This window comes from Mytilus galloprovincialis, chromosome 9 (assembly GCF_965363235.1).
Source record: "Mytilus galloprovincialis chromosome 9, xbMytGall1.hap1.1, whole genome shotgun sequence".
NCBI classification, from domain to species: Eukaryota; Metazoa; Mollusca; class Bivalvia; order Mytilida; family Mytilidae; genus Mytilus; species Mytilus galloprovincialis.
In genome coordinates, this window is record NC_134846.1 from 22,264,246 (window position 1) to 22,391,228 (window position 126,983).

Genomic DNA, 126,983 nt, shown 5'->3' on the forward strand with positions numbered 1-126,983 from the left:
GTATAAAAAGCTAGACAAAACAATTTTACAAAGTTAATATACAAAATTTAGTGAAAATTTTAAAACATAACATAAATAGTTCTTATTCATTTTTGGCAGATATCAGTTTTGAACTGAAAACTTATGCCATAAAATTAATATTGTAACAAAACTATGAGCAAATAAATATTATAAAAAGACAATTGTATAAAATAGATATAACACAGTAAAAATACACATTCAGTTATTTATAGTGGATATAATAAACAAATTGACTGAAAGACTAGGGAAAAAAACATTTGATTCAATGGAAAATGAGCAATGACTTAATAAAAGTTGAAAGTGAATGCTATAATGCTCTTAGATATTTTTCATGCATGAATCATTAAAAGATGTAAATTTGTATACTACTATACTTCATGTAAAAGAAGACAAAACTTCTTCACATTTTTTTAACTCCAAATATTTTATAGAATTTCAATACTTTACCAATTTATGTATCGATTTAACTGGTCGTTTAATCTAAATTTGATACACATTACCAAATAATGTGGGGTTTACTAATGAAAACGCATATTCATAAATATTTGTTAAGGTTTTATAACTATGCAATATCATTCAATTAATTCTATGAGAAGTGAAGTACACATAGGGTAGATTTAAAACTCCTACATGCAATCTTTATTCTTGACTTCTATCTTCAATAACATAGCAGTTACACATGACATATTGAAATCAAAGAGAACAAACAATTCTTCAATTATCTCTAAAAGTATGAGGCAAACTGGTCCCTTTTTTTCATTGATCATTAGTTGCAAAAAATAATTCAAATTATTGTTCAATTAAATAAATGTTTATTCAAATTCTCACGAGTTTATACATGGAAATGAAGAAGAAAAAACATTCTACCTTGCACATTTACTTAACACTTCAGAAGTAAATATACTTATTAATTGGTTCAAGATTTCTTAACTGAGTTTTCTATCTTACATTTGATTTTAACAACATGGCAGTTTCATCCGTCAGCTATTATACTTTATAGAATTCAGAAATATGTTATCAAAAATATTGTCTTGTTTATCTGCTTGAATTACCTTGAATCTCCATCATACAATTCATATTTCCTTTTTTTTCATTGTAAATTTAAAGTGTAAAAAAATATGCCAAATAATGCCCATATTCAACAAACATATATATTGTATTATATATAAGTATGTGACACTTTAATAAAATAAATTATTATTATTATTATATTAAAGACGTTTGGGGAAAATCTTGATCACTTATAAAGACTTAAGGTGGTACCTAACACTGCAGGGAGATAACTCTGTAAAATCAGCTAAACTTTTTAATTACGTTGTGTTGTTAATGGAATATTAAGATTCTCAATGATCAAAACTAGTGTTTCTCAAACTGCTATATAACCAGTGTAAATTTTCTGATAAAATGGTTAGTTCAACTTTTTTGATTTTTTTATATTTTTGTCAATGAGTCAAAGTAAATACCTTTTCAAAATTTTATAAAAATTAAACGAGCCAAATAGTTTTTAGTGAAGGTGTTGGGTACATCTTAAAAGTCTTATATAAAAATTCCTATAAAAAGTTTAGCATCCTAGACTTATTTTCTCTTTTTTGTGCTTACTGCTGTTCTATGGTCCAATTGTTGAATAACAATAATGTGAAATATGATGTAAATATTTTTTGTATTGATATAATCAACTTTTACCACAGATTATAACATACAGTGAAATATATATTAACTGAACTATACTGGTTCCAATGACAAATGAGTTGAATTCAAACCAGTTGAACTACTACAGACTTTGCCGAACACTGTGGATTCATTAATAAGTTTTGGATACTAATTTTCATGGATTTCATTGGCACAGGGGAATCACAAATTGAAATTCTTTTAATGGTATATATGCAGACATTGACAAAACCACGAAATTAAATATCAACAAAAAGTTTTGCTACTTCTACAAATTGGTACCCACGAAAAGAAATGAAACCACAGTAGCCCCACAAGATTTTTGTGTTCACAGGTGTTTTGCTTGGAATGTGCAGGGTTCAGTTTAAACATTGTCTTTTTTTTATTTGCAAATGTTTCAGTTTAACCAAGTTTCACTGTAAAACAAGAATCTATGAGAATAATCTACAACATATTTCAATCTGGTTTAAAAATTATGACACTTTGATACCCTCAAACACCTGGGTAAAGCTCTGTTCCAATTCCTTTTTATCAATTCATCAAAAATTAAATTTTAATTTGATCATTAAATACTACAACAATAGAAATTAGATGTCTGTTTAAACTGTCCTTTCTCAATACCTGACAAAGTAAACAAAGCCAAAAAATGCCGTCAGACTCCAGGGGTATGAAATTCTATTCCTAACACCAGTTGTAAGATTCAATTAAATGAACAATTATGGAAATTGAGAATGATATTTTTCAATTTGTTCAAATCATTTTTTCCTATCAACATTTTGCATTGTAAAACTTTTACTTCTGATTTGAGATTATATTTGACGAAATAAAAGGTATATGAGAGAAAATCATTATCATAACAATATACAATTACCTAACACATACATGACATACAAGGGTTAGGTTTTTGTAAAGCATTTACTCCAATCTTCAATCTATTTTGTGGCACTTAAGAAAGGCCAACTATTCTAACCTACATTTCTTTCGGTCTTTTCATGATTGTATGAAAAAATAAGATGCACATTGCATTGGGAAAAAAACAGGTTTTGGAAAGGCACTTTTCTTGGTTTATTAATAATTACTGGTATTTTTTATGCATTAGAGGGGAAGTGGATTTCTTCAGCTTTGTGACCTTTTTCATCTTCACCCTTTTGAAAACAACAGAAAAATAGTACAGAAAGAGACAACAGACTTCATAGTATACTATACATTCAATGCCTCATATGCTTTGAGTCCAAACAAACATTTAAAACAAAATGTTTGACTTAATTTCAAAAGATCCTTTGCCTGTACAAAAATACCAAGACAATTCAAAAATAAATATTACAACACTTAACATAAATCAAGAAGTCTTAACCATGTTAACCATTTATGATCAATCAAAGAGCTGAAAGCTCTGAAGAAAAATGACGCCACTGTCTCTAATATTGGGATAGTTTTTATGCAAGTCTTGATTTTCACATACCGTAATTAGTTTAACAATGCAACATGTATCGTGAGCATATAATTGATATTCGTATATGTGTGTGTGTGTGAAGTGAAGGTGACAACTGGCTGGTTTTTTAAGACAAATGAATAGGTCAAGACTAGCTGAATTGTACAAATAAATACCGTAGAAAGGCTTGTATATTTCTCACTGGTACATAGTCTGAATCTGGGTCCGTTCGCTTCCATTCACGTTTGCGCCCACTCATTTTTACCCCTGTCACTTTCACACCCTACATTGTTCGCACCCAATCTTAATTGGTTTTGTGTTTAATAACTCTGTAAGCAAGTGTTTTCTTATAAGTATAATTGTTGTCATTGTCTCAAAATAAAGTGAGACAGCAATTTTTTTTTGTGTTGAATAAATCTTAATCATGTTTTGGATAAGGTATTGCTAAAAATAATAATAATCCTTTCTAAATAAAGTGGTATTTTGTCAACGTTTTATTTTGTGTTGAATAACTCTTAATCATGTTTTGGTTAGTGTATTGCTATAACTTGTTTCATTGACTTGTTTCAAAATGAAGTGAGATTCTGACTATGTTTGTTTCTGCGTGCAGTCTTCACGGCGAGTGGCAGCCCAGGCAGCCCAGGCTAGTAAAATTGCTCTCGGGCCTGTAAAAATCATCTCTACAGGCCAACAGAATCTAACTAAAAATTTTCAAAAATTGAGCTCCGGGCCTGTAGATTTAAAAGTTCGTCGTGAAGACTGTGCGTGTTGAATAAATTTTATCATGTTTTGGTTATATTAGTGGATTGCTATGTTTTATTGTTTCGTTGTTTCAGATCAATGGGACCAAGCTGTTAAAAACAATCATCTTTTGTGTTTTTTCCTTTTAAATCTTCAATGTTTTACTCATACCAAGCTATAAATACATTCAGTATTTACACCAAAGCAATTTAAAACAACAACCATGATTTTCCAATTATTCAACTTGAATTTGAATTAAAATTGGGCGCGAATGAGTAGAGTGTGAATGTGCGAACGTGTAGGGTGCGAAAATGTATTGGGCACAAACAGACCTGATACCACACAGTCTGAACCCCCTTCTCCCACAAAATATTAAGTAAATAATCTTTTTGTTACTGCTATCAAAGGTCTAATGAAACTCAGATAGTTTCAAACATTTGTCAAAGAATTCTAGTCAAACTGGCACCTAGTTAAATTGGCACCTGGACAAATCAGCACCTGGTTAAAATCGACACCTGATATAGTCAATTCGTCACCCATGTTAAATATATATTTTTAACAGTATTTTACGCAATAGGGTAAAAATAAGAAAGGGGTTGCCAGAATTTTTTTCAGTATTTAAGCAAAAAGAGTTAAATACTAACTTTCACATTTTTGGGTGTTCATGTACATTTTGTATATATTTATTTTTCTCAACTAATGACTTTTTTGGTGTATTTTTAATGATATATATATATATATGAATAGTCCAAATAATTATTACGTCTGGCAAGGCTTTTTAATTTTATTCTGGAACACCTTCCTATAACCGCAAGGCTATGTTAATTTTTTTTCTGGGACGCCTTCCTACGAACGTCGTATGAAGGCGTCCCAGAAAAATAATAAAATAGCCTTGCCAGACGTCATAATTATTTGGACTAATACATGAGATATTGTGTATTTTTCTGCATTATTTCAACCAGTTGAGCATTTTACAGGATTGTTGGTTTAATGCTGTTTAAACTTTACTGAAAGACAAACACCTTAAATTTGCTAATTATTTGGCATGAAAGTTTGATTTATTGAAAGGGACTCATAGTTTTCCATTTTATTTTAATAATTGACTTGTTTTTACAATTACACAAATTGTCTAATTGTTAAAACAACAGCTTTTGTAAGGGCTTCGTTGTTTACCATTCACTTTCGTTTCGTGGTTTACCAAAATACACAACAACATATTCACTATGTACTTGGTAACAGTAATTAATTAATTGAATAGAAAATATTATAACAAATATTATTGGATGCCGAATTGACGTCGAATAGGTGCCGATTTGACTAGATGCCAATTTAACCAGGTGCCGACTTGACTTGTACGTTTCAATTCCTCTGCGATCGTTTGCGGTATTTTCTTGAGAAAACCTATTTTCCATCATCAAAGAGAAGAAGAAACTGCTTTAAAATATTTCTGGAACGCTTCATGATTGTTAAAATAAGTTTAATTCACTCAAAAACAATTTTAAAACTTGCGATTAAACAGGAAGTTTCCAAAGCACGTGTAAAAGAAGAAATTAACCGGTGAGAGTGGAAATCCGTATATGACAGATATCCCTATAGTACGACTTTGAAAGTAAAGAGAAGAAGAAACTGCTTTAAAATGATTCTGGAACGCTTCATGATTGTTAAAATAAGTTTAATTCACTCAAAAACAATTTTAAAACTTGCGATTAAACAGGAAGTTTCCAAAGCACGTGTAAAAGAAGAAATTAACCGGTGAGAGTGGAAATCCGTATATGACAGATATCCCTATAGTACGACTTTGAAAGTAAAACAGTTCAATCCTTTTGTAAAACAATCTTTAATATACCTATCACATTAATGTTTGAAGGGTCTTAAGCTTATTCAAACCATATAAGTCGGTATGAAACACCAAAACGGAATGAACAATAACCGATTACGTTTTGTAGTTTACAAATTTTAAAACTGGTTCCCGTCAAACTACAACACTTTGTTGGAGTGTAGTGGAATACAAGCAAAAACCAGTGTAAACTGGGTCCTGGCTGAATTAATACTACACAATGATGCATAATGATAACACAAGCAGATTCCAGTTTGTATGGAAAATAGGAAATACGAAACCAAGCGCGGTAGGCAGAGAAATGTAATGAAGTTCAGGTCGGCAGTTATGGAACAATGACTGCGTCATTTTCCAAAAATATTCCGAGACAATGTATAATTAACAAAGATCACATGATCATACACAAACAAAGATCACATGATCATACACAAACAAAGATCACATGATCATACATCAACAAATGTCACATATGATCATAAACAACAAATATCACTTGATTATACATCAACAAAGATCACATGATCATATACAACAAAGATCACATGATGATATACAACAAAGATCACATGATCATATACAACAAAGATCACATGATCATACATCAACAAATGTCACATGATCATCATTAACAAAGATCATATGATCATATGATCATCTTAGTTCCCATAACCAATGCATCCTTTATCAATCATCACAAAACCTCTTAAGTATGAAAGTCAATTGATTTTTATGATCACATGACAATATGTGAATCATATGACAGCTCATGGTCATAGACAATACACATGAACAAAGATGCAAAAGCAGTTTATTTAAGAACCACTGATTAGACTAACATCTCAATATACTTCTGCAGTAGAACTATCAGTTACGTTTCCTACACGTAACAATCGTACATGTTCCCTCTCATGTTCCTCTAACTGGTACTTGTCTTCCTTTAGGTATTGACGGTGTTTCTGTAACTTGATGTAAGATTCTTCTCTTTCTGCATGAGCCTGTAAATAAAATAAAGTATGAAAGTGAGTCAATGACAATAATTATTGTATCCAATAAGGACACCATACCAAGCTTGCACTAATGTTAAGTCCATGATAATTAAGGTGTGAAATTGGGGTCAAATGGTAATTTGTCATATACCTCACATAATGAGCATGACTATTTTTTGTTCTAAGTTGATATCTCCAAAGCTTTGAAGTAAACTACCTTATAAACCAAAAACTTTAACCTGATCCAAATTGACACGCGAACAGAACAGTACGTAGGACACTGGTATGGACAGACAAACTGAAGAACAGACTAAAAGACCAGTAAACATATATCTTTTCAACTATCATAGACGGGGCATAAAAATGTAACTTAGTGGTACAAAATTACACTATGGCCTATGGGTATGGTAACAAACTTCAACAAAATGTAACTTTAATGGGTCTTGATAATATAAATTTGATGAAGCTGAAATACACAATTTAAGACAGTTTTTTCTAATCTTTCCATAAACATTTACAATGTTCTCCATAGATGATCATAAAGAATCCAGGAGATATCTGCTTAAGGAGGTAAACCTAGGTTAAGGGGAATAACTCTTAAAATCATCAGTATGTTTGTGTCAACCATTTTCAAAAATACATTCTAAGCTTCTAGGTTACGTAGATTATTTTCAATCTGTTTCAGGTAAATGCTTAAAGTTCATTGATGAACTTGACTTTTACAAACGCTTAACTGATTTAAAGAGTTATCTCCCTGAACCAAGGTCGACCCCCTTAAATATGCCCATCATCTTAAGTGCTAGTATCACAGAAAACCATGCAAAATGATCCAAAATTGCTTTTATCAAAATCAAATGAATTCTTTACCAGATAGTTCATATGGCAAGGGAAAATGAAAACACAATTTTTTTTTCTAAAAATTTTATTAGAAAAAAAAATATGAAGAGGTGAAACTTTACATGTCATTTTACAATAGGCAAATGGTAAAAAAATCATGATTTTCACCATTTCCGACCTTAAATATTTATTTACCAGTAATATTGATGCATTTTTCTAATTGTTTTTTTCCAGAAGAACTACATTTAATGAGTCATACCATTCCAAAATTTTTTTTTTCATTATCTTGAACAACATTCTGTCAAAATAATTTCAAAATATCTATATAAAGGCACTTTGCTCAGAAAAAACGCCATGAGAATATATTCTACTTTCTACATTCTAGAAATTGCTGAGACTGGTCTCTTGTGGACAGTTGTCTCATTGGCAATCATACCACATCTTCTTTTTTACATTCAACAAAATGTTTACAGCACAGAACTAGTGAATGTTTACAAATTTGTCTTCTAAATAGTAAAGAAAAATTACAAGATTGTTACAAAAGCTATTGGAAACAAATTAGATGACTGTGTTCTGGTATTATTCGGCAAAAATAATTTCTCAGAAATAACTACCGTAGGTGGTCATTTGTTACAAGCACTCAATTAAGCAATTTCATCTCAGAAATTCTACATGAACTGCTTTTTATTTTTAGTATGTCATGTAACAATTTAAACTGTATACAATTGAATGCTTTCCAGAAAATTCAATAACAGTTAAGATAACTTAGTTGCAGTTCCTTAAATAACTATATTTCATTTCAACTAACATCAATTCAAGTAAACAATGTGGACTGTCTGTGTTTTTTTCTGCAACAATCAACATAAAAAAAACATACAAACAAAATATCTATTTTATGATGCATTAAATGCATGTATACAATGCCAATTTTTTTGAAAATCAAACAAATAAGAAAAGACATAAAGACATAAAAAGTTCGATCAAGCATGAACTAAGTACTCATTGCCAAATTTTTGGAAAATCAAAGAAATGAAAAAAGTCATAAAGACAGAAAAAGTTTAATCAAGCATGAACATATAATCATATGCATAAACAAAAGTATAACATAATTAAAGATCCTAACATTCAGACAAAATAAATGAAATATAGCCAAGATCTCGCACAGTCATATAAATCTATCCTTGACCCTACAAATGCAGTGCAAAGCAATGCAAAATTTCATGTTAGAAAATTAGCTTTATCAAGAAGGATAAAATCATTTTATAAGCGACCTTTATATTTGTTTTAGAGGTCACAACCATTATAAAATTGTTGTTACTATGATCTATCCAAGTACCTGACCCTTTTTGTCTTATTTATAATCCCATAATTGGCTAAACAGAATTTATGTCGATTTTTATCTCTCCTATTTAGAAATGTTAAACTCTACTATAAATCTCTATCAAAGCAAGGTAGAAGGGTTCTATTATCATATACCTTATTTATTCTAATTATTGTCCAATTATAATGAAACTTGGGGGCCACGAAGAATGGAGAACAATCTTTAAACTTCAGACACCAAAAGCAATCTTTGAGAATAAGTTATTTTATCGGTCGTCCAACTGTCTATATCAATCTGCTCAGCTCTTAATAAAACTCCATATTACGGCTTTGTGACGTCAAATACGTTGACCTGGCCCTAATAACTTTGACCCGGACATATCAGCGACGTCATAATGTTTGAACCGACGTTGATAAGTTTGACCCGAACTTATCAAGTCAACTTCCGGTTGCTGGTGAAACTAAGACAATATTTCCTAAAGACGCAAATACAGCCCGATAAATCGATTATCAGGTTTATCGGCATATTAATATTGTAAAATATCAGCTGCTCGACATAATACGAAGGCTTTTTTATCTCGTTCGCTGCGCTTACTCAACAAAAAGCTTCATATTATGTCTCGCAGCTGATATTTTACGATATCAACATGCAGACAACCTGATAATCAGTACAAATACTGCTTGATATAAACGGTATAAAAGAATATGGTATGAATAAAAAACATGGGGGATTGTCAATAAACAGTCAAAATGTTCATTTAGTACTTATCTACATGCAACAATAAGCAAATGCTAACAATGGATCAATGGAACAATTGCTTTGCAATTCTGAAGGTAGAACAATTTGTGTCCAGAAAGTATAACAGTAGATTGTAGGCTAAGCATATAAAAAGCTAGGTTCAGTTGTTGGTCTAGTGAAAACTGGGTTTATTAGGCTTCATTCCTAAACATCCATGCATAATTTCGTCGCTGGGCTTCTAAAATGTCGTATATGACTTTTATGGCTAAAAAACTTTTTGACACCAATGGTCTGGGCGGGAGGAAATCTTTGGTATTACAAAATAGCATGCAGTTAGACCAATCAAAATGTGTGAAATAAGACATATTACAAAATTGCCAATGTCAGTTGTTTGTAAAGTTTGCTTCCAAAATGTTGTATGAAAACTTGAAAAAAGTTGTAGAATGGCTTTGGGAAAAAAATAATTGTACATTTCTTTATTTCTGTGAAAATAATTTAAATTCTTGGATAATCCAGAGATGTCAAAGTTTTTATTTCACTGCTATTTACAATAATGGTTCAAGTTCACATACAACATTTTGGAAGCATGCATTTTTGTCAAAATTTTCAAAGCCTGTTTTTGAGATATTTTTTTTTGAAAAATTTGTAATTTACAACATTTTAGAAGCCCAGCGACAATTGTCACTAGAAATTGAGCAGTTGTTCATCAATCAATGAATCAATCAACGAAGAGGGGTGTTGGATTTCAACTGGAAAACTAGGTTCAATCAGTATTTTTACTGATTTTCTACAAGATAAAAACAATACAAAGAAAGTGCCGAGTTTTACCAATGAATTCTTAATTCAGTAAGAGTAATATCATCTGTGAGGATCTACAGAATGTGACAAACTGCTGACCACAGAACCCTCCAGCAAACTGTGACAAATGGGGATCATGTGACAAGCTTGATAATGCTCATGGAACTCTCCTGCAGATTGTGATAAATGGTGAATTTGTGTTAATGACAGGTAATAACAGGTCATTACTCTTTTATGTAGGCTGATAATATCTAGTAATGTAACAAATTGTTAACATTGTAACCCAATTGTATCAGAGAGATTAAATCAATTGTAACTAAATAATTAGAAAGAAAAATGTTACATGAATTTTCTTCAGGTCAGAACAAAGTGTTACAAAGATGCCTTAGAAAAATATTTGACTGATTCTTTTATTCTCAGGTTTTATTTTGGGTTCAATTTTAATCTGAATAATTTAATGTAAAAACAAAAGAATATAGTACGTAAATGAAAGACATGTGTGACAAGGGTTGCTAGGTTTTTTTGAAGTTGTAGTTAAGTTATTTTTTCTTTAATTGTTTATACATGTTATATATAGAACATAAAGTAAAATGTCAAACTGGTTCTAATTTCTTCTGTAGAAATTTTATTGATCATAAATTAATCATTTGTAAGCAATTTTTACTTGTTTAGGAGATGTTTCAATTTATCAGCAACGAAGCAAAAATTAACTTTTGTGGTAGTTTTTTCCAACACAGCCAGTGCAAACTAATATCTGTGTTCTTTGATTGCCACATTTGTATTTGCAATCGAATATCGATATTTAGTGTCACTATGTTAAATGTCTTTAACAGTACATAATATCCTACATGTATTTTACAATAAATCTCTGTTTTCCCTAGATAACTAACCCTGTTGGAGAATATTTACCGAGGACTAAAGTCAAGATGACAGGCTAGATGACACAGATTTAAGACCTTAAATCCAAAACAAACATTGACTTTCACTTATGGTATGAGAGGTCAATAAAATCACAATTTACATTTTTATTTGTAAAGTTCAAAAGATAAATTGAACTTCAGCCAGTATTAAATTTAATCCTGTTTTTAAAAGAAGATCTTCTAATTTCTTGTTCTTAATTTTCTGACTCAAAAGCAATATTTACATAGTCTTTGTTGCACATTGATAACACAAATGCATTTCTATTATAGATAAAGCAGATATTTAAAGGTAAATTCCCCTTTAAAATGTTTTATTTCAAAAGTTTTGATATTTGAAAGTGAATTTTAAAATTACCACACATTTCATTTTTTTAATTGTCTTTTTAAAAAAAATGCTAGTAGAGAAATAGATTGATAAGGACAACACTGTTTACTACAGGAAAACATATTTAATCAATAACGAATAAAATTCATACATCTTCAAGAATTTAAAGAAGATTTCAAATATATAATGAAATAATTGGTCGCTACTGTTGTCTGGTGGCCACCATTGTTTCTGATTGTTATGCCACTTAAATTGGTCGCTACTGTTGTCTGGTGGCCACCATTATTTCTGATAGTTATGCCACTTAAATTGGTCAAACTGCAGTCTGGGCATATGGTAATTTACAAGTAATTTATAATAAATTTAAAATATTCACAAAAACATATGGTAATTTACAAGGAATTTATAATAAATTTAAAATATTCACCAAAACATATGGTAATTTACAAGGAATTTATAATAAATTTAAAATATTCACCAAAACATATGGTAATTTACAAGGAATTTATAATAAATTTAAAATATTCACCAAAACATATTGTAATTTACAAGGAATTAATAATAAATTTAAAATATTCACCAAAACATATGGTAATTTACAAGGAATTTATAATAAATTCAAAATATTCACCAAAACATATGGTAATTTACAAGGAATTTATAATAAAGGAGTAGGTCCAGTAAGACCCCTTTTTGGCCCCAAAATATAGCAGTTTTACAAAATTGTTAAAATGTAAACTTTTAGTTATTCATTGGACAGTAAAATGCTTTTGCTACATAAATTTGGGCTGATTTTGACAATACAATGCACATATATCGGGTACTAGAACCATTAAGTCATGCTAAATTACTTAAATCTTCACAATTATAGCATTTTTGTTAAATTTTAGACGGTTTTCGTGTAAAACGAAAGTGGCCGCATTCGTGTTCATCCTTTATATTGAAATGTAAGTTGTATTTTATGATAATACATAACATATATAAAGGTTGAGGATGAACACGGATGCGGCCACTTTCATTTTTGACAAAAACCATCTGAAAAATGACATTTTTCGGCATATTTGGTAGATTTTTCGTATTTCAGCTTGAATCGGTGCGTTTTTTATGACTTAATCAGTTAAAATTGTTCACAAAAAATGATTGATTCAAATAAAATAGACACTTAAGTGTTAAAAAAGTGGTCAAAATCTTTCGTCAGATGAACATGAAATTTGAGGCCAAAATCGGTCCTTACCGGACCTTCTCCTTTAAAATATTCACAAAAACAAACCAACAGTGCATGCTGTACGATAAAAATTGGAAAGTAGCTGCTGAACATAAATACCACCAAGGCAAAGAAGAAACACTCACAAAGCAGCACTGTATATAAACTGATCAACTTTGTCTATTTTAAAAAGAGAGATGTTCTGACTACTTTGACTACTGTTATGTATTTGAATGTGGTAACTTTCATCTTGTCTGATTCACCTTTGACCTTAATCATCTTAAACTCATGCCTTTCATAGTTCAAAAGAAATTTCAAAGTAAAAAAATCATAATTATAAGGTAACATACATATACAACAAACATTTTAAAATCCATACTTAATTTCTAACCTTCTACGATACGAGTCGGACAAGGACTCAATTGTTTTATGAACAAAACTTGACCTCTTAGCAGACAAAATACAATACCTACCCTTTTCTCAATGTCACCAAAAATTGTTTTTTTTATAACAAAATAACCCCCAAAAAAGTATTTTTCTACCTTTTCCTTTTCAAGTAAGATTAAAAATCAAAAGAAATAATTGATCAAGACTTGTAAAGAACAATGGCCGTAGAGATTATTATCTGGACAGTACAGACATAAATTACTGGAGATTAACTGTATGTCATACACAACGGTGGTGGTCTAAATAATGTGACCTGCAGAGAGGCCCTTTTGGGGAATTGAATATTTTGTTATTATTTTATTTAGAATTTCAAACATATCAACAGTGTGAACATTGCCTAATAAATATATGCATTACCATTTACAAATCTAACTACTTGGAACTTTTGCACTTTTTAGCCACTAGCCATTCTTTATTAGAGAATAATGAAATCATTTTCTACATGTGCACATGTAAATTTGATAAGGAAATGGGGAATATGTCAAAGACAAAACAACCCAACCAAAGAGCAGACAACAGCCAAAGGCAACCAATAAGTCTTCAACGCAGCGAGAAATTCAAGAATCTGGAGGTGGTCTCAGCTGGCCCTAAATTAAATTGTGTACTAGTTCAGTGAAAAAGAAAGTACAGATTTTGAGAAAATTTTGTGTAAGGGTAAGTCATACATCAGACATGCCTTCCATTTTGCTTCTATCTAAGACAGCTATTATCATGATTATGTGATTATTTGATTACTGACTCAATTTCCTTCAAACTGATTACCTGACTACCTAATTACTGAACGACCTTGAGGATGAAATTAGTTATGGGAACAGGGGCGGATCCAGCATTTTTAAAAGAGGGGGATCCAAACCCAGGAGAAAGTGGGAGTTCCAACTGTATGTCCCAATTCAAGTGCATAGACCTTCAAAAAAAAATTGTCCAAAACGCCAGAACTCTCACCCTGGATCCGCCACTGGGGAACCATTTAGAGTTGTATCTTTTCAAACCAGTCTGAACAGTTGATTCCCTTTTTGGGTGCCTTATATTTAAAATTCATTCATAAAAATAATCTAACGATTTTCCTGTGAATGGTGACAACTGTTAACAAGCAAAATCAGATGAAAAGATAAATTAACAAGAATTTATTGAATGGGAAAACCCCCAACATATTGAAAATCTAAAATTGTTTTGAAAAATAAAGTAATTCAATCTAAAAAATTAACTATTTATGATTTATGTGCTGAACTTTAAGGACAAAATTTGTGACCTGAATATTAAAGGGCATAACCTTTTGTAGTATATACAATTTTTATTTGCTGATTTTCAATTAACTTTTATGTGCACTTTGCTATTGGCCACATTGAGATAGAATAAAAGAAGAATGTGGTCCATGGGACACAGATGCCCGTACTTGTAAATATTCAGGAGTCAATTCACAAATTCAAACCTACTGACATTTGGTTTCCTTTAAAAGTTAATGACAGTTTTTTTCTGTGTTGTCATTAAGGATTGCCCTGGGGTTTCAATAATAAGCAGTATTTGGGTAACTTGTGAACGCTAAAAGTAATGCCCTGCCTTAACTCAATCTTGACCAGTGTTTGGTGATAATAAGCCTTCAGAATATTTGGTCAAGGCAAACTAAAGTTAGAGTATGGATTTTTTTTTCAGGACATCAGTATGTCTGTTAATTCCCCCGCATTTAAAAGACTTCAAGTCTGTCCCTGTTACAAGTGAGAAACCTTGTCAACAATTTTGTTTAGTTGTTTATGAGATCCTGTTGGGTTCTCAGTCTTAAATCTTAAATATCTAAGTATTTACATTTTAATCAAACTTATATTTCTGTCTAACAAGTTTGTTAATTAGTGTTGAACTGATATAGTTTAAGACTTTTTTTTACAGCAGAAATGAAACAAATATATCTACTTTCATGACTTTAATCTATTTAAAATTGGAATCGTCTTCTACTGAGAATTTTCTTTACTTATATTTTTTTCCACAACTCCTTTGAAGAATTATGAAATATGAGTTGACATTACTTCATACTAGTTTAAGTAATTAAAATTACTTTTATGTTTTAATTTCAAGGACATATTAACACATCTTGTCATATTTTTATGTTTATAACTCAATAACATTTTTTTTCTTTCATCAATTTACTATTTTAATTCTTATGGAAAATTAAAGTTACAAGTTTGTAATACATAAACAGGTGTGATATCAGTGTTTAGGTAATACACATTTTATTTCTCTACTAATAATGACAACAATTAGACTCTTTTGAAACGTAATGATTCGTAGAATTCAAGAATGAATGAAAATTATACTAGCTAAAAGCATGTTTTGTAAGGGTAAAATTATAAAATGCAACTTTTGACATAAACAAATTATAAAAAGTATAGTACTTTAATGTCAGTAAATTATAAACATTTTTCAAAATCACTGAAGTGCGTTATTAGGTATTAACCATAAAAATTCAAGTTATTGTGGTTCCTTTCAATCTATACTCTGACAAATTGCCATCTTTAATATTTTCATATCTTTATAATGAATGTCAACAACTCTTTTAAATAACACTATCTTATCTGATCCTTCAGCACAAAAACAGTCGCCGTCAAATACGTCAGAAATTTCGTCATTTCTTTAGCAGTAGATGCATTAGGACTGTAATTCCAAATTTATGTTAATGATTTTGTTTGTTCAACAATTTGTAACCAATTTTGGAACACACTTAGTAAATTAGTCCTCATTATAATATATTTAGATATATTTGGTTGAAAAAGTAATTTGCCATATAACAATTTGTGTCACATGAGAATAAAATAAATTTGTAAATACTTGACAGAGGATCTCAGCATAAACAAGTTTTGTATGGGAGATAACTATGAAAAGATTTTTCTAAATGAAAAAAAAAAGAGTAATCTTCAGAATGGAAGATTTTGCCTTAAGACGATGGTTCATATAAAGTGGCAAATATACCAACATACATTTTGGTGTTTAACGCCACTTTTAAGCACCACTTTTGGGTTATTTCGTAGCAAACAAGTTTTATAGGTTGAGGATATTATGGAATGCCCAGAGAACAAGAATGTGTCCCCAGTACACGAATGCCCCACTCGCACTATCATTTTCTATGTTCAGTGGACCGTGAAATTGGGGTAAACCCTCTAATTTGGCATTAAAATTAAAAAGATCATATCATAGGGAACATGTTTACTAAGTTTGAAGTCGATTGGACTTCAACTTCATCAAAAACTACCTTGACCAAAACTTTAACCTGAAGCGGGACAGACGGACGAACGAACGGACGAACGAACGGACGCACAGACCAGAAAACATAATGCCCCTCTACTATCGTAGGTGGGGCATAAAAACTAATGACCTTCAGTATGAATTCATTAATGTTATGTAAAACTACTTGAATAATAACTTCCAACTTCCTATAGCCAAGTTTAAATTTTATCTTAAATAAAACACTTTTGGAGTAACACAATTTGAAACTAGAAAAGCCAAATGTTTTACTGTCATCAGGTTATTAAGGTCGTACCTAACACTACAGGGAGATAACTCTGTAAAGTCAGCTAAAGGCTTTAATGACGTTGGTTTGTAAAGGGAATATTAAGCTTCTCAATGATCAAAATAAGTGTTTGTCAAACTGCTATATAACCAGAGTAATTTTTCTGATAAATTGGTTGGTTCAAATTTTTTGAAATTTTTATATTTTTGTCAAGGGTCAAAGTAAATATTTTGTCAAAATTTTATGAAAATTAAACGAGCCAAATACATTTTAGTCAAGGTGTTGGGTACCACCTTAAGAACCTTTTGAACCTTCCACTATACTGCATGCTTGATCAGGACAAACATCCACGAAGAAGACTTTGAAAGGAAATCTTACCAATAATTTTGTTTTCATAAAGTCAGCCAGATACAAAATGATTTACCATAAAATTGAGAGTGTAAATGGGGTATGTGTCAAAGAGACAACAACCCAACCAAAGAGCAGACAACAGGCAAAGGCCATGTACATATAAAAAAGATAATTCTATAATGTAATAACCGCGAGATTTACCTTCTTCTTTCCTGTAACTTCCTCCTTCTAATGAGGAGCTTAATCATCATAAGCTTACTAATCTCAAGATGCACTTAGTCATCTGCTGCAAGATTTTGCTTTTTGCTTTCATTCCCATGTAAACATTATAAATGTCTTCATGGTATTAAAAGTAAATGGAACCATTTTCTTACCTTATCCAACTCTGCTTTCTCCCTTATGAATGCTTGTTCTATCTCTCTCTCCACCCGCTGTCTCTCAGAAAGTTCTTCCCGTATTTTAATAGAATTTTTGCGTTTGATCTCTGCTAACTGTTGTTGTATTCGTCTAACGCTTTGTTCTTGTTTTTGTCGAGCATATTCAGAGTTTCTAACTTGATTGTATAAGTTCTTTTCTTGGTCTTCTCCTTTGTTAACCATTTTCTTAAAAAACAAGAAAATTTGCATTTAAACTATAATGACTGGTACAAAAATTAACAAGAATAAAAAATATGGTTTAGTGCCATTCTTACTAAAACTATTACAAAGAACAAATGGCTTTCTATATATATGACTAGACACATCAAAGATTTTATTAATGATTAAGAGATAATATATGGGGGTATTTCAAAGACAACCTTCTTAATTCAGTTGTCCATAAAATTGTCCTAAATCAGAAAAATATGATTCAAGGAAGAAAACTGGACCACTCATTGAGGTATTGACTTTCAAATTTGCTCATCCAAAAAACTTACAAAAGAATGGTATAAACAAACAATAAATTGTTAGCAATTTTTCACATTTTTTTGGTAGTTTAAAAAAAAAATAATAATAATTAGCACCACTGAAGTTTGTGAGTCTCCCAGAAAGACATGTTTTGTCTGACATCTCTAAGTTCTATATGTACATGACGTAGACAATTAGACATGGTAAAATAGATGTGTTTTTTTTTAAAACCAACAACTGAAAAATCAGTAATTAACAACTCTGGAGTTTTTGAGTCTCCCAGAAAGACATGTTTTGTCTGTCATCTCTAAATTCTATAAGTACCAGTATTAATGTTTCGGGATTGGAAACCCAAGCACTCACATATATATGCATAAAAAATTAAAGAAGTTGCAGGACTATCATGTGGAAGAACAACAGCGGTAACAAGACAGAAGAGAACATATCCACATCTAGATGCCATCAAGCAACATAAAAGCATCATAGAATTAGGGTATATATTCCTCTCTGACTCAAAATATTGAGCAAAGTCATTAACATGCTTAAGGTAGATGGGGTGTCAAAATTATAATCCATAGAATTTTTTAATAGTTTGCCAAAATGTAGTTTATGTCATGCTTTTTAAAAAAAAATAATAAAAAGAATGGGTCACCGGGCTTATTTTCACGCTACAGGGTGTTTAAAATTGACAAATTTTGTATAGATTATGCATGGAAAACCCAATTTTCTGCAATAAAGCGTAATCTACACCATAGAATTTTCAGATAACATTTGAAAAGATGGCTTTAATAGTATGCTTTCAGTTAAGAAAAAGAAACAATGGGGTCACCGGACCCGTTTTCTTGCTACATTATAAATTTGTAAATTTCTAACACATTCTATTGTAAAAGTACCTTAATCTGAATTATCTGCCCTTGCATTTGAGTTGCCTCCCCTTATGTGGCAAAGTTGGAAAAAAATTGATCAAACAAAAATTCTCTGTTTTTTGTAAAATACAACCATAAATATGATTAAACATGTCATTTTCTATATCGAATTGGAAGTTATTACACATGAATTACCTACTACTCTAAGAATTTGAACATTCTATTGAAGATCTAGACCTTGTTTTCTCGTATTTCCAAATCCAAGATGGCGGAAGACACCCTATCTACCTTAATCATTAAATGTCAAACATAAATGCTGACTTTTAGTGCAAAATCATGTTGGTTAAGAAATAAAATCTTATCCCAAAATATAAGTTATCACAGATTCTAACATGACGTCCTTCAAACGCTTTGAGTACACACCCGTGGTAAAATATGAATATATTGCCAGTGCTGTTCCGATTGTACTCCCACGTCATATGCTTTTTATGAATGAGATACCCGACGTCATAGAACAATGACGTTAGAATGTAAGCATTTTACGGGAAAATACACGCTTGTGAATCCGAAAAATCATCACAAGGAAACATACACAAATGATGCTAAAATGTGGTAAAAGCCCTTTATTGTACATCATATAAGACATATAAATAAATTATCATTCAAATTCATCCAAAACTGTCTAAATACATTATTTTAAATAGTTTAAGCATGTCTCTAATGCAGTTTGCTCCGTTCTTTTACTATTAGTGCGTTTATTTATGGGAACGGCAAATATTTGCCTACACCTAGAGCGCTTCGATCCAAAAGAATTGCCGTATGTGTCCTATCAGAATCGAAATAATTCATGGGGGCTTGAATATATCTAGATTTTACCACGGGTTGTCCCTTTATGCCGATATTTTACCCCTCGCTATCGCTCAGGGGTAAAATATTTGTCATAAAGGGCCAACCCGTGGTAAAATCACGATATATTCAAGCCCCCATGAATTATTTCTTAAACATTCTTTTGATTCATTGTCACAGTATAAAGACAATAATAGTGCATTGACTTGATATATCAACGATATAAGGATGAGGCTTAGAAACGGGGAAATGCGAGGCTGTGCCGAGCATTTTCCCCGTTTCGGGCCGAATCCTTATATCGTTGATATGTCAAGTCAATGCACTATTATTGTCTTTATACTGCAATCTAAAAAAACATTTTCAATTGTTGTTTATTGTGTTAATGTTATTTATTTGATTTAAATATTGGGAAAAATCCCCCTTTAAAAAGGCCTCATATCACACAGACGGAGAAAAATAAAACACGATGAAATGTACATCATTACCGCAATCAATGATGAGCGAATTCGTTGCAGACTAAAATATCATCAATAAACATAAAACATAATGATTTATAGATTGCAAACAAAAAAATATTAATAAGTGAAATATGTTTTCCCAAAAATTGCAAAAGAAACAAGTTTGAGTCGTTAAACGCATCGTTGTTTACATTGGAAACAAGAACAGGTTGAAGAGGTCATATGAATAATTAAATATAATTTCGACAATTTCTATTTAAATATTCATGAAGAAAAGTGATATCAGGTCAGTGACCGTATATGGCATAGAAATATATTGTGAACGCATTTTGACTGCTCAAATAGAACGAGTGCAGTATAAAACTTATTCCTGCTGAGGTGACCTTAAGCAAGAACAAATCAATCAATCTATGAGGGGCCGGATGGGTTATTTTCGTTCTTCGTGATTAATGCATTTCGCTATTGTGATCCGTTTTTCTAGATTTTTTTTATTTTCGTGATCCGTGATCATAGAAATTTATTTTCTGTGAATCATGATTGACAAATAAATCAACATTCGGCATGGTTCTAAAAAAATATTTTAAATTGATATTGAACCTTAAAATTTATTCTTGTCAAATCCATGATGAATGGGTTCGATATATAATATTCTAGAAACAGAATGTCCTCCTGTGTCTGAACAAATTAAGTGACAAAATGATAAAATCAGTCTTTTATCAGAGTACAAAAAGACGCTCATGTCGCTTTAATCCCCAATAACCAGATGTTCCCAACTCAAAACAACTGCAGGGATCTACCATTACAAGGTCGATAATGTAAATGAATGGCTATTCAATTTCAACGACAACTATTTCATCAATAGCTTACCACACAAGTTGATTAATTTTTTTTATAATTATTATGTCAAAAATATTTACCGAATAATCTAGTTATAACTAATAGTCACAATGTCATATTTTTGTATGATATATAGGAAAAAACAAGAATGCTATGTCATTACCGATGAATGACAAAAAATATCCGCAATCAATTTCATACTTGTGGTTTTGTAAGTTGAAAAACATCTGTACGATCTTGATTATGTAGGTAAGAAGTTAAATCCTCAATCAAAAGTTCTGTGCCTTCTTTTTTTGTGTAATGACATGAGTAAGTGCGTAGAACTAATTTTTTTACGTGTAACATATAAAAGGTGCTTCCTTGTCAAATCTCAATTGAACAAGTTGAAAGGGAAAATCCAAACGTTATTTGTTACATTTGACCTAACGGAAAACATTTAGATACAAGTATTGTTTGTTATTGTTGACTTAAATGTCAATTAGATAAAACTGGAAGGGGTTTTCTGCAAAATTTATCTAATGTGATTCAATTTTATGGTTTATAATGAGACTAAAAATCTTTTAACAAAGTTCCCTAAAAAGCTTAACCTACATGCACTAAAGATTATTTGATACAAAGCAAGACAGCTGGTTTATAAAAACCAATATCTTAACTGAAATACAGTTTGATATACATGTATATGTAAAAATAGACATGCAATGAATGAAGATGACAACCAACAACTAGAGTAGAAGACGTCTTTGATGAGCACCATAAAAGATAGCTCATTCATATGATAGCATAAGAAAGCGTCAAATAGATATAAGAAGATGTGGTATGAGTGCCAATGAGACAACTCTCATGACATTAGTAAAACCCAAAACTTACTTTGTATCTTTCTGATTAAAAGAGGAACTGTCTTTCTAAATATGAAGTTCATTTATATGACGACAAACAAATACAAAAATACAACCAAATTCCAAACAAACTATCCAGAATATGTCATTAAAAACTTTTTTTTTATTGAAACCAGTCTTGATTTAAAAAAGCATGTTGTAACTCAAAATATCAAGCAGTTCAATGAATATTTCATTTTTGAGGGCCCTCATGGGGTTTTTGATTATGTGATTACTTGGCCGTTTTTTTAATGATTATTTGATTATTAAGCCAAATATTTCATGATTATTTGATTACCTAGGACTGTATTTTTAGTTTATGATTATTTGATTACTAAAGATAAGCAAATATTTAATGATTATGTGATTATATTGGCAAAAAAATGGTGATTATGTGATTACTAGGACCCCCCCATGAGGGGCCTCATTTTTACTTCGCTTTTACTTACTTTGAAAAATTTAAGTGAGTCTTCATGTTTCCTTCTTTCCTGATCAGCATTTCGTCGTTTAAATCTTCCCTCCCATACAAGCTGCTGGGCTTCCTCTTTCTCCTTTTTATTCCTCAAATTTGTTGTCATATAATGTACTCTTCTGGCATTGTGAGACTGAAAACAAAACAAATTAATTAAAACACAAGTGAACCAACACCTGGTAAATCATCTGTCAGTAGATTCCATCAAGTGGATACCTTGGGAATGAAGGGTCATTACAATAATAACATGAAAACAAAACAAATGTGTGACCGTTACTTTTTTTAAACAAGAGATTTAATAATCCAGATGGCCACCAATCCAAGTCACCACTTAAGGTAGAAAACTGCAAAGTCACCGTGGGGCAACCCAAATGCAGGCCTTGAAAGTGGGTTAAAAACTGGTAAGATAAATGAGGTTTTTTTTATAAGAGCAGATATTTTGGCTTTCAAATTCCACCTTTCAATCCCTCAAATAGTTAATACAAAATTAATGTTCCTCGATTTGCTAAGAATGTGGTATGACTTTTCACAACACAAGGCCTGACGTGATAATGCCATCTGAGTATAAAATTAAAAGAACAGTGCTTTAATCGATGTATTTTGGATTCTTAACATTCAAGCCTATAAAAGCCCACCAATAACAAGATTATGATGGTCTCAAGCTCTATACTAAGCAATGTGATACAGAATCTGCATTAAGGTTCTAAGGTTGTTATATCATACTTTATTACTTTGCTTATACATGTATTTCAAAGTTACTCTATGTAATTGCCATAAATGTCATTGACATACACATGGAACTCTAGGATTTTTTAACATCTGACCCAAGTTCAACTGATTTAAATACACCAATGACTATAATAAACAAGCACACAGGGACAATATGGAACATGCAAATATTATTGAGTATTCTTGAACTTTTCAATTTCATTTGACAATAACATATAAAATTGAGAATGGAAATGGGGAATAATGTCAAAGAGACAACAACCTGACCAAAGAGCAGTCAACACTTAGTCATTCAAGTAAAAAGAGTAAATTTAGCTGCATTCAATGTGCAGTTTTGGGTTGACTTTAGAAACCCTCAGAAAAAAAGTAACAAAAAAAAAGATATATAATCACTTTGGGGATTGAATGCCTAAAAGGGACCTAATTATAAATGAACAAAAAAAACTGAAGTTGTACAGCAACATTGATTTTTTTTCGGTTAAGCATCATTTTTGTTTTGCATGATTGATTTCATATTGACACTCACATTATAATTGAAATATTATGGTTTTTGAATCTTCACTATTTTTAAAGATAATTAAATCTTCTATATAAAGGTTTTGGTTGCTGATGACAGCTAATATAAGCACAAATCTGTCAACTCTTGGTATATTGTGCCACCTTCCCCACTTAACAAGCTATAAATAACTGGTAAACATGGTAAACAGTTATTTCCACATTTCAATTTACATATAAAGGTGATTGATATCAAATGTAAGTAAATGCTGAAAAATTTACAACTTCACCTAGTTATATTGTGAAATAATGGACATGTGCAATAAACACCTGATAGTCCAAAAAAACAGTTTTCTTGTCTAAAAATACAAAATGACAATAATTGCAAAAATGAGGCTTGAAATTAATAGCAGGTCAAAATAATTTGCACTGCAGCACATTTTCCTAAAATAAAACTGGGGAAATATAATTGGAAGTTTCAAACAAATCCTAATATGATCATAAACTGAAATATAACAATTAGACACTCAATAACAAAACTGATGAAGTTATAAAAAAACAAACATCAACCTTAGAGCACCTGTCTTTAACGATCTGCAAACAGATTAGCCATTTTGATTTGGAATAGTTGTGAATTTGATGACCCAATAAAACAGTTTAAAACCTATTCACTTAAGCCACAATTAAACTAATTTCTCCAATTTCACAGGAGTTCACACAAAAACATTGCAAAGTATTCAGCTTTGTGGGGGTATTATAACCACAATGTGATTTATAGCCTCAATTTGAATTCTGACAGGTTGACATTTTGCTTTTTGAATTGATGTACAATTTAACTAGTAATTGTATTAATTAGCTTCATTTAAACGTTTTTTTTCTGATATTGAAAATTATTTAAAATAATTGTGAAAGAGCAGACCAAATATTGGGATTTTTTCATAAAAATAAATGTGAATGTCACAAATTATTAAAGTTGACGAATTTAATTGATTATTCTTAATATGTAATTGTGTTTTCTTTCATAACAGTTTGACATTATGATACATTTTCAAGACATTTTCAATTGCATATTAATTGAAAAGAAAATGATTTGTAGTTTACCTTAATTCTAACTGATGACATTTTATTCACAATCTGAATTAAAATTAAAATTTATTCTCATATAATATGATTTTATTCACATGGCATTCCAGTTTTTACAAGAAATTCATTTATTTTGCCTACTAAATTTTTGATAAATTAGGTAATTTATATGAATGAAATTTTAACACAAAATTGTATAAAATTGGGGGGGAAATTTTATTACTGAACCCATTCATGCAATTGGTGATGATGTAAAACTGGTTTAACATAATCCTTTGGTTTCAAAGAAGTCCAGTGCTAGAGGGGCATGTGGTCTGTTGTACTGAGTGTTCTCCCTAGAAATTTTGTTAGTACATGTAACACATTTGGCATAAAAATGTCTGCTACCCGTTTATGCTTGGTATGATTACCGTTTTTCTTGCAAAATCAGTTGTTTGAGTTTTATCTTGAATTTTGTGGCAGGTGACATAACCCCTACCCCTATTTTCTCCCTAACTCTAAGGACTGAATGCCATGAAAAGTGCATGTCTACCTACATTATTTTTCAATGATCTTGACCCTCAAAAGTGGCTTAGTTTTAGACACAAGTAAATCCCCATGATCATGATGGCAGAAGTGGATTAAGTTTGATATTATAAGGATGCAATATAGAAGTACTAGTCTTAGTGTCTATAAAAGTGTGAAAAAATATTCAGAAGTCTGGAGTTTCCCCTTTTATTTCACTTATCATGTAAACTTTACACATTTTAAAAAGTCCAAGAAAAAAGAAAGTGTCTGCTTTATCATTGATATCAGGTCTTGTTTCCTAATTAATGATTGATTGAGTGTTGGAAATTGAACGTCAAGTGGCAAGCATTTCATGCATAATTAATGTTTGAAGGTCAAATTTGAAGAAGTAGAAAATAATTGAAATAAAGAAGGTTTGATATTCAAATTATTTCTTCTTGTTTAATATCTTGAACTTTCCTTGCATACTTTCAATCTTAATACCATAGAACATTATCTAAGCATATTCACATAATTTTATAGTACATATATTTCATTTAAGAAGCAAGTTTTTACAAATTTATCTAAAAAGTTTGTTATACTTTGAAAGTAAAATTATGACCAGACCTTTAATAATGTACCTAAAACCTACACATTTTAGAAACCCTAAAAAAAAAACGTGACCTATAATGACCAAATAATGCTGTGTCACTAGAATGTTTTAAAATATCATCTCTAGATCTTACTGATCAATACTTTTAACTAGTGCCATGTTGTGACATTTCTCCGTATCAGAAGCTACAAACAGTGACAAAAATTAAGTACATTGTAAAATTAGCCAAGTAATGTTACGAGTCAAAAAACATCAATTGGTAATTTGAACACATAATTTTCCCCGAGATTGATGTTCACAAAATGGGTAGTTTACGATGTGACAAAAACATAAATGTTATTGGGTTTCCTGTAAACTTTTGTACCTTCGGCAAAAGCTGTTGTCAAATTGTAATTTTGTGAAAGCGATATTTAACACTGTTTATACCATTATGGAAACCCCTGGAGTAATTTATCCGATTGCATTGCAATCTTTGTTTGTCCTTTGAGGAACATCAAAAATAATTAGTAGCTGGTTTAATATTTCTATTATTTGAAGTATGTTTTATCTTTCCGTTTAAATTTTGGGAGATAATCACTTTTTACATGAAAACACCAAATAAACAGCTACTGATTTAAAAAATTTGAAGATTTGACAATAAGATATAATTAATTCTTATAATTTTGGTTGTAGTACTAATATTAGAAACGTGGGAATACATTAACACTGGGACAAATCTATGAAAGTTCTTATTTAAATACTAATTAAAGTATCATTTTAGATTAATGTACTTCAGGAATATCAAACAGATACTAAATTATTGACTGATTTTATCAATTTGTCTTTAAAAAAAGCAATTCAATTATTTTGTAGATAAGAATTACATATATTGAACAAACCAAATTGGTCCTCTAATTTGATAATGACAGGGTGAAAATACAGCTTTATAGTATTGTGTACCAATTCACTCTTAACTTTTACCAAAAGCTATGCTTCTTATATACCTGTACATATGATCTTGAATTGGAATCCCGTTTTCATATTTCATTTGATTTGTTCAAAGAATTTTGCTTATTATTTAATGATATTAACTCTGAAAAGGGAGTAAGTTAACTTACAACTAAAGGGAGGCAACTTACATGTAACAATAAAATTGAAGATAAAAAACCAACCAGTCACTAAAATCTATAAGTAAGTAGTGTTCAAGAGAATTTTTATTTTTACATGTATGACTTTGTCTATGGTTCTTATGAAAAGCAGAAAAATCATAAAATTTTGTTTTTCATAAATTTGAATGTGGAATCTTTATTTTCATAGATCATGTAGATACCTTTTTTGAAGATGGAGGATAAAAAGGATGTTCCAATTAAATAAAATGGTCTTTTTTAATACTGAGAATTACAAAGCTCTCCTATTTTTCACCTACTCCAACCTACTATGACCTTCAACACTTGTGGCTAGCATACTGCCAAAGGACCACTGAGGCAGTTCCACTCTTTTAAACTGAATTGCTTAATTGATTGTCTTGGCTTCATTATTTGTCATGTAGACTCTCACTAAATTGATGCTTTAGGTAAAGGTACAATTTAGTGCTATGTCTATTGCTTTGTTTAAATATAAACTTTGAGAACCTTAAATTAAAGATTTACGAAAAAGAAAATGACTTCTTTCCTGTGCCCTGTATGCCATATGATGACTTTAACTAGACCTACAGCAGTGAAAACAAATGGCATCCATATATCATTCTTAAATTATACAGAATGTTTCCATTTATAAGGATAAAATTTCTATATTATACGTAAAATGAAAAAAAATGATACTAAAAACATAGGTTTACATCAACATCAAAACAGTTTTCCCATAAATCATCTATAACTAATAAACCTATATCAATTTGTAATGTACAACACCTGCAGATGTGGTAATGTATTAAGGTGAAATGTACGACAATTAGCGAAATTGACATCTCAAAACATTACTGTCAAGAAAAGTGTTTAAAATGCACTCAATTATGACTCCATTTACATAAGATAAATGAAATGTTTTCATCTATAGTATCTGAAGAAAATTGTTAAACTCACTTAATAATTTTTGATAAAATTTACTTTTAAAAAAAAAGTTTAATTTCTTCATTGCTACATTTTTCTCACTTATCTTTTCAACAACGATACATTTAATGAAAAAGAGCTGTTGATTTTTTTTTCTCACTTTTACACTTGCCTTTCTATAGACTTTTGATTTGTTTATTTCATCTTTTTATGGATATCATATCAATGCAATGGTATGACTTTATATGACTATTAAGATGTAAATTTTTCCTTTGTACTTTGAGGCATTCAGTTTTAGATAGATACTTTCTTGTGGTGACTGGTATACAAAAATATTCATACTCCATAAAATATCTATTAAAATAAAACTATATGTTTTACATCTAAATCAATGTACGGGATGGTCACATTTTATTGGAAAATACATAGGTGTTTTGAGTTTAATATATGCTTGCAATAGTCGGTCACAAGGTTAAACTGACTTGACATTTTCAACTTCACTTCAGACTTACATGTAAGCTAAATTAAGCAAGGACACTGAGTTCAAACATTCATTGAGAAGGAATTAGTAATCGTTTTAAAATTATATATATAATGTTTTTAGAAGTTTAAGAATTGTGGGTAATTTTATTATTCCTATATTAAAATAAAACAAGAATCTGTCCATAGTACACAGATGCCCCATTCGCATTATCATTTTCTATGTTCAGTGAACTGTGAAATTGGGGTCAAAACTCTTAATTTGGCATCTAAATAAGAAAGATCATACATAAGGAACATGTGTACTAAGTTTCAAATTGATTGGACTTCAACTTCATTTAACTACCTTGACCAAAACCCCTGAATGCATTCGATTCTGAAACATTGAATCATATCTTTAAACAAACTAACATTTTCACAAAATAATAATATTTATGTTATAGGTGTTCCGTTGTATGAATGAAGTTGCAAACATTTCATTGATAAATTGAGACGGATTGATATGAATGTGTGAGATTGCTTTCCTTACATTGTATATATGATGTAATCCCCTGATATTAGTAAGATCAAAAGGAAAACATACAAATCACATTTATTCTTCTCAAAGTTTTCTTATCATTATCACAGTATCATTAAAGTAGGGTAGTAATTGATCAAACTTCAAGACTATTTGGTATTTCAAGGTGAAATCCTTCTAAAGGTCTACAAAATCATTAAAGTAAAATCCTTCTAAAGGTCTGTACAAAAATCATTAAGGTGAAATCCTTCTAAAGGTCTGTACAAAAATAATCTAATTGCAGTGAAATTTGGTTCCATCTAGAAACATTAAAGACTAGTTGAATAATTTCTGCAAAACTGTTTGGGTGAGAATTAAATATTTATATATTTATATAAAATTTTGCAATTTCAAAAAATGGAATATGAGTAAATTTATCATTATGGTTCTAGTGTCTAGTAATTTAAAAATTTTGAAAAACGCTACATGTCTGTCTTGAAATTAAGGACAAAACCTATAGGAATGTGTCATACACAAATATTAAACCCATTCTGAATTTAATTATGACAAAAAGCAAGACATATAATATATAGCTTTCGATCCTTTAAAATGTCTACCTAAATATCATGTTTAAATACTTATCACTTTTGTACAAAAAGTTTGAGGTACATTTATGTCTACATTTACGTTTGTATTTGATCCCATAAATATTGACTGTTACGCTATGCTAATTTAAAAGTTATTGCTGGTGTTTAATCCTAGTCAAAGGAAGACAACTCTAGTAGAACTTTTTGATTTGATAAGGATATTGCTCGTGTTTAGGTACCAGTCTTGTATTACAACTCCAGTTTCCGGTGCATGTCAAAACATGGAGGGAAACAAAATAGTGCATTTTTTTTCTGAACTTAATTTTTTCTGTTTGATTATAGGTTTATGCTGAATTGAAACATATATATAGACTTTTAAAAAAATCATGCATCTTTTGGGGATATAAATCCAGGAAAGTGGAAGGATATCATGTTTACTGGAAGTGGTGCGGCCTAGTAAAAATAGCAAACAGAAAGTAGAAAAAAAATGTTTTGACTTCAGGATTGCGTAACTTTTTATTCTTCGTGGCAAGACCCCCTTTTTTTTCGATTAAATCACAATTTCACATTAGTACATACATGTTATGAACATGAATTTTTTTTACTATGTATCATTTTTTATTTTTTTATTTTCAAAGATCAGCTGTTTTGCATGTAAGTAGCAAATTAACCTGACGATATCGGGATATGGGTATTTAGTCGGATCTTAACACGTACTTGTGATTTGTTTGAAACCGGTTTTAACGAAGAAATGTCGAAATGTTCAGAACTTAATTAAATCTGTTTTTGGTTAAGATGGTGCAAGCATACGATTTTTATTGCGTCTTACACTTTGAGAAGTGAATAATCTTTAGCTACTTTATTTAAATATTGTGTAAAAACGTTAATTATGAGCTATGAAAGTCAAGTGGCTCAAGCATTTTACTGAGGAAGTTTTAAAAAAATGCAAAGAAATATTTTAACAGTGGGTTAGATTTCATTAGTCTTTACTATCTATAGATTAACAACTTTTGGTTATATTTATAATTTAGAATCATCATTGAAGGTGGAGCGCGATTGCACAGTTAATTAATTATATTGATGTGCCATTTGTATGCAAGAGTGACATTCCGTTGTATTATGTGCCAATTCGAAAAAGTTATGCGAGTATTGTCTCCCTTTAACAGGCTCATTATTTTATAATTAAGTTTAGGTTTCTGATATAAATTTGAATAGTTACAAAATGTATCAATTCAATATATTTCAGTTTTTGTTATTGGTGTATCAAAAACATTGATGTAAGAATATAATTTCATAAATTTGAAACGTTTAAAAAGATTACATACCAATATAAAGAACCGTTCATCATTTTTGAAAAAGACTATGATTGAAATTTGTATTATTTATCTTCCCTTGATGATAGATTGATTGGGAAATGTACCAAAGTTCTCTAATGGTAATCACAGAGAGGGACTAGCAAGCAATTTTTAATTGTAGCTTATTTAACGTCAAAACAACTTTCCACTATAAACAAATGTTATTTTTTACAAATATACGGACCTTGTTAGCTAAATCTACAAATTTTATTAGATATTATGAATTTTTATTACAATAGATTAATATGCTAATGTAAGCCTATGGAGCAGTCAATTACAAGACTGCAACCTTTAACTCTAGTCAAAGGAAGACAACTCTAGTAGAACTTTTTGATTTGATATAGGATAAATTAGATAACTCCATAACCTCAGCTAGAGATATTAACAGAAATAACTGTGCAAGATGTCTTGTAATTGCTGAATTAGAGTTTTGCAATTCAACTTTCTCAATATCTTGGGCAATGAATTTTCTTAAATAAGTAGGTGAACTTTTTCTGTAATATTCCAATGGTTAAAGGTAGAAAATACTGTAATTTAACATTTTTTTAATGTTTTACAAACACAAATTTTAATAATACAACATCACATACCTTAAAATGCTATGAAACAGTTTGGCTTAAAATGCAATGGAAATGCCAGATCAAATTCCTGTGTATGCACATTATTGGTGAAAAGTACCATCTCCATTTTTGATATTTATAGATGCAAAGAAGTGCAAAGTTAGCTTGAAACTAGAATATCTTTGAGAAGTAAGATATTTCATTATTTAAAAAATTAAAATTCATACACTTGATTCAAGAGAAGAAACTCCTAAAACGTCTTGTGTTTTGTTAGGAATTTGTTTTTCAAATATGGATAGTCTTTATCCCCGTTTATCATCAGTACAGCAGATATAGGTACTAACCAAGCGGGCATGATCAATTTTAACCTTACACGGTAACAAAAATCTTTCTTTTGCTTTATCAATATTTAATGTACATTTCTCAACATCTGAAATTCCTGCTCCAAAGTAATTTTCACATCAATTTTTTCCTATTTAAAGAACAACTTTGATATTCTAATAAGAACAATTAACTTGTGCAAATAGTTGTGAATGTCAACACTGACTTTCAATTTCGATACAGTTGTCGAGACATTTACCGGTACATGTTTTATCTGAAAGAAAGCTAATACAGGGCAAATGTAATAGTTACAAAACCTTCCTGTGATTACCCATTCCTTGAAACTTTTTGGGTAATAAACGAGTATGAAAATAACGTTTTTGTGTACGGTGTACAGCAACTTAACTATGCACCGTACAGAAGGATTTATGTGGTCAGCTAAACACCATACAGAACTCTCTTTTCGGAATAAAATATCGAAAAAATAACATATGTATGAAAGATTTCAATGCCAATTATTGAAACAGCTATACTTATTACACACACACAGTGGCCTTCTATCAGAAAGAGTTGCAATTAATGAAGAATTATATCGAATGAGACAAGCGCCAACTTCTTTGATAAGTATTTGCACATGTATTTAGTAATCGTCTTGTTTGCGGAAATAATGTGACATCTCTTATCATCAACCTACGACCAAATAATTTCTTAAAACAACAATTACGTTTAGATTGAAGTACAAATTGATATGATGTGAACAAAACAAAGATTTTTGTTACCGTGTAAGATCAAAATTGCTCACGGTCGCTTGGTTTGTACCTATATCTGCTGCACGATGATACACCGTGTTCATAGGCTGATATAAAAGTAAATAGTTACCTCTAATTTTTGTTGTATCTGTTTGGCTTTGAGATCCATTTCAGCATGTAAAGCAGCTTCATTTAACTGTCTTTGTGTGTTAGAATTATCAGTCAACCTAAACTGAGTATCTGTTAAATGACGAGTTTCTGAAAATAAAAAAATAAAGTTTTTTTGTATGGTGTATCTTTACATATCATAGAAAGTAGCTTTCTAATTCATTTAATCTTATTCAATTTAATCCTTCTTTTCCCTTCCCCTCTATCAACAACACTAAGAATACCATTATACTTCAATAAAATGTACAAAATTTCTTAATTGACTAGAAGTTTATAGCAGAGCTCATATTAAATCATGCAGAATTAAATTCAACTTTCAAAATACCAGTGAGGAACTTTTTGTTTCTGTTTATAAACCTATACTTTGCTTCGAGTTTGTGACCTCTTGCATTTTTTAAATTGAATTGCATTCATAATTTGTTTTTTTTTCAACTCCCACATCTCAAATACACCTTTTAAAAAATTAATTAAACATATTTCTATCAAAATTTTCAATATCATTTCTTCCTAAACATGTACATATTTTGAATATCTTTATTTTTACTTGTCTCCTAAACTATTCTGACTATGTTTATTAATGAACTAATTTGTCCTAATCTTTTACATTTTTCACTTTATATCTGATTTATGGATGAGGTGATTCAAATTCACTGGTACTTTTAATTGTCCACACTTTTCAGCTAAAATACCCTGATTTTGTATTTTCTTAAGCCTGAAAAGGGCCTTTCGCCAAATAATTACTTATCAAAAACAAAAGGTGTGGATCTTAAAGTTTATTGTTTGGTAATTTTGATGGATAATACTTAATCTATTGAAGAAACTTTCTTCATTATAATATTGCAATGTTGAATTTCAGAAGTGAGCATTATGAAAGATAAAAGAAAATTTTGCTAAAAAAAACCTTACCATCCCTCTTTTTAATATCTAAATGTGACTTAGTTACATTTAAATCAGCACTTAATTTTCTTTTATTTGATTCTGCTGCCTTGGTGTCTCCATCACTTCTCCTGTTAATAGAAAAAAATATTCCTCCTTTGTAAGGTTTACTTACTAATTACTACCACTGGGTGGATGCCTGTGCTGGTGGACTGTTAGTCCCCGAGAGTATCACCAACCCAGTAGCCAGTACTCCGGTACTGGCATGAAAATACGGATTTTTTGTTTTATTAAAATCTGCTGTTAGAAAATGTTAGAAATTATTATAAATTAAGGAATGTATCTCCCTCATGCAAAGCTCTGATTCCTTTCCCTGATTTGGCTATGCTTTTTGGACCTTTTGGGTTATAGCTCTTCATCTTTTATATAAACTTTGGATTTCAAATATTTTGGCCACGAGCATCACTGAAGAGACATGTATTGTCACAATGCGCATCTGGTGCAGAAAAATTGGTACCGTTATTGTTATTACTAAAATGTGATACATGAAACAGATCATCTTTTTCTGTTTCTAACATAATACTGTGGATTCATTATTATTCATTTGATTCCAATTTTTGTGGATTTTGTGGAAATTAAATATTCAACAGATGACAAATGTTCTCTAGGCTTGTATGCAGGCTTTTGTAAAACCATAAGATCAAATATCCACGAACATGTAAGTTTTCTTTAATCCAAGAAAATGGATATCCACAAAAATGCTGTAAACCAACTTATTTTCGGGGATACTTTATTTCGCGTTAAGTCCTTTCAATTCCATTTCGCGGTAATTTAATTTTGCGATTTTCTAACTAACTTGATGTAGTTAAATAAGGAAAGATGCAAGTTTTATATACATATTCGTGACGATTTAAATTCGCGTTAATTTTCTACTCGCAAAAGTCGCGAAATTAAGTTGGTTTAAAGTAGATCAATCTTCAATATACAATAAATGAATCAAAACCATTCAAAAGTGGACTATGTACTGAGTATGTACTGAGTTCGAAATTGTAAGAGTTAAAGTAAACCTGATTTTCCTGGTAAATATAAACATTAAAATAAAGAGGTTTGTAGCTGTTGTCCAGACAAACTGGTTGCAGAATGGAAACATCAAAATTACTTTTTGTCAGATTTAATAAGGGAAATAACCCAGTTTATCAAACAAAACCAAACATGCCAACCTCTAAATCAATTTTTGTCAGATGTAACAAGGGAAATAATTCAGTTTATCAAACAAAACCATACCTGCAAGATTAAAGAAAAATCCTTTTGTTTACTTTAAAAAATTAAATAATCCTCTTTGACCAGTATATAGTTTTATGTTGTTTGTCATCTTTATGTAATTTGAAAGGAACTTTGTGAAATTTAATTTTCAAGCATTGTAGTGAATTTCGAAAATAAAGTAGAAATATTCCAGTATTCATTTCATATACAAAAGGAGCAAAAATTTCTCCCAAGTGAAACATTTCACATAAACGATACGAGAATTCTAAAAAACTCAGACTGTACATTGATCTCCACATGTTTTTTTGTTCAAGAGGTTGGTGTTTGGTTGCTGGCTATGTCTCCTTTTAATTCATACTTACATCATTTTATTTTCTACAGATTTATCAGCTGATACATCTTCATTTATCTTGTTGGCTTCCTGTCGCTTCTTCTCTCTGAAATAATGGCACAAATTTTACAACCTTACAAAATCAACATATTTTGTTTGTATATTTATCATTAAAATAAAAAAAAAAATATGAGAAATAATGAATGCAACAAGCTCTTAATAAAATTCCTACTTTGGAAATTATTCTAAATCTAGGATTATAGGCTTTGGCTATACTTTTTGTCTTTTTTCTTTTTAAATATATACTCTGCAATTTTATGAGTTTGTTAAGGATCTTCAAATATTTTGGCCTCATGCTCCACTGGAGAGGCATTTATTATTGAAATATGTTTCTGATACAGTAAAATTTGTACTGTTGATGTTAAAACAAGTACTGTTAATTCAGAAATTATTGAGATGTTTTATTATCACATTTGATTATTTTTATATGAAACAGAAATTATCTCAATATCACAAAAACTAAAAATGCATTTTATTTTAAAATGACAAATTTGAAATAATAAATGCACAAAATAATTTCTGACTTTAGTTCAATTACAGTATATGAAAGGGTACATACTTGTTCAAATCAAATTGTTGCTTTCTGCCTTTCTGAGCCTCCATATTCAAAGTAATGGCTAAGTCTGTTAGTTCTTGTTGTAATCTGTGCTCTTCTTCCTATAAAAAAAAAAATTGTATAAAAAGAGACAGAAGACACCAACTAGAGGCTCTAAAGAGCCTGTGTTGCTCACCTTGGTCAACAAAGGACACAGATGGATTCATGACAAAATTGTGTTTTGGTAATGGTGATGTGTTTTTAGATTTTACTTTACTTAACATTCTTGCTGCTTACAATTATCTCTATCTATAATGAACTTGGCTCAGTAGTTTCAGTGGAAAATGTTTGTGAATATCTACAAATTTTATGAAAATTGTTAAAAATTGACTATGAAGGGCAATAACTCCTTAGGGGGTCAATTGGCCATTTTGGTTGTGTTGCCTTATTTTCACGTCTTACTTTGCTGAACATTATTGCTGTTTACAGTTTATCTCAATCTATTATAGTATTCAAGGTAACAACCAAAAACAGCAAAATTTCCTTAAAATTACCAATTCAGGGGCAGCAACCTAACAATAGGTTGTCCGATTCATCTAAAAATTTCAGGGCTGATAGATCTTGACCTGATAAACAATTTAACCCTGATCAGATTTGCTCTAAATGCTTTGGTTTTTGAGTTATAAGCCAAAAACTGCATTTTACCCCTATGTTCTATTTTTAGCCATGGTGGCCATCTTTGTTGGTTGGCCGAGTTACCGGACACATTTTTAAATCTAGATACCCCAATGATTATTATGGTTAAGTAGTTTCAGAGGAGAAGATTTTTCTAAAAGATTATCAAGATTTACGAAAAATGGTTAAAAATTGACTATAAAGGGCAATAACTCCTAAAGGGGTCAACTGACCATTTCGGTCATGTTGACTTATTTGTAAATCTTACTTTTCTGAACATTATTGCAGTTTACAGTTTATCTCTATCTATAATAATATTCAAGATAATAACCAAAAACAGCAAAATTTCCTTAAAATTACCAATTCAGGGGCAGCAACCCAACAACGGGTTGCCTAATTCATCTGACAATTCCTGGACAGATAGATCTTGACCTGATAAACAATTTTACTCATGTCAGATTTGCTCTAAATGCTTTGGTTTTTGAGTTATAAGCCAAAAACTGCATTTTACCCCTATGTTCTATTTTTAGCCATGGTGGCCATCTTGGTTGGTTGGCCGGGTCACCGGTCACATTTTTTAAACTAGATACCCCAATGATGATAATGGCCAAGTTTGGTTTAATTTGGCCAAGTAGTTTCAGAGGAGAAGATTTTTGTAAAAGTTAACGACGTTGGACGACGGACGCAAAGTAATTGGAAAAGCTCACTTGGCCCTCATTTCCTGTTTTCACGACACAATAATTTGACTTTCACGTGTCACGCTTACAAAAAAACAGCAATCCCGCGTCACGCTTAGACCCCAATGAGACCCACTAACAATATAAGGATTCATTTCTATAACAACTATTAAACCCTATTTTGTTTTCATTTCGAAAAACACAGAGATAAATTGGTTCTCACAGTGCTATAAAATCTTGTGCAGTTATCATAAATTTAAAAAGATAGGAAAAAAGACAATTTTCAATTGTCTAAGTTTACATAATCCAGAACAAACATTTACAAAGTAAAAAAAAAATCACAAATGCAACAACAATTTTTTATCTATATTGTTTGAATTTAATAGTTAAGTTTTGTGAATTCTATGAGCCCTTCCAGAGTTTACATAAATGGAAAACTAGAAATAGATAAATTTTTATACCAAACATTTTAAAATTCAACTATGTCATGTATGTACAGTGGATAAATATTATAATAAACAATATGAAGTGATTAAATTTATTTTTAACAATGATGTAATGGGAAATTCTGAATGAGGTGTTCAAAATTGAAATCGCTGGAAATGACAGGACTGAGAAGACATTAATTTATGCAATAACCCACCACCTAGACCTTCATTGTTATTCAAGGTTGTTAAACATCCCATAGTAATAATCAATGTGCTGTTTATCGAATTTTAGGCTAACCTTTTTTATTTGCATACAAAAATAAAGAAATTAAGTTTTCACTGTAATAATACATATATAAACAAACCTCTTTTGATCTCATTTTAGATTCATATTCCTGATTCAGTCTCATTAATTCAATCCTTTTTAATTCTATCTCACTCATTTTGGCTTTATATTTTCTAGCAGTATCTGACCTAAAATCAAAAGAAGCGATAAATGAAGAGTTTTACTAACTTTTAGGTTGATATATTTATGGACAAATATACAGATGGGGAGAGCTGGATAGATTTAACAGGAAAGAGAATAATTGGCAAAAGCAATTTTTTTTTTTAAATAATGGACGAACCTTCACCCTTATCTGAAACCTTTTTATCCATCCACTATGAATTTTGCCTGCAGTTTTTAGTTAATGATAATTGTTTCAATTGTTTACTTTTAGAAATAGTTCTAATCTTAAAGCCTGACACTTATACAAGTATGTATATCGTGTGTCTTTCTATGTTATGATGTTACACTATTGTTTCAGATAAGGGTGAAGTTTGGTACCATTGAAACGTTTAAACCCACTGCATTTGTTTGCACCTGTTCTAAGTCAGGAATCTGATGTTTAGTAGTTGTTGTTTGTTGATCTGGTTTATAAATGTTTTTCATTTCTCTTTGTTTTATATAGATTAGATCATTGGTTTTACTGTTTGTATGGCTTTTCACTAGTAATTTTTTCTGGACCTTTACAGCTTGCTGTTCAATGTCATTTTGAAGACTGTAATTTGATCTTTAATGGTTTACTTTTACAAATTGCGACTTTGATGGAGAGTTGCTTCATTAGCACTCATTCCACTACTTATTTATATACAATCTAACTTACTTTGTGAGCTCATTCTTTCTGCCAACAGATTTACTTCCTTGTTCAAAGTTTTGTGTTTGTTGTAATCGTTCTTTTGTTGACTGAAAATGAAAGTGAACGTTACTGTATATATTGTCATTTGACTTACTGTTCCAAAAAAATCTTTCTACATTGTCTTTTGGACTCTCTGGTAGTTATCGCATTTTTTTCTCCTCTTTTCCGACATAACTGAAAATAACCCATACAAAAATAATGTTATATATGTGTAGGCATCAACTGAAATAAAAACTATTGCTTTTTTTTAAACTTATGACATGTGATGTCTTTTTGTCTTTTATTTCCTTGTTCAGTGACCATCCTGTTTTCCACAGGACAGTGCAGGTTTTTAGGATTTTAGGTGAAATTTAATTCAGTACTTTATTACAAATATTTGCTTAAGGAGGCTCGCGGGTACAAAAATTTCAGCAAAAAATTAAACATTTGTTTTTTCATAAATTTTTTTATATATTACACTATTAGTTATTACTTTATAATATGATACAAAATTAAACCAAAAAAGTTGATTCGGTTTGGCCCCAGATGACTTTTAAAATGTTTATATCATTGAAAAAGCTCCAAATTATCTCCCTTCGGTGCAAAATTGCTATTTTTTAGCATTAAAATTGAAATATAATCTTTTACTATTGGTGACCAACATTTTTTATTATTGTTTTCAAATAAGCTATATAAACTAAATAATTGTAAAATTTAAGTGATTTCTGTAATTAAGTTCTTTTTTTATTTCGATATTACCTCTTTTTCTCCTATTAGTTCAACAGAAAAAGAGTACCTTTACAAAAATGTATGCTTCTTTCCAAGGCAGATTGTGAGCGTAAATGATCAGTAACCCCTCTTTTTTATTTTATTTTTCTATTAGGTATAAGATAAAGCTCATTTATAGAAAAAAATAGCGAAATCTTATATTAAATAAAAAATTATTTAGACCTGTGAGCCCCCTTCATTGAATAAATCATTAAAATTTGTCAAATATTTATGCATCTGGACAATAAAAAGTAGCATTTTAGAAATAAATTGTTATTATAATGTTGACCTCTTAATAAAGTTGAAAGGAAAAAATCATGTAAAATCGAGCGTCTGTAGTGTGCATCAAAACATGTGCACAATTATTGTTACTGTGTCTTTTCTTTACTTAAATAAGGTTAAATGGACAAGACGAAGTGAAATGATTTGTCATGGGCTACCAGTATATAAAAAAAAATTAAAAAAAAAAAAAGGTGATCAAATAGGTGTTGCAAAATTAATAACTGCCTATTAAAATACACTCTCATTTATCTTGATTGTTGAACAATTGCAATATACATAATGCAAACAATAATCTCCCACTCATATGATGTGTTTGAGGTTTTAATTTTGCCGTTTGATAAGAGACTTTCCATTTTTAAATTTCCTAGGAGTTCAATGTTTTCAATCTTTTTACTTTTCTAACTTTAAAGTCTTCAGATACTTTTCAATATTAAAAGTAAAATAACTTTCCATTTTTGTCTAAATTTCAGTATTGAAATGCAGATCAGTATTCAATTTTCAATATATGCTGAGGTCTATCTTTAATTTCATAAATGCATGCTTCTTTCTCTTCAAATGATGAAATGTTAAGTGAAAAATTAGAACAAACTTATAAATATAAAATTTTAAAAATTTCATGCTTCACAACATGATTCATTCTAACTAAATTGAACATTTAATGTGTAATCTTGTGTATAAATAAAGAAAACAAGTCAATGCATGATACTTACAGTGTCCTTAATACTTATCAATAAAACATCATAAAAAATAAGAAATAATTCATGATAACTTGTATACTTTAAATAAAAAAAATTTCATACCTTTTTACCAAAATTCATTATTATAATGTAATTTTTCTGTGAAATGTTGTCTTCTAAAATTATTTAATCTTATAAACCTGCAAATAGGTAGATCCTTTTTCCATAATTTTTTTGTTATTGTATAATATCTCATAAAAGTATGAATCATTTTGCCGAAGATTTTATTTCTTCATAATTTTGTTTGTTTTTAGAAAATTTTGTTTTCTGATAACCATATGTTTTTTTTTGTATAACTCTTTCAAACCATGTAAACTTAAGGAAGCTGGCTTGTCATGTTTTGGATTTTTTGTCAGATTTTCGGCATCCTCTGGTTTTATCCATTTAAATGCCTTGAAAAAATTTGCCCGGTGACCCCCATTTTTCTTTTTGAAATACTTTAACATGTATAATGATAAGCCATCTGTAAAAGTCTTATAAAATGTTAATTACTTTTTAACAGTTTTTGAGAACTTTAACTTGTCAATAATAAAGCTATGAAAAGTCAAGAGAGGATATTTTCCCGCCAAATTTTCAATGGTTCATATCTTGAAAACAAGCACGGTGACCTATATATTTTTTTTGCTTTTTGGATTCCTTTATTAATTACTTATCAATATAAGCTAGTGTTTTGAAAAGTTAATTACTTTGAAACTGAGAAGCGAGCTCCCTTAAGAAATAGTATTTGTTGGGGTTGTTTTTAGATACCTCTTCTTTCCTGTGTATATGTTCTCTCTGTATAACTGTGTATTTCTCCAATCCTTGATTCAATTTTTTCTCTTCTTCTAATCTCTTTTTATTTATTGCTGTAAAATTGCAGAAAATATTGAAAACATTAACCAAGGGAGATAATTCAAATAAGTAATAGTCTACAAATTAAAAGATTTCAAAATATTCATAAGCACTATCTTTATGCAAGAATGAGAAAAATGTTTGCTAAATGTGACTAAATTGTTCTGATTTGACAATATTATGTATTGTATGTCAAAACTAATGCATATAATTATATGATATAAACTTTTAATTGAACAGTAAATATGTCATTCTTTCTACAATAAATTTCATCTGCATATCACATGTTTCAAAAACACAGGTTTAAAAATCTCCTTTTGATAAATTTCAATCAGTTTCTATTTAAAAATATTGTCTGAAACTGCTCTAGAAATGTCTATATGTCCAAAATTGTCAGAATGTTGAATTAGTTTGTAATATTTTAAAATTATAATCTCATTGCAAAAATTCAATGCCATATTCTTCTGTTTGCTGTTTATGTTTTGATTTATTTTTTTTTGCCAATGAGACAAATCTCCATTCAAGTCTTAATTAGTAAAAGTAAACCCTTATAAGTCAAAGTACAGTCTACAACACAGAGCCTTGGCTCACACCGAACAGCAAGCTAGAATGGGTCCCAAAATGACTAGTGTCAAACCATTCTTGTTTATTTTTATTAATATTAGATCTTTAACTTATGAAATTCATGCCTACCATTTTCAAAATCTCTCATGGTATGTCTGACAGCCCTCTGGTTTTTAATTATATCTCCTTCAATCCGTTTTAATTCTCTCTCTTCTTGTTTATGTTGCCACATATGATCCTGTATGAAAATATAATTAAATAATTCATTTTTCAAATTGAACAGAAAATTATATTTGGAATCCTTCTGAATAAAGCCTGTAAATATTGTTATAATTATCATTTGTGTTCCTCTATTGTTTTCTTTTATCATCAATTTATTTCTATTTTTTTTTTTTTAGCTTTCTGCTTGCTTGTCAATTATGTCAATGTATGAATGTTTGTGTTTTGTCCTCCATGTTTTCAAACTTAACTAAAATAAAACTGTTCAAAGTTTCTACAGTACACTTATAGATGAAAACACTGTAATGTAAATTTTTGTAGATCTTAATGCAAAATATCTTAAAACTTAAAAATTGTTATTATTAAAAATTATCCTTTACCTACAATATGTTTTTTCTTGGAGGTAAATTAATGTGGAATTAGTTTTGGTAATTCTAATTGTAGAACAACAAAGATCTCACACCACAGAAATCACAATATTTATAGGCGAAAGTGAGAAAAGCAATTGAGTTGAGATGACCAATGATAATCTGTTTATCGCTATTTTACCTTTGACAACGTTGTCAATTTCATGTAAATTTCATTAGCAATGCCACGTGCATCCTTAGTTTCTAGCAATAATTTTCAATCTCAACAAGTAGCATGATATAAAAAATTATCACAAAAAAAAGATCAAAGGAAAAATGCATAAAATAGCCATAAAAATATGTATATCACTGCTATGATATACTTTTGTTTTTATCTTACCTCAATAACTTTGATTCTTTTGTTATGTTCTTTCTGGCCATTTGCTATTCTGTTGGACAGAGACACAATGGATGGTTTACCACTGCCAGAATGTGATAGCTTTGTTCTTTCTTTGTTCTTCTTTACAACATAAGGATTTGTGAATCTTGTTGAGTCTAAAAACCCAAGTTCTGGATCAACTTTCCTTTCTTGCTCCCTACAAAAGATATCAAAGATGGCTTTAAAACACTGATCATTAGATACTTTAATATTTTAAAAAATTATTCAAAGTTCAGAACACAAAGTTGAAACCGTTCATTATATGCTGTAATGATGAGGAAAAATGGATCATAGTTGGAGTTTTGACAATGCTCATTCTTTTTTGAGTTCTTTTGAAACCTGAGATTACTAAGCACCCTGTATTTACTTTTTTTTTAAAACATATTTGTTACTGCCTTCAAATTTTTTTTTACAAATACAGCATTGTTTCAGTAATTTTTCAATTTTTCAAAGACATGTTAAATAATTATGATTATCCACTTCCACTGGAAAGCCATTGAAAGATTTAACAATTTCTCTCTCTCTCTCTTGTGATTAAATATAAATGCATTACAACCAGTTGGCGCCTTTCTAATTACACATGTAATCATAACCCAAAAAAAATACATCATGTATATGAAGAACTCTTATACTTCAGTTTAAATATTATTTATCACAGTTGAACATATGTTTAAATTGGCCTCACTGCCTTTTTCCAATTATAAATATAGTTTCGTATAGCTACCCCTGATCTAAATTAGCCAATGATAATTTTAGTAAAATCCTATCCTTAACTCTGATTACCTTAAAAAAGTAGCATAAGTTTTGCTCTGTTCTTTTTTCTCATCTTCATCTCTCTTGAAAGCAGGAGCACTTCCGGGTCGTCTCAACAAATTGTAACGTTGATGAATCAATGTTCCACGTTCAAAAGGTAAATCGGTTAAAACCATGACTTCTTAATTCTAAAAAAATCCAACAATTTTCTATATCAAAAATTGACAAAATTAAATCATACATCAAGTAAAAAAGAATACAATAAAATGTTCTTGCTCATAGGAATTGAGGTATCAGTAAGGATTACTGAGATCAACATGATCAAGGCAAAATTAATAAAGAATTGTTATAACTTGCTTGTCATAAAAAAGCAAGCATGTTCAAAACTTGTCAAAACATAATTTAGTAATTAGTAATTCAACAAATTAATTAATTATTAATTTGTTTGATAATCATATTAATTAAATTAATACCAATTGAATCCATACATATATTTACTGGTTGTCTGTCAATGAAGACACATTCATGTATCTACAAATACACTGTAACTCCCAAAAAATTATACATGTACAAATTGATATGACGAAATCAGCAAATGAGCAATATCACCGGCCACATGAACAACCTGGCCCTGGGGACTTCAATGTAATTGTAAATAAGCAAATAAATGTATGTGCATACCATAATAAATGTAACCAAAAGAGACAAAATAACCAGAAATCATGGAAGCCACCAAACAGCAGAAGCATGTTTATATGAACCTATGACTAATTGACCACTTATGGATCCTTTAAATTTCCTAACACAATGCTTATATTTCAATGTCACAGTATATACAGTAAGAATTGATTTAACGTTGATGTCGGTTATGCCATTTGTTTTTTACGCCAGCAGAAATAAGGAAGACATTTTGCAATATTGGCCAATCAGAAGAACTCTGGCAACTGACGAGTATATAACATGAGAGTTAAAGAGCAACAACTTGAATAAGTGACTTCTGGTACCAGTTCCTTTTGCTCCAAAAATGCACTCCTCCCTGGCTTCCTCTTTGCACCCTACATTTGAATTTCCATTAAAACAACTGTTGAATTATAAGATGTTTTTATGGTTGTGTAAATCAAATTATCTATATTTTCATGAATGAAATGAGTTAATTTGTTAAATGAACATTTTTTTTTCTGGTAAGTGAGGACAAATTATGTCAATGGTTGACCTGTTTAAGGTAACACGATACCGAATGACGTTACGCCACGAGTTATCGTTCCTGACGTTATCGAATAACGTTCACACATATAAGCCAATGCAGCGGGTTTTGTGTGACATTCTTAACGGTAACTTTCCCTAGATGCAGAGTGCCGAGAGTTTTGATGCAATACGGTTATTTGACATAGATTGTTTTATCGTTTTCCGGCAATCATTCTGCTCATTGTTAATCTTTAAAAAGTATTACTTTACTTTTTAAATATTCTGTTTCTTTGATATTTAAGCATCTGCACGCTTTATCTATATATTTTCTTATGCATAACAAACACAGTTTTATCACTTTATTTTTATTCTTGGTATAGATATATGAAGATGTTGTGTGAGTGCCAATGAGACAACTCTCCATCCAAATAACAATTTATAAAAGTAAACCTTGGTTTATTTTTGCAATAAGCACTTATTCATGATTCACGCCGTATCCCCATGAAATTTTGTTTTGAAAGTAGAAATCTAATTTATAGAAACTTAGGATTATGTGTGAAAAAAACGGGGAATTCTACAACTATTAATACGTTTTAAAATGGTCATCAAAAATACCGCTCGGACAAAATGGAAATTTATTTGGATGAGAATACGGATATAATTAGGGGGGAAAGCACAATACAAGCAGACGTTGAAAATCATACAGAAAATAGTTTGTTTGTATGGAATGTAAAAAAGTGGTTATTTAGCCGAATAACTTTTCCTGTGTTCCATGTGTAAATAGTCTCTGAAATTCATTGGTCTGTACAGAGTAAATTCCATATAGTTTTGGAAATATTTTACTATACAGTGCCAGCTTTGTAATCGTATAAACCAGGTCTACTCAGGACGGACAGCAACATCGGAATGAAGCATTAGAAAGTTAACGAAGGCTGAGAAATACATGGGCATTTGATTCGGCAGAAATAAAATAACAAAATTCAGGTTCCGTTACAGTCTGAATAAAGCCAGCCCCGAGTATCCACTTGCGTCTACAAACGCAAGTTGATAGTTAGGACTGGCTGTAGTCAGACCGGTTCCGTGTTCCCTGATTCCGTTGTAATTTTTTTCTCGAAATTTACATGCAAACGACTGACTTTTTATTATTCAAACGGCAAGAGACTGTAAAAAAGCTAGATCCGTTGAAATCATTTAGATTTTATATTCGGGTTAATTTACGCTTGCATGGGTATTTGGTGTTTTTTTAGTTTTGAGTTGGAAATAATGTACATGTACAAGTTGGGAGACAAAACGACTGAAAGAAAATTAACAAAGTTACCTTTTAGGGCTCTGAGCGCCATATTGCAGGCATACTAGGTGTCGGAAAAGGCCCGGAAAGTTTCCTTCTTAGAATTAGTGTTTAGAACAAGTATATATATACATAAATAGCGTCAGTTAAAATTTTCCCGACCATCATCGCGGATGCCCTGCCTCTATTGCAAAACCTACCTATTGTTTTTATTGTTAACTTGTTCTCGTTCTGAACATGCATGAAATATTTCCCACTGGACGTTAACCAACCAATAATCAAAGCAATTAATCCTAAAATTTACACCCGTCACTTGTAACTTTAGTTGTTAAAATTTAAATCATTGCCTCTAATTTTTTCAAAAAATTCAACAAAGTTTAAACGCAGACCGCGAGGAAGACCAAAATTGAACAGTTACGCAAAACTTAATATCTCCGTTACCGCTTGCTCATTATGGAAGTGGGGTAACATGAGACTTTATTTGTAAAAGTACAAGTACAAATAAAAAAAAATTGTGTACATGTACATGTTATTTGTACAAAAGTTGGCTGATAGAATGATAAATGGAGATATATGATATGCAATTTATAAGATAGCTGGGCATTAATCAAACGACATCAACACCTTGAAGACATCAAGAAAATCGTGACTATAATGCTAATTGGAATAGTACATGTATCTTTACACTTCTTATTTGTAGTTTTAGTAAACGTTGGAAATTTTTTAGTATGTGTAGTATAATTGTCACAGTAACATTTCAGTCTCTTGGTAAATATTAGTTTAAGTCTTAAAACTTTTGCTCTTCTCTAGAAAATTCAAACTATAATGAAATATAAGGAGATGCGGTAAAATTTCCAATTAATCAACTTTCCACCAAAGACGAAATGAGGGAAATGCTAGCCTCCTTACACTGCTACTACATTTCAGATCTCCAAATTACCATTCCATTATATGAACTGCATATTCAAAAATATGCATTGTCACCAAATTACTTATAGAGCACGTATCATCATATTGTTTAACATTTGTCCGTTCGACCGTTAATCCCGCACTTCTTATATATAGGGTTAATTTGGCTAATTATTAAGAACTGCAGTCGTTTTGCTTCAGCTTTAAAACTATGTACCTGGTGTTACTACTCATATTATGGTGCGCATATCGTCTGGATTTTCTTTTTTGTTTCATGACAGGTTGCTGGATTAGGCATTTTGATAAAATACAAAGGCACACAGAGTACAGACTCCGGCTTACATCTAATACAGGTTGAATTTCAAGCTGGAACTTTTAAATTTCGCAATTGTTTTACTTATATAGAATGCATATATGATCTCAAGATTTGTTATGTAAATATTTTTTCACAAATGACAGAATGTTGAAATTTGTGAAATTTTGCATACAGTTTGCTAACCCGAATAATTCAGTCCCTCCCCGTAATCGATCTCTTCTACTTACTTAGTAGTAAGCAGAATATAACGACTGAAATATTCGGGTTAACAGTTTGCAAGGTTTGTCCGACTTGCTGAGCAAACAAGTAACACATTTAATACACCACGCAGAGTACTCTATACTACATGTATTGTATGTACCAAGTCAATAATATGGCAGCTGTTTATCATTCTTTTGATATTTTTTAGCTTTTGATTTCGTCATTTGATAAGGGATTTTTTCGTTTTGAATTTTTCTTGGAGTTTTGTTATTTTATTTTTTTGGAATGTGTATTTTATCAGGATCATTATTTTTCCTCATAATTTTCACAAATAACAGAATGTTTAATCTTTTTTGACTGATGCATCAAATGTGTCTTTTATAAACAACTGCTTTCAAAATTGTATTGTATCGTCCCGAACATGCATGAACTATTTGCCACTGAACGTTAAACAACCATCAAACCGAGCAATTTAAAAACTGTTAAATGAATCAAATTTTTTAAAATACTATATTTCTGCATCACGGAATGCAGTGATGATACCACCATTGTCTAATATGACGGAATTAAAATGTTACACGTGAAATGTTTCATTTAATTTTCACGTAAACTTAACAAATCTGATGGTATTTTTATGGTTTTAATCAAATTTTAGAACAAAGATATTATCTAAATAATATTATTTCAAATATTAACGTGAATTTAACGTGTACAAAATTCCGGTGATTTATGCATGAACTATTATCATAAGATTCACACGGAACCTGTTCACGCAAGTTTCAAGTCATGATATGCTCGTTTGATGTGAAAATTGGACGATATTAATATTAATTCATTTTAGTGAAATTCCATGTGCAGGACGAAATAAAATTATATCTGATTCAGTAGAGTTTTATATTGCATTACTAGAACTTTACGACCGTCGACAGGGGAAATGAAAATAAAATATACTCATTCAGATCCCGACACATATTTTTTTCTCCATTTCTCTGAGAAGGAATAACGTTATATTCCGTACACCATAACGTCACACGTTTTTGGTCAAATTCTAGGCCTATCGATCAACTTTGAAGCCATTTATTTCAAAAACAAGGATGGTGACATATGAGTTTCTATACGTGTATGGATTCACTATGCAATCCTGGATATTATGTTAGTTTTTTGTTTTTCTTCGTATATGAGAAAATAGCCATCCATTCGAAAATTTAAAAAAGTAAGCCGAAAAAAAGGCATTTCCCCTATATACCTAAGTAAATTTGTCGCCAAAATTGACGTTTTCCTATGAAAATTACAAAAAAACAAAAATGGTGACCCCCATTTTTTATTACATATTCCGATGTAACTCGATTCAAAGTACACGTATGCCAAAAATTTTGGAAATCAGGAGATATGCCATTCGGTATCGTGTTACCTTAAATATAAAAGTCTTACAGAAGTGACAGCTATTTCAATATAAAGTTCAAAATCGTATCTCTAATGTGTGTCAGTATTGTGTTGTAGTCTTGTTTGTCAACAAATAACTAAGCTTTTTTTAGAAAGTCTAGAAATACTGTGGCAGCCGCCATTCGTCGTCCTGGAGATTGTTTATATCTCGCGATAATTTGCGGGATTTCCCTTTGCCTTATTTTAAAACTAAGAAAAGATAGAGTAAAACTTCAAAAAAAATATTAAAATAAATTTACAATTTCCGAATGATATGAAATTTATAGCACTTTTTTTAAGAAATGACTGAAAATACACAAATTACTCGGTTTTCATTGATTTTTTATTTTTAATTCATATGTCCATTTTTTTTTATTTACTTGATATTAAATCTTTCCTTTAATCATTCTGCCTTAGTAACTACTGAATTCATACGCAATAATGAGATAGCTATGTTTTTATAATTAATCGATAATTGTTTGCAATATTTTTATATATCTATTTCAACCGAATAACAAATTGTATTATTTTACCAATAAAAGTCATCTTTATTGTAAAATGAGTAATTTCTATTTAGATTTATATTGTGTGTAATCTTACTAGCATTTAAGAGGGCCCTCATGGGGTTTTTGATTATGTGATTACTTGGTCGTTTTTTTAATGATTATTTGATTATTAAGCCAAATATTTCATGATTATTTGATTACCTAGGACTGTATTTTTAGTTTATGATTATTTGATTACTAAAGATAAGCAAATATTTAATGATTATGTGATTATATTGGCAAAAAAATGGTGATTATGTGATTACTAGGACCCCCCCATGAGGGGCCTCATTTAATGTTATACGGCATGTAAACAACATGGAGGAAGAAGGAGCAGGTGGAGCTGATAACATTGTCGCAGATTTTAACACCTACGAGGAGTTTCTTGATTTCCAGATAAAACCAATCGATTTATACTATCTTGAGGTTATTTTTTCATGATATTCAAAAAAATGAATCTTCAGAAAGGCAATTTATAGCCTTTCTCATGACCTAGAAAGTGTCTTGCCGTGATAGTTTATGAGACGTTTCGGCCTAAAACCCGTTCTGTCACATTTCGTTTTGGTCATACACCATTTCGGCTATGGTAGTTTCGATCCTATAAGCCCGTTTTCTATACGTGCATGATGACCATTATTCTACTGATCTATATAATTTGATTGAAATTTAAATAAATGGGGAATGTGTTCATACACCTTTATATCACTAATCCCGGTTGACACGGCCGCTTGAACTTTACGCATACAACAATCTCTTTTCCATTGTGGCGTCAGATATTTTGTTTTATGACGTCAAAATTTTACAGGAACCTGTGTGATATCCAGTAATGGCGGACAAATAGCGATAAGGTGTATTGAGGCCACAGATGATTGTTGGCAAGTGTCTTGCAGTTATTGCTTTCGAGACATAATGTCCATAAACCTGTTCAGCCATATGTCTTTGTGGTCAAACACCACTTTGGCCATGGTTGGTCCAGCATGCTTTTTACTATACATCCCTGCTGACCATGCCTACTTGTCTATGTTTTGATTAAATAAATGCAGAATTTGTCCATTGAGGCCAATTTGAGGCACAGACTGTTTTGATTAAATAAATTGGGAATGTGTCCGTTGAGCAAGTTGAGGCCACAGACGATGTCCCCGCTGGGCTAACAAATAACATTATTTAAGGACATAAGTCAGGAAACAAAAAATTCTACAATTTTCCAATTTGTGAAGGGGCATAACTTTAGAACAGTATACTTTTTGTAGGTGTCACTACCAAAATTCAATCTTTATCTATAGTTATTTATATAAGTATTGTGTATGTGTTTCAGAACATTTGGTTGAGGCAAATTTGAAAATTGAATTGTGCCTTCTGGGCTACTCCTATATATTGTACAATATAATAAGTTAGTTTTAATAATTAATTTCATTGAACATTATGTATTTTTAGGATGAAGAGTTGGCTAGACAGGTTGTTGAGCTTGGATACAGAGGTAGTGGAGAAGTTTTGAAGCGTGAAGAATTTGAGGCTCGTAAACAGGCTGCTGAAGCTAGTCGACTATCTAAAAGAAGTCAACAGAAGTATGTGAATAAAAATGAAACCAACAAAAAAGAATTGATCAATGCATCATGCATTTACATGTACAAATGATTTACAAAGTGTATACAAAAGATATTTGCAACTGCACATCAAGCAACCAACAACCAAGTCTTCTAATTATATATAAACTTCTTATAAATTCTGCTTTTATAATTCTTACTGGCTTTACTGGCTGGCAGCTGACAATAAGAAAAAAATTCTCTGTCCATCAGGCAAAAAAAAAATATGTCTGTTTGAGGTTATCAGACTGACTCAGCCCAAGTATTTTTATTTCAGTGGTTAATTGAACTTTTGTCAGAAGTGAGACCAATAAAAGAAATTAATTTTACTGATACATCATAAGTAAACAAACATGAATATAACAGTTATTTTGCGAAAATATACTACTTCTTTAAAAAAATAAACATTTGCTCACAATTTTTTACAATCTATAACAAAGGGAAATAATCCAACTCACCCCATGAACAATTCAGACCACAAAAACACTCATAATCATGTTGCATAACAATGAAATGGAAATATCAACATACCTCTTGTTTTTTTTTAATGAAGAAACCTTAAGGTGGTACCTAACACTACAGGGAGATAACTCTGTAAAATCAGCTAAACGCTTTAATTACGTTGAGTTGTTAAGGGAATATTAAGCTTCTCAATGATCAAAATTGGTGTTTGTCAAACTGCTATATAACCAGTGTAATTTTTCTGATAAAATGGTTGGTTCAAAAATTTTTAAATTTATATATTTTGGTTAAAGGGTCAAAGTAAATACTTTGTCAAAATTTCATGAAAATTAAACGAGCCAAATTAATTTTAGTGAAAGTGTTGGGTACCACCTTAACTATGGAAAGCCAACGGGGTCAAAATTCTTAATTCGTAACTTGTCAATTTGTAATTTGTAACTGTGCAATTTCTAAATTGTTAATTCGTAAATTGTTAATTTGTAACTTGTTATTGTGAAATTCATAATGCTTAATTCGTAAATTGTCAATTTGTAACTTGCACCTTTGCAGTTTCAACATTCTTAATTGGTAAATTGTCAGTTTGTTACTTGTAACTGTGCAATTTCATCATAATGCTTCATTCGTAAATTGTCGATTTGTAACATGTATCTTTGTATCAAAATTCAACAATCTTCATTTGTTAATTGTCAATTTGTAACTTGTAGATTTCAAAATTCTTTATTGGTAAATTGTCTTTTTGTATATTGATGTTTTGTAACTTGTAACATGTGACTTGTCGATTCGTGAATTGTCGATGTGTGAAATGTCGAAGTGTTAAGTGTCATCGTTGTATTATGCTAACGATCATTATGACGACAGATGGCGCTCGGGTTCTTGTTCAGTGTATAAGCCTCCTGTAAGTAGGAGCACCGCCATATGGAATACATACCAAAGGAGTATAAATCAATTATGTACAGCACATACATATAAAAGATAACAAATAGATAAATACATTGTTTATTTTATATGGCATGTATAAAAGGGACTCGGTTTTGTATTGAGGTAACCTCGTATAAACATGTTTGTTTACTGTACTGGTCACCAAACCTGCAATGAGGTGTGTCACTTCCTTTATTAAGGTATATAGATGTGTCGCTGGAACGGGCTTCCTTATCAACTTCGTAAATATATTACTGTCACTTGGCAAGAAATTTCTACTTAATATTTAACCGGGTCAAAACAAGACTAACAAGAATGTGTCCCCAGTACACGAATGCCCCACTCGCACTATCATTTTCTATGTTCAGTGGACCGTGAAATTGGGGTAAACCCTATTATTAAAAAGATCATATCATAGGGAACATGTATACTAAGTTTGAAGTGGATTGGACTTCAACTTCATCAAAAACTACCTTGACCAAAAACTTTAACCTGAAGCGGGACAAACGGACGGACGGACGAACGAACGGACGCACAGACCAGAAAACATAATGCCCCTCTTCTATCGTAGATGGGGCATAAAAACTTGAAATATAAGACGGTGCTGGAAAAATACTAATATTGTCCTGGGCCCGCACATTAGGACTCAATGTATAATGGCAGAAATGGTTTGACAACCATCATTCATTAATATTATAATCTCAATATTAAAATTTCAGAAAAGAATGTAATTTATTCTAATGATATGTTTTACTACTTGAAACAAATGGACGAACAGTCTTTATTTATTTGGCTCCTGAGTAATGAACATAAATCAGGAATCTGATGTACAGTAGACGTTATCGTTTGTTTATGTAGTTTATACGCGTTTCTCGTTTCTTGTTTTTTTTTTTATATAGATTAGACTGTTGGTTTACCCGTTTGAATGGTTTTACACAAGTAATTTTGGGGCCCTTTATAGCTTGTTGTTCGGTGTGAGCCAAGGCTCCGTGTTGAAGGCCGTATCTTGACCTATAATGGGTTACTTTTATAAATTGTTATTTGGATGGAGAGTTGTCTCATTGGCGCTCATACCACATCTTCCTATATCTATAAAAAATGTTTAATGATATCATATAAGTTTTTTGTAAAACAAACTGAATGAAAAAATATTTTAAATGAGCCACTTAGTTAATGTATACTATATATCAAAACTGTGTTGAATATGCACTATTTTGTAATAAAATCTAAAGGAATCAGAAAAACTAATCGAGGCCCTAAAATTTGAGATATTGTCAACCGGAATGCGAGAAAACCGCATATATTTTAATGGTCAGGTCAATAATGAGATATCATATCGTCAATAGTATGGGACCAGTTCACATCTTCAATCATCAATAAGCTTGAAAGAATACAGTGACAACCTGTGAGATTTATAACAGGAGAGTACAAGGACGTTCAAGTCAGAAGCTAATATTTCTGTACGAGATGGTCGCAGTGCTATAGAACCAGACAATTTCAAAAAAAAAAAGCTCGTCCAAAAAGAACACTAAATTGCTGTCAAGGGCCCGATTTGACAATTATCAGTCAAGAAATGTTGTGAACAAACATGCAGATAAAAAACTACACGAAGTGTTTTGAGATTTCAACGAGTAAAATACAACAATATTCTAACTAATTTTTCGTATAAACAGTATTCGAATAGGACCACATTGAAGAAGCGTAGTGCGTACACCGAGCGTTGACAGCCGTTATGTAACTTCTCTCGAGCATCGTCAATACATCGACTGCGCTCTCTCTACCGTTGTATTAAAGCCGGTATTTGTATCCAAAACGTTCTCCTACAGATACAGATCTAAAAAGATCGTGGTACAAGATCGAAATATACTAGGAGGTGTACCCTCTATATTTTTTAATGACCATGATCGTTAAACTACGAAACTGTTTATTTTTTACTACACGCGTCACCTACATAAATTTGAGAATGGAGATGGGGAATGTGTCAAAGAGACAACAACCTGACCATAGAGCAAACCACAACCGAACGCAACCAATGGGTCTTCAATGCAACGAGAAACTCCCGCACCCGGAGGATTCCTTCAGCTGGCCCCTAAACAAATATGTATACTAGTTCAGTGATACGGGACGTCATACTGAACTCCGAATTATACACAAGAAACAAAAATTGAAAATCATACAAGACTAACAAAGGCCAGTGTTTTTTTGAAATCTCAAACCCCCCTTCTTAATACTCCCACTTTTAAACAAATTGACGCCCTCTCCCTCTGACTTGTCAGAGAAAAGAGCTTGCCATATCGCCATTTGCATGAAAGAGGCAATTATCTCTTACATTTTTTACTAGTATATGCTTACACTAATTATACCCCACGCAACGAAGTTGCGGAGGGTGTAATGTTTTGACCCGTCCGTCTGTCTGTCTGCCTGTCCGTACGTCAGTCCATCGGTCCTGTTTCTTGTCATCGCAACTCCTCTCAAACCACACAACAGAATTTCATGATAATAAGGACAAACTAAGTAGATTTGCATATCGGCAAGAAATTACAATTCATTTTTTTTTCTAGAAGTTACGCCCCTTTGAACTTATCCTCTGAAACCACACCACAGAATTTCATGTAACCTTGTAGATAATAAGGACATACTATGCATAGGCGGATCCAGGGGGGCCCTGGGGGGCCCGCCCCCCCTCCCCTTTTTCGTGGAAAAAATTTGGTTGATTATATAGGGAATTACTGAAGCATGACTGGAGCGCCCCCCCCCCCCCTTTAGGTCAGTCAGCGGACCCCCCTTAGGAAAAGTTCTGGATCAGCCACTGCTATGTAGATGAACATATCAACAGGAAATTATGATTCATTTTTTTTTCTTATACAACATTTTTTTCACACAGTTATTTTATTCCTCCAGTGACAATGTGGGGACGTGGGGCATGTAAGCGCGCTCACTAAGGTTCTTTAATTTTATTTCTCCACGAAAATATTTGCACATTATTTGGGGTTTGGCCAAAGGAGTATGTATTTGGTCATTTTTAGAGTAAAATGATAGCCTTGGATCCTGGCTGACTGTTCGACAGAAGAGCCAGGCGGAATACAACCTGGTTTGTCAATAGGATATTAGGATGTTACGAATTTATTGCAAATGATTTTTTATTTTATATTTGACATGCAAATTAAAAAAAAAATAGGTATATTGATTAACATCGTGAATCATTTCAGTTAATTAACGATTGACAACATGTTAGATTTAGTAAGGTTGCCGGGCTATAAGGAGGTGTGGCACCAGATGGGGTTCATATCGGGAGTACGGGGCATTAAGCAGCTTTTGAGATCGAGGGACTCGTGAATATTTTGGTCTTTTTGGTTGTACATTTTTATTGTAGGAAATCTGGTAGCGGCAATTTTTAAGCTTCTTGTCCAGAAAATTCAGTAGGCTTTATATTAATACATAAAATTGAGAATGGAAATGGGAAATGTGTGAAAGAGACAACAACCCGACCATATAACCGACAACAGCAGAATAGAATACATGTATATATATGTCAGCCCTTCATGTCAGAATAAAATGGTCCGATAATAGCATTTTATGATTAATAGAAATCGTTTATTACTAGTACCTGGGGTTTTCAGTAATGATGTAGCCTTTTAAAGCCGACTATATGGTATACGGTTTTGTCATTGATGTAGGCAGTAGGTTGCCTATGGTTGCTTACATGGACTTTAATTGTACTTCGCGTTGGTGGATAGTTGTCTCATTGGCAATCATACGGTTTATTACCACATCTCCTTATTGTATATACCTGTCGTAATATTCCACTGACCAACGACCATTTCATTAATCTCGTAATTAGGAGAGATCAATTATTTTGAGGGACTGAACTAGTCGGGATGTTTTTTTTTATATAGTTTCCGAACGAAAGTCCACGTCAGTAATAAAAATAAAACTGGGATCCTGTAAACATGCAATTTTTGTTTTGCTTTTTTTAGACGCATTTGCTGTAATCAATGGATTAAAATTACTTAGGTATATATTCCACATGGAGGTACTCCGACTTACAGGAGGATTATACACCGAAGAAGAACCCGAGCGCCATCTGTCGTCATAATGATCGTTAGCATAATACAACGATGACATTTAACACTTCGACATTTCACACATCGACAATTCACGAATCGACAAGTCACATGTTACAAGTTACAAAACATCAATATACAAAAAGACAATTTACCAATAAAGAATTTTGAAATCTACAAGTTACAAATTGACAATTAACAAATGAAGAATGTTGAATTGTGATACAAAGATACATGTTACAAATCGACAATTTACGAATGAAGCATTATGATGAAATTGCACAGTTACAAGTAACAAACTGACAATTTACCGATTAAGAATGTTGAAACTGCAAAGGTGCAAGTTACAAATTGACAATTTACGAATTAAGCATTATGAATTTCAAAATAACAAGTTACAAATTAACAATTTACGAATTAACAATTTAGAAATTGCACAGTTACAAGTACACCTTCAGACATATTTATACATCAAAAGACTCGTACAGATTTTCATTCTTCCCATACACAATAACTCAATGGAAACTTTTACCAACCACAGTAGTTAATACACAGACAGTCGACTCTTTCAGAGATCAGCTAACATATGCTGTTCTCTCCACTATTATTTAAAAAACTTCGTCTCATGTACACAGTTTTAATCACTACATCTGTTCTTTGCACTGTTTGTAAATATAACTTAATTTTAATAAATAGGCCACGTATGCACCAGTTATTAATCATCTTTATTCAGATGGAAAACTGGAAAACTTAAAGAAGAATTGACAAGTTACGAATTAAGAATTTTGACCCCGTTGGCTTTCCATACTTAACAGACATTTTTTGGGAATCGTGTATGTTTTGACATTTTGTTGTTATTGTCGCTTAGATTTAGCTGCTTTGTTTTCCCTAAAGTTGTCTGGTCATCAGTTTTGATGTTTGGTAGAAGAATATTATACTTGTACAGCACTTTTTTACTTTCATATTACATGGACATGTATCACTGAATTTATATTTTTGTCTTTTCTGTGAGCCAGAAAAACTTTGTTTAAATAAGTACTAGAAGTAAATAATATTCAAAATATCATCATTATATTATGTGTTATAAGATTAATTAACCTTTATGAATTATATAAATTTTGTTTACAGAACTTTGGCACATTCAGGAAAGGAAATAAATGATCCATTTTTGAAAGCTCTGGCAATGAGAGAGGAAGGAAATAGAAGTGGAAAAATGACAGTAAGTGAAGAATGGAAGATAAAGAAGTTAAAATATTGTAATAAATTTTGCTTAGAGAATAGAAAAGGAGATTAATAACAGAAGTAAACAACACAATAATAAATGGACATAAACATGCACCTAGTGTCACTTGCTCTGCAGGATGGCTAGGATACTGTGGAGTCATAATTATTTGTTGTATACCAATTTTCGTGGATTCCCTGGGTATAGATGAAACACGCAATTGAAATTTCAACGAATGAAAAATTTTCTGTACGCTTACAGTATGCAGGTAATGTCAAAACCACGAAATTAAATATCCATGAACATGCAAGTTTTTCTTAATCCACGAAATTGGTATCCACGAAAATAAATGAATCCACAGTAGTGTTAACATTATATTAGATGTATGTTTCATCACTTTATTCTGATTGGCTAACTGCACATCACATGTTATTCCTAAAGCAATTGCATTACTCAATAAAACTTTTCATTCATGATAACACATGGTCCCACAATAAAGTGCACAGGTGAATTAAATAAAACAATTATAAAATTAGTTTTTGCATGATAATAGCTAAAAAATGTAATAATAAATATTGAATACTTCTTTTTGTAACTTCATAGGGTTGACGGTGCACACATTTTTAGAATGAAGCCCTTCCACGCTTCATACAAAATGTACTTCTGTCAACGCTTTTAAACCCAATGAAGTTACAAAAAGAAGCATTCAGTTCTTAAAGGAAATAATGTGTAAAAAAAAGAAATAGAGAAAAATAACATATAAAATAGGTTTAGAATCAGGCAATGAATAAGTTGAATCCCCTTACTCAGATAAGAGTGCATGTTTAATAAAGATAGTACATTGCTAACTACATGCACATTAAAAGGGATTGTTGTAGCACACAATCAGATTGTGTCAGGATAATATACAATACAATACAAGTTATAAAAAAGTACTATTTATACCTTACTTTTACTGTTCCTAATCAACATAATAGACCTCATATCTTTTTTCCAGAGTATTATATTCATTAGAGACAAGAATGCACGGGATCAGGAAATTTCTGGTTATATAGATTATGCTCATAGACTCAAGACAGAAGATTTTGAACCATATTTCTCTGGAAAGAAAAAACTCTTACCAAGACCATCTGATTTAAGGTTAGTTACCTTTGAATTATTAAATAATGTTAAACTTCTCAAAATCATACAAAATATTTAAAAAAACAGTGAACAACATATTCTTTTGCAACTCATTCACGCATTGTCCATTTATGTTTTTCTATCTGTTGTGATTGTATGGATGCAATTTCATTTTCTTCATTGATTGTAAGTTCTTTCTGCTTAAGGTGGTAACCAACACCTTAACTAAAATTAATTTGGCTCGTTTAATTTTCTTAAAATTTTGACAAAGTTTTTACTTTGACCCTTTGACAAAACTATGAAATTTTCAAAAAATTTGAACCAACCATATTATCAGAAAAATTACACTGGTTATATAGCAGTTTGGTAAAGTCCGATTTTGATCATTGAGAAGCTTAATATTCCCTTAACTACACAACATATTAAAACGTTTAGCTGATTTTACAGAGTTATCTCCCTGTAGTGTTAGGTACCAACTTAATGATGGAAATCAATCATTCATTTACACACAATACAAACTAGGAGTCAGAAAAAAATATTTATATTAATTTGTGTCATTTGATCAGATAAACTTTCAGTTTTATAACAACTGAGATGAAACATAAATGATCAATCAGATTGACGTTTTTTCAAAACCAATGTCTCAATCTGCAACAAGATTTTGAAATTTTATGTTTATATCTGTATAATTTTTTTTAATTATACTGTTTATATGTTTGTTATAGAAATATAATTTTCTTTCTTTTTCAGTTTTTATAATTGGGAAACACAGACATCAACATCAAACCCTACACCAAATTATCTAGTAATGGCTGACAATGCTAAGGGACTGATATTTAAAAATAAGAGAGACAGGAAGAAAGTCGATGTGGACCCTAAAGTAAGTTAATATTAACAGTGATAAGCTAATAATCAAATAGTACAAGTTGTTCAAGTACAAAACTTTTTAAGTGGACTATATAAAAAAGAAAATGTGGTATGATTGCCAATGAGACAACTATCCACAAAAGACCAAAATGAAACAGACATTAACAACTATAGGTCAACGTACTACAATCAACAATGAGCAAAGCCCATACCGCATAGTGAGCTATAAAAGGCCCCGATAAGACAATGTAAAACAATTCAAACGAAAAAAAATAACGGCCTTATTTATGTAAAAAAATGAATGTATTGTTATGCAATACTCTCAGAAAGCTTATTATACTCATTTCACATTGATAAAGGAAGAGAAATCAGAAAGCTTATTATACTCATTTCACATTGATAAAGGAAGAGAAATAAGGGCTAGTTTGATGTTTTTAGCTCACCTGACCCGAAGGGCCAAGTGAGCTTTTCCCATCACTTTGCGTCCGGCGTCCGTCGTCCTGCGTCCGTCGTCGTCCGTCGTCGTCCTGCGTCCGTCGTCGTTAACTTTTACAAAAATCTTCTCCTCTGAAACTACTAAGCCAAATTTAATCAAACTTGGCCACAATCATCATTGGGGTATCTAGTTTAAAAAATGTGTCCGGTGACCCCGCCAACCAACCAAGATGGCCGCCATGGCTAAAAATAGAACATAGGGGTAAAATGCAGTTTTTGGCTTATAACTCAAAAACCAAAGCATTTAGAGCAAATCTGACATAGGTAAAATTGTTTATCAGTTCAAGATCTATCTGCCCTGAAATTTTCAGATGAATCGGACAACCCGTTGATGGGTTGCTGCCCCTGAATTGGTAATTTTATGGAAATTTTGCTGTTTTTGGTTATTATCTTGAATATTATTATAGATAGAGATAAACTGTAAACAGCAATAATGTTCAGCAAAGTAAGATTTACAAATAAGTCAACATGACCGAAATGGTCAGTTGACCCCTTAAGGAGTTATTGCCCTTTATAGTCAATTTTTAACCATTTTTCGTAAATCTTAGTAATCTTTTACAAAAATCTTCTCCTCTGAAACTACTGGGCTAAATTAATCCAAACTTGGACACAATCATCTTTGGCGTATGTAGTTTAAAAAATGTGTCCGGTGACCCGGCCATCCAACCAAGATGGCTGCCACGGCTAAATATAGGACATAGGGGTAAAATGCAGTTTTTGGCTTATAACTCAAAAATCAAAGCATTTAGAGCAAATCTGACACGGGGTAAAATTGTTTATCAGGTCAAGATCTATCTGCCCAGAAATTTTCAGATGAATCGGACAACCCGTTGATGGGTTGCTGCCCCTGAATTGGTAATTTTATGGAAATTTTGCTGTTTTTGGTTATTATCTTAAATATTATTATAGATAGAGATAAACTGTAAACAGCAATAATGTTCAGCAAAGTAAGATTTACAAATAAGTCAACATGACCGAAATGGTCAGTTGACCCCTTAAGGAGTTATTGCCCTTTATAGTCAATTTTTAACCATTTTTCGTAAATCTTAGTAATCTTTTACAAAAATCTTCTCCTCTGAAACTACTGGGCTAAATTAATCCAAACTTGGCCACAATCATCTGTGGGGTATCTAGTTTAAAAAATGTGTCCGGTGACCCGGCCAACCATCCAAGATGGCCGCCACGGCTAAAAATAGAACATAGGGGTAATATGCAGTTTTTGGCTTATAACTCAAAAACCAAAGCATTTAGAGGAAATCTGACATGGAGTAGAATTGTTAAACAGGTGAAGATCTATCTGCTCTAAAATTTTCAGATGAATCGGATAACCCGTTGTTGGGTTGCTGCCCCTGAATTAGTAATTTTAAGGAAATTTTGCTGTTTTTGGTTATTATCTTGAATATTATTATAGATAGAGATAAACAGTAAACAGCAATAATGTTCAGCAAAGTAAGATTTACAAATAAGTCAACATGACTGAAATGGTCAGTTGACCCCTTTAAGAGTTATTGCCCTTTATAGTCAATTTTTAACCATTTTTCGTAAATCTTAGTAATATTTTACAAAAATCTTCTCCTCTGAAACTACTGGGCCAAATTAATCCAAACTTGGCCACAATCATCTTTTGGGTTAGCATTTTGAAAAATGTGTCCGGTGACCCGGCCATCAAACCAAGGTGGCTGCCATGGCTAAAAATAGAACATGGGGTAAAATGCAGTTTTTGGCTTATAACTCAAAACTCAAAGCATTTAGAACAAATCTGACATGGGGTAAAATTGTTTATCAGTTCAAGATCTATCTGCCCTCAAATGTTCAGATGAATCGGACAACCCGTTGTTGGGTTGCTGGCCCTGAATTAGTAATTTTAAGGAAATTTTTCTTTTTTTGGTTATTATCATGAATATTATTATAGACAGAGATAAACTGTAAACAGCAATAATGTTCACCAAAGTAAGATTTACAAATAAGTCAACATGACTGAAATGGTCAGTTGACCCCTTTAGGAGTTATTGCCCTCTATAGTCAATTTTTAACCATTTTTCGTAAATCTTAGTAATCTTTTACAAAAATCTTCTCCTCTGAAACTACTTGGCCAAATTAATCCAAACTTGGCCACAATCATCTTTTGGGTTAGTAGTTTGAAAAATGTGTCCGGTGACCCGGCCATCCAACCAAGATGGCCGCTATGGCTAAAAATAGAACATGGGGTAAAATGCAGTTTTTGGCTTATAACTCAAAACCCAAAGCATTTAGAGCAAATCTGACATGGGGTAAAATTGTTTATCAGGTCAACATTTATCTGCTCTGAAATTTTTAGATGAATCGAACAACCCGTTGTTGGGTTGCTGACCCTGAATTGTTAGTTTTAAGGAAATTTTGCTGTTTTTGGTCATTATCTTGAATATTATTATTGATAGAGATAAACTGTAAACAACAATAATGTTCAGCAAAGTAAGATTTACAAATTAGTCAACATGACCGAAATGGTCAATTGACCCCCTTAGGAGTTATTGTTCTTTATAGTCAATTTTTAACAATTTTCATAAAATTTGTAAATTTTTACTAACATTTTCCACTGAAACTAATGGGCCAAGTTCATTATAGATAGAGATAATTTTAAGCAGCAAGAATGTTCAGTAAAGTAAGATGTACAAACACATCACCATCACCAAAACACAATTTTGTCATGAATCCATCTGCTTCCTTTAATATTCACATAGACCAAGGTGAGCGACACAGGCTCTTTAGAGCCTCTAGTTATATTCATACAAAAATGAAATAACACAAAAAAATTGGGTACACATCTTTAAGTCAGAAACCTATAAATTAAAGTCATCTAGAGGTCAACATAAGACTGTTGTTATAGGAATTAGAGATACAGAGACACTAACTTATTTTGTTAAGGTAACGTATTGCAACAGCATATGATTATCAAGTTTTGTATACATAACGTCTTCAGAAATATAGTAAAGAGTTTAAAATATACACACATCTTTCTATAATTCAAACAACAAGCAAAGTACTACCATTTTTTAGCTCACCTGGCCTAAAAGGCCAAGTGAGCTTTTCTCATCACTTGGCGTCCGGCGTCCGGCGTCGTCCGTCGTCTGTCGTCGTCGTTAACTTTTACAAAAATCTTCTCCTCTGAAACTACTGGGCCAAATTAAACCAAACTTGGCCACAATCATCATTGGGGTATCTAGTTTAAAAAATGTGTCCGGTAACCCGGCCAACCATCCAAGATGGCCGCCATGGCTAAAAATAGAACATAGGGGTAAAATGCAGTTTTTGGCTTATAACTCAAAAACCAAAGCATTTAGAGCAAATCTGACATGGGGTAGAATTGTTAAACAGGTGAAGATCTATCTGCCCTGAAATTTTCAGATGAATCGGATAACCCGTTGTTGGGTTGCTGCCCCTGAATTAGTAATTTTAAGGAAAATTTGCTCTTTTTGGTTATTATCTTGAATATTATTATAGATAGAGATAAACAGTAAACAGCAATAATGTTCAGCAAAGTAAGATTTACAAATAAGTCAACATGACTGAAATGGTCAGTTGACCCCTTTAGGAGTTATTGCCCTTTATAGTCAATTTTTAACCATTTTTCGTAAATCTTAGTAATCTTTTACAAAAATCTTCTCCTCTGAAACTACTGGGCCAAATTAATCCAAACTTGGCCACAATCATCTTTTAGGTTAGTAGTTTGAAAAATGTGTCCGGTGACCCTGCCATCAAACCAAGATGGCCGCCATGGCTAAAAATAGAACATGGGGTAAAATGCAGTTTTTGGCTTATAACTCAAAACCCAAAGCATTTAGAGCAAATCTGACATAGGTAAAATTGTTTATCAGTTCAAGATCTATCTGCCCTGAAATTTTCAGATGAATCGGACAACCCGTTGTTGGGTTGCTGGCCCTGAATTAGTAATTTTAAGGAAAATTTGCTCTTTTTGGTTATTATCTTGAATATTATTATAGATAGAGATAAACTATAAACAGCAATAATGTTCACCAAAGTAAGATTTACAAATAAGTCAACATGACTGAAATGGTCAGTTGACCCCTTTAGGAGTTATTGCCCTTTATAGTCAATTTTTAACCATTTTTCGTAAATCTTAGTAATCTTTTACAAAAATCTTCTCCTCTGAAACTACTTGGCCAAATTAATCCAAACTTGGCCACAATCATCTTTTGGGTTAGTAGTTTGAAAAATGTGTCCGGTGACCCGGCCATCCAACCAAGATGGCCGCCATGGCTAAAAATAGAACATGGGGTAAAATGCAGTTTTTGGCTTATAACTCAAAACCCAAAGCATTTAGAGCAAATCTGACATGGAGTAAAATTGTTTATCAGGTCAACATTTATCTGCTCTGAAATTTTTAGATGAATCGGACAACCCGTTGTTGGGTTGCTGACCCTGGATTGTTAGTTTTAAGGAAATTTTGCTGTTTTTGGTCATTATCTTGAATATTATTATTGATAGAGATAAACTGTAAACAACAATAATGTTCAGCAAAGTAAGATTTACAAATAAGTCAACATGACCGAAATGGTCAATTGACCCCCTTAGGAGTTATTGTTCTTTATAGTCAATTTTTAACAATTTTCATAAAATTTGTAAATTTTTACTAACATTTTCCACTGAAACTAATGGGCCAAGTTCATTATAGATAGAGATAATTTTAAGCAGCAAGAATGTTCAGTAAAGTAAGATGTACAAACACATCACCATCACCAAAACACAATTTTGTCATGAATCCATCTGCTTCCTTTAATATTCACATAGACCAAGGTGAGCGACACAGGCTCTTTAGAGCCTCTAGTTTTAACCCAAACAGTTGTTGATACAAATGTGAACGTTCTTAAATGATTTATTCTATATATGATATGTCAATATAAATTATGAATATTTTATTTTGCAGGCTCCTTCACCAGGCGATAACACAGAGAGAACAATAATAGAATCTCCCAAATACATACAGATTGTCATATACGACCACAAGACACGAAGGAAAACATAAATAACAAACTATATTTGTATACCACAACTGTGATAATGAAATATGTAAATAAGTATGAAGACAATATTTTTGTCAGTACTGTGAAGGTCATTTAAAGATCCCTTGGAATATTTTAAAATTGGTTGAATACATTTGAATATTTTTGAAAGAAAATTATAAGCCCTTACAGGGAAATAAACAGTTGAGAAGATCATATTGCATAAATATTTTGTTAAATGAAAAAAAGATTTCAATATTTTATTCTACATTGTAATTGATAAGTATATCTGATAAATTTTCAAAGATCCATCCATTCAGGGAATGTTGACTGGAGATGGTAGAAACCATTCTTCAGAGCAACAGCTTGTAATTTTCTTTGATTTTTTAATCATGAATGTACACAGTACGGATTTTACTGTCCGATTTGAAGATGTAACTGATCATAATTTTTTTATTATGTCTAATTATTTATAATTGTTTTGTCTTAAATATATTATAATAAATCTTGTTTTTAAAAGTTGTCTTTGAGTTTGATCTGCATCAACATATTTCTGTCCTTCTTCATCAGGCTTCAACTACTGTATCACTAGCCTGTCAAGTTGTTAGTTGAAAAGCCTGAACTTGGCAGGTGCATTTGAAGGTTGTAGAAATTTCTCTTTTGCAATCTTGTTTCATTTACCAATAGAAACTGACTGATAAGAAAATTGGCAATAATGCTGAAAATGTATTAAATATCAGGCAAGTGTGACTGGGAGTACTGCATATTTCATCAAGCTGTTTCTCCTTTAGCTCTGTTTTCTTGAGGTAAAAACCAGATTAAGATTTTATATCGGATAAATACTGTTGACATATTATTTGGTTGAATGCCTGTTTTGAAAGTTTAATGCTGAGATCATTAAAGGGGCAAAAGTTGTCAATTTCTTGTTCACCTACAAAAAAATGTATTTTATTCAAATTTTCATTTGATTTAAAACATACTAAAAAGTTTATCCAAAAAAGGACCAAATTACAAAAAGTCAAAAATTAATATAAATCTACATTTCATGCATATATTTTACTAGATGACCTAGATCTCCTACCTACATGTAGATGACCTCTGAAACCGCAGACAGTCATATATCACAAAAATTATTTTTTTTGAAACTGTTCTTTTCATCACATTACAAATAGCACATATTAAGTTTGTCTCCAAATTTAGGACTGGAAACATGGACCTCATGCTTCATGATCAACGGACACAAAAAAATTTCTTTTTTTCTACCAACTTGTATAAATGTCTTGAATATAAAGTTTGTGGAACATGTGCTCTATTTCCTAGGCCTTAATTTTTTTGCATGTCCACACCTGGTATGTAACATAAAATATTGTCCCCCATGAATTATTGTCTGTCTGACTAAATTTCATATAAAATCTTGTACACAATTAGAAATAGTACACAAGCATGCACACTTTTAGATTAATAACTGAAATTGTTTTGTATATTGTAACTAATAGTAAGTTTCAAATTTGCATAGATACATTAAAAATGGTTAATTATAGATTAAAGAATTGTCTAACGTATGTTTCATTTTATTACATTATACTATACAAATATAAGTAATGTACTGACAATCGCTTATTTTGGAAATATAGACACAGCCACGTGTTGCAGAAATTTTTTTTCCTATATACCTTCTAACATGAATATATGTTGATAACCTCCCCTTCACGAGACAAAATTCCATGACAATCTGTCTATGAAATATTGTCTCAAAACTCACAAAATATAACCTCCCTTTAACAGGACACAATGTCATAGTAATCATCTGTAAAATAATGTCTCAATTCACACAAAATATAACTTCCCTTTAACAAGACAAAATTCCATAGCAATCATCTGTGAAATATTGTCTATATACAGACAAAATTTCACTATTACAATTTGTCGTTCTCTGGACATTTTTCCATAAACGAGGACAATATTTCATGATACATAGTTATAAAATATTGTCTTGTGGTACAATATTTCATAGGACAATATTTTGCTTTACAAATCCACCTGCACTGTATCCAGCACCCTAGATCACGGTGACCCAACAGGCATGCTATATACAAATATACACTTCGTAATTCGAGAACGTAATGCTTTCCTCGTATAATATATAGTAATTGATGGACGTCTCTTGTATAATCCTACGGTTTGCCGAAACATATTCATAAACAAAACCACAGGGTAAATTATCATAAAGACATATGCTCATGATTATATAGAAGATGACTTTTGAACAGATATATCATGTTAAGGAGGGGTATTTGCGAAAAATACCAGTCGAGAGAATGTTAAATTTCACGAGCCGTAAGGCGAGGGAAATTCATTCTCAAGACTGGTATTTTTCGCAAATACCCCTCAATAACATGATATATCTGTTTAATTACACCGAATGTTAATATACTAAAACGCATTGATGATCGTGACGTTACAAGCGTCCAGTCGGATAGAGTATTTTTTGGCAAATACCACGGCAGAGAGGGTAAAAAAGGCATATCCTTTTAGCAAATACCCCGGCGGCGTTAAAAATGAACGATATTCATTTGATAACGGTAAATTGGTGAAAAATACACTGGCTATTAACCAATCAACCCCGATTCTTACATAAGGTGTAATTAATACAATAAACTCATAATCACTGAATGTTTTGCTTACCATTCAGAAACTAATATTAAGACTTGTGGCCATATACAATATATGGTCCCGAAGATACACGAAATAGTTCTTCTGGATCCGGACTTTCTCATTGATTGTTGGTATTTCCCGCCATTTTCAGCACTTTTAGCTATATGTGGATGTCTGTTTTTATTGGTGGAGGAAACTGAATTAAGAAGTCACTATTGGCAGTATAATTCAACCAACATCTATCATTATGGGCCATTGGCTATACCTTGACGTTGACTATGTCAACGTCAAGGTATAGCCAATGGCCCATAATGATAGATGTTGGTTATGTCAACGTCAAGGTATAGCCAATGGCCCATAATGATAGATGTTGGTTGAATTATCTATCATTATGGGCCATAATGATAGATGTTGGTTGAATTATACTGCCACTTCGATACAACACTTCTTACATTTATTTTTAAGTCCATTGACAAAATTGAAATTAGTTACCAGCATTTAAGAGACCAGTAGGTATATTTGAAATCGCAAAACCATCGAAAGACAGAACCATTATAAAATATATATCACGCTTTAGATTCTTGCTGTTGAACGATGCAAGTAATTTCGTGTGTTTAATTTTATATCTATGGTTACTGTATTTAGAATATGATACAGTAAAATTAGAATGAGTTACAACACCATAAAAGTACTTTGACAAAAACAAGGTAAAAAAGCTACACGTCATAAGCAACATGCCCCAGTACACCCACAGGTGCTTGAGGACAGGATCCTGTATGAGCCCCATATAGTCCCTCCCCCCCCTTTTTTTTAATCATAAATCTCAGATTTTTCTATCTATATCACTTATTTGTACTTATTTGTACCATATATACTAATATACCATATTTATACGCTTAATATGCATGTTTACTTTCAACGTGAATCTAGCTCTATAGTCGAGATTCACGTTGATAGTAAACATGCATATTTAGAGTATAAATATGGTATATTAGTATATATATGGTACAAATAAGTACAAATAAGGGATATATATAGAAAAATCTGAGATTTATGATTAAAAAAAATATATAAAAAAAAGGGGGAGGGACTATTTGGGGCTCATACAGGATCCTGTCCTCAAGCAGTACACCATGAGAGAATGATAATACCAGGTTTTATTTTAACCTTTTCATGCCTTTTCAAAGGAAATTTACATGTACACGTTAGTTGAACGTTCACTTAGTTTACTAGTAATGTATGTTGGTTTCGTATGTTATTCTCTTCGTGTATATATATTCATTTAGAATATAAGTACACAATATCGTATACGTCAAAAGAAGCGCATAAGAGGTTCTATTATAGGAGACTATCATTTGGTTTTTACGGCGTATGACCGTCAGAGCGTTCCTGTGCTATGTGTAGCCACAGACATTTCTACGCACTTTACTAGCGTTTTTGACCGATAACCGGACGTATTTCGTGTAATTACGCGAATACTATCGAGTGCAAAATAACATTCATTATTGGTTGTTATATACACTCCGCCATAAGTTAAGCACCACCCAATTTAATTTCGAAATAATTATTCTCTTAATTATTTTTTTTATAAAAGAAATACTATATATTAAACCTGTAAACAATAGGTAACTTTTGGATACAGGCAGAGACATATTGTATTATATGTCTCTGATACAGGTAAAATGTCAATCGATTACATTTTGATCGTTCAAAACCAGTTTTAACAACCTGTCTTGTGTGTTTTTCGCGTTACTGTTTTTGACTAAACACAAATGATTTTAGCACGTGCATTTCGCACTTGAATTAGCCATTGATATCAAACTTTTAAGATGGCAAGACGAAAACTGAGTATTGCTGAACGCTGGCAAGTTGTAGGTATGGCAAATACAGGTCTAAGTTGCCGTAGAATAGCAGTCCATTTTGGTGTTAACCACACTGTGATTATCAGACTCGCGTAGAGATACCGACAGGGTCAGTTGAAGACCGCCCTAGAGCAGGCAGACCACGTAAAACTACTCCCAGAGAATACAGAAATCTTTCCCGGCAAGCACAATTGAAACCTTCCTCGTCTGCTGATCAGCTTCGTAGACTTTGGCCTATTGGAGTAGAGTAAGTGTGCGGACTGTGATACGTAGGTTGCATAGTTTCCGTCTAAGGGCTCGGAGGCCAATAAAGCGCCCGGAATTAACTTTAAGACACCGTAGAGCAAGACAACAGTGGGCTAGGAACCATCGCCGATGGACTTTACGCAGCTGGAAAAGAATTCACTGGTCCGATGAAAGTCGTTTCTTGCTGAACCACCGCAAATCGGGACAATAACATTCTTGGTACAACAGCTTTCGGTGGCGGCGGTGTAACAGTATGGGGATGTTTTTCTTGATATGCATGTTCTTCACGGTACCCTGAATGGACAAAGGTACCGGGATGACATCCTGAACACCATTGTATCGCCTCATTTTGACAATCACGCGTTAGCTGATAGACCGGTCTTTCAAGATGACAATGCGAGACCTCATTGCGCACGAATTGTCAACGCATACCTGACGTCGGAATCAATAGACACTTTACCTTGGCCGGCCATGTCACCTGACATGAACCCAATTGAACATGTATGGGACTTTATCGGCCGTAAACTTAACCAGAGACAACCAAAATGTGCAACAATACCAGAATTGAGGGTCGCTTTGGTACAGGAATGGCAGAGATTTCCACAGTATAGGCTACGACGACTTGTGCAAGGAATGAGGAGACGTGTATTGAATCTCTACCGGAAGCGCGGAAGTTATACACGATATTGACTTTATGAACCTTAATTGACAGTTAATGTATACTTGATTGTTTTCCAAAAAGTTCAAAACTGTATCAATATTTGAAATTAATGAAAATGATCAACAAATTAAAACATTTTATAGGGATTTTAACTTTTTTTTTTAACGTAAAATTGAAAGTTCCCTTCACACAGCAGAAAGCATAAAAAACCCTAACTTTTATTTTTTTATACTGCACAATATTTACATTTTATTTAACCAATGTCAACACGATTTAACTCTTATTCAAAAATATTGAATTTTTGGATTTGAAAATTTCTTATTGATAAAAATATGGGTGGTGCTTAACTTATGACGGAGTGTATGTATATGTTAATAACAACAATAAATATATTTTAAGAACAAGATAATATGATTATGGTTTGTCGTGAGATATATATAAATAACTGAGATCAAGAATACCGAACATTTGTGTTAATGCATTCGGAAGAATATCGCAAGAACGTTAATTATGCAACAAATGCGGTCTTCCGATATTCAATACTTCAGTACTTCAATTATCTTTTGAAGGGTGAAGGATTTGTGATAAGTTATCTTAACTACGCAAAATAAGTCAGTCTAGCAACAAGTGCATGAAAATCAGAATTCAGCCTTGAGAAATCCTTAGAGTTACCCCTACCTCATTCCATACCATAGAAAATTATTGTTTGTCTCTATACATGATATATATACAGATATAGTGAAATTATTTTAGCCAAATAGCAGTACAAACATGACGTCAAAAATCACTATCAGTTTGCATGATATATACAGACAGTGCATATTATTTGTTCACAAGATAAGCAGTGATTCATACATGTCATACTGGCACCTGATAATTCCCGCTTAAATGTACAAAGGTGAAATAGATATGACAAAAGTTCTGAAGAGTTGTCAGAAGATAGTCGGATTTAAAATTTAGAAGTTTTAGAATTTAGAATTTTTAAAATGAAGTTTATTGCTTTGTTGTTGTTGCCATTGGTTTTTGGTGCAGACCCACAACCATGCTGTACCAGAACTAAGTTCACGACTAGTTTGGTAGAATTAGGAGGATATTTGGACCCCGTATCAAATATACCAACACCCGTAGACGTAAGTATAGTCAATCATTAGAGCACAAATAGGGACTAGCTTATAATCTATTTGGGCATATATACGTTAGGGGCGGATCCAGTAATTTTTAAAACCCCCGACCCCCCCTTTTTTTTATAGATCCGCCACTGTATGTGGTGTTCATTGCAAACATTTTAAACTGTTTCGTTACGTATTATGAGTCTATTAATTATGTTCTTTATTTTCAATGAATGCATCTTGACCCTTTCTATAATGGACGACAATTTTCAATATACCAGTAAATGCCAATTTATCATCGGTAAATAGTTGCAAAATTGTCTTTTTAACGAAAATAAGTCCTCTCAATTTTCCAATAGTAGTTTACATTAGGGTATAAACGATTCCTATATACTAGTAATTCGAAATAACAAGAATATGAAAATAATTTAGCAAAATGTACTAGTACTTAAAATGAATAATTCACAGTGGCGGATCCAGAAATTTTCATAAGTGGGGACCCACTGACTGACCTAAGAGGGGGCCCGCTCCATTCACGCTTCAGTGATTCCCTATATAAGCAACCATTTTTTTCCCAAAAAGGGGGGCTCGGGCCCCCTGCCCCCCTAAATCCGCCTCTGATTCAAGTCAAGTCAGAGGGGTTACAATAAATACAAAAATTCAATTAAGGCTGTACGAAATAGCACGTCAACAAATAACAAAAATAGACAAGACGTTAATGCATGCATATAAAAAAAGAAGATGTGATATTATTGTCGATGAAACAACGCTCCGGAAGACACCAAAATGACACAAAACTTACACATGTAACAACTTTATAGGGAACCGTACGCCATGTAAATTATTGTACTTGAAACATATCTCTAACAAATTGCCCATGACTGAACTAAAATAAAACTCGTAACTATACAGCTTTGGCATGAAATTCTAATGATGAAAAATGTTTTATTATTAATCCATGACAAATTTCATTTCAAAAACTTTGTTGCAAATATATGCATGTAACCCGAGCGATGTCTCGAGTTTTATTTTTTTTTTGGTTTGCTTGATCTCTCCGTCGACTTTTATCATTTATTATTTTATATGTGTTGTTAGTTTACAGCCACAGTATATTATGATTATGACAACAAGATGTTACGAGCTGACCGAGATATGCCACTAGCTGCTGATACCATGCGAAGAGTAACAGTTATAACAGACTTTAATAAGGCATGTACATTTTACAGTTAAATTAAATTAATTTATTTGTGTTCCTTTTATTTATTTTTGTTTGATGTATGGGTAATACAGGTGTCAGATTTTTCAATATTTTTCGTCAACGAAATACTTCGAGTAAACCGGGATTTCGAATCAGCGGAGTTCGACTCATCGCAGTCAAATGTGATTTAGAGAAAGAAAGAAAAGTTTAACTTAATCCGGACTGTCTATATAAATTAACGTATCCAAGTTTTTCGACAGAGTCGAATTGAACACATCGAGATCCGACTGTGTAATGTGTCTTTGTAAACCACCTTTCTTTTAAACATCATCTATCAAGTTACAAATAATCAATAAACCATGTGATGTGTGCATACCATCTCCGCCATTATTATGTGTACTCAGGGTTGAGCTAATATATACATCACATGTATATCTTCCAGGGTGTGGCCATTAAGCCTCCCCTTATGTTGCAGACGTTTCTGTGTTACAAAATTTAATGTATTTAAATTTTTCATGTCTGTATTATTTCTGTTGGTAACGATCTTATAAAGTTCAGCAAAACTGATTATTACTAACTTTTACAATGATCGTACATGTATCAGGGTTGAGGAATTTGCATGGGATGATATTGTTGTTTATAATGCCTCGTTCACACGTACCTTTAATTCGAATTGAATTCGAATCGAATGCGAATCGAATTCGCCAATCGCGTTCACACACTCTTCTTTTTTAATTCGAATTAACTAATTCGCATTAGAAATACGTTTTTGTTAATCCGAATTAAAAGTTAACGTCGCTATTAGGACAGTAAAGCGAATTTGACGCGGATTCCAATTCGAATTAGAATTGACGTTAGGACGTTAAACGTTTCGAATGCGAATTAAACTAATTCGAATTAGTTAATGCGAATCGAATTCGAATTACGTGTGAATTCAGCATAAATTTGAACAAATGCAGAGGCTACTAGATAAGACATTCTATGGCGGTTTGAGATGGTTAGCGCTATAAAACCAGGTTTAATCCCCCATTTTCTACATTTGAAAATGCCTGTACCAAGTCAGGAATATGACAGTTCTTGTCCATTCGTTTTTAATGCGGTTTTTTTTAATTTTGCCATGTGAATATGGACTTTCCGAATTGTTCAGTTCAATATTTTTGTGATTTTGCTTTTTTGTAATCGGAATATTTTTTTTGTTAATCGGTTTTATCGATAGTCTGTCATACGATGCAGGTCACTTGTGGAAAGAAAATATTCATCCCTTCCGGAGCACTCCTCAGTTCTACTCAGTTTTTGATAGCCGGGTTCATATTTCTCAATCCTTTACTTGATGATTAGTTTTTTTTCATTTACATCCCCCGGTGTTGACTATGCATGTTCTGTCGACTATTTGCAGATGAAGCAGTATACCATAGTTGGGGGGAAGTGTAGTGTCCTAAATGAAACAGCACCAATGACAGCTAACTGTATACCGGGTGAGTCAAGTACTTAATTCGTCGTTTCAGTTCAATTGTATTATAACCGCTAGTTGGTAGGTTTCGTTTTTCGGAGCAAAATAGACAGACCAATATTTTCAAACATCTTTTGAAAATAAAAAAATAAGGGAAATTGTAGGGAATATTTGATGTTGAATATGAATGAATGCCTTTAATGTTGGTTCAAACATAGTTCTTCAAAAATGATGTCAAACTCTACAATTGTTTTCATTTGTATATAGTTTATTGTTTTTGTTTGTTCTACATAAGTTTTGCATGTACAGATTCTAATTTCAATTTTTTATAAAGGTGGAAATTCTGAAATTTTTTTCTTTATATTAGTATTATAACTTGAAAATCTTGAAATTTTTCTTTGTTTATATGTCACTCGAAAATCTAACATGTAAATTGTCTTTTTTATATTTCACTGGACACATTATTAATTTTACTCTAAGCGTCAATGAAATGGAAGGACTTGCCGACTGTCCATGTATGAACTGAAAAAAAATAATTTTGCACAAGGCTGTATTAAAATGATCATTTTACAGCACAAAATACAGGAAACAAATATGCCAAAAAATTTGGAACAAATTTTCTTGCTTTAGAAAAAAAAAAAAAGTCTGGTGAAGAGGAACCTTGAGGGATCCTGTACTGGAAATCAACTATAATAATTATGCGTAGCAAACCAATAAGAACAATCCTGAGAAAAAAATCCTCCTGCCCCTTCCCCGCAGAATGTAGATGGTCTTCTACTACATATTAATCCACTTTCTTTTCTTTCAGGTAATGCCACCTACATAGCTACCTCGAAAATAGGATCAGCAAGCAGAAGCTTTTCTGTGAACACATGGAAAATAGCGATGCCAAACTTCTTCATAAAGATGTCGATGACAAAAGACCATTGTATTCCGTTTTCTGAATCAACATGGGGAACTGTAAATAAAGGTGAACAATATTTTATTTCGTTCTTAAATTTTGAATGGTGTGATCTACATCTAATAGCAAATAATTTTATTTTTGATGCAACATGCTTCTGATTGGCTGAAAGGTTTTGTCTATCAGCTCATACACATAATTTTGTCATATGACCGTGTCGTCATCATCGCTAACGTTTTTTCATGACTTACTCCTTAAAAAATATATATTTAGAATTAAAGGATTCAGTGAGCACCACATTTTCTATGTTATTTCTCAAAGACAGGAAAAAATATTACAATCATTCCTAAATGAATTATCTGTCTATAAAGCAACAACCATTCATTTTTTGTTCGGCATGATTCTTTTTTTAGGACAAACAATTCCTTTTTCGTACTTAAATAATAAAACAAATGGTTATTTATCAATCAATTATCTAAAGGTGATTCTCAGATGTTTAGTTCTTTTCCATGGAAATACTCATTTCAGCATTTTTGTAGAAATGAGATATGACCATCGTGTTTTTGTGTGTAAACTTTGAATTTCCTATTAAATATTTACTCGAAAAACAATGGTTATGCCTCAACGAGATAAGCCGACTTCAAAACATTTCTTGCAAAGAAAGCTACTTACTATAAGAAATAAGAAGATTTTTGGTTATAATTGCCAAAGAGACAACAATTTCCCAGATAAGCCATTAAAGGCCACTATACGACCTTAAACAATTGAGACAAAACCAGTACCGTACTGTCGGTTATAAAAAGCCCCGATCGAATTGAAACATCATGTAAAACAACTCAAACGAGAGAAAAAAAACCGGTCTAATGTATGACAAAACAATATTCGAAAACCAATCAGACATATCACAATCCAACGACAAAGACAGATCTGCAGGCTTGTTAATTTAGAATGATCTTATAAAAATTAGCAATATTCATATGTCAAAAGACTAATAATCTAATCTGGTATACGTGATGTTTTTTTTGTAGTTGTAACTGAGATAAACTATATGTTTATGGACTTTAAACCAAGCGTTCCTGAGAGAATCTTTGATCTTCCAGACGCCTGCAACGGTCATCAAGTAAGTTAAACCAAGCGTTCCTTAGAGAATCTTTGATATTTCAGACGCCTGTCACGGTCATCACGTAAGTTGAACCAAGCGTTCCTGAGAGGGTCTTTGATATTCCAGACGCCTGTTACGGTCATCACGTAAGTTGAACCAAGCGTTCCTGAGAGGGTCTTTGATATTCCAGACGCCTGTTACGGTCATCACATAAGTTAAACCAAGCGTTCATGATAGAGTCTTTGATATTCCAGACGTCTGTCACGGTCATCACGTAAGTTAAACCAAGCGTTCCTGTGAGAATCTTTGATATTCCAGACGCCCGTTACGCTCATCATGTAAGTTAAACCAAGCATTCATTAGAGAGTCTTTGATCTTCCAGACGCCTGCTACGGTCATCAAACAAGTTAAACCAAGCGTTCCTGTGAGAGTCTTTGATATTCAAGACGCCTGTTACGGTCATCACGTATGTTAAACCAAGCGTTATTGAGATAGTCTTTGATATTTCAGACGCATGTGACGGTCATCACGTAAGTTAAACCAAGCGTTCCCGTGAAAGTCTTTGATATTCCAGACGCCTGTTACGGTCATCACGTACGTTAAACCAATCGTTCTCGTGAGAGTCTTTGATATTCCAGACGCCTGTCACGGTCATCATATAAGTTAAACCAAACGTTCCTGAGAGAATCTTTGATATTCCAAACGCCTGTTTCGGTCATTACGTAAGTTGAACCAAGCGTTCCCGTAAGAGTCTGATATTCTAGACGCCTGTCACGGTCATCACGTAAGTTAAACCAAGCGTTCCTGAGAGAATCTTAGATATCCCAGACAACTGTCACGGTTATCACGTAAGTTAAACCAATTGTTCCTGAGAGAATCTTTGATATTCCAGACACATGTCATGGTCATCACGTTAGTTGAACCAAGCGTTCCTGAGAGGGTCTTTGATATTCCAGACGGCTGCTACGGTCATCAAATAAGTTAAACTAAGCGTTACCGTGAGAGTCTTTGATATTCCAGACGCCTGTTACTGTCATCATGTAAGTTAAACCAAGCGTTCCTGAAAGAATCTTTGATATTCCAGACGGCTGCTACGGTCATCAAATAAGTTAAACTAAGCGTTACCGTGAGAGTCTTTGATATTCCAGACGCCTGTTACTGTCATCATGTAAGTTAAACCAAGCGTTCCTGAAAGAATCTTTGATATTCCAGACGCCTGTTACGGTCATTACGTAAGTTGAACCAAGCGTTCCCGTAAGAGTCTGATATTCTAGACGCCTGTCACGGTCATCATTTAAGTTGAACCAAGCGTTATTGAGAGAGTCTTTGATAAATTCAGACGCATGTGACGGTCATCACGTAAGTTAAACTTAGCGTTCCTGTGAGAGTCTTTGATATTCAAGACGCCTGTTACGGTCATCATGAATGTTAAACCAAGCGTTATTGAGAGAGTCTTTGATATTTCAGACGCATGTGACGGTCATCACGTAAGTTAAACCAAGCGTTCCCTTGAGAGTCTTTGATATTCCAGACGCCTGTCACGGTCATCATGTAAGTTAAACCAAGCGTTCCTGAGAGAATCTTTGATATTCCAGATGCCTGTTACGGTCATTACGTAAGTTGAACCAAGCGTTCCCGTAAGAGTCTGACATTCTAGACGCCTGTCACGGTCATCACGTAAGTTAAACCAAGCGTTCCTGAGAGAATCTTAGATATCCCAGACAACTGTCACGGTCATCACGTAAGTTAAACCTATTGTTCATGAGAGAATCTTTGATATTCCAGACACATGTCACGGTCATCACGTTAGTTAAACCAAGCGTTCCTGTGAGAATCTTTGATATTCCCGACGACTGTCACGGTCATTACGCAAGTTTAACCAAGCGTTCCTGAGATAATCTTTGATATTCCAGACGCCTGTTACAGTCATCACGTAAGTTATACCAAGCGTTCCTGAGAGAATATTTGATATTCCAGACGCCTGTCACGGTCATCATGTAAGTTAAACCAAGCCTTCCCGTGAGAGTCTTTGGACATTCTGGACGCCTGTCTAGATCATCATGTAAGTTAAACCAAGCGTTCCCTTGAGCGTCTTTGATATTCCAGACGCCTGTTACGGTCATCACGTAAGTTAAACCAAGCGTTCCCATGAGAGTCTATAATATATCAGACGCCTGTTACGGTCATCACGTAAGTTAAACCAAGCGTTCCTGTGAGAATCTTTGATATTCTAGACGCCTGTCAATGTCATCATGTAAGTTAAACCAAGCGTCCCCGTTAGAGTCTCTGATATTCCAGGCGCCTGTTACGGTCATCACTTAAGTTGACCAAACGTTCCTGAGAGAATCTTTGAAATTCAAGACGTCTGTTACGGTCATCACGTAAGTTAAATCAAGCGTTTCTGTGAGAATCCTTGATATTCCAGACGCCTGTCAAGGTCACCATGTAAGTTAAACCAAACGTCTCCGTGTGAGAGTCTTTGATATTCGAGACACCTGTTACGGTCATCACGTAAGTTAAACCAAGCGTTCTCGTGAGAGTCTTTGATATTCCAGACTCCTGTTATGGTCATCACGTAAGTTAAACCATGCGTTCCTGAGAGAATCTTTGAAATTTCAGACGACTGTCACGGTCATCACGTATGTTAAACCAAGCGCTCATGAGAGTTTTTGATATTTCAGACGACTGTCACGGTCATCACGTAAGTTAAACCAAGCACTCTTGAGAGAATCTTTGAAATTCCAGACACCTCTTACGGTCATCATGTAAGTTAAACCAGGCGTTCCTAATAGAATCTTTGATATTCCAGACGCCTGTCAGGGTCACGACGTAAGTATAAGCAAGTGTTCCTGAGAGAGTCTTTGATATTCCTGACGCCTGTCACGTGCACGGTCGTAACGTAAGTACAAGCAAGCGTTCCTGGGAGTCTTTGATATTCCTGTCGCCTGTCATGTGCACGGTCGTAACATAAGTATAAGCAAGCGTTCGTGAGAGAGTCTTTGATATTCCTGACGCCTGAAACAGTCAACGAGTAAGCATAACCAAGCGTTCCTGAGAAAGTCTTTGATATTCCAGACGCCTGTCACGGTCAGTACGTACGTGTTCCTGAGAGACTCTTTGATATTCCAGAGTTACGGATTCATTCGAGGATTGCCGATTGTTATCGTAAAAAATGAGACCGTTATTAATAGTTCCCTTAAAATCGACCATAGAAATAAAGTTGAACTGTTTCTTCAGATAAATCTGCTTCATATTAGACCTTTTTCTCGAAATGACTATTGGTGGTAGGTTGAATACCAAAATTTATGACAAAAGTGATGATTTTAATTTTCCTATAGTCAACTTTCCATTTCTGTGTAGCAACATCCAAGCGGCACAAGCATATGGAGTATATGTGTCTCAATTGATACGTTACTCTAGAGATAGCTCAAAGTACATTGATTTTGTTGAACGAGAAATACTGCTTTCTCAAAAGTTACTAAGACAGGGCTATGAATCAATCAAATTAAGGTCATCACTCAAGAAATTTTACGGTCGCCATCATGAGCTGATTGGACATTATGACAAAAGTGTGTCAGAAATCATATCTGATATTCCTCCTCAGTCATAATAACCTTCCATCATTACAGAACTGAAAAAAGAAATAACACAACGGGTGCCGTATACGGTGCAGGAAATGCTTACCCTTCCGGAGCACCTGATTTTACTCCCGGATTTTAGTGGAGTTCGTGTTGTTTCTTATTTATTATTTATAACTGTTGATGTAAATGTCCCTTGGTTTTGTGAATCTTTGTTTACTCCTTGGTTTTGTGAGTCTTTGTTTACTCCTTGGTTTTGTGAGTCTTTGTTTATTCCTTGGTTTTGTGAGTCTTTGTTTACTCCTTGGTTTTGATTGTTATTGTCTTCTCTTTATCTTACTTTTATTACTTTTTAATGCTCCCGCATAAAGATAATATTTACACTATATACCACATAATTTGCAATGTTTTAAACAAATTATCATAATTTCTTTTTTCATTACAGCCTGGTACTGGTGCTGGTGTTGGCAGAAGATCTGTTATGAAGTCTATGTTTTTACCATAAAATATTCTTAAAAGATACATTTTCATTTTCTTTCTTCATATGTACAATTATGTTACTAGTTTTAAGATTTAGATATTATTTATCCAATCATAGAATTTTGATATCAATTATCCAACCCCAGAGCATGTTGTACCTGAAAAAGGGAATACAGTAAAACTTGTAAAACTTGTTAACCAAAAAAAAAAAGAAAGAGTCATGCCAATCGACAAAATTAAACGTAACTACTGTAACAACAGATAACAATAGCAGACAGATTTTTCCACTATACGAAATGTTACAAGGTTATAAAATGGACAATGGCATCGGTGGTATTATGCATTATAGTCGCATTGGCAGTTTCTGCATCAACTTCATAAATAATACACGATGGTCTTGAAGTATAGATTCTGCCGGGGTATTGACGTTGTTTATCATCTTAATAACGGGTTATAGTGTTCTTATTTGTCTTGATGAATATTTATTTAACTGTTTAGTCTTTTTTATGATATCCATTTGACGTGGTTCGGTACTTACACATCCCGTCATTGTGTTATATTGTTCATTGATATTTTTTGTATTCTTGTCTTTAATTTTTGCTAATGTGGTTTGTCAATATGCCTTTTGTGGTTTTGTTTTTAAACATATGAGATGGCTCTGTACTTGTACATCCCGTCATTGTGTTATTGTTCATTGATATTTTTTGTATTCTTGTTTTTAATTTTTGCTTATGTGGTTTGTTTTTATGCTTTTTTTGTGTTTCATTTATTTTCATATGATGTGACTCTGTACTTTTACATCCCGCCGTTGTGTTATTGTGCAATTGTTAAGTTTGTGTTCTTGTCTTTCGTTTTTGCTAGTGTGCTTCGTTTGCATGCCTTTTTTGCTTCTTTGTAACATATTGTTTGTTTTATATTGATTAAGATTATGACACAATGTTGGCTGCTGTGTCCCTATTTGTAACATTCTTACATATTATGTTTTGTTTACAAATCGTTTTCAATGTAATCGAATTTGATGCGACTGTCATACAAGTGAGAGGATTAGCTAGCTATAAAACCAGATTTAATCCACCATTTTCTGCATAAGAAAATGTCTGTACCAAGTCAGGAAAAGGACAGTTGTTATCCATTCGTTTAATGTGTTTGAGGTTTTGATTTTGCCATTTGATGACGGACTTTCCGTATTGTGAATTTTGAAAATGTTTGAAAATTGGGTCAAAATCGCGATTTCATTTCATGGAGGAAAAATTCAAGCCTGATGACTCCCATTTATTCGCATTTCTGGATTCCACATAAAAGGACCTTTACAAATATGTGAAATAAAAAAAATCCTACCGAGGGTCCTTAATAGGGATAAGCTACCTTATGGGGAAAAATGTATGATGATTTTGTATATCTTTCTTCTTTGCTCTGATCAATGTTAAGTTCTTTACATCATCCTCACCAACAATAATGGCTTATTGTGGCATTCATAACGATAGCTCAGCTTGTCTGGCAAAACAGCCGTTGGACGTCTGAGTAATCTCGGACTATCATTACGATAAGAAGTGTATAAATATTCTTAATATTAAGCTTAAAAAAGGTTAAGAAAAAGAAAAAAAAAACAACTATCGAACTCTTCTTTATAAAAAACAAATTGTAGACATTCAAGTCGGTAACTACATTGTTTGTACATTTTTAATCACATTATAACAGAAATAAGCAATATGACACATATATCTGGAAACAGTATATCTATAGTCCCAAATATACACAACTCGTCTAAACCTCAACATAACAATGTTAGATATGTAAATTTGCTGTCGCAATTATTTTGTTCTTCCCTCGCCGGGATTTGATCTCATGCTTCTGAGATATCGTGACACCAAATCGCATACACTGTAGCCGTTGCGCTAGACCACTCGACCACCTTGGCTTCACATAAAATAAAGACTTCGGTAGCCGGGTGTTACCTTTCCTCGTCAGTTTTAATCGAGCGTCGTAATACAGTACATGGTATATTAGGCATGAAGATGGTATTGTTACAGATCAGCTGAATTATCTATAGTAAAGGATCCTACAAATTAATGCAAGATACAGCCAGAGAGATAATTATATTTATAAGTACGTCTGAACCAGTTACAACTCTACAACAGATTTATCCATCGGATCACCAGCAGTGATGGTGATACTTGGCTGTGTACATTTTGTATATACAACTCGTCTAAACATCAAACCAACAATGTGAGATCTGTAAATTTGCTTTCGCAATTTTTTGTTCTTTCCCACGCCGGGATTCGAACTCGTGCTTCTGAGATATCGTGGCACTGTATCCAACGCGCTAGAGACCACTCGACCACCTTGGCTTAACATAAAATAAAGTTTTCGGTGACCGGGTATTACCTTTCCTAGTCAGTTTTAATTTAGCGTCGTAGTACAGTACATGATATATAAGGCATGAAGATGGTATTGTTACAGATCAGCTGAATTATCTATAATAAAGGATCCTACAAATTAATGCAAGATACAGTCACAGAAATAATTATATATTTATGCTTACAACAATACCATCTTCATGCCTTATTCATCATGTACTGTATTACATGGACGCTAGATTAAAAATATTTATTTCCACCAAAACCAGGAGGTAATCGCATGTTGTCAAGAAGGGTAAGCCGACCCAGGTCCACATGTGTCACCTGTCATGTTGTTTATTTTAGTATAAACCCGGCGATAAGTCTAATACTCTAGGTCACATTCGGGGAAAAGTGGACGGGAGGTCAGAAGCCTATAAGCTCACGGTAGTCGCTTGTGGCAGTATATCATATTTGGTTTTAGTTCATTATTTTGTACTTGATAAACCAAGTAGTTAGTTTTCTTGTTTTAATTGGTTTACATATGTCATTTAGGGACTTTACAGAATACTATACAGTATAGGTTGTGTCCATTGTTGAGGGCCGTATGGTCACCTTTTTCAATTTTTATGTCATTTGATTTTTTGTGGATACTGAGTTGTCTCAAATTACAATAGTAATCATACCGCGTGTTCTTTTTCTTAAATGTTTTTTTTTTACACTTTTCAGTACTGACAAATGTCAATAATTTTTCAGTTATTGATTTTTTGGTAATTTTCAGTACTTATATACCTTATATAGTTTTGAAAAAAGTCAAAAGCATGTAAAAAGGTGAAAAAGACGTCATCATGACGCTATCTGTAAATCTTGCAAATGGAGTCGGTTTTTAAAACGCTTATGGGCTGAGATTATGATGACTAGAAGAACGATGACTTAAGATTTCACGAACTCCGAAACAGCGGTAACCGTTACGTCCTCTTTATTACGCTACGTTGACTTTAACGAAGCAACGTCACCACTGTTTCGGAGTTTGAAGATTTCATTTCTCGCATTTTTCACAATAAAGCTGAACAATGTGTTGCACATCAATAACAAAATAAGATTATTCATAACTGAAATTATATTAACTTTCATGAAAGTTTCCCATTTAGTGTACTAATTTCCAAAATATCATTAAGTATTCGCATTTATTTAATAAGTATAGTGTTATTTCATAGACGAGTGACCATGGCCTGTCGCAGACACTATGATAGCATATATGTTATACGTTATAATAATAAACTTAAATCAATTATTTTGTTACATATTTTTATTGATTAAATATGTTAAAGTTGTAGAACAATAATCTAAATTATATATTTGAATCCTCAAGGGTTAAATAAGGTGCCAGTGTTGTGTTGCGGATACTACACAACAGTTATGAAATGCATTCTTTTTTCCCTGGGATAAAATATTACGACTGCATGTAAACTGGCTCTTACTCTCACTTGTGTTTAGTTTGGTGTCTCTTCTCATAATTTTCAAATTAATGTGATTTATACAATCGTCGAAATCAATCCCACTGTTTCCATGCATAATTATTACATGAATTTGCAATTATCTATACAAAGCAAGTTTTTTTCTTTACACAGTTATAAATGGAAATAGTTCATTGACTATTTCACGATGGAATGTATCTCTATCGAAGTATTTATAATCAAATTACTATCAGAAGGTCAACGTTTCTATTTAACGTAATGACCTAAATAAGAAAATAATCTATGTTATACAACTTATAGATATGATCATAGTTTTTAGCTCATATTTGGCTGTGATAGTTATCGATTGTTGATTGGTATTTGATGCCACTTTCAATAATATTATGATATTTCGTGGCGGTATCTAGTTTTTCATTGAGGGGGAAGTCTGAGTGCCCGTAGAAATCCATCGACTTTCGGTAGGAAAAATGACAAGCTTTTTCAAATAAAATAAAGTCATATGGTCACCTCCTACATGCTTGCCAAAAAAGTAAAATTAGCTTGACCTTGTGGCTATTTGGAAATCTACGGCTGACCCAAGAATCTGCTCCACTTCAACTTTTGACGTCATACAACAATCACTTTTCCATTGTGGCGTCATATATTTTCTGTTGTAACGTCACAAATTTACACGAACCTTTGTTATATTCAGTAATAGAGGACACACAACGATACGGTGTATGCATACTACAATATGAACTGAAATACACGCTGTCTCATCAGAAGGCAAACCTTTTGAATTACTAGGATATGTGTTTCACACTCCCAGGCAATCTAAAATTGCCCCAATTTTAGGAAAGATTAGTTTTGATCAGTCTTGAGTCTGTCTATTGTTTTTAGATGTGTATTGTAAAGTCGCTTCTTGTCGTTGTCGTTCTAAAATTGACATGATGTCCTCTTCGATTTATGAGTTTAAAAAGTCTCTGTTTTATCTACGACCCCTTTTTCTTTTACAGAGTTGATTTGTTCTTTGCATATATTTTTTTAATGCATTCCTTGTTTTTTGAAACTGAAATATAGGATAAGGTTCATCATGTGTTTTTTATCAAATTGTGTTTTTTGGTGTATGCGTAGTGCAGAACAGAGAAGACAGTCCAATTTCAACTTATATATGTTTTGCTGTAACATCATTGTCGAGAGTTAAAGGGGCGCTTATATACATTCCTGCCACTATCACTACGTGCCAGACATAAATAAAGGCAATAGTAGCCAAACGATGTTCAAATGTTATCAATCAATTAAGAAGATAAATCGGGCTAACAAATCCAAAAAACTCTGCGATTTGCACGAACTTCTACAATAGCTGGAAGTCTATATGCAATCCGAAATTTAGCTGCTAAGAAACATTATGATTGGATATGGTAATCGATTTCCTGTGTCAAATAGATTCTCATTTTGTAATATTAAAAATACCATAATTAATGACATTTTCATGTTAGCAGATATACGATATTATGAATCACTGAAAGAAATCTAATAATTAGTTCAACAGAGTTTGTTAATAAAATGCATACCTTTGAGTATGCTAGAAATGATGAATGATTAAAGAAACAAAAATGCTGTAGGAGTTAACATTATTCTGAGTTTAAATTGTTCTGCCTTTTTGTATTTCTTTCTTACAGTATATGACGTGGCACTCTACTTATCTTACCCTACCGGAGCACCTGAGATCACCCCTAGTTTTTTGTGGGGTTCGTGTTGCTTATTCTTAAGTTTTCTATGTTGTGTAATGTGTGCTATTGTTTGTCTGTTTGTCTTTTTCATTTTTAGCCATGGCGTTGTCAGTTTATTTTTTGGATTTATGAGTTTGACTGTCCCTCTGGTATCTTTTGTTCCTTTTTTTATAAATCCCGTCATTATGTTATTTTGCCATGATGAACGTTTGTTATATATATATTTAGTTTTACAGTGATTTAGATAATAACACAATGTTGACTGCTGTACCCCTATTATTGTCATTTTAACCTCTCTTTTTTTTTATTATACTTCACGTTAAAATGCCATTTTTTGATTGGCTAATACGATGGTGTTAATTTACTCTATCACATGGTTGAGTGGATGACAATTTTTTTTATTTTTGAATGTTACCCTCTCGTCCAGAACAATCAAAAATGAAAATGAATTGAATTTACATCAAGTTATTAAATACAATGCTTAAGTTCTTCGTTTTGGCTCAGATTTTATTAACTGACTGTCAAAAAAAAATTAAAACATCTTGCCTAACTGTTTATAATACCCCTAACGTAGTTATGTACATTGTACGTGACGTCATAGAAAATACTTTCAAATAAAATCATTCTTGAAAAGACAATAATGATAGGACATTCAGTATAATACACTGAAAACACATAGCTGAGAGGGTAATAGAGCAGATTGTACCCCTCGAACAATCATTGTCAACCTTGGCTTCGCTGCGGTTGACCACGTTTTCCCGGGGTAACAATCTGATATATCACCCACTCAGCTATGTGTTATTTATATAATGTCTGTTTGTTTTGTTCACACATCGTTGTCAATATATTTGAATTCTATGCGACTGTCATACAAGTGACAGGTTTAGCTATCTATAAAACCAGGTTGAATCCACCATTTTCTACATAAGAAAATGCATGTACCAAGTTAGGAATATAAGCGCTGTTATCCATTCGTTTGATGTGTTTAAACTTTTGATTTTGCCATTTGAGTAGGGAATTTTCTTTTGGAATTTTTCTCGGAGTTCAGTATTTTTGCGATCAACTTTTTTTTATGCATGTCAGCACGAAGACTATGTTCACCTTTTAACACTTCTCCGTACATAAATTGAAGACTACTTGATTTGAGAAGTGGGAAATGTTACACTATAGTGTAGCAATGACAAAATTGATGAAAAAAACATTCTATTTAGTTCGTCCTGTATCTTGGGGAAGAACAAGACAAATATATATATTATCAGCTTCCCACGTTGTCTTTATTACTTACCTTTTGTATTGAATACAGAAGGCGTTATGTATTGATTAGATTTGATTCGAATTGCAGGATGCTTCAATACCCCTGTCATAACTTAACTGTAAAACTTGAAATCGGATACCACTGTTACAAATACTCATTTAAACTGAAACTTACATACAGTTTGCCAGACCGACCACTATCAAAATCACACAAATGCAAGCCATATATTAACATGAATAAAACAAGTTTGTTCTTTCCTTTTCCAATTTTGTTAACCACAATCCTTTCCTTTCTACCGAAGTCTATTTATCATCGTTTGTACGTACACGTTGAAACAACCATGTACTCACCCCTGTTTGGTAGGGTTTGTGATGCACAGACGTCAGTTTTCTATGTTGTGTTTCGTTCGCTATTGTTTGTCTTTTTCTTTTTTTGACATGCCATTGAAAGTTTCTTTTTCTATTTGTGAGTCTGAATACTCCTTTGTCATCTTTCGCATATCATTTTCTATTCATACTCGACCATTTAAATAATTATGTGAAATTAAAACTAAACTGCCGACAGAATGAACACAATCTCCCTCATCAAAGGGTAAACAAGAACACATGACTATGAGGGTTAATAAGTTAACATGTGTTTTGAAAATATTATTATCTTATTATTTCTATTTACTTTTGATAACAGCATACGTTAGTTCAAAAATGTTAAATTTATATGAACAAATATGCAAATAAGAAACAAATATTGAGAGAATCGCATGCATTCCAACCTGAAAAGTTTTTGTCTATCAGAAAAATATGTCAGTCATTCCTTAAATACAATAATGGCTTCTCAATAGTAAAGGGGTAAACGAACTATATCTCATCATCTTATTTTTTATTATAGTTCCATTTAATTTGAGTATATTTTTTCTTAAATTTTTTTTTTGCCTTTCCTTTGAATTTTTTCCCCTTTTTTTGCTTTAAGGTGAATGTAAGGTCATCTAAGAGAATTTCTGTAAAATTTCTTTTTGATATTTTGAGCAGAAATGAGTGATTTGGTTAGGTAAATATAGATGGGATTTCCCCTTTTCGGAAGCTCTCTGGCTTAACCCATACTGGTGTCCTTGTGTTTTGTGTTGCCAAGAGAAAATGAGGCGATGAAGTTTTCTAATTTTTTGATATGTTTTGTGGTTAATGCCAAACTTTATGTACTCCAAATCTTGTTAGAAAAGCGCAGGTGGGATTTTTTTTATTAATCATTATGTTATAATAGACAGATAGGGGAAATTAATTGTGTTCTCGGACCTAAGAGGCAGAGCACACTTTTTCTGAAAATGGACTTTGTGGCCCCCTGATTTGCACAATTTGTCTCAAACATGAAATATAAAGATAATTTAGTGTTAATTTATAGAAAACATAAAGAAATAATTTTTAATTGCAAAGAAAAGCCAATTTTGGGCCATCTGGTTGAAATTTCTTTACTTGTTGACACTTTTATTCAATTTTGCTGACAGGGGCTCATAATTTTTCTATTTTTGGGGCAAATTACTACACATACAAATGTAAAAAAAGTTCTGTAAAGTCAAATGGAGGGAATAATTCAAAAATATTCAGGAAAATTGTCAGAAAATTCAGCCCCTGGCCAAAATGGACACTGTCTAATTTGGACTGGGGCTTGTACGCCCAATGGAAAATATGGGGTGATAAACTGCAAGCTTCCCAATGCCGGGGGATGGAAACAAATGCATGTGCACAGGCTGGCATTCATGATCAGGCATCTTAATTTTCATCTACCTAATTTTGATGTCTCGCACCTGTGCCACAACACAAAATGTATTAATGTTGAACATCTTGTGTTAGAGCCGCACGGCTTCAACAATAGCAGAAAATCATGTATTTCATGTGGTCATTGTCTTGGTCACCCAGACCCTTTGCCACCTTGCATGGTACATTTGAAGATGACAAACAATAATATTGGTATTATTTATATTTTTAAGATCTATTAATTATTTATTTATTTATTTATTTATTTATTTATTTATTTATTTATTTATTTATTTATTTATTTATTTATCTTTCTATCTTTTAATTATTTTATTGATTTAGACAACAATTTAAGATATCTTTTTGAAAGATGTGGTTGGTCCTTAAAAGGACCTTTGGTTAATATTCTTTGCTGCTGGCTGGGTGGGTGTCGTCTAAGGTGCAGGTGGAGGTGCCCTTTTACACAATGCAGGAACTGGGTCCAACTGTCCTTTTCTGTAAACGTCACACTTCTTTCGGCTTTGCTTAGCTTCTCTGTGTTCCATTATTTTTTCACCACTCTGAGTTAGCCGTCTACGTTTAACTTCTGACTTTTTTTCATATTCTTGTTTGTATGTATAGTCTCTGTCCATTTTGCTCAAAAACTGCAAACTGCTCTCTGACAAATTAACCCGAAGATGTTCACACTTCATTTTGGCTGACGTTCCTGGTTTGTTGTTGTTGCGATGTATTCCGGATGCCAATCTTGCTTGCATGCCTCTTGAATAAATTACATTCTTTGGTAAGTTGACACTTAGAGCTCTATGAACACCTTCATTCTTATTAGTGGTGTCATATAGCTTCATGCTGTTTAATGCTTGCTCACTTAGTTTCATCTTCAATATTTCTTGTAATAAGAATTTGTCTTTTTCATCCATTTGCAGGACAGTGATATTGTAGCATCCTAGATACTTGGACCGAGTCCACCAGTTATAACCGTCATCACCAGTACAAACTACAGAGTACTGTTTGCACATGGAGCAGTCACCATCATAACACCTGAGTGTAGCCTCCAGGACTTTGGGTAAGTCTTTACACACATCTTCTATTACTTTGTTGTGTTTCTCCATTAGCTGTCCAATGATCATTGAGCTCCTACACTTCACATCTTGGCTGAACGCTTTCTTCATTTCCTTCCTAATCTCTTTCGTACGCCCATAGAACATGGATTCACTGAACTGTGCTCTCAGTGATGCCCGAAACTGTGACTGCCCAAGGTGTACATAGTCTGATAGTCGTTCAACTTTCCACATAGGGTGTAGGGCTCTAGTTGCATCGTCTATTCCTTTGGCTGCCCGTCCGTCTCCATCAGTTGTTGCATTCTTCACAAGGATGTCTTGAAGAGCAAGCTGGGTACCAATTTCCTTTCCCATCTCATATTCTGACAATGGAGCTGCTCTGTGTAGGTTTGCAGTGCAATCTTCATGACCATTGGGACATTCTACTTTAAAGCCTTTCCCTCTCAACCAGGCCCCTTTCCAGCACATCTGATTCTGGGCAAATGATGCAACAATATATTTCTTTTCTGTTGTTGTCTCAATGGCAAGTGCGAAACCTTGGGTAGCATTCAGTCCTGGTTTCTTTCGACTGGTTATTGTCTGACTGTTGTACCTTCCGTCGACTGTGACATTGATTTCTTTCTCTGCAAGTCCCCTTTCTTGATTTTTGGCCTTTACAATCTCCAGTTTTTCTCCCATATCTCTATTATTCAGTTGTATCAGTTCTTTTCCAACATTGTGGGTCATTCTTTGCATGCTGGTTCTTGAAGGAGGAGGACAGTTCATCCTGGCAAGTAGCTCTTGAAGTTTAGTACTCCCCATTGGACAGTCTTGTATTGCTACTGCTACTGCTACATTGGGTTCTCCAGGGTTGGCACCAGGTTTATTTGTAGCAATCTCCTTATACAGCTTCATTACTGGACTCATGTAGGTACAGTTCTTGCATCTGAGGGTATATTTCCAGCAGACTCCCCATTTTTCCTGTTTGTGTGCCAGTATCTCAGGATTTTTACAATGTCTAAACTTCTTTGTATGAACATTTATAACTGTGTTAAGCATCTTCATCATCTCTTCATGGTCGACAAACCTCATACCAGATGTTGAACACCATTCTTCTTCTGTTTTCAGGTCAGCTGATGGAACCAGTAGCTGGGAACGAGTCTTTTTGCTGTCATTGTCTGCAGGGGAAGAAGAAAAAGTGCATGGGGATTCATCAAGGATAGCAGTCTGTTCAACATTCATTTCAACAGCAGGAATATGGTTTTCTTCAGGATCTAGTGATGTGGACAGTGGTAAGACAGGGTCTTTATTCCATGGGGTATTGTAATGCTGGAACTTGTAACTCTCCCTCTCTGAAGTCCAATGAGGCCCTTGTTGAATGGACGGGAACCCTTTGGAAACATTTTGATGATAAATAGAATAATCGGGTGCAGTGTAAAGCGTCGAATGAAACTTTGATGACAGACCTCAAAATTGTTAGTTTTTACACTTTTTTGCATTATGTAACTTTGATGCTGATTTTTAATTGGCTAAATGATTACTGTCAATCATTTTTGTTTATTGTTTTGATCTATTTTTAGCTATGGGATGAAAGAAAGTGATTTCTAACTTCAAAGGGTTTGGTCAGCTTCAAAGAAAAATGCCTTTTTTTGGCCTTTTTTACAAACAAAAAAATCCCCCTTGTTTAGATTTCAAAGATCATTAATTTAGGCAAATTTTAAAAGTTGTTCTGTTTAGAAAATTTGATTTTGTGAATTTTTGTTGAATTTATTGTTGATTTTTTTTTCAATTAAAGAAAAAACATTTTAAAAAAAAAACCTGTACTTTTTGTTAAATTTTTCAATTGAAATTATTTCCTAACTTCATTACCTTTCCAAAACACTTTACTTCATCTCAATACTCAAAGAAATAAGGATTTTATATCATTTTAAATTTTTTATTGCATTCATGTTCAGCCTTGGGCAGAGGATGTAAAGGGGGTGTTGAATAAACAGGTAATTTAGCCTAAAGGTTTTTCAATACCCCCATAAAGTTTCATTTTGTTTATTCTAGAATGAATTTGAAATTTTTTAATGCATTTCTCACAATTCAGGGATGAAATTTGAAATTTTAATTGAATTTTGAAAGTATTTTCAGTTGGGATTTCACTGATTTAAAAAAACAATGAAAATTTAACTTCAATTACACTTTGAAAAGTTCAGATTTTAGAAATTTTTATTTTCTATTAAATTTATATAAGGACTCACCTTTCAGAATCACTTTAATTTTTAAAGATACCTGCACTAAAAAAAAAGTTATGAATCATTTGATAAAGTGGGGGTCTTTAGGAGAATGACAAATTCATGCTAAAAAAACAGTTGAAATTTGGGTATGAGGGTAGGTGTTTAAGAAATGTCATTGCTGATGCAAATATTGTCTGATTGGTCTGATTTTTGGTATGCAAGCTTGATATATGTTAAAGTTAATGAAACTAATTTTTTTTCCCATTTGGACCACTAGAAAGTACCTATTAGGTCCGGGAACACAATTATCCCCCTTCAATTTTCGTTGTCCACAAATATAGTTCCCTTTAATTTGAGTATATTTTTTCTTAAATTTTTTTTTTGCCTTTCCTTTGAATTTTTTCCCCTTTTTTTGCTTTAAGGTGAATGTAAGGTCATCTAAGAGAATTTCTGTAAAATTTCTTTTTGATATTTTGAGCAGAAATGAGTGATTTGGTTAGGTAAATATAGATGGGATTTCCCCTTTTCGGAAGCTCTCTGGCTTAACCCATACTGGTGTCCTTGTGTTTTGTGTTGCCAAGAGAAAATGAGGCGATGAAGTTTTCTAATTTTTTGATATGTTTTGTGGTTAATGCCAAACTTTATGTACTCCATATCTTGTTAGAAAAGCGCAGGTGGGATTTTTTTTTATTAATCATTATGTTATAATAGACAGATAGGGGAAATTAATTGTGTTCTCGGACCAGAAAGCACAACTTATTGAATTTGGAAAATGGTAAGTTCTAAAAAATGTGAAAAATTTGACGTGTATTCATTCAACAAATAGCTTTAGGATGTACTTAGAAGAGATTTTTGAATTTTTGTCAAATGTTCAGACTCCTAGGTTTTTCCCTCTACGATACAGGATAAAACGTTTCATCTTTTTTTCACCTAAATTTCACATAAGTACATTCATAACATGCTTAAGCCGATATATACTAAACATAATTAAACAAATATACAAAGGCATGAACATATCCTTGGTCTCTGATTGTCATACAAATAAGACAGCCTGAAAAAGAAAGAAAACTTATGTTTCACCTAATAAGTAAATAAACAATATTTTTGTGTTTCCAAAAGTGCCTTTTTTTTCTCAATTCAATATAATAAAGAATAAGGTTATTCAGTTCAATTCAGAAAAGATCACATCGATTCTTTTCTTATACTTAAAATATCAAACAAGTTATATTCTCCATATTTACAAGCAAAACCTTTTGAAAGTTATGGATTCAAAATTTAAAATACAAGTTTCATTATTATAGTTATTTACAAGGTATGAATGTACATTGTAGAAACATACCACTTTTTTGATAAATGTATAATGGGAAAAAGTATATTTTATCCTTTCATTTTTTTCTGTAAAAAGTAAAATAACAAAAATACCGAACTCCGAGGAAAATTGAAAACGTAAAGTCTCTTAACAAATGGCAAAACAATCGTAAGCTCAAATACATCAAATGAATGGATATAAGCTAACCTATTCCTGTCTTGGTACATGCATTTTATATAGGTGAATTTGTTTTATCTCTTTAATGAATATTTGTAAAATATTAAATGATATTAACGGTACCACAGCAGTGGATTCGCATTCGATAATTAATGTATCTTCCGTGGTGCCTTATGTCACATGAAATCACATTAGTTTTTGGTTTGGTTCATGTTGTTTAGTCTTTAGTTTTCTATGTTGTGTTGTGGGCACTATTTTGTTAAATTGAGAATGGAAATGGGGAATGTGTCAAAGAGACAACAACCCTACCATAGAACAGACAACAACAGAAGGTCACCAATAGGTATTACTCACTTACTTGTCTGTTTGTCAGTTTACTTTTTTAGCCATGGTATGGTAAGTTTATTTTCTACATATAAGTTTGAAAGTTCCTCTGGTATCTTTTGCCTCAATTAGGCTTTCTAAAATTTCAGAACTATTTATCATAAAATTATAACTTTAATTACAAGTTCTGTTATGTGAAGGTAAAATCGTAAACATGCTTACTTTTTCACATACGAACTTCTTTTCATCCAGACAGGAGGTATCATCAAACTTCCCAGCCCATATCTGAACACACTCTTCTGTTTTTGGTTCACCAGGGGCCCACCGTGTATCATTTGGCAGCAACATTAGACCAGAAGTGGTCCACTCTAAATTTCCATTATAGCGTCTGCATCCAATAAACACATCATCTGAAAATAGCTCTTAGTATCAGTTTTTCATGTTATTTGAACTTTTATTTGGATTCTATCTTCGTATTTTAACAGAAGGACACAAACTGCACCAAGTATTGCAGGCCATCATTTGATTAAAAGAAGAATGTATGGCATTTAGACTTATATATTCCCTGACATTGAAAAAATTGTACAATCTTCATACCCTTCAAACGTATGTTCATTTTATTAAAAATGTATAAAATGCTGTAATCTGTTCATTTTAGTGTAAGTTTTAATGCTTCAATGTTGTCCATGTGGTACAAAAATTGCTTTCATTCACATTCGACCAACCAATAACATTTTGCACAGTATTTGATTATTCAACGCGAATAAGTCTCAAACTAGAGTTTCCGATTTCTTCGAAACCTCCATACTTTACTAGATATCTACGTGTAGGAAAATATTAACAAAGTGGCTTAAGAATTAACTCCTTTATGTCATGTCGTATGTCATTTCATCACGGGTGGGCATTATCGTTGTCGATATTTTACACCGAGCGTTCGCGAGGTGTAAAATATGGCCATACATAATGCATAACTATGTTATAATGAGCAGCATGGAACATGAAATGATGGAATTATGTCGATTCTGATAGGACAAATACAGTATTTTTATAGGTTGAAGTATACGATAATATCTTAAAAATGTTTGGTTGTTCTCGTTTTCTCCCAATGGAGTCTGTACATAACGTTTTCATATTTGATAAGTGTATGACCTAAAAGCAGTGCAAATGTATTATGTATATATAATAAAAGTTTATGTAACTGCATATATGTATATATTTTATTTGAATACCGATAACAATAAGGAAAGTATACAGTAAATATGTGCGCATGTGTTAAACATGTGTTGTGCTAATTACAACATGGCTTTGTTTACAAAACGTAACAAGGACGTGACATTATAAAATTATGAAAATAGATAATTACCATATCTTGACAAATGATATCGGATATGTTCCTTACGTCGTAACTACAATCCCCTTCCCTTTCATGAATGTGACCTACCGAATTAGACTATTTACCGGATTTGTAATCACATAAGCAACACGACTGGTGCCACATGTGGAGCAGGATCTGCTTACCCTTCCGGAGCACCTGAGATCACCCCTAGTTTTTGGTGGGGTTCGTGTTGTTTATTCTTTAGTTTTCTATGTTGTGTCATGTGTACTATTGTTTTTCTGCTTGTCTTTTTCATTTTTAGCCATGGCGTTGTCAGTTTGTTTTAGATTTATGAGTTTGACTGTCCCTTTGGTATCTTTCGTCCCTCTTTTTTTGACAAAGAAAGCCTCCATCAAATATACATTAATATTCAGTCTATTTTGTTACAGACCATATCAAAAAATGAAAACAACACTTTATGAATTGAAGAGTTGATTGTTACTTTCATCAGCAACAGTCGAACAAATTTTGAAAAAAAAAATCAGAATTTATCAAAACGCGTGTTCGCATGAGGAGCTACTGGAAAGAGTAATTACATTTAGTCCATTGTCAATCTATCTTAGATCAAATAATGAATGATGAGTTTTGAAACCCAATTTCTTGCATGAGAGTTTTGTTTATAAATCTAAATAACGAAATATTGCTCAGTCTTTGTGACAATTTTTCGATGTATTTACTGCAATATCAATCAAGTTCTGTTTGTTTTTTTCAGAATGTTTATGATTGTTTCATCCCTATGAAAGAACAAATGTTGAAATATTTACAAATTAATTTTACAGTATTAGTTTTATTGTAAATCAAGATGAAGTGATATTGGATTTGCCGGTTTGGAAAATTGAATTTATGTTCTGTCATCTCAAAATGGAATCGATCTTGTGCAATTTGATTAATTGAATAATGAAAAGAAAATATTTCTTTCTTTATGTTTAGTTTAAATGTATGCATACCGTTTATTATTGAATTAACCAGCTGAAACTCTACTTCATCTGTAACATCCGCAAGATATCCACCTTGAGACAAACAGTTTAGCTACAATGATCAATTTGATTATAAGATCAAAAACAGAATACTAATGCAGGTAACTTTGAATACTGATTTTTCTTTAAAGGGGCACTAGCTGTCAAATTCATGCTCACCGATATGACTCAAATTCTAGTATTTGTTTAATAACAATGTAAAACATTTATCCAAATCATAAAAAGTTGAAAATAAGCAATTTACATGGCATAGTGTCGAGAATATGTAACTTGGTTTCGTGTGTTTTTTTAGTCTAGACGCCATCTAATTATTTATAGACCATATAAGGGATATAAACATAAATAAAGATATAAATAGAAAAAGCCAATTCGTGTAATTAGATTTTTCGATGTCTGTTAAATTTTATATTATATAGATTACAAATGTATGTTAATCATCGTTTTTACCTGTATAAGAATGAGATTTTCTGGATCGAATAAGACAATTAAATGATTGACCTTTGTTTCACTTTCAATGTCGACATTATTTTCCTTTAAATATCTATACACACACAATTCACGTGTTATCCATCACTAGCTAAGGGGTTAAATTAAGGTTCACATGAATACTGATTTAATGAGGTTGAATTATTCACTTGCAATTGAATAATACATTATCAATGTTCCTTCACTTATTTTGACAAAATTAACCCATACTGGCTGCTAAAAGCGGATTATTATTTCACTATTTCGCTTTCATTAATGATTGAACAAAAAATATCATGTTTTTGATTTTTTACATATCTCGTAGCTAGTGCCCCTTCAATATCCCATGCGGAAAATGTGACACAATATAGAATGATATAGTCGCAAAAAAAAAAACAGTATGACGAACATAAAAATATCCTGTTTACAAAATTATGAATTTAAAAAAAAAAACTAAGGATTTTCTTATCCCAGGCATATATTACCTTAGACGTATTTGGTATAATGTTTTGGAATTTTGAGTCCTCAATGCTCTTCAATTTTGTACTTGTTTGGCTTTAAAACTATTTTGATCTGAGCGTCACTGAGAAGTCTTATGTAGACGAAACGTGCGTCTGGTGTATTAAATTATAAGCCTGGTACCTTTGATAACTATTAACAGCACTTGGTCGATGTCACTACTGGTGGACGTTTTGTCCCCCAGGGTATCCCTAGTCCAGTAGTCAGCACTTCGGTGTTGACATGAATATCAATTATATAGTAATTTTTATAATTTTTCTGTTTTACAAAAGTATGAATTTTTCGAAATACAAAGGATTTTTTTTATCCCAGGCATAGATTACCTTAGACGTATTTGGTACAATGTTTTTGGAATTTTGAGTCCTCAATACTCTTCAATTCTGTACTTGTTTGGCTTTAAAACTATTTTGATCTGAGCGTCACCGAGAAGTCTTATTTAGACGAAACGTGCGTCTGGTGTATTAAATTATAAGCCTGGTACCTTTGATAACTATTAACAGCACTTGGTCGATGTAACTACTGGTGGATGTTTTGTCCCAGCACTTTGGTGTTGACATGAATATCAATTATATGGTCATTTTTATAAATTTTCTGTTTACAAAAGTATGAATTTTTCGAAATACTAAGGATTTTCTTATCCAAGGGATAGATTACCTTAGACGGATTTGGTACAATGTTTTTGGAATTTTGAGTCCTCGATGCTCTTCAATTTTGTACTTGTTTGGCGTTAAAACTATTTTGATCTGAGCGTCACCGAGAAGTCTTATTTAGACGAAACGTGCGTCTGGTGTATTAAATTATAAGCCTGGTACCTTTGATAACTATTATCAGCACTTGGTCGATGTCACTATTGGTGGATGTTTTGTCCCCCAGGGTATCCCCAGTCCAGTAGTCAGCACTTTGGTGTTGACATGAATATCAATTATATGGTCATTTTTATAAATTGTCTGTTTTCAAAAGTATGAATTTTCCCAAATACGAAGGATTTTATTATCCCAGGCATAGATTACCTTAGTCGTATTTGGCACAATGTTCTGGAATTTTGAGTCCTCGATGCTCTCCAATTTTGTACTTGTTTGGCTTTAAAACTATTTTGATCTGAGCGTCACTGAGAAGTCTTATGTAGACGAAACGTGCGTCTGGTGTATTAAATTATAAGCCTGGTACCTTTGATAACTATTTACAGCACTAGGTCGATGTCACTACTGGTGGACGTTTCGTCCCCCAGGCTATCCTCAGCCCAGTAGTCAGCACTTCGGTGTTGACATGAGTATCAATTATATGGTCATTGTTATAAATTTCGTGTTTAGAAAAGTATGAATTTTCCAAAATACTAAGGATTTTATTATCCCAGGCAAAGATTACCTTAGTCGTATTTGGCACAACTTTTTGGAATTTTGGGTCCTCAATGCTCTTCAACTTTGTACTTGTTTGGCTTTAAAACTATTTTGATCGAAGAGTCACTGAGGAGTCTTATGTAGACGAAACGCGCGTCTGACGTATTCAGTTATAAGACTGGTACCTTTGATAACTATAAAACGAAACAATCAAGATTTTTTGTCAAATAAAATTGAATGACCTCGTGTTATTTTTATTCAAACTTAAATAAATCAAGTGAAATAAAACAAGAAATGTCATTTCGAACCCACTTTAACTCGAAAGTTGTTATTGAGGATATTGATTTTCGGCAAAAATCTTATGCATATTTGATTGTAACATAAGTGCATTTTTAGAATACTTTTAATGGGCTAATAACCCAGTTCTAAGACTGATATTGTATTCATATCCCGTGTTCCAGACAAACTTGAATTATAATGAATGAGCAAAAATGGATAAAAGCCACAGATGAACTTAAGAAATTAGAAACGTCTGATATTATTCAAACTATTTTCCCTGGTTATAGAATAATATTCGATATAAAAAGGCTCTGCGTTTTAAAAGATATTATACAATTATAGCCTTTGATTGAAGTCAAAACATACATGATCGGAAAGAAGTATATTGACCGATTCATTAGATGACATCACAAACTCTCTCGGGCTTTAGATATTCTAAAAATAACTGTGCCATATCAATTTTGCTATCCCACGATTTCTGTCTACCCTCGAAAATATAGTTGAACACGTGATTACCCCCGAACCAATCACATTAGTTAAAATATACGAATCAATTAAATAAACGAATATACTTACAGCTGCATCATCCCAAGATCGTTTTGTTGTGTTTTCATAAAAATAGTAAGTGTTTCCTAACCTCTGCCAGTCAACTAGGAAATCTAAAGTATATAAAAAAAACAATTCTATTATTTTATCCTGCAATTAGGTGTTCTACTATACAGATACAGCCCTACATATATCGCTTTGCTGTATCTGTATACTATACAGACATCGCTTTAAAGCTCCGCCCACTGTCGGACTGAGTATTGTATGAACCCGCGTGACCTCAGAATGTGTATTGCAATCGCATTCCAACGACGTATCAATTGCGAATTAACGATTTCTTTTATACCTTCTGTTTCTTTTCCAACATTTCTTTAGAGCAATAAGAATCACACCAATTTTGTGATAACATACATAAATAAATAAATTAGGTGTTTTTACTGTCTTCTGATTGGTTAAAATTATTAGTTTTATTTTCAATGTTATTAATTTTGATGGCGACACGCCCACTCTGACGTTGTGTATTCATATGCCAACATGTGCGTACGTTGTTATTGTTAATATAAATAATACAAAAAGTTCTTTGAGTCTTATTTTTGATAGAAATTTATTTATAATGAATGGCAATAATTTATTTTGACTTTATTGAACCATAAAAACTAATTTTTGACTTCACATTTTACATAATCCGCTTTGCGTATTATTCAATGTGAAGAGTCAAAAATTGGTTTTATGGTTCAATACATTCAAAATAGATAATAGCCATTCATTAAATAAACAGCAGTCTTTTCTACGATGACAACTATCGATATCAAAACTTGAATATGTATGATTGTGTAACAAAACCAACCATGTCAATTTCAGCATGCATGTTTAGTGAATGTCGAGTCTGAAGCGTAGGACAACTCGTACACTCCTGTTTCAAATTGAACGATGTTTTGTTATTTGTTTTTACTGTTGAAATTAGTTGTTATGTTAAAATAGATAATTATTCACTTTGAGCGATGTATTATTGTTGACCATTCGAGATTTTTATTTGCTAACCCGTCTTCAGCTGAATGTGTGATTACTGTACATCGTTTTACTACACGGGCCTCAAGGAATTTCAAATCAAAAATAAATGCGAAACATGTGTTTTTGTGTCTTCCAAAACACAAATAATATACAGAATTAATTGCAGGATAAAGACAATAACTGTTTAGTGTCTTTAAATATCAGCTGTATTTGTACTCGGCTCGAAACAGGTGTAATAGCTCGCTGAAAGCTCGCATACACCTTGTTTCCTAGCCTCGTACAAATACAGCTGATATTTAAAGACTCTAAACAGTTATTGTCTATATACATGTTATATTAAAACAACTTCCACTTTTAGATGGTGATGTTCCTTTGACACCATCTTACGGTGTTTATATTTCACAGCACGTTCGCTATGCCCCTGTCTGTTATGACGTTTTTGATTTTAACGAACGTAATCTATGACTGCATTTCTTTCTAACAAAAACGATGGAAACGACCAAGCGCGCACATGTTTTGATAATTTGTTTCTGAAAGTTCAAACAGGGTCAGTAAACACTGATTAAACGATGTATTTGTTTCTACTTTTGTAGCGTTTAGAAAGCAACATCAAACGCCACACAACGTTTACAAAATTTTGGTTAGAAAGAAATGCACTCTTAATTTTTCCATAGATGTAAAGATTTGGTTTTGAAGTTTGGTTGTACCTGTAGAAAACTTATTTCAAACGGGATAGAACATCCTCTTTTTACGAAAATGTTGTTAACCGTTCCCGGAAATTTAGAAATGACCCTGGTAAACTTATCGCTCCTTTAAATTAACTTATTCTAAAAGGTTATCAATTCAACAATTTAATAAGTTCATTAAATATTGATTTTATTGGTAAAAATTATGATTTTGTTATCAGTAAATTAAAAGCAAACCAAATATTACTAGTATGTTATATACATTTATCCTGCAATTGGTTATCTTACTATACAGATAAAGCCCTACAGATATCTCTATGCTGTATATATATACTATACAGATATATTGCTCGCTCTAAAGCTCCGTCAATTGCCGGAATACGTTTGTGTATAATGCTGTTGACGAGTGTTGTATGAACCTGCGTGACATCAGAATGTGTATTGCAGTCGCATTCCAATTACGTGTTGCAACACAATTACTTTTACACGTTCTGATTGTTTTCAAACATTTCTTTAGAGCAATAAAAATTAAACCAATTTTCTGATAACAGACAAACATGAACAGCAGTATTTTCTACGACGACAGTCATCGATTTCATAACTTAAATGTTTACATGTGTAGCAAAATCAACCATGTCAATTTAATTTGTTTTTACTGTTGAATTTAGTTGTTATGTTGAAATATGTAATTATTCTCCTAGAGCGATGTATTATTGTTGACTATTCGAGATTCTTTTTTTTTGCGGACCCCGTCTTCAGCTGAATGTTTGATTTTAATATAACTACGCGGGCCTCAAAGGATTTTAAATGGGTAATATATGCAAAAATTGCGAGCTTTTGTGTGTTTCAAAGCTCAAACAATATACAGAATTAAATGTAGGATAAAGACAATAACTGTTTACTGTCTTTAAATATCAGCTGTATTTGTACTCTGCTCAAAACATTACACCTATATCTTAGCCTCGTACGAATATAGCTGATATTTAAAGACAATAAACAGTTATTGTCTATATACACATTCATGGATCTACAATATGTCGATACCTGTATCTTGGCATTGCACAAGGTCATGATTTTCTCTGACTGTTTATGACGTCTTTACACTAAATACATTGGATGTTGGATGTGTACAGATCGATAATTTAGTCTTAGATGCATGATTTTTTTTATTAGTTGTTAGTGGCTTTGAACTAGTTATCAGTAAACTTCGAATACTCTCAGATCTGTTCCTAGTGTCTTTTGTTGTTGGGATGTACAAGTACCCAGCCACGTTAACTTGTATATTGTCCATCCGATGAGTTAAGCCTTTTTCAACTGATTTTTTATAGTTCGTTCTTATGATGTACTGTTATACCACTATCCAAGGTTAGGAGGGGGGTTTGGATCCCGCTAACACGTTTAACTCTGCCACATTATGTATGTATGTGCCTGTCCCAAGTCAGGAGGTTGTAATTCAGTGTTTGTCGTTTGTTTATATGTTACATATTATTTGCTTTTCGTTCATTTCTTTTTATATAAATAAGGACGTTAGTTTTCGCGTTGGAATTGTTTTACATTGTCATTTCGGGGCCTTTTATAGCTGAAAATTTAATATGGGCTTTGTTCATTGTTGAAGGCCGTACAATAGTCCTGTAATATTATGTTGTCATTTCAATGTTATATTTAACTTTGCCATTAAAGTGCGAGGTTTGGCATGCCACAAAACCAGGTTCAACCCACCACTTTTATTCCCCTTTAAAAGTGTCCTGTACCAAGTCAGGAAGATGGCCATTGTTATATTATTGTTCGTTTCTGTGTGTGTTGCATTTTAACGTTGAGTCGTTTGTGTTTTCTCTTATTTTTGAGATATTGAGATCAGACGTGGCACGGTACTTGTCTATTCCAAATTCATGTATTTGGTTTTCATGTTATATTTGTTATTCTCGTGGTGTTTTGTCTGATGCTTGGTCCGTTTGTGTGTGTGTTACGTTTCGGTGTTATGTCGTTGTTCTCCTCTTATATTTAATGCGTTTCCCTCGGTTATAGTTCGTTACCCCTATTTTGTTTTTTGTCCCTGGATTTATGAGTTTTGAACAGCGGTATACTACTGTTGCCTTTATCTATAGTTGTTCATTTCTGTGTCATTTTGGTCTCTTGTGGCGAGTTTTCTCATTGGCAATCATACCACATCTTTTTTATATGAGTATGTTCGAATTTAAAACTATTTGTGCGTTTTATTGTAATATGCCTATTACTAGTGCACTTTGTGAAATTGTGTTTTTTATTTGCCTTTTAATCTTTACTTTTATTGCCTGAGAAACTTTTGTGACTCATGAGTAATCAAGGTCGTTAAAAAATCCCCTCATTGCCGGCAAAACTGGTCGTAAAATTTTACCAAATTTACTCTTTATGATCCGAAATAGGCAGACCAGTCGATTACATAGAAAGATTAAAGCAAAATCAGACTAAAACAGTTATTACAACTGTCCCTTTGGTATCTTTCGTCCCTCTTTTAGGTAAGATGCGCACATTTTTAGAACGAAGCGCTTCCGCGCTTCATACAAAATGTACTTCGGTCAACGCTTGAAGCATTCAATTCTTAATTAGGATATATGAGATTTGCGTACTGACTGAAATATGGCTGATTCATTGATAAAAGCTTCCTATTTATTTGGCCTTTTTAACGTTTTTGGTTAGAGCGTCACTGATGATTCTTTTGGAGCCGAAATGCGCGTCTGCCGCAAATATAAAATTTCAATCCTTGTATCAATGATGAGTTTATATATCTGACCGTTGGTTTACCTGTTTGAATGGTTTTCGCTAGTCATTTGGTGGGACCTTTTTAGCATGGCATTGTCAATTTATTTTCGATCTATGAGTTTGACTGTCCCTTTGGTATCTTTCGCCCTTCTTTTATTTGTGCTGCTAAATTGTGATTTAAGATTTAGCAGTAGATCTTTAGAATTTGTAGGATCCAAATCTGGTTGAGTATTTCTCATAAAAAAACAAATCGTTAAAACAATTAGCTGTATTAGCATTTGATAATTGTGTTAGCTGTGCACATTGTCTTGTGTTTTTTTTCTTCAAAGAATACTCTGTTTAAGCCCGGAATTGCTTCCATATTTCATAATTTCGTCTTGCATTCTCATCCGAGTCAAATTCAGGGTATTCTGTATATGTCTCATTGTCAATTATACATTACAATTTTTAATTAAAAAGTTGAGCAGAAATCATCAATATACAGATATAAAACGATGTGGTATGAGTGCCAATGAGACGACTTTCCATCCAAGTCACTTTTTATAAAAGTATATCTATCTGATGAGTTAAGCCTTTTTCAACTGATTTTCATAGTTTGTACTGGTACATCACTGACCAAGGTTAGGGGAGGGTTGGGATCTTGCTAACACGATAAACCCCGCCACATTCTGTATGTATGTTCCTGTCCCAGTCAGGAACCTGTAATTCGGAGGTTGTCGTTTGTTAGTGTGTTACATATTTGTTTTTTCGTTCGTTTTATCGTACATAAATAAGGCGGTAAGTTTTCTCGTTTAAATTGCTTAACATTTGTCATTTTGGGGCCTTTCTAGCAGACTTTGCTCATTGTTGAAGGACGAACGGTGACCAACATTTGTTAATTTCTATGTCATTTGGTCTCTTGTGGAGAATTGTCTCATAGCAAACATCTTTTCTTAACAGTATAGGTCAGAGTACGGTCTTCAACAAGGAGACTTGGCTCAATCCAAACAGTAAGCTTTAACACAGAAATTACTATAATTGTAAAACCATTTAAACGGTAAAACCAACGGTCTTATCTATATAAAAACCGAGAAACACGTATGAACCACAGCAAAAAACAACTGACTTAGGACAGGTTGTAACAATTGCAGCGGGTTTAATTATATGTTTATATAAATATATGTATATTTCAAATATTTCATTCTGTATAATTATAAAAAAAGAAAACAACACTTTATTTTAAAAATGCATGCATCTGAAGCGCTTTTCTGAATTTTCCTTCACCAGGAACCCTCAACGCGGAATGTTTGAAAACTACCGAATTGTTGAAGAGTCAAATTACTGAAAAGGATATAAAATTAGTAAAATCCGTCTATAGTCAACGTTGCCTGAGAACGATGAAAATTTATAATCTAAACTTCACACAATACAATTTTTTTTAAAAGCATCCACAAAATAATGTGTTGGGCATACCAATACATTGATTTCCCTTATGTAAGAGAATACCAAGCTAATGATACTTGTATTCGGTTGACGAGTTAATTAATCACGTAATACCTAGAAATATTGGACAAAAATGTTGTGTTACTTACCTTTTTCTGTAGTAAAAGTCATTCCTCCATTTTTCTCATTCAAATCACATTTTACTGTATCATTCATCTGATAGAGATGACACGTTTTAGTCAAATCATCGTAGGTAAAATCAGTGCATTGAGCACTTTCTCTGCACATTATGGCACCACCTATAGCTGATTTGCAATCACTTTCTAAAAACGGATTTTTGTTAACAGACGTTGTCCCTACTTGAACACACTTGGTATACGTTCTTACAGTCTGTGCAAGAATTACAGAGACGATCACGTCGTAAAACGTGATACACAATGCAATATGAAGCATCCTAGTCTTTACCTATACACCAGTTGAAAATAATAATCAGGAAAATGCTACAATCAACAACTTAATGAAGGAACTCAATATATTCATCTAAACTGATTGGTTTATTTCATTTAGATTTTTTAGGTTCACATCTGTTTAACCTTTAAACCATTTTTAATAGATAGAATAAATAAAACTTGCATATTAATTGTTAGTATTTGAGATATTATCTCTAACTGCGCATGGCATACTAAGTATTTTTAAAACATGTGAGTATTAAAAGAACTTTATCTGATTTTTCATGTTGTATTACATTAGATTACCATACTAATTACAAATTAATACAGTATTATATATTATTTTATTTTCAGACATATACAAAACACGCTTCTCTGGTTGTTCTACCAGATGCTGTTTAAAACATATAAAACTCATTATATCATAATGAATTATTTAAAATACCAATTTGTAAAATATATTTACTTCAGTTCTATCACTATGGGTAATTAGATTGTGATCATTCATATAATTGGCCGTTTCAGAATCTAAAGGATCATGGGTAATTTCATTGTTCGTACCCCCAAAATGAAAATAACGTAACGTCATTGGTTAAATTTCCATTGTTTATGACGTTTTTAACCAATCAGGACGTTTTGGTGTACACTTTTGAAAATATTACCCAGGATGCATTAGATTCTGAAACGGCGAATTGGTTAGACACATATTTCTTACTTAAGAATAATTTTTGCAGAAAAATGATAAATTTGAGATACCTACGTCTGTGCTCGTTGAATCTTGAGCATTCATGGTTGGCAATATTTTTTTCTGTGTATGGGTATGTCAACACAACAACTACTTTGCTCTAAGACTGACGATATTTCCTTGATAGAGGATTGATGGTCACAAGTTTGTGTATTCACTTAAGCAGCAAGACGGGTGCTACATATAGAGCTGGATCTGCTACACTTCCTAAGCACCGGATATTTTTGGTGTGGTTCGTGTCGCTAATCTATCGTTTTCTAGGATTTGTTTTTTTACTGTTGTTTGTTTGTCTTTTGATTTTTAACCATGGTATTGTCAGTTAATTTCGGCTTTCATTTGTTTTATTTTGTAAAATTGGTTCATTCAGAAATTATAACTAAATTATTTCTAACATTCCAATATTTTATCATCGGATCAGTTTATTATCAATGATGTACTAGTTATTAAAATGGGATTACTGTTTAAACAATGTTTCCATAGCACTAAGCATGCTCCCTATTTGCAGTTACTGACAGGTAGTTCAGAACCAAAAGCAACTAATAAAAAAAACGTCATGCATCTGAAACTAGATTATCAATCAGTGCACACCAAAGTTGGCCATAAACTCTATGGATTAAGTGCAAAGACGTAATAAATAGTCGGAGACGAACCTGGCTTTGTACAATGCTAAGATACTTATCTGTATGTGTGTTGGTCTAAGAAATCGTTTTCATATTTTTAGGTTTAAACCTATAGAATGATACAAATTCAATTTTGTGCATCTTTTATCGGCACTTATTTTAGCTGAATTGTATTTCTTCGAAACATATTTTTTTTGTTTGACAAACAATGGATTATTGCTCGTAAGATATATCTTGTTGTTCTAACGTCTTTGAATTCATTATCTGAACTATTTTGGACTTTTTCTTTCACCTCCATTTACGAACACTCTTCCATCATGGACAGCATGAACATCTTCTTCTTTATCAATGGAATGATTTTCATTCAATTACAACAACATATGTTCTCCAATTTGATTTTTTTTTATCAGTGGGGTAACAATTTACCCGTCATTCTTTTAAATGTTCATACAAGATTGTGGTGTGACTAACTGGCTATTTATTTATGCTTACTTCTGAAGAGCCTTTGACAGACATTCTTTTACTATCAGTTTAACATTTATTTCCCAAATTTGTGTGTTTAGAACATACTTTAAAGTTTCCTTCTTTATCGATTATGTCTGTTTCTTTTCATCCTTTTGATTTTTTCGTTCTTTCTTTTTTCTTTTTATCATCTTAATTTCATTCTCGGATTTCAGTTTTTTGCTGATTCATTGTTTTTAGTTAAAATCTGTTTTTCCTTTTTGACTTTCCTGTTACCTTCTTATTTCTAGTTTTTTTCTTCGTCTTGCCATTGAAACTGATAATTTTGAAGTGTAATATTAGTTTTCATTTGTTTTTGTTTTCTCAATTTATTTTTGTTTTTATATTTGAATATATTCCTTGATATTTGTTATTCGACTTCCTTGATATCCTTATTTGTGAATTTTCAAATTTGATTTATCTAAAAATGCTACATACATTAGAAAAAATAAAAAAATATTTTACACTGTTTTATACCCGCACGTTTATATATTGATCCTTTTTATTTTTTTAAAGTTTGAATGATGTTGGAATGATAAATACACTGAATTATTGATTGAATAGACATTTTGTTAGCTTAAAATATAAGTTGTCAGCATTTCTTTTAAATCAAGGTCACCATGTGTTCAGTACAAGATTAATTCAATGTACAATGTATAGATCTTGTTATGCATCATTAAGTAAATAATGTTATATTGTTTTACTTAATATATAGCATTAATGTACTCAAACATGCTCCAAATTGTCCACCTGACAGGACGGACTCACATGTACCGGCCGTCAACATATACTCAAGGGGTACACCAGATGAGTAACGGAGTTTAACGGATATGAACGGACACGAACAAATTGTTTGACGTAACAAATTGAGATGCTATCCGTTACTAATCCGTGCGCGTTATGGTGTCAGACCACCAATTAAAAGTCCCTATCTGTTCAACCAAATTTTGCAATTTTCATAGCTTTCTATATTTTTTATCTTAATTTTAACCTCTTACAAACCAGGTATGTCCTGAATCGTACAGGTATCACATTTTTTCATGCCAATTTTCAGCATACCTTTAAAGCCATATAAGAAAGAAGAGACCTTCCGAACTGATGTACCACTAAAAATAACTCCTGGTTTTCTTGAAATCTTAAATTAGCATACTATGGAACGCATTAATCCTCAAATTTTAATGTCAACTCATAGACAAGTAAATTTGGGCTCAAAATGGTCTTAATATATTTCTCTTTCACCAAAAGTTTCATTTCTGCAAATTTGTTGGGTAGTTTAAGTGAATGATGACATCAAATGCACTATTTTTTGTCCGAGAAGGCCTACGTTCTAAATTTGAGGGAGTAATTGGTGGTGTGACACCTAAAGAGACAAAAAAGTTGATTAAAATCTTTTATTTTGCTTTATTCTTATAGCGCGGTGACAGAAGTGTAAAAAGTCGTCTAGATAGCGAGTTTAATCTCCCCGAATAACACACGGCTAAAAAGGGTCTTAACTTGAAGACAAATGTATCTTCTTTATTTTTTGCCCTGTCGTCAGAAGTTCGTATGGTCACATTTTTCTAAAAAGTCGTTTGAATGACTAGTAGTATATTGAAATGTTTCAACCCCCCTTTTTCAAAATGAAAATTTGAACATATTTGTTTACATTTAATTGATATATTTTTTTCTTAAGTTATTATCATATGTCGAACTATTATGTTCAGTATTTTATTTTCTTTTAATTTAATAAGTTTACTTAATTTTGACTGTTGAAAATTAAGGTAATTTTATTTGCAAATTCAGACACAAACTTTAATCTTCTTTATAGTAGTATTGAAAACTATCCAATAATATTTAAACTATAAAGTACTTTATAAAACAAGTTACTGATAAAAATTTCGGAGCCTAAATATGAAAAGGCCTTTAGATATCGAAGGAAAAAGAATAGACTAAAAAACTGAAATTTCAACACGGAACTTGATCAAATCTCTTCCATCACGTTTTTTGTATTATTAAACCTTATGGTCAATAATTACTCTCAACTGATATATGAAATTGCTACATTTTTCGCTATAAGATACACATATTTTCAATTAAGTGCACTAGTATATAGTACATAGTTTGTTTGTATATGTTTATATTCTATTTCTTTGTTGTAAAACATCAAAAATATATTTTGTTAGAAAATTGCTACTGTAAAAAACTAAATCATTGACGGATAGTTTCAGTTAAAATTCCGCGACATGTACGATTCGTCAAGTCCGTTGAAACTTGCCCCTTCTAGTCCTAAGAAAAGACGAAAGTCGTCAAATTTTATGCATTGTTTAATATGCCAAAAACCATCGACTGAACGTTTGAGTCAATTCACAAGTATAGGTAAGTCGACTTTTGTTTCTGCAATGAATAAAAGATTGGATGAGGTGTACAGCAGGGTTCTAGATGAATTTGGTTCATTTGATACTTGTGCATTTGAAGAAATGCAGGCAGTTTACCATCGGTCCTGCTACAAAAGTTACACAAGTAAACATAATTGTTCCCCCTTTAAGAGTGATGAAGCTGCTTGTCTGACATATAATGACGACAGACAATTGTCGGACTGTTGCCCCTCAGTTTCCGGGGTTTGTACGCGTTCGAGAATTCAATCGTTCGACTGGAACTCTTGTATTTTTTGTTGCAAGAAAACCTTTAAGAAAGATCGAAAACTACGCAAGTTTCAATCAGATGAGCGTATTAAGAATGTTTTATCCGTGGCGTAAAGCAATGACGATGATTTAAAAGTTGAAATTATTTCCCATCAATCTTTTGAACTTCAAGCACTTTATCATTCTGGTTGCATTACAAAATATTTGCTAAACACAAAAATACAAAAATCTGAACCCGTTGAACCAGAAATCTCACATCACGATACTGCTTTTACTAATTTTATATTGGCTATTGACAATGATTTAATGGTGGAGAAAAAAGCATTCCTCATGACAACGTTACTTGATAAATACAGATCTTTCCTTCCTCCTGATTCTAATCTAAAATATTCTACTTGGAAGTTGCAGTCTAAACTCATTGATTTTTATAGGAACTCAGTTGTCATACAAACACAACAGGGTCAGGGTAAGTCTAACATCATATTCAGTAGCAACATAACTATTGGAGATGCCATATCAGCTGCTAATCAATTAAAAACTGACCTCAAAATCTCAGAAATGCAGGCATCAATGTCAACTTCAATAGACACAAATAACGAACAGATATTGCATTCCGCCGCAAGTATAAAAAGGAAAGACATCGAAACTCTACAGATTTCCACAGACGAGTACCCAACTTCGGATGAATTGTCTCTTCCTTCTTCAATCCAGTCAATGCCTTCGTCTTTATTGAAATTTATTTCATGGTTACTTGATGATATTGCATACAACCAAGCATATTCACAAGAAGTGGCACCCGATAAATTGCGTAAATGCTTGGCAATTGTTGAGTCTATTGTTTCTGTGGCCAAAAACAGTTTTACTCCTTTTCATTTAGGATTGGCCTTAAAAGTGTATCATGAGTTTGGTTCGAAACACCTTGTTAAAACATTGAACGCCAATGGATTTTGTGCTTTGTATAGTGAAGTTCGACGGTATCTAACAAGTGTTGCCAATCATGAAATTGAGCGAATCCAAGATGGTGTGTACGTTCCTTATAATGTTTCTCATGTTGCAAATGGTGGGGGTCTTGTTCAAGAAGGTGCCGATAACATTGATTTAAATACAGAAACAATAGATGGAAAAAACACATTTCATTCAATGGCACGGGCAGTTTTCCAAGTCAGTAATTCCAAAGAATCGTCCATTGAACCAGTTAAGATAAAACGTGGTAATGAGAGATCGTTGACACTGACCGAGGATGCCATGTCCATGATGAATTGTGCTATTTTCCATAAACCAAAAAATAGAACAGAACCACCCCGAGTTCCTAATGCATATGGAAAAATTTCCCTTTGCGCCATAGATAGAACAAATTCACATGATATGTTATGGGTGCTATTGAGATCTTTGTCTAGAGGTGTACTTGAATTACCTTTTGCATTGCCTTCTGACACTCCACAGCTTCCTTTCTGGAGTGGGTACAATAGCACTCTTTCAGAAGTTAGGACAGAATATTCAGTTGTTTCATACCCACCCATAATTGACTCAAAGCCAAGTGATATGTCTACAGTATTTACAACCATGAAAAAATGCTTGGACATGACCAAGTCTATAGGACAAGATCATGCTATCCAGACATTTGACCAACAACTGTATGCAATTGCTCAGCAAGTAAAGTGGGCTTTGCCAACAACATTTGACTGCCATGTCTTACGAATGGGTGGATTTCACACATTATCGTGTTTTATTGCTGCAATTGGTAAATTATGGGGCGATGGTGGTCTTCGTGATTTGTTAGTTGATTCATCTGTGTATGCTGCTGCAACTGTGGATCAGATGTTATGCGGGAAACAGTTTAACCGTGCAGTAAGAGGCCTTACGTTAGTTTACGAGGCACTTTGCTCTTTGTGGTTTGGCGCATTCTTTCGTTGGCTTAATGATAAGATTGAAAAATTTCCAGAAAATACATTGACCCTTTTTTCCACGTTTATGTCAATGTTTCAGGCAGGGAAAACTGTACAAGCCAAACACTTTGCTGAGGTGAAAGTTTTTTTTGAAACAAACATTTTGCTTTGACTGAAGAGTTCCGGATTTGGGGTTGTGAAAATTCACCCACATTTATGTTCTGGAACATGTTTTTGGAAGCCATTGAAATACTTCTACAGAATGTAAGATCAGAAAGAGAGGGAAATTGGTCCCTTCACTTAAGCTCTACTGCTGCAATGTTGCCCTATATATATGTTACAAATAGGATCAACTACTCAAGATGGCTACCTGTCTACCTGCTAGATATGCTATCATTACCACTAGATGTAGAATTAGCATTTCAACGAGGTGAGTTTTCGATACGCCAGAAGCCTGGAAAGTTCAACGGAGTATGGAGTAACATGGCAACTGAAAAGTCTGTCATAAAAGATTCTAAAGGTTGTGGTGGCATCAGTGGCATAACACGACAAAAGCCAGCCCTGATGAGATGGCCATTGACTCGACATGTGCTTGCAGACTTTACGTCAGAAATGAAAACTCGGTCTGGTTGCATCAATGACAAAAGCGTTGAGCATGATGAGGTTAAGCCAACAGCTTTGATTCGAGATGAAGAACAAGTTCAGAAAATTTTAGACCATGTTCTAGAAAAAATGACTGACCCGTTTGCCACAGAACTCCATCCACCATCACTAATAAACATTTCTACTGGAATGCACGCTTCAAAAGACATACAGGCCTCTTTGACGTCAGCTGTTGATGATGGTAACACAATGGCAAAATCATTTATTGACGGGGCTTTTTGTGAAGGCAAGGTTCGTAGTTTCTTTGGTTCTATCCCTCGGTCAAAGTTAAAATCATTTGAGGACCTAACGAAAAAAACAAAATTGAAATGTAGAACAGGTGAAATTTTGAATCTTCATATCAATCCTGAACTCGTGTTCCGTCGAGCTTTGGTGTTAGCAAATAGTCGAGATGACGTTACTGTTGAAAAGGTGTTGTCATTTCCGATTGGACCAATCCCTACAGCCCTTTTTCATGATGATGGAACCATGAGAAAATCATGTAAAGCCGATCTTTGTCATCAACTCGAAAACGAGACAACATATTGTCACTCTCTCCCTGACTTCGATAAATCGCTTACAGTTTGATAAGGGATGGTATGGCTCTTATCCAGTGTATCAATGCAAAAAAATTGAAAACTTTTGGTGACATTGGGACATTTTCCGTTGTTGATGTCTTTGACAGATATGACGTCAAACTTTCTATCAAAGCCGCGGAACGTGATCGTAGATCACCCTTTACAGCAAAAGTTCCAAATAATCGATCCCTTCCAGACTGGAAAAAGTTTTTATCTTCTAACGAAAAAAAGCAAGCATTGCTCAAGTTTCTTGGTAGTTTTATAGTTGGTTACCACACAAAGAATCCTAATGCACTAGTAAATAATAATGAACTTACGTTAGCTGGAACTTTTTCCGATCCTCAAATCGTAAAACGCATTTGTGATCAAACTGTCAAAGACTGCGTTGATCTTTACAGTACGCATGAAGAAGCTGATACTCTTATGATTTTGCACGCAATCTATGCTGATAAGCAGTTTGGTAGTGGTAACTTGAAAGGCAGGATCATAGTGAAATCCCCTGACACGGATGTTATAGTTCTTTGTGTCCACTACTTTTCTTCTATGAAAAACACAACAGAACTATGGTTTGAAACAGGAACTGTAACGAGCACCAAAGATGCAAGACGTTTTATACCTATACATGAACTATGCAATTCTTTGAATTCCATCGTAAGTCAATGCTTACCTGCAGTGCATGCAATTTCAGGATGTGACACCACATCGGCAATGTTTGGTATCGGTAAAAAAACGGTTTTCAAAGTTCTGAAGCAGGTGTGTTGTGATGTGTCTGATTTAGTAAACCTGGCAAACTGTGATGTTGAGGAATCTGTTTCAGTTGCAAGAAAGTTTGTTGCTATGCTGTATGATCAAAAGGGTAAATTCAAAAACCTTCACAGTGACCTCAATAAAATGCGTGTAAAACTAGCGACAACTAAAGATGCGTCTCTGGCCAAGCTTCCCCCATGCGAATCAACATTTACACAACATTTGCTTCGAGCATCCTTGCAGACAAGCATATGGATGTCATCGCACCTCCCAAAACCACCTATTAGATCTCCGTTAAATTTTGGATGGATTGATAAGGATGGTTTGAAGCCTGTGTTTTTCGAGGGACAAATGTCCTCGGACTTCCTACAAGACCTTGTTTGTACTTGTAAAGGAAAATCTGTATGCTCAAAAGAATGTGTTTGCTTTGAGCAGAACCTTTCATGTACAGACCTGTGTCCATGCCAGGCAAGTGAAATGTGTAAAAATATTAATACACGTCTTGTGATTCTTGCTGAAAATGAAGATGACGGAGATAACGCATAAATGTGTTGCTTGTTGCCCTAGCTGGTACACAATGTTTCAAGTTCTGGGAGGGTTTGCGTGCCTCCAAAATAATTAATCCCCGCCACATTCTGTATGTGTCTGTCTCAAGTCATGAGCTTGTTATGCAGTGGTTGTTGTTTCTTTCTATATGCTATATTTGTGTGTGTTTTCTTAATCTATTTTGTTCATTTATAAGGATGTTACATCATTCGTATACATTTGTTATTTTGGGAATTGAAGACCAAGCAGTATAGGTTTTAATCATTATTGAAGGCAGTACGGTGACACATAAGTATTAACTAATGTGTCAGATGGTAATTTTTGGAGAAAAGTCTTGTTAACAATCATACCAAATCTTATTTTTTATATAGAATACCTTTGAAGATTGTTGTACGTTGCCAAGGAAAAAAGGGGGGTTACAGATACCAGAACGATCATGTAATAGACAAAAACAAGAGAATAATACACAACAGCCGATAATACTATGAAAGCCGCAATAATTGTGGAAGAACAGAAGCAACATTACAAGTATTCTTTTGAAAAAACAGAACCATCCGCAAAAATCAATTTGAGATCATATTTGACTGTAGTGTATTATTGTTTCGTTTTGATACCACACCCAATATGATAGTTTTAAAAATAATTTGGAAGTACTGTCCTTCATGACTCTTGATTTTAATCTGAAATTGAGAATATTTATAAAGCTACGGTGCTCTAAACATTTTATGGGTTGAAAACTGGATTTTTGCAGTTTTGTTTATAAAACGTCGTTTACGGACATTTTTATAAAAAAAATTGTTATGATTAGTGTTTGTGTATAATAACAAACATTTCTAAAGCTAAAACAGTATCGTTTATATTGAGGTAGAGATTAGAAATAGAAATAAATGTCAAAATTGAAACCCTTCAAAATTTTCACAGATTGGTACATATGACCTTTGACCTCAATTAAAAAAAATTGTGACCATATGAAGTATTGACGACAGGCATAATGTTATAGCACAAGGTTTCCTCTTTCGAATGATATATTATATAGGTGTGTGTTCGGTGGGGAGATTAAAGTCAAAAAAATCTTCCTTCAGTCACCGCACTATTAATCCTTAGTCAATTTGTAGTTAAAAACAGCCTATCTGAGCATTATGCGACTTATATTAAAAATTTCACAGCTCAATTTAAACTGACTGTAATGCATGACTTTGATAGAAAATACTTGAACATTTCATTTTGGGCTACAGGAACATAAACTTTCCATATCAAGATCAGTTTTTGCTGATTTTTCCTTGTTTGTTCTACTACTTTAAAGACTTTCCACAATTTTTGCAATGAGTTTAGTAAAAAATCCAAGGTATTGAAGTGTCAATGAATATTGACCCCCCTTTTTTTCATCTGGTGTCAGTAAAGTACTACAAATTGATCAAAAGTACAGTCATGGTCATTTAACTGTGTTTATTTATATCAGTTAATAAAATTTAAGATATAAAAATTTCATTTGGAATAATAAATGGTAATTTTGTGTGTGTCTGCAGTGTTTACATTAGGCTATGCTATATGCCAAGTACATATTATGACGATATGATATAAGGGGTAAAAAAATGTTTACAAATTTTAATGGACAATATTCGAGACTTTGTTGTTTTTGAACATCTTTCAAGCGGTCACATTGATAAATCTGTTGATGTCAGCTAGACATGTGTTGCAAGACTCTATGACCAGAAAACAGAAAGCTAAATTTGACCACAGTGATTTAATTAAATTCCGTGTAAAGAAAGCTAAACAAAAAATTGCTAGCTTAGCCGAACTGCCCCCATGCGAATCAATTATGCTTCAAAATGACATGTGAGCTTCACTTCAGACCACTATTTGGACTTCTTCAAATATTGCACATCCACCTAAGCAGTCTTCTTTAGACTCCGGTTAGGAAGACACAAATGGATTAACCCTAATATGTATAAAGAGAAAAATGTCATCTGATTACCTACAAGATTTACTTTGTACCTGCAATTATAAATCTGTGTTCTAAAAAAACTGTGTTTGCTTTGAACAAAATCTGTCACGCACCGTACGGTGTCCGTGTGAAGGAAGTTAAGCGTGCTGTTATGCTAAGCGTATTGAATCCGCTCCGATGACGGAGAGATCGACCCTTACTTACGATTCTTGTAAACACGTTCCCACAGTACTTTTTACATGTAGTTTATCCCTATTTTTTTTTTTTATTAAAACCAATTTTTTTTAATGTAGCTTTGGAAAGACAAGTTATATATGGTTTAATCTATCATTATTATCTTCCATTTTCCTAAACAATAGTCTACACATTATCAGGATAATCCAAATAGACAATGGTCATGCATTTAATTATTTTGTTTTACTCTAAACAAAACACTTAATAAATTCAAGTCACCTGGTCAGACCTATGATGTTTCTTAAACCGCGCGTTCACCTCGGTTGATCATGATTTTTTTTTAACTTATCTGTCCGACTTTGTAAATACACAATATTTATTCTATAGCCAGATACTTATTTTCCAAAAATAAGAAACCTAAAAAATTATAAACAATGTTTCAGCGCTGGAATTGTTTTTTTCTACTTTACTATATATAAAAATATTAATTTTCGCGAACCGATTAGGTCACAGAAAATACAAATTTTACGACGAGTAAGGAATGTTTTAAAAATAATGTGAAAACACAGAACCCCGATCTAATTTATCTTTTGCTAAAGGTGTTCATCATTTTCTGTTTTGTATCTACTAACAAGATTACATTTTTCTATAAGTCCTATTTAAGTGTTCACCAAACTGCTTTAAAAATAGATATTCCCAATTCGACGATTGGTGGAACTCTGAGGGGATCCATAAAATTCACAAACCTAAATAAAAAACATGCCCCGATTAATTGAACTAGTGTGGCGTCGATGTAAAGTAACACAAGCTTGTATGTAAAGCACACGGTTCCCAAGAATAAGGAGAGTTGTACAAATAATGTGAATACACAGACCCCGATCCAATTTATCTTTTGCTAAAAATGATCAAGTGTTCATCATTTTCTGTTTTGTTGAGTTTGGAGGATTTATATTTCAACAGACAATCGGTATTCCAATGGGTACTAATTGTGAACCCCTGCTGGCTGATTTGTTTTTGTACTCGTATGAAGCAGAATTCATTCAGAACCTTCTAAAAGACGAAAAGAAAAAGCACCTTGCGAAATTCTTTAATTTTACTTTCCGATATATGTTCTATCATTGAATAACCCATACTTCAGCCAATACTTACATCTCATATATGAACTTGAAATTAAGGATACTACTGATAGTAGAAGGACTGCTTCATACCTTGATCTTTTCCTCAATATTGACGTAGATGGACGACTTCACACGAAAGTCTATGACAAACGGGACGATTTCAACTTCCCAATTATCAATTTCCCATTTCTCAGCAGTAACATACCATCTGCCCCTTCGAATGGTGTTTACATATCACAATTGATACGTTATTCACGTGCTTGTTCACACTATACGGACTTCATATACAGGAGTGTGCTCCTTACGCAGAAACTACTTCAACAAAGTTATGAGGAGGACAGATTAAAATTGACACTCCGTAAATTTTATGGACACCATCACGAATTGGTGGATCCATACGATGTGTCTTTAACCAAACTAGCTAAGGACATTTTTACCACATGGTAGATTGTGGTTTGTCATTATGTCGTCTAATCTTTTAATTACCAAACGTGACTTATTCCCGATTGTGACTGTTTTGCTGAGTGTGAATTCGCATTACTATAAGACGTGTTACGGTACTTGTCTATCCCAAATTCATGTATTTAGTTTAAATGTTTAATGTTATATTTGTAATTCTCATCGCATTTTGTCAAATGTGTTGACGTCTTTTCTATTATATTTATGTGTTATGGAAAGAAAAATTAATCACCGCCGTCATTTATTAGATTTAATTTTGGTCAACGTAATCTGTACGATAATTTACGTTTGAAGTTGGATTCATAACAAACTGGACATATATATATATATATTATAGTTAATTGCTATTAATAAGTATTGCAATATGCATTGTGTTTAAATGCAATATCAGTATTTAGTTCTATTATAATCTGTAATCAATCCTAATTCTATCTTACTTTTGAGATATAGTTTTTCATATCTGACGTCATTCTTCTGCTGTTTCAGAAATTTCATGAATTCAAATGTGATGTCATTTTTAATGCCTTTTCACCATCGTATGTGACGTCATTTTCACAATTTACTGCGTTGAGGCCTGGACTGAGTCGGTTGTGTCTATTCTGTGTTGGTCTTTGCATTATGTATTCGTGTTTGTTTTCTGTAATGAGTTAATACTTCAGTTTCATTATGTATATCTGTTATATTCATTTGATAAAATTTACTGTTTGCAATAGCATTAATTGTTCTAAATAATAAGGATGTTCTTATCCCAAGCATAAAAACATAGCCGTATTTGACACAGCCTTTTTCAACTTTTGATCTTCAGTGCTGTACAACTTTGTACTTTTTTTCGCTTTTGATCTTTTATATCTTGGCGTCACTGGTGAGTCTTGTGTGGACGAGGCGCGTTTTTGACGTATTGAATTTTAAACCTGATGCTTTTTGTTATTCATTACTCATGTGTTTCTTTGTCTAATACGGTCTCCTATTTATTTGTATTGTAGTCCTGTAATATTATTTCACATTGCCATTAAAGTGCGAGGTTTGGCATGCCACAAAACCAGGTTCAACCCACCATTTTTTCCTTTAAAAATGTCCTGTACCAAGTCAGGAATATGGCCATTGTTATATTATTCTTCGTTTCTGTGTGTGTTATATTTTAACGTTGAGTCGTTTGTTTTCTCTTATTTTTGAGTGTAATTTCACATTACGATAAGACGTGTCACGGTACTTGTCTATCCCAAATTCATGTATTTGGTATTGATGTTATATTTGTTATTCTCGTTAGATTTTGTCTGATGCTTGGTCCGTTTCTGTGTGAGTTACATTTTAGTGTTGTGTCGTTGTTTTCCTCTTATATTTAATGCGGTTCCCTCGGTTTTAGTTTGTTACCCCGATTTTGTTTTTTGTCCATGGATTTATGAGTTTTGAACAGCGGTATACTACTGTTGCCTTTATTTCGCATTCAGCTCTTTAATGTAATATTGTTCATAAAAAGCCTATAAATTTAGGAATTATCCCTCATATTTGTCTTCTTGCCTTCATATACTGATTAATATGCTGTCAAAATGCCATTTTGTAATATTAGCAGCCCTTTATAGAAGAAGGAAAATTTGTCGTTTTGACATCCTTTGAAGCATATGCTTGTGATTCAATCGAACTTATAGATAACGAATATATATTAGAAACTTTGGCGTTTTTACCTCATGGTTGAATTAATAATATGTTCAGGCTTGATCACTGGCTTCAATTTCACAAAAAGTGGAAAACATTGTGAGGATTGCTTAGTCTTGGGTTTTCTATGCTGTGTCTTGAGTAATATTATTTGTCTTTTCTCTTTTTCTCTTTTTTTATCCACTTTTTTAATGGCATTGCCAGTTTATTTTCGATCTATGAGTGTGAATGTGAGTTTGGTACCTTTCGCCCCTCTTTTGGCAGAGAAAAAAGCAATTCAAGACTTTGTAAACAATCAGAAAAAAAGCTGCTGGTGCCAATGATTGACTGCAAACCAGACACCAAACCCTATAGAAACAAACATCGTCCTTTTTCCAATTATTCCATTAATTAATGTGACGACAGCGGACAGGGTCTTCACTATATATCAGTTTGTTATTCAACATGTACAATTCAGTAATGCATGCATGTTGAAGGTTCCATCTTTTCGCAGTGTACGTAGTTATCAAAGGTACCGGGATTATAATTTAATACCCCAGACTCGCGTTTCGTCTACATAAGACTCATTAGCGGCGCTCAGATCAAAATAGTTTTAAAGCCAAACAAGTTAGTTGAAGAGCATTGAGAACCCAAAATTCCAAAATGTTGTACCAAATACGACTAATGTAATCTATTCTTGGGACCTTGAGCCCAGTTTCAAGGTCTTAAACCAAGGACCTATAATCAAAAGACTCTAGGCCTCTACTTTATATTGTTATTAAGTTATATTTCCATACGACTAATATTAGATATAAAAAGGGGGGGCGGAAACTTGAATCAAATGTCTGAGTACCCTTACATCTAAATTTTATGTGTTACGAGATGTCGCAACTTACAATTGTGTGAAAATATCTTGTCAATATCTTATATGATTTCTGATAATAAGAGATAACAAGCAGAAATCTAAATTTTAAACATGACCTTCACCTTTGACCTAGACCTCATTTTCATTTTTTTTGGACCAAGAACCTCAAATCTAAAGACCCTAGGCCTCTATCACTTATGGTAATCCAGTTAAAAATACATTTCAAAATATCAAATACAAAAGGGGAAATAATTTTCATATGGATCTCATATTCCAAATATCTAAGCAACATCTTGCGAAACAAAAAATCAGCAAAGAAAAAAAAAATTGGCGGAAGAAAAAGAAAAAAATTAGAAGAAAACCAATAGGTCTTTCCACAAAAAAGTGGAAAGACCTTATTAATAAACAGCTGCGCCATGAGCGCATGATACGCCCGTCGTCTTGTGTGAAAGTTTTATGCAATAATCATAAATAGTTCTTGAAAAAGTTTTAAGCAATAACCATATATTGTTTTTGAGATACGGAGGGACATATAAAACCCCCCTCTTTTTTTCTTCAAAAACCAAAAATAATACAAACCTTTAGATTAATATAACAAAGAAGTGTGTAAAGTTTTAAGCAATAATCATAAATTGTTTTTGAGATACGGCGCGACATGTAAAAAAACCTGTCCCCTTTTTTTTTTTACAAAATACTAAATAACTGAGAAATAAAATTTTTAATTATCACCAAAAAGTATATAGATGTTTAGATTAATATAACAAAGAAGTGTGTAAAGTTTTAAGCAATAATCATAAATACGGAGGGACATATAAAACCCCCCTCTTTTTTTCTTCAAAAACCAAAAATAATACAAACCTTTAGATTAATATAACAAAGAAGTGTGTAAAGTTTTAAGCAATAATCATAAATTGTTTTTGAGATACGGCGCGACATGTAAAAAAACCTGTCCCCCTTTTTTTTTTACAAAATACTAAATAACTGAGAAATAAAATTTTTAATCATCACCAAAAAGTATATAGATGTTTAGATTAATATAACAAAGAAGTGTGTAAAGTTTTAAGCAATAATCATAAATCGTTGTTGAGATACGGCGCGACATGTAAAAACCCCTCCCCCTTTTTTTTACAAAATACTCAATAACTCAAAAATTAAATTTTGAATCATCACCAAAAAGTATACAGATCTTTAGATTAATATAACTAAAAATTGGGTAAAGTTTTAAGCAATAATCAAAAATCGGTTTTCATATACGGTGCGACATGTGAAACCCCCCCCTGTTTTAGTTACAAAGTGCCGTACCTCAAAAAGTTCTAATCTTATTTTCACCAAAAAGTATACAGATCATTTGACCATCATAAGAAACAACTATAATAAGTTTCATGAAATTTGAATAAGTCGTTCTCAAATAACGGTGCAACATGTTTACGCCGGGCAACACGGTTTGAAAACACCTTAACTTGAAGTTCAAAACGACAAAGTAGATGCTTTGTTAAAAAAATTCACAATTTGAAAATTGGTTTTATTAAACTATTAATGATTCAAACAAACTTTTCTATTTGATTGACGAGATCTCTAACAGATATGTCGTATGTTCTTCTGCAAATCATCGTGTTAAATGATCTGATATTCCTAGAAGCACTACGACTCATTTATTCATGAAACATTTGGTTTTTATAATAACCAACATTTTTTTATAAAGTAATGTTAGCTTGCAATTTGTTAATACAGAGACTTTTTGAATAATTCCAAATCAATATATTCCTGTATATCTAGATAATTTGTTTCCGTTCAAGGAATTATTACATATACATCAAAATGTTTTTCATGGTGTACTAACTACATTTTGGTCGAAATATAAAACGTGCCGTCATGATATATTATTTACAAACTATTTTATCGACTGTAACAACTTCAAACGACAACACATACATGTCATCATTACTTGGTCCTCATCATTGATTTCAACATCAATTAATTAATAATTTATCAATTAAATTAAATATTCCAGTTTTAATTATCTTTAAAAGACATCATGTACATGGTATATATAATATATGATGAAATATATGATGAAAATTTTCATTAAGTGATAATGCAAATATATATTATTTATAAACTATTTCATCAACTGTAACAACTTTAAACGACCTAACATCGATCTCGTCATTACTTGGTCCTCATCATTGATTTCAACATTTTATTAGTTCAATTAAATATTCCAATAAAGTATTATCTTTAAAATACATGGTATAATATATGCTAAAAAAATCATTCAGTGCAAAAAGAGGGACGAAAGATACCAAAGGGACAGTCAAACTCATAAATCTAAAACAAACTGACAACGCCAGGGCTAAAAATGAAAAAGACAAACAGAAAAACAATAGTACACATGACAAAACATAGAAAACTAAGAATAAACAACACAAACCCCACCAAAAACTAGGGGTGATCTCAGGTGCTCCGGAAGGGTAAGCAGATCTTGCTCCACATGAAGCACCCGTCGTGTTGCTTATGTGATTACAAATCCGGTAAATAGTCTAATTCGGTAGGTCACATTCATGAAAGGGAAGGAGATTGTAGTTACGACGTAAGAAACATATCCGATATCATTTGTGAAACGGTTATTCCATAACGGTCAACCAACTCGTGATGGCGTCCGTAAAATTTACGAAGGGGTGATTTCAACTTCACCATTTGGAACTTTTGGTTTAATAGCTTCCTTGTGAGCAGTAACCCTCTATCAAGAAAATCATGATAGAAATGCAAGCACGGGAATATCGTATCAATTGGGAGATATATACCCCGTATGCAGGTGCTGCTGGAATGTTGCTACTTAGAAATGGAAAGTTCACAATTGGAAAGCTGAAATCATCTCTTTTGTCGTAAAGTTTGTTTTCAACAGACCCTCATTGTCAATTTCTAGATGTAAGTCAAGATATGAAGCCGACTTAACTGTATCTGTAGTATCCTTTATCTCCAATTCGATGGGATAGATGCGTTCCACATAGTCACCAAATTTTGAATTGTTTAGTGAAAGAACGTCATCTATATAGCGGAAAGTAGAGTTAAAGGATATTGCTAACTTCTTATCTTTCTTCCTAAGAAGTTCCTGCATGAAGTCAGCCTCATAATAATAAAGAAACAAGTCGGCAAGTAGAGGGGCACAGTTTGTTCCCATTGGGATGCCGACAGTCTGTTGAAAAACACGTCCTCCGAACGTTACAAATATGTTGTCAATCAAGAAATCAAGCATCTTGATAATATCGGTTTCAGAGAATTTTTTGTTTGAAGATAGGTGTAATATAAAGAGCTAGTGTGTAAAAAAGTATAAAAGACTAGTGACTACATATACCATTAAGTATTATAGATATAATAAAAAGTAAAATCACAAAAATACTGAACATGCTGAACTCAGAGGAAAATCAATTCGGAAAGTCCATAATCACATGGCAGAATCAAATAACAAAACGCATAAAAAACGAATGGACAAGAACTGTCATATTCCTGACTTGGTACAGGCATTTTCAAATGTAGCAAATGGTGGATTGAACCTGGTTTTATAGCTAGCTAAACCTCTCACTTGTATGACAGTCGTATCACATTCCATTATATTGTCACCGATGCTTGAACAAAACAAACAGACACAATAGTTAAAAATGTCAAAAATAGGGGTACAGCAGTCAACATTGTGTTATCATATTAATCCCTATAAAAACAACAAATGTAACGAAGAAGCACACATCAAATTAACATCCTCATTTTGATTATATTATACGATTTTATTTGTCTATGTAAAATGCACCCATCAAGGAAGGAGGGTTTTGAGTACAACGTGAGTGTAAAATTGCGCGTTTGAAATTCGCTCAGGTAGACATGAAATAATTTTGTCGTTCAAAGTATGACCGGATGCATAAATACAGTCACGCAAAATAGATATAACAAAAACTGACTAAATATATTCAATAAATTCGCCTATAATCAAACATAACTTTTTGGATTATTACAGTATAAACATAAAAATAAAAATAATTAAATTCAGACAGGCATCTTTAATCTTTTTTACATTTTTTTTTCAAATAAACTTGGAATTTCATCAAACTATGCAGCTATCTTAGATAAATATTAAGCTTACTTAATCTCCGGTCATTATGTAGTTTGGTGTATTGCTATCAAATTTAAGAATTAAATTAATCTAGGTAAAAAAGGCTAGGATTTGGAATTTCGGACAAATAAAAGCAACAGTAGTATACCGCTGTTCAAAACTCATAAATCAATGGACAAAAAACAAAATCGGGGTAACAAACTAAAACTGAGGGAAACGCATTAAATATAAGAGGAGAACAAAGACACAACATTAAAATGTAACACACACAGAAGCGGACTAAGCATGAGACAAAATCCTATGAGAATAACAAATATAACATCAAAATCAAATACATGAATTTGGGATAGATAAGTCTCGTGACACGTCTTATAGTAATGTGAATTCACACTAAAAAAAGAGAGTAAAACAAACGACACAACGGAAACATAACGTTAAAAATCTAACACACACATTAGACCATTTTTGGTCAAAATAGAGATAGTATAATTTAAATTTTAAATAACTTTTTCAAATCAACTTGGATTTATGCAGCTGTCTTAGATACATATGAAACTTACTTAATCTCCGGTCATTGTGTAGTTTGGTGTATCGCTGTCAAATTTAAGAATAAAATTAATCTAGGTAAAAATGCTAGGATTTGCTATTTCGGACAAAATAGAGATAGTACACTTTAATTTTTTAAATAGTTTTTTCAAATCAACTTGGATTTTCATCAAACTAAGCAGCTATCTTAGATATACTAAGCTTACTGAATCCCCGGTCATTATTTAGTTTGGTGTATTGCTATCAAATTTAAGATTTAAATTAAACTACGTAAAAAAGCTAGGATTTGCAAATATGGACAAAATTCAGATAGTACACTTTAAATTTTTTAATAATTTTTTCAAATCAACTTGGATTTTCATCAAACTATACAGCTAATTTAGTGATATATTAATCTTATCGAATCACATTGTTATAAGTTTGATGTATTGCTTTCAAATTTAAAAATCAAATTAATCTAGGTAAAAAGAACTAGAATTTGTAGTTTGGACTATATTCAGATAGAAAATGTTTTTTTTAATAATTTTTTTTAAATCAACTTGGATTTTCATCAAACTATACAGCTTAGTAACCTTGGTGATGCATTATTTTTTTTTATTTAATCATTATCCTATCAGGTCATAGTTCTTTCGTACTGGACTATTGTTTGTAATGGTTTATGGTCAGGGTTACGGGTTTATATTTTAAAAACCGGTGCTTTGTTACGTTTTGTGCGGCTGAACTGTCAAGTCTATACTACAGGCCTAATGTGTTCTTGACCAAAAGACACGGGGAAAATCTAAGATAAATCTCATTACAGATCCAATATCGAGGTATAAATAAAAAGCACACCTCCTTCCTATGGCCTAAATTTAAATCTAAAATATCCCAAATGACAGGACGGGTAATCGGACTACGTGCATATGAAAGGTAAGCTATAACGTTTTATCGACAAAAAGGTTGGTTCAGGTGGGAAAAACAAAAGAAGATCTACATCTCATAGAATACAAATCGGGGCCTGAGGTTACCAACCCCTTACCATTACTTATTTCAAAAGTTTCCTTGTACAACATTTTGATCCTTATATGATGAAAATTAAACACACTGACATCGGGTCTCCTGGACCAAACAATGCAGGTGGAAGGACTACGTAAGTTATACACTATACGTTAAATATTGGGATTTGGTATAGCTGAATCCGTATCAATTCTTTTTAAATCCATCCGTCAATGCTTTTATTTCCCCTTTTAAAAAATCAAACCTATGTCGGTTTTTTTTACTCAAAATGCAGAGTTTATGACTACTCTTAGAACGGTCTACACCACATTTTCAATCTTGGTATCTGACATTACTTCTCTCTGTGTTTAAATGATTTATAATTGATATGGTCCTCGTTACAAATCAACTATTATAACAGTTATTTTAAATTTTTCGAAAGACGTCATAAACAGCCAGAGAAAAACATGACCTTGTGCAATGCCAAGATACAGGTATCGACAGAGTGTATATCCATGAAAGTGTATATGTATATAACAATTATATTCAGTTAGCTTTTAATTTACTGATAACAAATATAAACAAA

At 32.5% G+C, this 126,983-nt stretch overlaps 4 protein-coding genes across 5 annotated transcripts; 2 read left to right on the forward strand and 2 right to left on the reverse strand.

Moving 5' to 3' along the window:
* Positions 1-6,489: 6,489 nt before the first annotated feature.
* On the reverse strand, positions 6,490-48,940 carry LOC143044628 (uncharacterized). Of its 2 annotated transcripts, none has more exons than XM_076216687.1 (14): positions 48,782-48,940; positions 43,482-43,639; positions 42,660-42,855; positions 41,823-41,931; positions 41,046-41,143; positions 38,500-38,579; positions 37,720-37,828; positions 35,599-35,696; positions 35,011-35,085; positions 33,416-33,516; positions 32,472-32,599; positions 22,338-22,493; positions 17,497-17,724; positions 6,490-6,694 (listed from the first exon to the last, which is right to left on the reverse strand). In XM_076216687.1, the coding sequence occupies exons 2-14, from the start codon at positions 43,625-43,627 to the stop codon at positions 6,539-6,541; spliced, it is 1,680 nt and encodes a 559-aa protein (XP_076072802.1). In that variant the 5' UTR covers positions 43,628-43,639; positions 48,782-48,940; the 3' UTR covers positions 6,490-6,538. The 2 variants fall into 2 exon arrangements, with proteins under 2 accessions (XP_076072802.1, XP_076072804.1); XM_076216689.1 differs by lacking the exon at positions 38,500-38,579 and adding an exon at positions 38,627-38,706.
* Positions 48,941-49,612: 672 nt separating this feature from the next.
* Positions 49,613-65,266, forward strand: LOC143044629 (cilia- and flagella-associated protein 299-like). The gene is made up of 6 exons (XM_076216690.1): positions 49,613-49,743; positions 50,752-50,882; positions 57,473-57,563; positions 58,564-58,706; positions 59,439-59,568; positions 64,975-65,266. Exons 1-6 carry the CDS (start codon positions 49,636-49,638, stop codon positions 65,071-65,073), a joined length of 702 nt encoding a protein of 233 aa, XP_076072805.1. The 5' UTR covers positions 49,613-49,635; the 3' UTR covers positions 65,074-65,266.
* A 6,039-nt stretch (positions 65,267-71,305) lies between these two features.
* LOC143044630 (uncharacterized) lies at positions 71,306-80,332 on the forward strand. The gene is made up of 6 exons (XM_076216691.1): positions 71,306-71,604; positions 72,679-72,792; positions 74,178-74,256; positions 75,040-75,201; positions 76,161-76,252; positions 80,258-80,332. The coding sequence occupies exons 1-6, from the start codon at positions 71,461-71,463 to the stop codon at positions 80,315-80,317; spliced, it is 651 nt and encodes a 216-aa protein (XP_076072806.1). The 5' UTR covers positions 71,306-71,460; the 3' UTR covers positions 80,318-80,332.
* A 12,495-nt stretch (positions 80,333-92,827) lies between these two features.
* LOC143046515 (E-selectin-like) lies at positions 92,828-105,459 on the reverse strand. The gene is made up of 5 exons (XM_076219669.1): positions 105,393-105,459; positions 99,416-99,498; positions 96,210-96,291; positions 94,110-94,297; positions 92,828-93,128 (listed from the first exon to the last, which is right to left on the reverse strand). Exons 1-5 carry the CDS (start codon positions 105,457-105,459, stop codon positions 93,111-93,113), a joined length of 438 nt encoding a protein of 145 aa, XP_076075784.1. The 3' UTR covers positions 92,828-93,110.
* Positions 105,460-126,983: the final 21,524 nt, after the last annotated feature.

Coding starts and splice junctions, on each gene's coding strand:
- LOC143044629 (XM_076216690.1), top strand. CDS start 49,636: ATGGAGGAAGAAGGAGCAGGTGGAGCTGATAACATTGTCGCAGATTTT. Junction 49,744..50,751: donor TCGATTTATACTATCTTGAG/GTTATTTTTTCA, acceptor ATGTATTTTTAG/GATGAAGAGTTGGCTAGACA. Junction 58,707..59,438: donor CCAAGACCATCTGATTTAAG/GTTAGTTACCTT, acceptor TTTCTTTTTCAG/TTTTTATAATTGGGAAACAC.
- LOC143046515 (XM_076219669.1), bottom strand. CDS start 105,459: ATGAATGATACAGTAAAATGTGATTTGAATGAGAAAAATGGAGGAATG. Junction 99,499..105,392: donor GACTTTTACTACAGAAAAAG/GTAAGTAACACA, acceptor TATATACTTTAG/ATTTCCTAGTTGACTGGCAG. Junction 96,292..99,415: donor GATCTTGGGATGATGCAGCT/GTAAGTATATTC, acceptor TGATCATTGTAG/CTAAACTGTTTGTCTCAAGG.
- LOC143044630 (XM_076216691.1), top strand. CDS start 71,461: ATGAAGTTTATTGCTTTGTTGTTGTTGCCATTGGTTTTTGGTGCAGAC. Junction 72,793..74,177: donor TTATAACAGACTTTAATAAG/GCATGTACATTT, acceptor GACTATTTGCAG/ATGAAGCAGTATACCATAGT. Junction 76,253..80,257: donor ACGCCTGCAACGGTCATCAA/GTAAGTTAAACC, acceptor TTTTCATTACAG/CCTGGTACTGGTGCTGGTGT.
- LOC143044628 (XM_076216687.1), bottom strand. CDS start 43,627: ATGGTTTTAACCGATTTACCTTTTGAACGTGGAACATTGATTCATCAA. Junction 37,829..38,499: donor AGAAAGAATGAGCTCACAAA/GTAAGTTAGATT, acceptor TTTTGATTTTAG/GTCAGATACTGCTAGAAAAT. Junction 17,725..22,337: donor ACTCACTTAAATTTTTCAAA/GTAAGTAAAAGC, acceptor TTGTTTTTTAAG/AAAATGGTTAACAAAGGAGA.